At 34.1% G+C, this 144179-nt stretch overlaps 8 protein-coding genes, 1 non-coding gene and 1 pseudogene across 12 annotated transcripts; 1 reads left to right on the top strand and 9 right to left on the bottom strand.

The window, feature by feature from the left end:
- Positions 1-8872: 8872 nt before the first annotated feature.
- On the bottom strand, positions 8873-10975 carry LOC112012822 (receptor-like protein EIX2). Its single transcript, XM_024045199.2, has one exon. It carries the CDS (start codon positions 10973-10975, stop codon positions 8873-8875), a length of 2103 nt encoding a protein of 700 aa, XP_023900967.2.
- A 15120-nt stretch (positions 10976-26095) lies between these two features.
- Positions 26096-27298, bottom strand: LOC111987788 (zinc finger protein ZAT9). Its single transcript, XM_024019535.1, has one exon. It carries the CDS (start codon positions 27296-27298, stop codon positions 26096-26098), a length of 1203 nt encoding a protein of 400 aa, XP_023875303.1.
- A 10539-nt stretch (positions 27299-37837) lies between these two features.
- Positions 37838-45975, bottom strand: LOC111988959 (protein PHR1-LIKE 1). Of its 2 annotated transcripts, none has more exons than XM_024020760.2 (5): positions 45702-45975; positions 45347-45441; positions 42492-42613; positions 40866-40986; positions 37838-38198 (listed from the first exon to the last, which is right to left on the bottom strand). In XM_024020760.2, exons 1-5 carry the CDS (start codon positions 45859-45861, stop codon positions 37965-37967), a joined length of 732 nt encoding a protein of 243 aa, XP_023876528.1. In that variant the 5' UTR covers positions 45862-45975; the 3' UTR covers positions 37838-37964. The 2 variants fall into 2 exon arrangements, with proteins under 2 accessions (XP_023876528.1, XP_023876529.1); XM_024020761.2 differs by having other exon boundaries at positions 45347-45423; positions 45702-45969.
- An 11748-nt stretch (positions 45976-57723) lies between these two features.
- On the bottom strand, positions 57724-61642 carry LOC111988965 (uncharacterized). Of its 2 annotated transcripts, none has more exons than XR_010629720.1 (3): positions 60298-61642; positions 58220-60215; positions 57724-58076 (listed from the first exon to the last, which is right to left on the bottom strand). It is a non-coding gene; the product is annotated as an uncharacterized LOC111988965 (transcript). The 2 variants fall into 2 exon arrangements; XR_010629721.1 differs by having other exon boundaries at positions 57724-58067.
- An 11310-nt stretch (positions 61643-72952) lies between these two features.
- On the bottom strand, positions 72953-77293 carry LOC111988960 (phytoene synthase 2, chloroplastic). Its single transcript, XM_024020763.2, has 5 exons — positions 76807-77293; positions 75640-75690; positions 74211-74383; positions 73864-74099; positions 72953-73461 (listed from the first exon to the last, which is right to left on the bottom strand). Exons 1-5 carry the CDS (start codon positions 77105-77107, stop codon positions 73092-73094), a joined length of 1131 nt encoding a protein of 376 aa, XP_023876531.1. The 5' UTR covers positions 77108-77293; the 3' UTR covers positions 72953-73091.
- Positions 77294-90049: 12756 nt separating this feature from the next.
- Positions 90050-91701, bottom strand: LOC111988966 (probable methyltransferase PMT23; annotated as a pseudogene).
- Positions 91702-92308: 607 nt separating this feature from the next.
- On the bottom strand, positions 92309-94767 carry LOC136068347 (uncharacterized). Its single transcript, XM_065775398.1, has 2 exons — positions 93071-94767; positions 92309-92981 (listed from the first exon to the last, which is right to left on the bottom strand). The coding sequence occupies exons 1-2, from the start codon at positions 94424-94426 to the stop codon at positions 92421-92423; spliced, it is 1917 nt and encodes a 638-aa protein (XP_065631470.1). The 5' UTR covers positions 94427-94767; the 3' UTR covers positions 92309-92420.
- A 12571-nt stretch (positions 94768-107338) lies between these two features.
- LOC111988963 (uncharacterized) lies at positions 107339-116392 on the bottom strand. 2 transcript variants are annotated; one of them, XM_024020767.2, is made up of 8 exons: positions 116103-116392; positions 114640-114783; positions 114461-114556; positions 113173-113260; positions 111517-111601; positions 111308-111371; positions 111112-111214; positions 107339-107682 (listed from the first exon to the last, which is right to left on the bottom strand). In XM_024020767.2, exons 2-7 carry the CDS (start codon positions 114748-114750, stop codon positions 111155-111157), a joined length of 504 nt encoding a protein of 167 aa, XP_023876535.2. In that variant the 5' UTR covers positions 114751-114783; positions 116103-116392; the 3' UTR covers positions 107339-107682; positions 111112-111154. The 2 variants fall into 2 exon arrangements, with proteins under 2 accessions (XP_023876535.2, XP_023876534.2); XM_024020766.2 differs by having other exon boundaries at positions 111112-111201; positions 116103-116382.
- A 918-nt stretch (positions 116393-117310) lies between these two features.
- On the bottom strand, positions 117311-132358 carry LOC136068352 (phytoene synthase 2, chloroplastic-like). Its single transcript, XM_065775401.1, has 6 exons — positions 132355-132358; positions 131587-131783; positions 131259-131494; positions 124040-124414; positions 121667-121739; positions 117311-117847 (listed from the first exon to the last, which is right to left on the bottom strand). The coding sequence occupies exons 1-6, from the start codon at positions 132356-132358 to the stop codon at positions 117311-117313; spliced, it is 1422 nt and encodes a 473-aa protein (XP_065631473.1).
- A 1857-nt stretch (positions 132359-134215) lies between these two features.
- Positions 134216-141310, top strand: LOC112004819 (protein FAR1-RELATED SEQUENCE 5). Its single transcript, XM_065775419.1, has 2 exons — positions 134216-135144; positions 141051-141310. Exons 1-2 carry the CDS (start codon positions 134782-134784, stop codon positions 141234-141236), a joined length of 549 nt encoding a protein of 182 aa, XP_065631491.1. The 5' UTR covers positions 134216-134781; the 3' UTR covers positions 141237-141310.
- The last annotated feature ends 2869 nt before the right edge of the window (positions 141311-144179 follow it).

Below are 144179 nucleotides of genomic sequence, written 5' to 3'. Positions count from 1 at the left end.
ATAAAACACCCTTGAACGTTTAAACCCCAAATTACAAAAGATCAATTCAAGCTAATAATCAAACAATTAAGGTGCGGAACATGAACATTAGCCAAACACAGAATTGATAACTAATCTAAGCTAAATATAAACACATCCACAGCAGTAAATATAAGGTAAAGATAAAGGGAAGGAAGATGCAAACACACGGACAACACACGATGTGTTATCGAAGAGGAAACCAAAGTTCTCAGTGTAAAACCTCTCTGCCACCCTCCAAGCGGTCAATAATCCACTAGAAAATGTAGTTGGGATACATGAATAGTAATAGACCCTCCAAGCCTAATCTACCCAGGTACCTAAGCCCTTCAAGCTTCCTGCTCCAACGAGGTTGCATCGAATCTTTTTCTTTTCTAGCTTACCGGATTCCGCTACTAAACCATAGCATCAACCAATGTATATTGTTCCTTCCAAACTGCTTCCCTTAGCACCAAATGAACCTTCTCATAGACGTAGGTGTGGTGAGAAAAGGATTTGGTCAATGACCTCTCAAGGATGTATTAATGGAGAGGAAGAGAGTAGAGAAATTTGTAGAGTCTCTTAGAAGAAGATTGGGGATGAGGCAATCTTGTTTTGCTCTAGGATTTCTCTCACAAAATTCTCTCTGGAAGCTCTCTCATTTCGTGGGTATAAAGGTCTATATAAAGTGGTGTGTGTTTGGAATACGAAGAATCAATTTTTGCCAAACAAGGCTGGTTGGCGACTTGGTCTCGCGGCTTGTCCAAGTCGTGAGTTCAAGTCGCGAGGTAACTGCCTGGCCAGCCTGGGACTTTTGTCCTATAGTGCGACAGCTGGCGCGACCCTTCAGCTCCCCTGTGTGCTTCTCACGTGCCTGCAGTTGGCGGCTTGCCAGTCGCGAGTCAGCCACGAGTCCTAGCCGCGAAACTCTACTTCTTTGCACATTATTGAGCTTTTCTTCACACTCTCTACACACACTACCCTTACATGAATCCCACCTAAATACAGGGTTACTAAGTGCTAAATTACAAGCAAATTGACACGAAATAAAGCCAACAAAATTGTTGATAAATTTCAACCTTACAATATTTTTGTGTAAATTGATGAACAAGAATGTTTCCAATTGACTGTCGAAAGAGGCTTTTGGATGTTTTTTGGAGATTGCTAACAAACAGGGAGAATTAAATTCAATTAGCTAGATAAGTAAAGCATAGTGAGAAATAAGGTGAAATCGATTTCCTAGAAGTTTTCTTCCCATTAATTTGATTTTCGAGCATTATCGTTCTTTTCCTCTGTGTATTTTCTTTAATTTGATTTTATTTTAAATTCCAATTACAACAACCTTAGTGACTTCTCTAGATAAAATCAAGGTTAGCATAATTTTGGTATTTGTCAAAAGTAAGTTACCAATTCCTGAGGACGATACTCTTCTCATCACTTTACTATAAAACTACGATACTGTGCACTTGCAGTTTTGCACCGATCAAGTGGCTTTGGCCACTTGAAGGTGTGGTCATCCTTAATCTTCATTAATATTTTGTCAACAGGCATTATTAGGGGTGTGAATTTTAAAGTCCCCAAGGCTTTGTCATCTCTCCTTTTGACGCTACCACGATTGGATGAATGATCTCCTCTTTCTCTCTTCTTCCCTTTTGGGTCTTCCCGAATGCTCCTTTTGTCTTTCCTTACGTCCCCTTGTTCAATCACGGCCAAAGTTTCTTCCGTGTTCATGTATTTTTGGCCTTTTAATAGCATTTCTGCCATTGATCCAAGAGGCTCTTCGTGAGGGCGACCATAAATTCTTTGGATTTTAACCTAGCCTTGAACGTGGTCAGTTGCACTTTGTCTTTAGCTTCGTCTACTACCAACACCATCCTGTAAAACCTTTTCACATACGATCTCAATGACTCCCCCTCTTCCTGCTTGATTGTAAGTAGGTGATCTGCTGGCCTCTTCTGTCGTTAATCACCAATGAAGTGGCACAATAAGGAACTACTGAGCTGCTCAAACTTGTCTATGGACGATTGAGCAAGTTTACTGAACCATATTCATGCAACCCCCTTAAGGGTAGTGGGGAAAGATCTACACAAAATCTCATCGGGAGTTTGTAGCAAGCTCAAAGCCATTTTGAAGGTGGTTATGTGATCCAATGGGTCCTTTAAGCTGTCAAACGACTCAAGTTAGGGGAGACGAAACTTTGGCGGCAAAGGTCATCCCAAGACCTTTATGGTAAAGGGGGAACCAGTCCTTTTGACCATTTCATCTAGGTTCTTATCCGTCTTCTCCCTCATTGCATTCTTTAGCTCATCCATCTCTTTTTGCATGCTTCTAAAGAGGTCATTGCTTGCCCCATCAAACAGATTCGTCTTCCTTGAGTCATCTCTTCCATTGTTGTTCTCCTCGTCCTCATTCCTGTTACCTTCACGATTCTCCTCCTGTTGCAGCTGCAGTCTCATCTCTTGGTTTTGCCTGGTGAGTCCTTCTATATTGGCTGTGAGTATCTAAACCTATAGGGCTAGTGCTGCTGAATCTTGAGGTGTGCTGGACTCCATCTAAATATTAGAAAGGGTAGAGTCACGTTTTCAAACAAGGGTTTGAAGTCGTTTCCCCACAAACGACGCCAAACTAATGATGCCAAAATCATCAGTTGAATTGATCGTCTAGATAGAATGCAACTCGGCTCGTCATGGGTCCTACACGAGAGCAAAAAGGAAGCTCTGTTTGAGTGGTCACCAGTGTAATGCCGACCACTGAGCCTTCGATGGCAAAGACAGATAAAGACAGAGCAGTAATAATGGCAAGAGCTTTAATCTTAGAATGTGTGGAAAATGAGTGAGAGTACCATTTGTTAGGATTTGACATTGTATATATATAGGGCTTTCTCTCCTTGCCGTTGGTGGCATTCAAGGGTGGCTTGAATGCCCTCTTGTAACGTCTTTGGGTGGTTTTAATGAGGTGATTTGATATCATCTCCAACAGCTATATCTCCTGCATTCATTGGCGTGCAATAGTTTCTCATTGAATGTATGTTTAATGATGCTCTCTTTCGTCCAATGTGGGCTTACGTGGGCGAAGGGATTTATTTGGTTCGTCAATATGTGTGTATATATATATATAGAGAGAGAGAGAGAGAGAGAGAGTGTGTGGTATGTATGAAAGGACAAACATGTGCTTAGAGTATAGCAGAATAACCAGCAACATGAGAATAATGGGCACAAGTACGCTTTCTACACAACAAATGGCAGGCATTTGTATGTGTTTTTCCACGAAGCAAACTTTATCATGAATGCACAATTGCTCTCGAGATCCTAAATTTGGGACTGCGTGTATCAAATATTAGCAAGTTCAAACATTCAAACTCACCTAAAGCAATAATAACAACAAGCTCTCTAACCTCAAAAGAACAAAGTTATTTGACAGTCAACATGTGTCAGAGTACAAGTAACAGATCAAGAAGAAAAATAATATTTGTGGTCTATCCAATAATTGATTCATCTTCAATAATCCTGCATTAATTACACTTTCCACGGTTAGATAGACTGATTTAGTCACGTTCTTCTCAGATGATCTATTATTTGAGTCAAATGAAAGAAATATACGTACCCATATGATCAGGATGGATGTACAACTCTACAACCTGGAATAGTGATCAATTTAAGGGTGGGGATTTTTTTTTGAGAGAATTTAAGGGTTGGGAATTGGAAATTGTTATTACCATTTCCGTTTACAAGATGCTTGAATTTCTTTGCTGGCTGAAATTACTAATTTATGCGTAAATCCAGCAAATTCTGTTATAAAATATATATATATATATATATATATATTCTATCTTTTTTTTTTCTTTCCTAATAATAAATGACCCCACCCCAATCTCGGGGTCTTGAACTTGAGAGGGTACCGCTGGACTAAGGATGTCTCTTGGCACTATTAAATTAATTGTTTTTAATCAAAGATATGAAAGAAACTAGAGGATGTCTTGGCACCAGTAAATTAATTATATTTATTCAAACATCTCTCTCTCTCTCTCTCTCTCTCTCTCATTATATATGTAAAAGTAACTTTAATTATAATTTAGGCTAAAATACACCATTAGCCCTTAAAATTTACCATGCAAGTGTTTTTGGTCCCTTCAGATTTTAAGTTTCAAATGAGTTCTATTATTTTTTATTTTTTTTGGATAGAAGTCTAAATGAACAATGATATGCATGAAATATATACAATAAATTACTCTCATATTTGCATATTTAGCATTACTTTTTTGTGATTTTGTGATTGATTATCTATTTTTTTTCTTATAGGTAATAAAGGGTTTACATGCCAATGGACTTTATTTGAGGCAGAATAATGGTCAATTAAGTCAAGCCAATTTGAGAGATCCAAATAAAATCAGTCCAAGGGAATGACTTACACAAGCACAGGCTGGCAAGTCCAATAAGGAGTGAAAGAAAAGAAAAAGGGAAAATAAAGAGTGAGGCCAATGTTTTAACGTGGTGAATAAAAGAAGACAGAAGAAAGCAAAATCTTGTTTGCGTGGGAGATGTACAAATGGGCTTTGGAAGTTTGACATGGGCCTCTTGATTTGTTCACCCAAACATCTACTTAGGAGTGATTACTTTTGGGTGACGTTGGTTTTAATAATGAGCTTTTAGGTCTCAGCCCCATATATGTGAATGTAAGTATAAATAGAGGGAAATAGAAAATATTGGGGGCTAGCTAGAAGAGAGTTGAAACGCAGGCTAGAAGAAAGCTAAAACAGAGGACGATGGAGGGCTGGAGTGAAAAAGAGGAAATAGGAGCAAGAGGCAATGCTACCAGTGGCTTCCTGCTTTTCTCTAGCACCGTGACTTATCTCTTTCACTCTAGCTTTATTTTATTTGTCAAGTTTAATGCTTAGTATTTTATTTTTGTGTTTTTTTGTCATCACTATAGTAAAATTTTCAATTAAAGTTGAGGATGAAACCTTGTTAAGGATTGTCAGTGATATTTATGTGATTTGATTTTTCCTACAATAGTTGTTCTTTAATGATTTAAATTGTTCTTACTTCATTACAATTAAATAATATAGGATTCTTAATATGAGTTCAATCATGTTTTTCTCATGATTTTGGATTTATCTTAATTAATCGAAGGCTTGGTTTTATAATTGTTTGATTTTAAAATTAGATATCTTTTGTGATTTGTTTGGCTATAGATACAATTGATGATTTGATTTTATACCTAAAAAGCGAAGAAGAGCATACTTTAGATTATTAAATAGAGATTTTAATGAGAATATTTTCCATGATAGCAAGATTGATTTTTAGATTATCATGCAATAGGTTGGGAAAAATTAATGATCATAAATATATGCTGATATAACTTACAAGGCGGATTCCAAAACCTTAATTCCTTTCTCTTGTTTTTTTACATCTTTTTACTGCTTTATATCACATTTTTGCTTTGTTTAATTATTTTATTAGTTTATTTTAATTTCAAAAAAATCAATTTTTATTAAACTAGATTAGGATTAATTTGGTTAAGGTTTAATTAATTTTCTTACATTCGTTCAAGTCCCTTTAGGTTCGACCTCATTCTTGTCAAACTATACTTCGGTACGGTTTGCGAGTACTTTATAATTTCACAACAAACAATAATAAAGTGACTTTTTATAAGTGATGTGGCATCAATATTACCAAATCAAAAAACTGAAGACCCAATGCAGATCCAAATTCCAACCCAAGTCCTTTAGAAACAGTGTCTTCCCAATTCAAAACAAAATAAATTTAATATAGTAGCCCTAAATTGGAAAATCATGGCAACTGAGGGTCATTGCCTGCAAATGAGACTAAAGGGCCAGCAACAGATGCTAGCTACAATGCCATAGCGTTGGAATTTTAAATAAGGAGAGGGATTCTTTTTAGGAGTTTATTTGTCGAGTGTTGTGGGTGTGGGGTCTAAGATACTTTATAGACCAATAATGTATTTACATATTGTTGAGGTCTAAAAAAGTTATAACACCAAGGCCCAAAATAGTACAGTGGGTGAACCCCGTATAAAATGGTTGAGCTCACCACAAGAGAAAAAGATGGTAGGCCCAAGTCTATTAAAAAGATTTTTAGCCTAGAACCCATGAAGGGATAGGCCTTAGAAAGAAATGAAGGAAGGAAGAAGCCCAGCCTGCCAAAATCAGAAAATCAAAAGGAAGTCCAGTGATAAGATCTAGACCGGGACAACCAGGGACAGCCAAAAGCCCGGGGTCCTTAGGACATGCAGCAAAGTTGGGATGAGATTAAGGTAGCTCAAAATAAGTGCCCAGAAAAACACAAGAAATAAAGAATAGATACATCTTTATCAGCCACCCAATGATGCAAAAAAGAATCAGAGAACCTGGGACTAACAATTCATGAGCAAAAGGCTAATACCTCGAAGAACCTAAAAGGAAGAACCACGAAGGGAAGTAGTTAGGAAAAAATTTCAACCTGGCAAAGATGGAATCAGCTCACTCGGGAAAAATAACAAAAGGAAAGGTAGCCAAAAAAGTTGAATCTGAAAAGGTGAGGTGTAGAAATCTTGAAGGAAAAGAGATTAGAAGTCAGCTCTCTAGGGACACCCCATAAAGGAAAGTCAGCAATAAGCTTTTAGGGAAAAGGCATCAAAAGAAGAAAAATATGAGAAAATGAGGAAGGGACTAGCCACCGAAGTGGCACGACATAGGCGCTGGTACCTAGGGGATCAGAGGGGCGGGATCAGTGGTACCCCGAAATGTTAGAATGACACTATAAAAGAGAGAAGCAGCCAACATTGTAGGGGCATTCAGCAAGGGTGAATTAGAATAGAATCATTGAGAAAACTCTATCAAAAAACTCTAAGAAAGTAGTAAAAGAAAGAGGAATACTGTCCGGTATCCTGAAACAGCCACTATAGAACATACTTGGATTCAAAGTGATTCAAACTTTGCAAGTCTTAGAGATTTAAATAGCCATCTAAGTCTGTAATTTTTGAGCTTATTTGGACCTTGTGACACATCTTAATGAGCACATTGTAATTTACAATTAATAAAAGTAAATATTTCACTGTGTTTTAAGGATCCTCAACAATTATTTTGTCTCTCTCTTTATTACATTGTCCCTTTACTATTTCTTGTTGTTTAATACATATATATTCTTGCCTGCTAGTATGTACGTATTGTAAGATTCTTGCTTTGTGCACTACTTGGTTTGTAAACAACCCATTTAGCTACAGTGAACCAAGTTCAGTCCCTTTAAACAATAACTAAAAGGCCCAAGGTCCTTGCTTCAACTTGGGCCTGGACCCAACTAAAAGACACAAGTTGAAGCAAGGACCTTGGGCCTGGACACTGTCCAAAAAAGGACCCTCACTCATATTTTGTCTAATATTTTACTTAACCAATGACTTTGACCTAATAAAGGGAAATTGTTTTGGGATTTTGCATGCTAACAAAGCTCCAAGTCTCTTTCTCAATTTTAGATGTAACTAAATGGCAAAAGAATAAAATGCCAAAGTAATGCTTATAACTGTCTGGTTATTTTTATGCTTCTTCCTACCAAAATAAAAAAATAAAATAAAATAAAATTGTGAAGATAAGCATCAATTCAGTAAAACAATTTCCTTGATGAGACTACTAATGTATATATTAACACAAAAAACATGTAGAAAAGAGTCAAAAGACCCTCATAAACTCTAGTCAAATTCAACTCATGCCAAGTATGTAGTAACTAAGAAACTATTCCAAACGAACCATGCGGATCAACTTTTCCCAATGGATATGTTAGTGTGATGACTACGTGGTACAATCTAATCCATTGAATATTGAAACCATGCTCGGTTCTTTTCCAATCCAACATACACGGAGAATAACTTTGTGTGTGATTAGATGCAGGATTTGGGTATATAGATTTATATTTGACAAATCCACCATTGAATTTGAAATAACTTCTAAGTACATAGATTTTTAGAAATCCATAAGATATGTTTCAATATTTATATTTGAAATTTAGGCATTTGAAATCCATCACTTTAAAATTCAAATTTAAATCCAAATTCAAATTCAAATATCCAAACACAATGTTGATATATTTTCACATTAGTTATGTCTGGAAAATGGTAAATTTTAAAGACACCTCATGCATCATACAAGCATGAACTTATAGAAAATATTAAGTTCCTCTTTCAGTCTTTCTCCTTATTCTTTTCAGTCAACAGACTAAACAAAATAAGACCCTCTTTCTCTTTTTCGTGACCTTTTGGATTAGAATTACTTCCTTCCACCACTTGATTTTTTTTTCCTTGTCCATTGATTACTCGGGTTTCCCTATGCTGATAGAGAATAAAAACCTTGCTCTGTTTATTTAGCAACTTGCAAAATTTTATTTAGGGGGTTAAAAGTGTGAATTTCACATAAAATATAGGAATATGCCTGAAAATTTTTCTTAGGACCTATTGAGATGCAAACATGTGTCAAATTCAGTATTCCTATTGAGATATTGATACATTCCCAAAAGAAATTGGACAAGTAATCGTTTATGAAATAGAAGTTAACGATCTAAATTATCAAACATATTACCTACACAACCAAAATGCAAAAGAAGCAAACAAAGAATGAATTGAACAAAAATTAAAATAATCTTCTACATCTTATCCAAGATAAATTTCAAATGAATCAAAACCCTAAAATTCATAAATGTAAACTCAAAATCAAAATGAAAAAGAACATAGGCAAATCATCAAATACGTCAACTACAAAGGAAAACACATGTATAGCAACCAAAAACTCAAACAAAAAAAAGACCAAGGTAAAAAATATTTAACTTAAGATTTCACAAAACACATGCATACCTCAAATTTAGAACTAAACCGGCTTTCCAATCTACAAACTTCAATTTTTTTCCAGCCCAAATTTCTTTTTCAAATGAAATACTCTCAATGCAATTACTAATGCTATCCTATCTTTGATGTCATCACAGAAACGAAAGTAACAGTGCCTCCATGTCTTCTTCAATAGTAGGGTGCCACAAACACTCCAAAATCCTACAACAAACCCAAGTCCGATGCTAGTATAGAACCATATCCTTTCATAATCATCTCCACCTTGTTTGTCATCAACACCGGTAATAATTGGGCCATCAGATGTTTCATCTCCTAGGCACTTGGTCGAAAGAGGAGACCCACACAAAGAAGGGTTTCCCTTGTATATGGTTACATCATTTAGTGTTTGGAGCTGATTACCAGATGGGATTCTTCCTGTCAAGTTGTTAAAAGATAGGTTCAAGTGTACTAAGGATGTCAAAGAAGACATGCTTCCTGGAATAGGTCCACAAAGTCTATTGTTTGAGAGATCAAGTGTTTCCAACCACCGCATGTTTCCTATATTCTTGGGAATGCTTCCATTTAGATAATTCATTGACAAATTTAGCGTACCCAATCTTGTGAGGCGTGTTATTTGAATTGGAATTCCTCCTGTCAAACTATTCCCTGATAAATCAATGCAGGTAACAAATTGGAGAATGCGATCATATTCATACTCTCTTCCTTTTGTCACTAGGTATGCTTTCTCTGTATAGTTCTCAACAGGATTGTACCCAAAGGTGTTGTGACCAACCACAGCATTAAAATTGTTGAAACAATCTGGAATGCCCCCAGAGAGATTATTTTGTGCAAGATCTAGGATGCAAAGTTTATGAAGATTGCACAATTTTTGAGGGATGGTTCCGCTGAATAGATTTGATCGTAGGCGTAGCATGAAGATGTTTGATTCTATCCATGACGGAATATTCCCTGAGAGACGATTCCCCCCAAAATCCATGCTCACAATAGAGCAATTTTGCAAGGAAGAAGGAATTTCTCCACTAAGATTGTTGTTGCTCAACACTAATATGGAAAGGTTTCCTAAGAAACCCATTGAGCTTGGAATTTTTCCACATATATTGTTGTATGAAATATCCACAACGCGCAAGTCCATTTGTGACTTGTTCCAATGATCAGGGAGCTCCCCTGAAAGATTATTTCTCCTGAGGACAAGAATATTAAGATGTTTTATTTTTGATATAGACAGAGGAATTTTACCATGGAGGAGGTTCTCTGAAAGATCTAAATATTGCAAGCTTGGCATTAGAACACTAATATTTGATGGGATAGGGCCTGAAAACAAATTGCTTTGCAGAAATAGCTTAGTCACATTTGGAAATACTAATTGGTGTGGCAAGTTCCCTTTTATCTGATTGTTTGATAGATCCAAGTGGGTGAGGTTAGAAGATATCATAGAGAACCATTCCTCAGGTATAGTGCCTTTGATTCCAACGTTTTTTAGGATGACATTGGTAAGCTCACTTTGAACTTGAAGCCATTTAGGAAATTCGGGGCCAATGAGACAGCCTTCTAGATGAAGAATTTTGAGCTTGAAAGGAGGACGCCAGTCGTATTTCACATTGAAAACTAGAGGTTGACTTTTATTATTAGTTGTTAGCACAAACTCTTCTAGTCTTGTGAGATTCATCAATTGACCTTCTGTTATGACACCTTCCCAAGAATTTTCTAAGAGATACAATTTGACTAGCTTTGAGAGTTGCCCAAAACTTTCTAGAATGGTTCCATTCATCTCATTATATGAGAGGTCCAACACCTTCAAGGATGAAAAATTGCCAACGGAAGCTGGAATTGAACCATAAAAAAGGTTACCACCGAGATAGAGGTATCTCAAGCTTCCAAGTCTCCCAAATGAATCAAGCAATTTTCCTTGTTGATTGCTAAAAGCCAAATCAAGTTTTGCGAGGTTTGTAAGATTAAACAGCCACCGAGGTAAGGTGGTGTTAAATGGGTTGTATGATAAATCAAGGACACGAAGAGAGGTCAAATTAAGGAAAGTAAGGGAAGATAGTTGTTTAAGCTCACATGAATATAAACTTAACTCCCGAAGGGAAGGAAGCACGTTAATTGCATGCAGCCAATCTGCTTCGGTATGATTGATCTTCACTCCCCCCATATACAGGTACTCTAAAGAAGAGAGGCTTGAGACCCAATCCAAGCTTTTGGTAGACAAATTGTAGTTTCCTTCAAGGTCAAGATGCGTCAGGCTCGACAGATTGCTGAGATAACGAGTAATCTCCCCTGAAAGAGATGCATAGACGTCATACCTTGACAAAGATGAATTAACGTCCCCTGAAAAAGATGCATATATAAGAGCAATTTATGGTTCGTTTGGATTGAACTTAGTGTTGCTGAAACTGAAAACACTATAACAAAATAAATTTTAAATGTGTAAATAGTACAGACTCATTTTTAATATTTTTTAGTGCGTGAACAGTGCTGTAAACAGTGATAAACAGTGTGTGAACAATATTTTTTTCCCTGCACAGTGAACCCATGTGATGTTACTATTCACGCGCAAGAAAAAAAAAAAGGAGAGGTCTTCTTAGTCAAAGTCATTGCTCAGTAAGATAACTTTTACTTTGATTCGCTTAAAATATTTAAAGGTATTTCAATTCCTGAACTTTTTTGCATGCTAAAGAATTCTCGATGTATCTAAGTATGTGTTTGGAAAAAAAAAAAGGAAAACGTAAAACACAGACGCAAGATTCAGTTGAATCCAAACACATACTTAGATACATCGAGAACCCTTTAGCCAGCAGCGGAGCTCGAATCTAACTTGAGAGGGGGCAAAATTATATTTGACAAGGACATTTATACACATGCAAGCGAATATATACATATAATATTTGAGATCAATTTGCAAAATAACAATTCACTCATGTATGCTAAACCATATTTAAATGCAAGAAAATTCTCAATAAAATAGCATATTCATTATATTATATTTATATATTTAGGAATTTATTTACATGAATAATCCTTTTAAAATTTTAATAATAAAAAAAGTTATAACTCTACTTTCAAATTGAAAGATTTTTAGTTGTTAGATAGACATAAAGTTCAACTTATGTAAATTTCTATTATTTTGTAAAGCTATATGTTATAGGTCTATTTATTTTAGCTTAACATGCAAACTTATTTTTGAAAAGCCATCCTATTTATTAACCATTTATTTATACTACAATACAAGAAATGCATTTAAAAAGTTACCAAAGAAAAAGAGTAGAAAAATCAAACAATATTGGATTATAAGTTAGACACGCATCAAGGTATCTGTTTGTTTTTTTTTTTTTTTTTTTTTTTGGGTTTTTTTTTATTTAATAATAGAATTGGATTATGTTAATATAGGATGGGCTTATATTTTAAGAGGGCAAAAGTGGGCTATGCTCCCAATCATCTCATGCAAGTAGCTGATTGGGAGCATAACCCACACAACCCTCCCCCCCTACCTTTAGCATGCAAAAAGTTCAGGAATTTGAATGCCTTTAAATATTTTAAGCGAATAAAAGTAAANATTTTTTTGGGTGGGGCTACTTGCCCCCTCTCGAGACCCCCCCCCCCCCCCCCCCCCCCGGGCGGCTCCGCCCTTGGTAGCAACCAAGAATATGAAAACCTTGGATTCTTCACAAAAAACATGTACATTATGTTTTGGCCATCATGAGACAATTTTTTTTTTGGTATAGGAATCATAAGACACTTTGTACTTGAATCATGTTGAACTCCAATGACATAAACTATAATCACTGTTTTTACCAAAAAGATTAAAAAAAAACAAATGTCAAAATGATGTTCTCAAGTGGTTTCGTTATAGCCTTTGTAAGGACTAGATCAAACTCACAGCCCACTTCGTGGATGGACTTAGGCCCAAAAAGCCTAAAACAATGAATTTGTAAAGAATAAGTTGGAAAACTGGGTTATAACTAATCAAACGAACACTAGAATAAGTTCAGATGATAAGAGAATGATATTGAAGAAAAATCGTCATTGGCAAGGTTTGAGGAGGTCTGTTCTTATTTATTATTCTCGGGTTCGGTTACAAATTTAGTTCTTGAATGCTACAGTCCTTTCCCTCTCTTTTTTTCATGATTCCCCCTTTTTTTAGTTGCCTCTCTTCTTCTCTTATACCTTCTTTCCTTTTCATCCCCACTTTCCACGTGCATGCCAAATGGTTGGTGTTGATACTTGTCCTATTAGCGTCTCCCCTAAGTCCTCATGTAGTAGCTATAAGGGTAAAAAACCACTGTTCAAGTATCACCTCCATATTAATGCGGCCAGAGAATTAGCTGTAAAGTATTCAATGCGGTGGTAGTAGTTTTGTCCTAAGATATTGTTGAGGGCCAAAATTTCACAAGAAAACCCATTCCATGAAAAGTAAGGAAAAACTATGGTTTTAATAAAAGAAGACCCAATTTATGAAGTTAAGAAGAACCATGAAGGGCCAAAATAGCAAAAAGAAAGAAAAAAGAAAGAAATAATAATGATAATAAAGAAAAAAGAAGAGGATCTCGGTCAAGTCAAAGGATATGCAGCAAGATGTATGTTCATATTTCCATCAAAAGCCATTAAAAATCCAACAAAAAACCAGGTATTATCTTTGTAACCCATAGTCCAAGCCTGTGGGATCTCGAGTGAATAGTAAGGGAGGAATGGTTTAGTAGGTAAGGGAGTGATTTCTGGTGAAAGGAGGATCCCGAGGGTTTCCCTTGGTTCATATATTTGCTTGGAATGCATGAACCAATGGAAAACTCAGTTCTCCCCATGTGCATGACACCTCTCCATAATTTTCTCTCAATTGTTATTTTCAACAAAGCTGTCATAGTACATCGGGCAGCCTACCCATTTCTCTGACTTTCCAAGAAGGAATATTCTATTTGTAACTAAAGTCAAATGTCCATTTTGAGTTATAATTGCCTAAATAAGCTAAACCTCTGCCTAATGCACATTTTCAGGCGCCAGAGGACGTGGTTTTACCTAGCAGACTTGAGACGTCCTCTCCTAGGGTACTAGACCAGGTTTGCTATAAAAAGAACATTAAGGCATAGTAGAAAGGGGGGATTGGAAAGGGAGAAAAAGGGGGATTTAGGGGAAGAGTTCAGAGGTTCAAAACATATATTCTTAGAGCTTTAAAGTCCAGTAAGGAAGAGAAAGAAAGCAAGAAGATAAGAGAGCCAAGGTGGAAGAATTTGTCCCATATCCTTGCGATCATTCAAAATATCACTTAGTCTTCAAAGAAACACATGCCAAAATATGCACACATTAGATATCACTCTCTTTTACAAAAATCCTCCTCACCTAACTATCTTGGAAGGCAATGCCTAAGCAAAGCCACTTGGACTTGAGTTCCAAATCCCACAAGTCTTGTGCAAATGCACTAAATCTGTGAGAATTGGGGGCCAGAATCTTCGTGGCTGAATTATTCTCATGAAATTCATTTACATATATGTATATGTATTAAAATGTATATCCTTATCTAAGAAACTAACAATTATTTGAAGATATGTGTATTGTATAGTGTATTTTTGTGCAGGACCTATAGAAGTAAAGGGAAATGACAAAACTCTATTGCATAATAAGCATGGAGAAAGATCATATAGTTTAGAAAATCAGCATTCTGGGTTCTTACAGGCCTAGTACGCCCCGAGATCCCACGACAGTACGCCCGGAGTACTAAGTGAAGGAACTCTTTTAAATATTTATACAATAAAAAGATAAGCCTTAAATATTCTATTTCAGTCTCTTTCTCATTGTGAATATTATTTTACTTATTTCGTAAGCGTAAATGGTCATTTTATGACACTAAAACACTTATAATGGTATTTTATTGCTTAGGAGGAATCGCATTTTTGCCTTGAGGAGATTTATGTGATTTGCACATAACTTGGTTTATAATTAGCCCTTATTTAGCTGTAGTGAACCAAGCCCAGTCCACCAAACAACAAGTAAAAGGCCCAGGATCCTTGTTTTCTACTTGGGCCTGTGTGCTAGAAAAAAAGCACTCTCACAGATATTTTAGGACTTTCTCCTGTCTGACATTTCTACAATGCTTATCAACACCAACGAGACTTTTTGGAACGTCACCCTGAGCTATAGACAACCTTTTCGGGTCTCGGCATTGGTCAGTCGAGGATGCATTTATCCTTGGCCCACCCTTTTGAGCCATTATAACCAAGACTAACCTCTATTTACTAGCACAATCTTTTCTAATAAAGATTTATCTTCCTCAGGCAACGCCTCGTCCTCAGGTTGGGCCACAGGCCCAAAACATAAACAAATGATGGACCCTTGGGCCCAATATCCCTACAGCCTTAATTGAGAGGATTTTGGCAACACAATAACAATAAAGAACATAATGCAAATAGAGTAATGCAAATCAATAAATATCAAGCACTTGTTTGCAATAATAGACGAATATACAAATAATTAGTGTTTGTAGAAGACGTTGAGAATAGTCTTGATCAATATTTAATAAAAACGAGTGAAATTTCTAAGTTACACTAAGTCACTAGATATTGGCCTGAAATAACTGCCATTTGATTGCCTATAGATAGAAAACTTGGTGGTTCTACAAGAAAAGGATCTCCAGCACATCGTCCAACAATGTGATCCTCTATTTAAGAGAAACCAATCCATGCTTTTAGGGACGGAGATAGTCCTTCGCTCGTGAACTATCTAAGAGTAGACAAGTGATCATTAGGCTTCTTGTAATCTTACCATTAGGCTTTGCTAATTAAGATTGTTACTTTGTGCTTGTGTTCAATTGTAATCAAGTGACATTGTGATTGTGTTCTTATATTATCAAGTGAGTTCTATTGTTCTTTTCAAAAATAATAAAAAAGTGAGCTCTATTATTTAATATAAGTCTGGTTAATTAGTACTTTTAGAGTATTTGTTAATTGACAATTTTAAGAATTTATTCCACTTTTAAGAGAAATATAAAAAGTTGCCAAAAAAGTCAATTGCTTTTTTCTTTTCCCATAAAAATATTTCTTAAACTAATGCTCTTAGAGCATTGGACATCAATTAACTTTTCCCATTTCATATTTCTTGATTGATCATTTGTGCACTTGATTAATTTTTCTCACTCTCATCCATAATTTGTGTATGTTTAAGTCCTATTAAATTAGGCAATTACCGAACTCAACCCTTTTTGCTGCAAAGTCTTGCCTCGCATTGTGTAAACTTCCTGCGAGTGGATAGAAAAATTGGTTTGTACTTCAAAGAGACCTATCAGCTGAGAAGGAGGTTTCTTTATTTGAGGAGGATTTTTTTTTTTTTTTGGGTCTTGACGCTACTGAGAATATTTTGACCGTTGAAGTGTTAACAAAGTTTTGGTTAAAGAAGAAGTTTTAATTGGAGTAATACTTAGCACAAAATTATAGTTTCTTTGACTCTTGACACAAAATTAAAGTGAATTAGTTCAGTCTTTTGTTGAACTTCTACTTTATATTACTAGCTTACACAAAGTAATTAAATTAGATACATATGAAATGTTTCGATTAAAGTATATAGTAGTGTAGGGACTCAATTTGGAAAAGCCTTCTGAAATCAAAAGGAAAAACGGTCCAACAAGCCTAAACAATAAATTTTTAGAGAATGGGTTCAAGGACTAGGCCCTAACAAACGGACAACGTCCCAAAATAGGATCTTCACCCGTTGAAGGCTGGCACACTAAGATTATTCATCAAGGTTCCTCCTCGGCGTTCATTCGAGGATCCTCCTTTTCGGAGGTCCCCCCTACTATTCTGTTTGGTTCCCCTTATATAGCCCTCTTCTCACTATCTCTTTCTTCCACCTGTTGATCATCCGTGCGCTTCCCTCCTGACCGTTCGTCCCATCAGCTGTGTTATCAGTAATCATGTGATTTGTAGTGGCCAAGGTTACCCTGTCCAGGAGGCACATCTCCATTAGGGCGGTCAGGTAATTAGGTGAGTGCATTTATTGTGGAGATGACAACTTGTCCTGGGCTTATTCCCCTACTTTGTGTTGTCCTCGGTCCGCCGAGGACAGGGTCATCCTTGGCGATGTCCTTACAGCCTAGGCCTCAACACAACGTCCTCGGGCAATTCTCCATCCTCGGCATGGGCCTTGGGCTGGGTGTAAAATGGGCCGAGATTATCAGACTTTCAGGCCCCACAATAACCCCTCAAAACCCTGTTGCTCGCATTTTTGGATGGGGAGGAGGGTTTTGATATCCCTGGGCCTTTTTCGTGATTCACCCAACATCGGTCGACGTCAGCATTGGAGTCTTTTCGCTTGCCCAATGGACGTTTCTGGCGCCTTGATATTCGGCGTGCATTCGCATTAAATTTTATGCGGCTCCATGTTCCCCACGTCCAGCAGTGTGATGGCAATCAATCGGTGGGGATTTCTTGCCTTTATGGGCGAGAAGTTCCTCCTGATTAATTTTGATTGAGAGTATAAATACTCATTTGAACAGCTTGGTCTCTTTATTTGTACGTTCAAGAACTTCGACGCGCATACTTTGAATCTAGTCCAATCTCCACACTGACCAGTGCCCCTTTTTGGCATAAAGAGTCTGTCTGAGGAGAATCTCCCCACTTCTGTAAGTCTCCTTCTCTCTGTAGCACAAACTTCTCTCTACTTCTTTTTTCTCTTTTGTTCTCTCTCTTTTGGGTCTTTGAGTCGTTGCTAGGGATGGGTAAATTTAAGAAATTAGTTGAGTCTGAAGAGATGATAGAGAAATTCATTGCTGATTATGGGATACCCGGTAATGTCGGCTTGAGGTATTGCGAGGAAGGAGAGTGGTACACTAAAAGGAACGAGGGCGAAGTTGTGATTCCCATAGTAGCCTTTGTAGAGGGAGGCATGAGAATCCCTATGGGGCCAGTGATGAGAGGTTACCTTTGGCATTTTCGGCTAGCTCCTACTCAGTGCGCCGTTAATATGTTTAGGATACTAGGGTGTGTAGATGTCCTGAATGAGAAAATGAGGTTGAGGTTAACCCACCATGATGTGAATTGGTGCTACAATCTTCAGCACCTGAAGGGTAAGTCATACTATATGAAGACAAGGGACTATAGGGTTTGGCTTATCTAGTGCCTCCCCGATTCTAGTAAGAGTTTGACTCAAGATTTTCTCATAGTGTCGGGGGAGTGGCACGACGGTCTCCACTACCCGACAGTAGAGGGAGAGCCAGGTAGGGTATTTGAAGTAGAAGATGGTCTAACTTCTTTTCTTTTTTCTTTGTCGTATATCTTATTTGATTGATTGATTATAGGAGTTTTGTTCCTCTTTTCTCAGGTCCACACGCCTTTGCGCGTCATTTTCACCTGGTCAACAAGCAGGACCTGGAAGCCGTTCTTAGGGTGGAGCTTTTTCTGAACGAGACCGATAATCAAGTTAGAGCTGCCCATAAGATCCTCGGATGTAATCCGGCCCAGAAGTCGTTTCTGGTCCCAAAGCACGTTATTAGGACTTGTGATCCTTGGCTTAGGTAAATCACCGTGGTAGAGGACGGATTTTCATTTTTCGAAGGAACTTCTATTTCGAAGGGCATCCCATTGGCAGGTTCTTTCTCATCCCATCAAGTAACACAGGCTAAAGAAGGGAGCTCGGAGAAGGGGGAAGAAGTTGTCGAACTAAGCTCATCTGAAGACGAATTTGGTGTATTTGGCCGAGCTGATCAGTCTGAGGATCCCTCTGGTGATTTGGGAGACCTCAATTTTTCGAAGCCGACCTCCAGCCCCCAAGGGTTGGAATTCAGATGGAGATGAGTTCCAAGAGACAGCCCCAAACTAGCTTTCTTGACCTGCTTGAGGGCAAGTCTGGAAAAGGTGTGCCGAGTAAGTCACAGCCTAAACCCCCTCTACCTCTGCTCAAGCCTTTGCTTGCGTAGGCCAGGTCATCCTCCATCCCTCCAATCTCGGACTCTTGGCTTGAGTCCTCCGATCAAAAAAGAAAGAGGCCCTCAAAGGGCAAAGACCCAGTGGATGGGGGTAGATCCCATTCTTCTCCCGAGGAAGGTGAAGCCCGCCGACCTTCTAAACAACTGAGGCTTGGTGGTCAGCGTAAAGGACAAGAAACCATTCAGCAATCTGAGCCCCAGGCCTGGCTGCCCGTTGCCATGCTCTATGGGCAACCTTTGATGGATGATACTACTCTCCAGGATTTCCGAGGAGGCGAGGGGGCTCGCATAGCCGATGCCCTTGAGAGGTCCCTTCTACTCCCTGTCGACATGGCTGAGCTTGGGAGCATGAGGGGGCAAGAGGTTGCCTACGACCTTAAGAGATACCTGGGCATGGTAGGACCTTTGGTACTTGTCTATTTTGTTTGAATTTTATCGCCTAGCATCTCCCTTCCTTTTAGTGGCGTACATGCTTTGGTTGGCAGGCTATCTAGGCTATTTTCAAGTTGGACGAGGAGGCCGACGTACAGAGTAGCGCTCTAGGGAAGGAGTGCGATAAGTTCCTACAGGCTGCAAGTACCCTTAAGAGATCTGAGGCAGATCTTAAGAGCGATTGATAGTTTGGAGGAGATGACAAGGGCTAGAGATAGCGCGGCTTCTGACCTAGTCGCTGCTACGAAACAAGCCGAGGACCAAACGAAGCGTTTACAGGACGCCGAGGGCCAATTGTAGGCTGCTCAAAAGGACATCACCGACCTGAAGCAAAAGTTGGCCGAGGTGGTTGGGGCGAAAGGTATTGCCGAGTACGCCAGGGACGAGGCTGTGAGGGCCAAAGATGAAGCCGTGTTTGGGAGAATAGATGTCGAGCGTACCGTAGAACAAGCGGAGGAAGAAGCCTTTGCTGAGGGGGTGGCTAAAACTGAAGCTACCCTTAAGGCTCAAATCCATGAAGTGTGTAGGCGCTTTTGTTCCTAAACATGGAATGAAGCCCTCAACCAAGCAGGGGTTGATGCCTCATCTGACCTTAAGAGAGCGGAGAGGGTGTATTACCCCCCTTCAATTTGCGAGGTTATCCCCGTTACTTCTGAGGCGGAGTCCGCTTTGCCAGCGGTAGATGAAAGTCAAACTAAAATTGTCGAGGATGCATCTTCAGCTGACAGACCTGTCGAGGGGGCTGAACTCCATGAAGCGTTGAAGGGGGCGGGAACTGACGGTCAAGAAGTGCCCCAGGGTGTGGTGAAGCCTCCTGTTGATTCTCAAGCCACACTTGTTGCCCCTCAAATCCTTCCTGCCGAGGAAGGATCCTTCGAAGTAGCCCCTCGGAAGCAGGGTCCCGAGGTGTGAGTCAAAGTCGTCCAACAGGCTCCTCGAAGCAAACTGCTCGCCGATTTGGGGAAGTAAGCCATCTCGGTGGACTACCCTGTTCTGATGGCGTGGACATTCCTATTTGTTTTCTTTTTCATTTCATCTCGCTTTTTGACTTGGCGACATTGTAACAGAATTACACACTTTCTTATTTGAAATACACATTCAGTAATTCACTTTTATTTCTTTGATTGATACTCCCTTTTACTTGTTATACTTTAATGTTTCGCTTAATACCTTAGTTCTGTCTAACACTTAAAATCTTTTTTGAATTAGTTAGTTTCCCCATAGGCTTGAGTCCGAGGACCATGCAAGGTCTTGGTTCTGTCTAACACTTAAAATCTTTTTTGAATTAGTTAGTTTCCCCATAGGCTTGAGTCCGAGGACCATGCAAAGCCTTGGTTCTGTTTAACACTTAGAATCTTTTTTTGAATTAGTTAGTTTCCCCATAGGCTTGAGTCCGAGGACCATGCAAGGCCTTGGTTTTGTCTAACACTCAGAATTTTTTTTGAAGTCGTTAGTTTCTCCATAGGCTTGAGTCAGAGGACCATGCAAGGCCTTGGTTCTGTCTAACACTTAGAATCTTTTTTGAATTAGTTAGTTTCCCCATAGGTTTGAGTCCGAGGACCATGCAAGGCCTTGGTTCTGTCTAACACTTAGAATCTTTTTTTGAATTAGTTAGTTTCCCCCTAGGCTTGAGTCTGAGGACTATGCAAGGCCTTTGTTCTGTCTAACACTTAGAATCTTTTTTGAAGTAGTTAGTTTCCCCATAGGCTTGAGTCCGAGGACCATGCAAGGCCTTGGTTTTATCTAACACTTAGAAAATGTTTTTTTTTTTTTTTTTTTTTTTTTTTTTTTTTTTTGTGGTATGATGACGGCCTCGATTCTGCTTCACTGGAAGTGGGCCATCCTCGGGTCGGATCCTTGACCCCGCGGTGTCTCGGTAAGGGTGGTTCGGATTTCTAACTTTACGTGCGGCAGTAACCCCTTCTTCAGTTCAAGTTTTCGCCCTCCTCAATTACGAGGCGTCCCTTGACTGCTCGCATTCTGCACCTGACGTTTCGATGCACGAGACACGCCCTCATTAATATCCTTGTGGGTTGATGCAGATCCAACGGTTTACAGCCTCCTTGGAATTTAGTTAGGATTAATGCCGCTGATAACCCTTTTCTCTCGAATTTTGTGTGGATCAATTCCCACCAGCCTCCACACTCCATATAAGGCTTTTTAGGGGGGGGGGGGAAACGTACTTCCACACTCCATGAATCCCCTAACAAAACAGGAAACACGTCCCCTCAGCTCTCCAAGCCCCTTCAACAACACTGCCAGGATTGTGACAAGAGTTTGAAGAAACGGGGCGGCCTTGGATGGGGGTGAGGGCACACAGGCTAAAGGTCCCCTTCCTTGGCAAGAGCCGTTATGGCTGTAGCCCGCGCCAGACTTCCGGCGCGGCAGAGTTTGGGCGTCATCTCGATGGTGTCGTGCATGGCGGTCAGGAGGGAAGTCCTGAAGTACGTAACGCTCTGCCTCGAGGTGCACCCATGCCTGCCCTTCAGACTGGCAGCGACTTGCGCCTGGCCTGTCCATTGGTGGAAGCTCGCAAGATCATGTCATGTCCGGTGCCCGGGTGTTGTCGTCTCCAACGGCCAAAAATGTGGGGCTGGGAGAGAATCAAGGGAACATCATGAGGAGGGGTCGTTAGGTGCCCATGCATCTGCTCCTCTCTTCTTGCCGGCACCATCCGCACAGGCCCGGGGGTTGTTGGCAGCCTTAAAATGAGCCTGCCTCAGCCCCCTTCCCTAAAGTTAGTTTTAGAACAGGCCTGTCTGAGCCTCTGTTTGTAGCATTATCTTTAAAACATGCCTGTCTGAGTCTCTGTTTGTATCTTGTATTTGCTTTTCGATTATAAAACGTCGTTGTGTTTGTTTCCTTTTTCTATTCTACAAATTTTTTACTTTCTACAACGATCATATCTTGTGCAAAAGCGTTATTATTGGTTTACTTCGTTTTTTTTTTTTTTTTTTTTTTTTTTTTTTTTTTTTTTTTTATAAATCGGGGTACCTTGCGCAAGCCCCCAACGGTGGAAATCACTAGCCGTTGCGCCTGCTAACGCCCTAGTCCTCCCCACAGACGGCGCCAATTGTAAGGACTCAATTTGGAAAAACCTTCTGGAATCAAAAGGAAAAACGGTTCAACAAGCCCAAACAATAAATTTTTAGAGAGTGGGTTCAAGGACTAGGCCCTAACAAACGGACAATGCCCCAAAATAGGATCTTCACCCGTTGAAGACTGGCACACTAAGATTATTCATCAAGGTTCCTCCTCGGCGTTCATCCGAGGATCCTCCTTTCCGGAGGTCCCCCCTACTGTTCTGTTTGGTTCCCCTTATATAGCCTTCTTCTCACCATCTCTTTCTTCCACCTATTGATCATCCGTGCGCTTCCCTCCTGACTGTCCGTCCCATTAGCTGTGTTATCAGTAATCATGTGATTTGTAGTGGCCAAGGTTATCCTGTCCAGGAGTCACATCTCCATTAGGGCGGTCAGGGGATTAGGTGAGCGTATTTATTGTGGAAATGATAATCTGTCCTGGGCTTGTTCCCCCACTTTGTGTTGTCCTCGGTCCACCGAGGACAGGGTCATCCTCGGTGAGGTCCTTACAGCCCAAGCCTCAACACAACGTCCTCGGACAATTCTCCATCCTCGGCATGAGCCTTGGATAAGAATTTTGACCTACTCTTGAATAAACTTTGTAAGTATATTATATGTTCAAATTTGTCATTTTTTGTTACTTCATTATAGTAGGAAAAAAGTGGATAGTTTCTTGGCCAATATATATAATTTTGTTATGATAATTGTTGTTACTGTACGTGATACAATGAATTTTTTTAATGTTTATTATTTTTTCAAATAAGTTATGAAAATTTAGTGAAAATGAAATTTTAAAAAGGTACCATTAGTTTTTTTTTTTTTAAAGTACAATCGGTACAATCAGTTTATTTAAAACCGTGGTAAATTTTATTTTTATTTTTAATTTTATATTTGAGTTAATGAAAAATTTTGGTAAGAGAATTTGGATTAGTTTTAAATGAGTTAAAGGTAATTTTATATGGGTTATTAGTACTTTTTTTTAAAGATAAGTTTATTAGTACTTCTAATGGGCTTGAAGTAGCTAGTTTTGAATGAGCTTGAAGCGGTGTTAAAATTTAAATGAAGTTGAAGTAGTTTAGAATCGGAGGATACTTGGTACACGAAGTACCATAAGTTTACATTACTTGTAATACTGAGTTTTCTCAAAATCAAATACTATACTGTAGATTATTAAAAAATTTAATATAAAAAATGAAACTCTTTATAAAATTTTCAAAACTTTTAGTAATTGAGTTTTAATTGGAGTATTAATTTTTCTCTCAAAAAAAAAAAATTGGAGTATTAATTTAAATTTCTTGAAACTTTGATAAAATATTTTACTTAGGGATTAGGGTATACTATGTTAATAAATGTATATCAGTATATGTACTTGTGAGGACAATTTTTGCTTCAAGGTCAAGGGTTAGACTATGTTGGAACCTAGGCAAATTTGTTGTCCCACATGAGAAAGAAAACCCTCTTCTTCATGCCATATAAAAGATAAGCCAATGGCAATAGAATACCACTAGTTTGGTGCCACAATAAGTACTGTAATCAGAAAATTTTATTTAGCAGTAGACTAATAGTACTCAAGCCACCATTTTACTTTACTCAAAAAAAGAAAAAAGAAAAAGCAGCAACCATTTTAAAAGTGGAGTGTTGGTATTAAGTCGTTTCTCCTAGAGATGTATGCATTTCAAGAAAAAAAAAAATCTCTATGATTTCACCTTCTACGGTCATTTCTTTTCAAAGTTTTATTTATTTATTTTATTGAAAAAATAAAGATTGCAACAAACATATTTTGCCAGAATATGGGAGGCTTTGTAGGAATGCGGGTGATGGGACTATAAGAATTTAGACTTGAGTTTTCAGCTTTCCTCATCCCAGTCGGTCAGCATTTTAGAGGATCTGGGCTCCATGGATAAAGACCTCGGTGCCATTTCTCATATATATCCATTCTTGGTTGATGAAATAATTAGTTGCTCACCAATAATTTTTTATTTTTATTTTATTTTTTATATTTGTGTGAAAAAGAAAAAGAGAAAGGAAATATATATATATATATATATATATTCTAAACTGAATTTTAATTAGAGTCTAATTTTATGCTAATGTGTCAATTTAATTTCTTAATTTTTTTTTTGCAGTATTTATCAAAAAGACAAAACTTAGGTACAATATCTTAGGCGCTGTTCCTTATGTTTATCTCTTAAGATTCAGTCATGTGGTTTCTTAACTAAAAAATACACTTTCATCTCATGAGAAAAAAAATCTACATGACAGAATCTTAAAATGAGAATTTAAAAACAACACCTAAATACTGTACCTAAATTTTGGTGTTACAAAAAACTACAAAAACAGAAGAGTCCAATTTTTACTTTTGATAAATACAATGGATTTGACATATTTACTATTGTTTAAATATGTAAAGTGGATATTACAATTTTTACTGTTTCAAAGTACAACAACAAATACTTAAAACGTTTCATAGTTTAACTTCTAAGCATGTTTGCAAAATATGAAGATGGGTTAGTATTTCCTATTCTTTTTCTTCGCAACACTCTACATGAGTATCATATTGTTTGTGGACCCTAAGTAAAAGCGTGACCATAAAATCTAATACTGTTTAGAAACCATTAATAATTTAAGAGCTCATGATTATTTGTATACAAGTGCATACGATGACAAGGAGGCTGCTGCTAGAGCTTATAATCTTGTTGCCTTAAAATATTGGGGGTACTTATGTTAATTTCTTTGTGAGTTTTAGTTACTTTGCAACACATAATAATAACTTCTATGTTCCATCTTTTTATTATTTTTCATCATTTATTTATCGATATTTTTTATACTTAATTTTACAATTTTCATTTTTATTTATTTCTTACTTTTTCAGTCTTTTTAGCTTAGATGAAGTCTTTATCTATTCACTTGCAAATTACTTTTCCTTTGAATTGAAATTGACAAAATGGACTAAAGTAGATCGAAATGGACTAAAATAAATTAAATTAAATAGAAATAGTCTGAAAGGGACGGAAGTGGATCCAAGAGGACATAAATGGACCAAGGTGGACCCATTTTTTTTTTTTTAAAGAAAAAAAAAACTGCCACAGACAAAATTCGCTCCTCTTTATATAGAGAGTGAAGTCAAGAACATGATAAATTATGTTTCATGTGATTAAGAAAATGATGGCAATGATCCTGAAATTGTTAACTCTCTAATACAAATGCTTAATAAAAATAAGTGAGACTGCGTTACATCAATAGTGCTTATACATATCATTCTTCAAATGTAGTCACATTTAATATAAAAATACTAATATTCATTTTTTCACTTTTGTTCAATTTTGTGTGTGTGTGTGTGTAAGCATGGATTACAAGCTAATATTAATAATAGACATGAAGAAGATAGCTTAATACCATAACAAGTATAACACCAAAAAGGAGAAACATATATAAAGCCAAAAAGCAAATTACTTATATAGAGAAGATCAACGATAATTTCATCAGGTTTTGTTCACATATATTAAATCCAATTTAATCAAAATTGTAATTAGAATTTATTTAGTATTGGGTTATACTTAATTTAACAAAGACTTGTTACTTTGAAATCAAAAACTGGTCGGTACTGGCAATCCTAAAAGCTTCAATTTTATTTGATAAATAAACATGTCAATTTGAAAAGAAAAAAGAAATTATATTTCAAACGTAATTGATGATATGCATGTAAAAATAAGTTCAAGCAAGACAAAAGAAGAACTAACTTAGTTAGATCCAAATTTAGTTTGAGCAAATCAGAAAGAAAATACATATAAATCTGACCAAGTAATCTAACATAAGCAGAGCAGCCTCATGTTGAAGGAATACTTGGGATCTTTTAGTCTTCCATGAAGAAAGGTTCGTTGAGATCAAAGTCAAGTACTTTACGACTAGTCTGAGTCTGATTTGCTTCTTCTCGTAATGACAGTGATTCTGTAGCACCAAAAGTCTGACCATCTTCTCTCGATTCAGCAACCTGGCCAGTAGTAGTGGCATACTCTTTTCCTTTTGTAGCATAGGATGGTTCAATAGCTTGAGGTTTCTTATGTTTGGTATGGCTAGATCTATGACCTCCTAATGCTTGAAAAGTTGAGAAGGTTCTGGCACAAGTGCTGCATTTGTATACTTTAAGCTTCTTTAATATCTTTTTCTGAATTTGAGACTCAAAAGCTCTTACTTTTGACTCCCAATTCCTCTTCTCCATCTTCTTCCCTGCCAACATATTATCTATAGTCGCAATATCATGTTCAACTTCTTGCAGCTCTCTTATTATCTTATCTTTTTTCCCTTGCTCAAAATCTCTCCATTCATATTCCACATCTACTGATTCTTGATCGGCTATTTTCAAATTTCTTTTCTTTTTCAATTGTGGCTCTTCCATCATCCGCTTTCTCTTAGCTACATGTTCAAAAGCTCGATATTCATCCTTGTCTTGAGCTAAACTTATTAGACCATCAGCTGCTACAATAACTGGATCAAGATCGCGACCTGAATCAACAAGATTTCCTCGGCCTCTCTTAGCGGTCTTGGTCCATCTGGGTAAATCATCCTTATCTTGCTCAGGCAGCATAAGTATTGGAGATGTAAGTGCAAGTTCAGGTTGAGGAGGCCGAATTCCCTTCCAATTCCTATTTGGATGGTACCTCATGTGACCAGACAATGATTTCCTAGACTTGAATTCTTTGAAACATAAACAACATTGGAATTTGCCAATATCCCTATTCACAATGTCGGTTTCGATTGTGTCGCCTTTTTCTGAAGAAGAAGGTGCATGATCAACCTTATATTTGAACTTCTTTGACTGGAGCTTGGTTGAATGAATTCGCTTGTGACCACCCAAGGCCTGTCCGGAAGAGAACTTTCGTTGACAGAAGTTGCATTTGTGTTTCCCAAAACTTTGTTGCTGTATAGGCAATCCAATAAAGCTTTGTTCTACTTGTATGGGCTCAGGTTCATCAGGGAACAAGATGATTTGCAGTCCATTGTTCTCTTCTGACAGCTCATCGTTCCATTCAAACCTATCATGGTTATAATTCTCCATTAGAGAAAAAACCAAGATCAAAGAGTAGAAAAACTAGCAAAAGTTGAGGAAGGAAAAGAGAGAGAGCGGGGCTGCGTTGTAAGGTTTAGACTAGGGTTTACTGTTTACTGCAAAATTACTCAAGAAAGAGTGGTTTTATATAGGGAAGCTCGGAAACCTTTCACTACTATTCAGTCTTCTATTAGGTATAGGAATATACTACAGCCACCGCCACAGCAAGATTAGGTTTACAACTCAACTTAACATATACTTTATAATAACTATAAGGGGCTCTCTCTCTTAGTTAAGTAATTTTTTTTTTTTTTTATACAAGATAAAATTTCTACTCTATCTTAGTTAAGTAATTAAGTTTGATTTGTAGACTAAGTTTGATATTCCTATATTTCTCTTCTAGTGGAGTGCCTACCGATGTGTGTGTTATGAATTATGATGATTGATGACTAATGTTTGAGTTTAAAGCCTTCCAAAATTGTGTAATTTTCCTCTTATATTATGATATATCTAGGCTTTTAGCACACCCTATCAATATAATAATATTTTTAATTAAAAATATTAATATTGATATTTTCCGAAGATCAATGGAAGAGTAAGAGGTATGTCAATGCGCTTTAAAAGATTTTACAAGCTACAAATCCTGTAAGATTATTTTTAAGAAAAACCTATTGTAAATGTAGTTTTCCGTATTTTCCTATGTTTTGTAGTATTAGAAAAAAAAATATTTTAAAAAAAATATTTTTAATCAACCGAAAAAATATTTCTTATTTTTAAAAATTGTTTTTCATTAATTATCTTTTGAAAAACAACCCTATCTCATAGCAAACTAAATAAGGGAAGATAGAAGATTATTTTTCAACTTATTTAAAATTTCTACTAAATATAGAAAAATGAGATAGTTTTATAAAAAATATTTTTTGAAAAATGAGTTATTTTCTAGAAAAATTATTGTTGAAACCAATAGAATAATATTTTCACTAATTATGAAGGTGGTAAGTTGTGATTAGAGTAGTTTTTTTTTTTTTTTTTTAAATGACTCACTATGAACACCCGTCACAACAAGTAAAGTCAATAACAATGAAAAAAAAGGGGTTTTGAAAAATTTTATATCCATTAGCTTATTAATACAAATAAAATTTTTTGTTTCTCTTTATTTTAATCAAATAATATGATTTTAACCAACTACCGAACTACGTATGTTTCTCAACGATGAAATATCATCACCATATTCATGTCAATAACATCTTGGGGCAATCATTTTTGCCCATCCTATCCAACTGACCCTGCCCACGTTGAAAAATAAGACAGACAATTTTTCCTTTCTTTTTTGTCTAGGTTTGAATCTAGATTAGTTATTAGGGGTTAGAAATTTAAATTATCTAGACATAGGGAATTAATGAATATATGAGTCAACAAAGAGCAGTTCAAATATTAATTAAGGTGAAAATTTTAAATTTGTGAATTGTTTAGCACGTGAGTTTTTGATTAATTTGGTTAGAAAAGTTCGATCATTTGAATTGTTTAAGCATTTAACTGTTGGGATCCAAATAATATTATCAACAATATTAACAATTTAAAATAACAATCACGCACAAAAATACAAAATTTACATAAAAAACCTTTTTTGAAAAAACCACGGGACAAACTCTAAATAATTTTACTATCATCAAATTAATTATAATAATTCTTGTATATATCTCACGGCTAAAGAAAAAAAATCTTTCTTATTTTCTTATTTTTCTTTACTCTCATACACATAAATTATCTTTTTCAAAAATAGCAATCCATTTTCTTTTCTATTTTCACTATGTGGCACCCACTTTTTTTTTCTTTTCACTGTACAGCACCTCCTTTTTCTTCTTGTTTGTGTTCTACCTTTTAGCACACCACACGCATGCCTTTTTTTTTATTTTATATTGAATTCTGCCGCCTCACACTCCTAGGAACATATGGAGTGTTGACTTTCCACGTGTCTCCTATTTCAAGTTAAAATAGAAGTCCTCATCAGTTGGGCTTAGCTCATTAAAGAGCTTCACGTGGGCTGGACTTTGGTGCCAGCTTGCACCCAACATTAACAAGTGTATTTCTATTTCCTGTTACTGTGAACTACAATATCTGTATGATTGCTGTATTTTGACAAAGCAAAACTCGACTTGTCCTGTCAGGGGTGGAAGGCCGCTCGTCAATGATCGTATAGAGATGGCCGGTCGTGCCGACACCTAACATAACGAACAAAGCAAAACTCAGAAGTATCAAAACAAAATAAATTAAGATTCTCAAAAAAATAAAAAAATAAAAACCCAGAAAAGTTTACATGTCACTTCATCTACTCTATTTTGCAGCTCAGCTTTAATTGTACAACTTACCTTAATGGATAAATTTCGAACCAGTTAGTTGATTTTAGCGGAATTAAATCAACTTAGCACAATTAATTAACCAAATATGGATCCAATTTAGTTCTGGTGAATTGGTCATAGTAAACAAATCACCAAATGAAGTATAGTGCTGTAAAAGAAACAACAAAGACAATTTCTTTATGAAATGAAAAACCAATTGATGGACTAATACAAAGGGGACCAAAAAAAAAAAAAAAACACTCCAAGGGTTATCATCAATCCCAAGGAAAATTCCATTATTAAAATTGAAGATTTCACAATTGAAATATATCCATAATTGTTAGCTTCATTAATTGTACTTAAAAATGTGAACCCACACGGTTCCAATCCTCTTAAACTCTTCTAATATGAAATGTTTGGGTCTTTGGATTCAAGAATTGCCTTGAAGATTCTTCTCCACCGTAGAATAGGAAAGGTATCTTGGATTCAGCCTTGATCACTAATTCACAATAACACTGTGGTTAGATTTTCTATTTGAACTCTAGTATTGTAGTGATATAGAGGTTTTAGGGTTTTCTTGATGTTGTAAGAGTAAGACACAAGCTCTCCAAACCTCTTTTCTTTTTTTTGCTGAGATCCAAACCTCTTATTTAGTCAACTCTTATGCCCTTTTATATATTATAGTATGTGCAGCACGAATTCCTACTTAATCAGTTGACTTAATGGGCTTGATGAGAATAAGGATTCCAAAACCTCGATTGATTGAGACTTAGTATTGAGAGTCAATCAACAGTTGCTCTTTGATCAATTGAGAGATTGTCAAGAAATCCGATACTGCCTTTAGCTTGAGTTGAATCTTGAACCTGGTCTTAAACTTGATTTTCTAAGTTACAAACAAATCAAAACTAACATAGTCATGAATTTGCCAAAACTATACCTAACATTGCCTACCAGAATATACTTTTTAGTTATTAATCCCTTTTATATCCTGAGAGTCCTGACAGAAAATTTCCATTTGTTGAAGAGCTTAAATGCCCTATATTTGATGATAAACTCGATCTGTCATTCCTAAGACTTATACTTTTAGCAAAATATCCACCTTCTAATTATAGATTTGAACTAGTGTGTAACTCTGTTAAATCTCTAAGTTTTATTTTTAATATATATATATATATATATATAATTTTAAGGAGAATGCATGAAGGGCTAATTAATAACTGCTACATATGCAGTGGCATGTTCTTTTATCTTTTTGGCTAGAAGATATTTCTAGGAGGGTCAAGGCCAAACCGTAAATAAAGCATGGTTGACCCTTATGCAAGTGATCGTGCATCATGTTTTCTAAGAAAGTACACGTTTAAAAGAAAAAGAGTAAATGTAAAAGGAATAAAAAAATAAAAGAATACTTGAGTGGTAGAGACTCTCATGTGAAAGTGAAACATTCTCCATATGTACTCGTTTCCAAATTAATAATTTTCCCCAAAGTAATATATATTGCAACTTATGAACAAGTCAAAAACTTAAATCACGGAGAAGAGGAGGATAAATAAAATTTATGGTTTTGATTTTTATGTGTCAACAACTAGATAATGGAGAAAGTGATTGAGCACGAAGAATAAATTTCTCATTCGGATTTATGTTGTAATGACGACTAATGAGAGCTAGTGTCTACCTAACTGAGCCCATGAACAACTTTGAGAAGGTATGCTTTCTAATTTCTTTTGTTTTCTTTGTTCTAGTTAAATTTAACCACATCTTTGATCAATACAGCTCTTCAATTACTGTGAACTTTTGAAAGTATTCTTCATGAAGGCCTTAAAAACTATGTGAAGAATATTGATTAGCCTAACTATTTCTCTTTTTTATGAACATAGAATAGAACAGCAAAACAGTGCATATGATGATATTCCTTGTTTAAACCCCATAAACGGTTTCTTCAGAAATCATAATCAGTATATACTATTATAAATTGAATATGCAAACTGCTGTTTCATGTGCAGGGACTGATGACTTATTTCACTTGGGTTTTGTGAATAAAATTGAGATTGACTTCACCACCAAGAGAGGAGCAGTAATGTCTTATGATGAGGACTCATTTGTTTCTGTCGTTCCTAATTTAGAGAATAACGAATTGGTCACAAGAGATAGAAGAAGTGCAATTCAAAAAGACAAAGACTTTTTTTTTTTTTAAAATAAATCTCAGCACCTCTCTATGTTTTTCATTTCATTTTAAATAATGTTGACCAAGTCGAAACTTGTCCGCAAGTTCGTTTGCTTGGGTGTCATGGTTCTAGAATTTGTCTGCACATTACTTCTTTTGTTTGCTTATCTAAGCTATGCAAAAGTACGATATTTCTCAACTTTATCTTTGTTCAATTTATATTTTGTTCCTCATTTTGTGTATCATCTTCCAATGCTGAATACCCTCAAAAAAAAAAAAAAAAAAAAATCTGTTAGAACATATGTGAAAATTGTTAAAGACATATTTTATGTAAATTGGTTAATTCTTTAACAAAACGTACTTTACTTGTAATTGGATAGATTTATGATGAGTTTAATACTTTAAGAAATAAGAGTTCAAGTTTAGTATTGAAGCCATGCAAATTTGTCCAAGAAATAGGTGAAGAAGTGCTGTTCATTAAAACTCGACAGATAACTCGACAGAATCATATCTATCAAGGTTTAATGTTGAAGCTCGACAGCATCTCGATAGCAGCTCGACACTAGCTGTATCTGTCGAGAATTACGAAATTGAAATTTCAAGATCTGATTTCACGCACATCCATGTGTATTTGTGTAGGGTTTCTTTTCTCACAAACCTAGACATATATAAGGATTATTTTAAGGGCCATCACAAGAAGATACAAGATATGTAACTTGATGGAAAGTGATAATACATGCATATTGTGACCGAAGACAATTTGCCGTAGTTCATCTTTCTCTCTTTAGAAGTTACTGTGTCTTTGCACCAAGGGTTTTGTAACCAATGAGCTTCTCGATCTTTATTGTTAGATGAACTGAAGAACTTTGTAGCCAACATTTTCTTTAAGTTGGTGTGTTAGTTACGTACTGAGATTTATGGAATAAATTCCTCTACATTCGCTAGCAAATAAGGAATCAAGAGCTAGATCGTTCTCTTCAGAATTTCTCCGAACTTTCCTCCTTAATCTGCGCAAAGTTCTCTCTATTTTTGGATCGTACTGCAAAACACCTTGATTAGAAGATTGAGTTACAGTCATAAACAATCAAGGAAACTCGAATAAACCATGAAAAACAAACAGGAAAAATCTAGAGTAATGAAAATAAATCAAAATTTTATGCTAAAACACAAAAAAAAAAAAAAAAAAAAAAACGCCTAAAAATCCTATAAAACAGCGGAATTTGGCCTCAAGAGGGTGGGGCTATCCAAAGGATTAACTAGTCTTTCAAAGTTTGTATTTTTTTTTTTCAAATTTTCAAGAATGAAATAAAGTTCACAAGAAGCACAAAAAATCAACTAGAATCACTCCCTGGCAACGGCGCCAAAATTTGGTGTGCTGTCACCGACAACCAAAAATAAAACCTATACTCCTAAAAATATATGTAGTAGTGCAAGTAAGGATCGTTCCCACGGAGAGTATTTAGCCTAGTTTTATGCTATGTGAACAAGGAGAGGGGGGGGGGTTTGAGTATAATGAAAACAATTTTAAGAAAAACAACTAAGGAACAATTCAAATTAAAGTATCGAAATCAATCAAAAGAACAAACCTTGGTCCAAGTCAACATCTACCATCGGAATTTTACAACTGATCATCGATGTAAGTATATATCAATTCACACTTTGAATATTCACTGTTGGAACTATTTTCTTATCTCTCCTTAGTCCCAGTTAATTAGAAAACAAGCGATCTAATTAACCCTAACTACTAAACAACCCAAGACAAGCGCTAAAAGTTTAATCTAGTAACAGCCTTAAGAATTAGAGAGATCGATGAAGCTAAACAACACAAGCACAAGCGGTTGCATTTAATTTAGTCGAGCGTTCTTCCTAAGATCTAATAATTTCTGACGCAGTAAATCATTAAATCTTGGTTGTTTCACAAATTTGAAAGATCAAACAATTACGGATTTGATATCTAACTTAACAGTAGATTGCAACGAATAATAAATTAGTAAGCCTCTTAGTAATTAAACGAGACAATCATGAAAATAGGCACAGAAGAACATCCAATATTCAAAACATAAATTGAACAATAAAAACAAATTAGATCTCACAGTTTTATTGATTTCGAGGTTTCAGTTTCCTTCAATCAAGTATAAAAGTTTAGCCAAGTAGGGCCATGATAGAAAACTCAAAGGAAAAAATTAGAGAAGAGGGGAGAGAGAGGTGTTTGTGTCCAATTCTAATTTCTCCTCCCCCTTTTACACGTTAATTCCCCATTTTCCAAGCCTACAAAATCTCCTAAAATATTCTCAATAATAATATTCAAATCTGACTAATTAAGGAAAAATATTAAAAAAAAAAAAAAGTCCTAATATAACTAGGAAAGTGGTGTTTTTCAGCTGAAATTTTCTTTCGTGCATCAGATCTGGAAGCTTCCAAAAATAAACTGCATTAGATCTACGTATTAGAATTGCAGGCAAAAGAACATTCTAGAATGTCAATAATGCAGATGCAGCAACTTCAAGCCCAATTTCGACCTTGATACAGCCCATATCTCTCAAAACTCAAAACATGCAAGTTGTAGAGCTTTGTCTTGGAGTTCCATAGCATCTTAAATCATCTCAATTGGATCTCAGATGAGAGAGTTATGCCCAGATTACGAAACAATGTCAAAGTTGTCCAGAATCGCCCAATTAGCTACGTTTTGCACTTAATGCCTCCATTTGCATCCGAAATCAAAATATAAGAATAATGAGTACATTTAGGCACCAAATAATTATAAAAGACTAAACATTAAGGGAAAAAAAATATGACATTTTGCATTCTCATCAATAGACTAACAATTTTTGCCCATCCCTCTTTGTCCTTTAACTAATAGAAATACATATATATATATATATATATATATATATATATATATTTTTTTTTTAAATCATCACCCACAAATTGTGATTAAATTGAAAACAAAATATATTCAGCATTGGAAGATTTTGATAGGCCAAAAATGTATTTACTCTTTTGGAAAATTAATCAATTAATTAGCCAAGTGAATTAAGTAGATTCAATTTCATGCAATAAGCGTGGTAGCACAAACAAATCACCAACTAAGTTAAATGCAACGGAAAATAAATTTGACACAAGGGATTTGTTTACGAATGGGGAAAACTACCGAGACAAAACTCCACCGAGTGAATTTAAGGTCACCACTTCTGAGAATTTACTATTATCAAAACAAGTAGTTACAAGTAAAATGAATCTCAGTACATAATACCAACCTACAGTTGAACTCTTACCTCAATATCTAATTGGACTTGTAATATAACGGTAATCTCTCCTTTCAATGTACAATTCCTAGTACGTGACTAACCAATGATGCATAAATCTCAGTACGTAACTAACACACCAACTTAAAGAAAATGTTGGCTACAAAGTTCTTCAGTTCATCTAACAATAAAGATCGAGAAGCTCATTGGTTACAAAACCCTTGGTGCAAAGACACAGTAACTTCTAAAGAGAGAAAGATGAACTACGGCAAATTGTCTTCGGTCACAATATGCATGTATTATCACTTTCCATCAANTCACAATTTAATTAAAAGCTTTTCGTTTTCTTTGAAGGATTAGGCTAAGGATTGGCTCTATTATCTACCCTCGAGTATTTAAACATGGAACAGATGAAGAAGTTGTTTTTGAGAAATTTCCAGCTTCAAGGGTAGCCAACATTTGAAAAGAAATTTGTGGAGTAAGGCAGCACAATGGAGAGTCCTACATGAATATTGGGAACGTTTTAAGAATTATGTGCAAGCTACCCCATCATCAAATTAGTGAGTAGCTACTTATCCAATATTTCTATAAGGGCCTTCTACCCATGATAGGAGCATGATTATGCAGCTAGTGGAGGAGCTTTGGTGGATAAAACTCCCGAGTCTGCGAGAAACTTGATTACAAATATGGTGGCTAATTCTCAACAATTTGGCACTAGGCTTGACCCTCCATCTAAGCATGTTAATGAGGTAAATATTTCCTCCCTTGAAAACAAATTGCGAGTTTAATTAGATCCTTATTTTCTAATTAACTGTGACTAAGGAGAGATAGGAAAATAGTTCCAACAGTGAATATTCAAAGTGTGAATTGATATATACTTACTTTGATGATCAGTTGTAAATTCAGATGGTGGATGTTGACTTAGACCAAGGTTTGTTTTCTTGATTGATTTTGATACTTTGATTTGAATTGTTTTGTAGTTGTTTTTCTTAAAAAAAAATTTCTTATACTTAACCCCCCCCCCTCCCTCCTTTTCACGTGGCATAAAACTAGGCTAGATACTCTCCGTGGGAATGATCTTACTCACACTATACATATATTTTTAGGGGTGTAGGTTTTATTTTTGGTTGCTGCGACAGCACACCACAAATCTTCCATGAGTAAATGATGACTCAAAGACTACAGAGAGGAAGAAACTCAAAAACTACAGGTTGGAAGAAAAACACTCACTGTTTCCCAAACCCCACGAAAAATACCCAATAAACCTTGAAATACCTTGTTATTTTGAGGAATACTAACTCACCTTCAAAGAGAAGGGACCACTATTCTATTGTCTAAGAGGAGTAAGGAGGAGCTTTTTTAGATACAGAGAAACTAACGGATTAAGAAACAACCTGCATGAGTATATAAAGCCACCTATTAAAAATGAAAAAAATATCTTCAATCCATCTGCTTGGCCCCGACCTGCCCAATTCTCACTTTACAAGAGTTTGTGTGGTGTGTGTTGTCTCGAAGAGAGAACAAGATGGGAATGGGACACCCTAATCCAACCCCAACCCATCTTGTTCTGTTACCATCCCCAACATTACATATAATGTGATCATCTTAAAAAGAGAAGTGAGAATTGAACACAAACGAATTAACCTCAATTTTCATAGATGTGATATGATCTTTTCTTGTATCGCCCTTTAGGATTTACAATGACATATATGGTTTTCTTTCAACTTTTTTCTCTTTTCTTGGAATCAAGTGGAAGTCTTTAAACTAATTAAACTTGTTCAATATACCATTTCATTTGTTGAAAACTTATACCTTCGTTTAGTTTTTTTTTTTTTTAAACCTTATTATTATATTAATATGAGAATAACATTACTATTGCATTGTGTTGTGTTGTACGTGGAATATTACCTTGGCTTTCTATAAATCATATACTATAGTGGTTTTGCAGTTATTGTATTTGTCATGTTATACTATTTCTTAAATATAAACCCTTCAATGCATGCATTGTAAAACTATAGTCAATGGTAAATATTTAGTCATTTTGGAATTTGCATCGGGGTGTAGGCCATTAAGATAATCACATTAAAAATTTCATTTTACCCATGTTAATTTCTCTAATATGTTATCAGAGCCATATTTTCCCCTTTTCTAATTAATGTGAGATTAGAGTTATTATTCGCATAATGTGCCTTGGATTTTTATTTATTTATTATAAACAACCTCCCTCTTGAGCTTTGTTTCAGCATAATTGACATGATGAAATATTTTTTTCTCTAGTTAACTTGTTTTTGTGGACTAAAGTACCCTTAGCTAAGCTATAACGATCTTGATTTTTCCTTAGTTTATTGATTTCTCAACTAAATCTCTATTTTACTCGAGTCACCCAATATTTACCCTAAAAAACTCTTTGAGCCACCTGATATATTTACCCAAAAATTAAGAATATTAATTATATCGCTTAATCAAGAACGAATTCAAGACAAAATAGAGATTTCAATATGTATCTGTTAGAATTATCACAAATATCAGTGGAGCTGTCATTTATGCAAAACTTTAAGGGTTTGATCCCCTATAATTTCCTAATGTCATATGACAATATTGTCTACTATCAAATGAATTTATTAATGTCCCTATACAGTAAACCTTAGTGAAGTTGTTTGTTGAGATTTCTAGGAATCTGGCGGGAATTGGAGCAGATTTGAGAACCTTTATGACTAATAGTTTATTAAAATTCTCTATTCAGATTAGCTAAACAACACACACACACACATATATATACATATAGTTTAGATTCATACCCATATAAAAAAACTTCAATTCCTCATTTATGTCATATTTTAATTAATTTTCTACTAACAGTCTAATTCGTATTAACATACTGAGAGGATAAATACAAACAAAGAAGTGCATATCTAATCTTGATAGGTAATTTAGATGGTTAGATCCAAGTTTATGCTACTGCTCCCAAGAGAGTGGAAATGAGGAATGTTTATGAATTCATTTAAGGAACTAGAATCAGGAATGTTATAATCAGTTAAAGGCCAGAACTCTCTCTCTTCTACACTATGCATCGCTGGAGTAGCCGAGGATAGTGAGAGCTCACAAATTTCATCAGGTCCACTGGTTTCATTGGACATGCTACAAACTAAGCATGTATTTGTATCCTGCAATGATAATATGCATGCATGATAATCTTAATTACTCCATATGAAAGCAAGCAGTGAAGCTCATAACATGGCATAGCATGCATGTACATATACAAAATGAACCTAGCATGCATGTTCACATACAAGATGAACTTATTTGTTTTAACTAGTGAAGGTCATAACATGGCATAGCATGCATGAACATATACAACGGATCATCTTCTCAATTTTCTAAGATTAGATGAACTTATTTGTTTTAAAATATTTAGTTTATGTCACGACCCTAGGGGTTATATCTCAGAATGATTAGTCTAGTCACAATGAGCAAGGAAAAAATTCTAGTTATACATGCCATAATAGAGGTTCTTTGTAATTGTTATTAAAACCTAAATCAAACTGATATATGCTTGATTTGGGTCTTATCAATACCTAAATAACACACACTTAATCAATATCCAATCAATCTAAAGCTCACAGTTTATTTTATTTAAAGTGCACAAATATAATTTTGTAACTAAAAAGAACTGAAACTTTAAAACAATTGTACCTAAGAAAGAAGCAAAATAAATAAATGAAATTAATTAACCCCATTCAAACTACTTTATTATGAGATCCTTGACACAGGACAACCTTTTATTTTCTTTTCACGATTTTTAAATTTTAATTTTTGTTAAGTAAATGATAGAATTAAGTTTATGAGGTTTGTTCCATAAAAAAAAAGTTTAGGAGGTCTGATTAGAGTTTTAGCTGCAAGCCCACCTCCAAAAACAGTGTTTTAACCTCCAAAGTCACTTAAACACTTATTACATATCCAACTCTTATAAACATATTGATATGTGATTAGAAACGAAAAAGTTAAATTGTATATTTCTTTTTAAACTTTTGATATTTGTTTTAAAATCTTCTTTATATTGTGAAATGTTTCACTTTAATTTTTATATATTTAAAATTGTTCCGAAAGTGTCTTAATTGTTGTCTAATGGATGAAAAATGATAGGGTTAGCTCTGCTGTGAATCAAGCTGCTCTTTTGCACTGTGTTGTGCTGTCAAAGCTTTTCTAATTTGGAACTTACTTAGGATAGTTTCTTATGTGGCAATGGTAGTTAGTTGTAATTGATGTGGCAATAGTAGTTAGTTATAGTTAGTTGAAGAATACTGTATAAATAGTCTCTTAATCTCTCTCTCATTGCATTTTGATTGTTAGGACATATGTGATTCACTTGTTAGTAATATATGTCACTATTTTATGTAATTGGCTAATCTTTTGACAAAACGCACTTTACTTGTATTTGGGTAGATCTAGGATGTGTTTAATCTTTCAAGAAACTGGGTTTCAAAATCAAGTGTTGAAGACATACAAGTTTGTCCAAAATTTAAGCTGAAGAAGTGTCTGTCATTAAAGCTCTACAGCTAGCCATCTATCGAGCTTAAGAAGCTGTTCCAGCCCCTTGGCTCGACAGCTGCTCGACAGATAGGCATCTGTCAAGGTTTATGAAAAACAGAATTTCAGATTTGTTTTGACTCTAATCCATGATTGTATATTTGAGCTTTCTTTTCTCACAACTCTAAACATATAAAAGGATTATTTTAAGGGCTGTCAAAGAGGACACAAGTTGTACAAATGTTGAGCAAAAATTTGTTCAAGCAAATTGTGACTGGAGACAGAGTTTTGCCCTAATTCATCATTCTTGTGAAGAAGTTGCTGTGTTTGTGCATCGTAGGATTTTATAACCAAGCATCTTCTTGATCTTCATCGTCTGGATGAACTAAAATTTTTTGCAGCTAACAACTTTCTTTAGTTAGTGATTGAAGTCGCGTATTGGGATTCGCGCAATTGGTTAGTCACGTACTGAGAGTCGTGCATCAAAAGGAGAAATTGTCACTACAGAATAAGTCCAATTGGGTATTAAGGTAAAGGTTCAACTGTAGGTTTGTATAATGTACTAGGATTCCTTTACTTGTAACCGCTTATTGTGATAATAGTGAAATTTCGAAAGTGGTGACCTTAAAATCACCCGGTGGAGTTTTTGCCGTGTTGTTTTCCTCATTTATAAACAAATCACCGTGTCAATTTAATTTCCGCTGCATACTTAGTTTAATTGGTGATTTGTTTATGCTACCACGTATTTGTATGTTAATTTGATTAATTAATTAAACTTGGCTAATTAATCAATTATTTCATCACAATAGGTTAATTCATTTTTGGCTTATCACTGACTCTTTAGGAAGCCTAGTTTCCTCAAAGAACTGCTCAAACTATCTCAATTTTATAAGAATCAATGGATTCTTATAATTAAAAATACTAACATAGCAAATAAGATTCATGCCACATCATTAAAGCGACGTTGGTTTTAATAATTTTGTTTGATATGTTAGTGTTTTACACCAACAAATGATGGTAAAACCGTTTTGAAAATTTTTAAATATAATAACGATTTTTAAACAAAGATGACTAAAAATGCAATTTAATCAAACTAAAACCATGGTCATCCTTGAAGGTTAAAGCACCGTATCTTATAAATTTTAATGTCATTAATTTTCTGTATTAATTATCTAATGATTCTTCAGTGAGTAGAATCACATTTCTCTTCTACAGTCATTGCTCTCTCTCTCTCTCTCATATTGTGTGCATGCATGTGTGTGCGCATGCCATGCATTTATGTCATCCAAAGGTTAAGAGTATACCTGATGCCGATTGCTAGTTTCTTCCATTGTTTGTAGAAGCCTGTTGCTGTCTTCAGAAAAGATTTCTTGTCCAAAATCCCTGCTGTCATATTCCCCTTGTCTTAACTCACCCCCCAATGGTCTGTAGAATATTGAGAAAAAAAGAAGAAGATATAATTTAATAAGAATGGGTTTGTTTCTAATGAGTAGATTTTCTGTAAGCTGTCTTTTCATGATGTGTGTGTGTCTATATCTCTCTCTCTCTCTCTCTCTCAAAGGCTCTTCACCAATTCTCATAGATCAAGGTTTAGTCAAGTATTGACTGAGGAAATGGACAAAGAAACAGGTGGGATTTATTTAAAATGCCTCCATTTTGACAGGACATTAAAATAAATTAAAATTCTCTATCTAGGTAGTATGTTACTATCTTTTGCAGCCTATGGAAGAGGCCAAAACTTCATAACCCTTTAGTAGGAGAGAAATAGTCAACATAATATGGAGAAAAAAAAATACTATTTTTTTCTGCATTATAATATATCTGCTACAAATTAAAATCATAGAAATATCATAAAATACTAAAGATCAACACCAAGTTAATAAAAGAACTTGTGAGTTGACGAAAACCCATAAGTTTAAATATATTTCAAATGCACCGGTTGATTGTTATTAAGCCACTGTGTGTGGTTACAATACTTCTGTATATGCTAGTTAAAGAAGGTCAGAAGCAACTGTAAGTGCCTATTTTGTTTCCACATATTACTGCCAAATTGATGATCTAGTTGTACTTGTACATATCAAACATTTTCGAAAACATGTGTTTTTGAATTTTCTCTTTATTTGTTGATTGACATGCATTTCAGAAACCCCATCTTATAATCTTCAATAAAAACAAAACCCCATCTTATACTGTCTGGAGCCTGTAAACTTTATAGGGATAAAAACACACCCCAAAAAGAAGAAAAAACAAAAGGTGAGTAGCACTAATATTTATCGAGCTTTGGGGAATTGTCAAAAAACCCCTACTATATATTTTGACACTCCACAAATTTTTATTTTGTAATTTAATAAATGGAGAAAGGGCAATTTAAACCCTAGATTGAAAATATTAGAAGATACTAATTAGTTGAACTATAAGACTCTTGACAACACTCTACCGACAAATGCTCTTTTACAACCATTTATGTGTCATTATATATAGATTAAGTCAAGTAGCTTAGAGATATATATTATGTGTTTTTTTATGAGAAGAACTAATTTTTAAATTCCCTGACCAATTATTGTAACTATTAGAGTTATAAAAAGATCAACTGAGTCAAAACACATTTTACAAAATAATACTTACTAAAAAATAATAATCTTAATATCCCAAATTTGCTTAGTATGAAATAAAAAAAGAAGAAGAAAGGGAAATCCTGAGTTTTCAAACGTGTTGACACCGGTATTATTTTAATGCAAGGATGTTGTGCGTACTCACTGCCATGAAACCCTCGAAAGAAATTGTTTCCTCAGATCCTTTGCCAAAGAAGAAAAAATAAAAACATAGAGACAAAATAATTGCATGTGAATATGAACACCGATTCCAGCTCTGTGGCCGAGAGTTGCGGCTAAAATAATTGCTAGAACAAAAGTGTGGTCAACGCAAATTACCTCTGAGGAGAGCAAACAGAAAAGGTTCTGAGATCTTTAGAATGTGCTTTTCTTTCACGTAAGTAGTGCTTCGTTGGAACCAGTACACTGATGTTACTACGATCCTTCATGCTTCTATACATCTAATGGTAGAGAATTATTGACAGAAAAGATTAATATTATTGAATATCAACATGTATTACGGGGTAAAGCAATTTAATAAAGAAAGAAATATACCAAAATGCAAGGATCAATTAATATGGTCTACCTAATGATAGAATTATAACCCATGAAAGATATCTAACCCCTCTTTATTCTATAGTTACAATAATGAAAGAGGAGGATTAGAATCCTAGTTCTCTTAATAATGCCACGCTACAAAGTTATAAGGCTCTTGACACCCCTATTAACCTCCTTATATGTATATAGAGAGAAATTAAAACTCCAACACAAATTGTGAGAGTTTACACAGGCCAACACCCTTGCATTAACCGTTCTACCATGAGCTTACAATTTTTGCGTGAAATACTTTCTAATTAACAAGGCTTATTGGCAATTATTTTGGGTATTGAGAATTTTTAGTTTTAAGAGTTGTAAATTAAATTCTTGAGAGTTTAAACTTTAAAGTCATGTGAAAATTTGTGGAAGTTGACATTTATGTTGTTTAGATATATTTGAAATCTAAACTTAATTAAATTATATTATAAAAACACTATTTACAACTATAAATTGTAATGACTTAAATAATCATATACATATTCGTTTATTCACTATAGTTTTAATAATTTGATCAACATTGAAAATTTTTTAATTGATAAAAGTACCCTTGAACATATATAGACATCTAATAGGTGTGAAAAAAATTGTTTTAAAACTAGCTATGTGCTTAAGAAATAAAAATTTGAAAAGATGAATTTTAAGTGTCACATTTGTATTTATCACATATACAAGACATGCAATATTTGAATTTCTTAACCTAAATCAGAGTTACAATTTGCAATTCATGGGAATTGTAATTATTATCGGGAATTTTATCAAACAAACGAAATTTTTTTTACAAATTCTCTGGAATTAACAATTTCTATAACAAATTCTAACATAACAAACACACCCCTTAAATTTATTTTAGCCAATTGTTTGAACATTAGGCTAACTTTTAAAATAAAAGAAACTTCTCTAAGACCTTTGTAACAAATCCATCACTTCTCTAAGTTAAATCCCTAACTTTAATTGACGTTATACATATTATACTTTTCTATTAACTCTAATTGTTATTGTCTATTGAATCAGTCACCAAGAAGAGAAACTCTATTCACAATATATATGGCATATCAAAAACACATAAGAGAAATGAAGACAATGCAAGTTGAATGATTAATTAACTTTCTATTTAATTGAATTATATTTTCAAAATTAAAAATTTGTGGTGATGCTATTGGTATAGTCTTTTATAGTTACAAAATTATTTATATTTTATAGTATACACTTTTATCCTTTAAATTTTGTTTGATTTGTTGGAGATTAACATTCTTATGGTGGATTTTAGTTAGCTCGATTGATAAAATCTCTTTTCATTAAATAAAATCCTAGGATTCAAATCCCATTTTCAAAAAGAAAAAATCAATTAATGTCTTAGCTTGATAATAAAAAGTAATTATTAAAGAAAAAATATCACAAATTTAAATCTTGTTGTATTTATCACTTATATAAAAAAGTAACATTCTTATTTTTTATTTAAGAAAATGTTATAAACCTATGCGAACACATCAATTATTATTGGTGATTTTTCACTTAATCCAAAATTCTCCTATTATTCTTTGTAGAGTCTGAATTTTAACAAATTTTGAATTTGAGTGAAAATCCATGCATATGTTTAGACTTTTCTCTTGGATTTGTAATTTTTCATGATCTTATCACCAATCCATATGATAGCCTATAATCATATCTACGGCTAAAAGTTGGATTCAAATGAGTCAGCACATGTCATTGTAGAATATAAACAATGATATGCAACAAAAAAGAAAAGAAAAGAAGGAAACATATAAATTCACTAAGACTAAGGATTCAAATCTTGGTGCTTGCTACTAATGAGGAAAAAAAAAGTATGATTATTAAAACTTGGTTAGGGACTAAACCACCAGCCCAACCAACTGGAATTATGGCCTACTGGGTTTTGCTTTTGCAGTTTAACTTAGTACCGCCCTTACTTTTTAAGCTTTCTTTTCACAGAGCATACCTAACCCAGCTCTATATTTTAATGCTGTATGATATGTATAAAAAGTCTTGGCCTAAATAATGGCTAGTCTTTTAATAATAGAGACCTATCAGACTAGTCATTTTTCAAAGTAATAGGATTTCAGCTCATTAGAGAGTGCTTTATAGTGACAGGTGGGCAGAAATCTATAAGCCAATTTGCAAGGTGGAAATCACATTCATTGTCATTAAGGCCACATCTATTTGTCATTTGGGAGAGACATAAAATTTAAAGAAAATAAGGATGAAAAATGATAAAAAGGTGTAAGCACACAAAGATTGAATAAGATGAATATTTCTTCTTGTAAAGTTGTAATGAAAACTAATTGAAGTTCATCAATAAAAGGTAGAATATTATTGCTTTAATTCGTGCTATTTAAGAATTTTTTTGCTTAAAGTCTGTGAAAATGAGAGAAATTTTTTGATAATCCGAATCATTAATGTTGTGGCCAAACTTATCAACGACTTATTATTATCAGACAAGAAAGTTTCATGTCACATCTAATCCATGAGCTAGAATTTTGTTTATCAAAGAGAGAGAATATGATCTGTTTAAGCTTCTCCTATGTTTTGTAGGCACAAATATACATGCTACTACTCAATGGAATTTGAAAAATTTATACCTGAAGATGGCTTTTGACGTGAGAGATCGTCAATCCTTTGACACTCATCATCTGCAGAATGCGTTTTGGGGTTGCTTCTGCAAAACCAAGAATATCTATAAAGTCTTCGTCAGAAAATAATATCAAGGGATATAAATACATCAATATTGATGGGTTTTATTCCTTCTTTGTTTGGAATAATGTATACATATGCCACCAAAACCCAAATTTAGGGCATCATAATAAACAGACTTGTTATTTCAAAAAGCTTTGCTTAAATCTTTTTGCACTTTGTTTGCAACATGAATCAGCATAATCTTCTGCAGGCATAAATAAAACTAGCTAAACCAGGATTGAAACCCCCATAAAAACTTACTGTCTTTGCCACCCAAGTGCTCAACAGCTTCAACAAAGAGATCATGAAGCTCAGTGGTCCACCTCAATCGAGGAAGTTCAGATTTGTTGTATTGCCTTACTGATCCGATTCTGTCTGAATTTTTCATTTTCTGGAGTTGATGAGAAATTAAGAAGCTCATATTACAAGATAATATGGATACAACTACCTTAAATATGAAGGCAGCAGCAACCACACAAACACAATGTTGAGTCTAAGACCATAGACTTTTTGAAAACAATAAAGGGCTTTTTATAACATTCTTTCTCATTTATTTTTATTATTACTATTATCTTCTTTTTTATGAGGTCAGGATATTGAACATTCTATGATACCTGTATATATAATACAGACAAGTAATCGAATCGCTACTTTGAGTAATTCTTTACTTAGACCGTTTCTTAATTACTATCTAGGAAAGGAAAAAAAGGTTACGTGAAATTTTCTTATGACCAACCGGTGTTGCTCATTCAAATATAGGGTCAATTACTAAATAATAACTAGCCTAATTAATTAAGAGAAATTATAAGATTCTCATGGTGGATAAGTGATGTGGTCCGCAATTCTACTAAAAAACTGTCATTTGTTTAAAATTATTAGTTAGAAAAAATTTTTAAACAAAAATTAGTTACTGACTCAGCAATTTTAAATAAATAAAAGTTTTTTAGTAGAATGATAGACAAGTGATGTAGTTCACAAGAAAACTTTATAGTTTCTCATTAATTAGGCACGTGGTTAGAGTGATTGCTAGACCTTCCTTTGGTTTAGTAAAGAACTAGGTGCAATTAAGACTTCCCTTCAGTGCATTGAAATAGAACACAATCATGACAATTGATTGATTATTTTTGGACAATGTGTTGCGTTTGTATTTCGTACAACACTTTAAAACACAATAAACACTATATTCAAACCAAATCCTAACTGGTCACTAACCCATGTAATATGTGAAGAAGTTCAATAAAATATGAGATTCTCTTTGTTTTATTTGTCTTTTAAATATGAATTTAATAATTAGTTAGTTATAAAATTAATAATTAACTTTGGATTTTATCATATCATTTATAAAAAAAATTAAGGATAAAGCAAAATTTTAATGGAGGAAGTAAATATAAAATTTTTATAGGAATCCTTCTAAAATTTAAGCTCAATAAAAAATTAAACTAATAACGTAAAAAAAAAAAAATGTAAGTTTTCAAAAATTTATGCGAGAAAATTAAACTTTATAGTTTCTCATTAATTAGGCACGTGGTTAGAGTGATTACTAGACCTTCCTTTGGTTTAGTAAAGAACTAGGTGCAATTAAGACTTCCCTTCAGTGCATTGAAATAGAACACAATCATGACAATTGATTGATTATTTTTGGACAATGTGTTGCGTTTGTATTTCGTACAACACTTTAAAACACAATAAACACTACATTCAAACCAAATCCCAACTGGTCACTAACCCATGTAATATGTGAAGAAGTTCAATAAAATATGAGATTCTCTTTGTTTTATTTGTCTTTTAAATATGAATTTAATAATTAGTTAGTTATAAAATATAATTAACTTTGGATTTTATCATATCATTTATAAAAAAAATTAAGGATAAAGCAAAATTTTAATGGAGGAAGTAAATATAAAAATTTTATAGGAATCCTTCTAAAATTTAAGCTCAATAAAAAATTAAACTAATAACGTAAAAAAAAAAATGTAAGTTTTCAAAAATTTATGCGAGAAAATTAGAAGTTGGCACTAAATCACAAACTTTGATTTTAAATATATTGAAAGGAGTTTATACATACATACATACATACATATATATATATATATATGTTAGATTATAAATTATGAAAGTCATCAACTAAGGTTAAATTTTTTGTTTTACAAGTGTTTCGTCATTTGAGAAAAATCCATTATGTCATCAGTTTATTCTAAATTACAGGATGTTTAGTGATGGTATCCAAAAGAAAAAGAGGTAATTTGTAATTACTCTTAAACAGAACATGATATGTTGTAATTTGCTATAAAATATACTACATAATATTTTGAGCTAAAAAACTTACATAATTTTTTTTATCGACTTCATGCAGTAGCTTAGACGATCTGGACTTTTCATGACGAAATCAACTCAACAAAGCTTAATAAATTGATGTTCGCTGCATATTTTAAGGGTTTTTAATTTTTTTTTTTAAAATGATAATTAATTATATGTCATAGAAATGAGAATTCTTCGGCGTATGGGGTAAGCCAAGGTGAAAAAGAACTCAAGGTAACAATAATGAAAATATTTAATTACTAGTCCCGAAAGTCAACAATACTGACGCAATCATGCTTTTTTTTTTTTGAACATTTGAAAAGAAATATGATTTTTAAAGATAAATTAAAATGACAAAGTTTAACTCAGAATATGTCTGGAGCTATTTTTTTGAACTTATTATGTGGTGAAGTATAATATTATTTGTGTATTATTTAAATAATTTACATAACTCATTAAAAATTTTATGCGACTAAAACTGTATATGAATAGTTTCTTTAATTGCTACATAGTAAATTGAAACAAGATTATTCCAAACATATTTTGGAGCCAAAATTTTTTCAAAAAAATTAACTAGATTAAAATCTTCGAAGTGTTACGTTGTCTCCTTTATACCCATAGTGTTTATAAAATATTAAGATGATCAAAGTCCAATAACTATCTCTATAACAACCCGATAAAGTACGAACCATATTCCACTATATCCCAAAATAACAATCAAGTTACAATTGAGGTTTCTCATGTAATTGCTTATAAAGCTCAAGTCTACCTTATAAACATTGATGTTGGACTCAATACATGCTCACGCAACACATACTAATTCAATTCTCCAATGTAACACACACAATTTAGGATATCACACCCTCACTAACTTAATTTTTTAATGTCCTCATTAGAGTGCATGTTACATTGTAGTGTCCACAAGACACATTACACCCATTAGGTTGGTTTTGATACAATTTGTCACAACTTAAGAAAAGTGTTAGTCACACTTATGTTTTATTCCAAAAGTACTAGTCAAATTACAATTAAGATTACTTGTAATTGCTTATATAGCATCAATTTTTTTTTTTTGGTTAAAAAAATTAAAATTACACAAAAAACAAAGTTTATGGATTGCATAAATTTGACATGAATATTAAGAACTTAGAGTATAAAGGTAAGATTTTCAATTATTCATCTAATAAAAAGTTGTAGGATGGTATACATTGAGACACACACACACATATATATATATATAAGACAAAGTTATATTTGGTGTAATTATTAGTTAACAAAACTCAAACTTATTAGGTTGACAAATACCCCTTTCTGTGAATATTTAGAATCATCCTCTTACTTTAATTTTAATCTGTAAACTTGAATGGTTATAAGTTGTATTAAAATTTTGATAAACAATAACTTACTAATTATGGTATTTTTGTGTAAGTATTTTGTCAGTTACATGATACGAATTATAATTTGGAAGCAAAAATATGTATATTGTATGGGTGGGTATTCATTTATCGTAGACATATATAAATATATATATATATATATATATATATCATATGAATCGTATCAAATTATTGTATCGATGTGTATCATCTGATTCATATATATATGTGTGTGTGTGAATTTGTTTTAAACTTGCTAAGATTGGATTAGATCTTATTGAACCTAACAACCAATATATATATATATATATATATATTTAATTTTTTTTAAAGAATAGATTTACAACACATGTAAGTGCACTTCTTGACAAATTCTCATTTTGTCTTCTTTCACTTTATCTCTTTTATTTTATTGTCTCACCTTTACTTTCCTTTTATTTCCAAGATTCTCATCTATGAATGCATAGTTGGGTCAGTTCAGTATGCTTTGATGCATTTATTTTATTGAAAATGTAAAAAAAAAAAAAATTCTCATTACTATTCACATTTTTTAAATTACTGTTCATTTACCTTAATGACTGTTTATAGGCGCTGGTAAAAAAAAAAAAAAAAAATGAAGAAGCTAGACACAAACGCGTGAATCCAAAACGCAAACCAAATGGACACCTATATTTCCTATGATGAAAGCAAATCTTATTAACCTCCCAACAATCGACCAAATAGATTTTTCTTTTTTCCTTTTTAAAAAGGCTGTAAAGATAATATTCTGTGTAGTTATTTAAATACCCTAATTAAGCAAATTAAATAAATAGTAGAATTTTCAATTTTTTATTTGCACAATGATTAAGATTCATTCACATATGTATCATATATGGCAACCCATGTGCTATAAAACTATGACATGCATCTTTTTATTTAACTTTGTAGCTGTGGGCATTGGATAAAGAGCCACAAAATGGCAAAGCAAAACAAGTAAGTCAAGGTGTGAATTTATTAAAGAACATAATGGCATCTCTTTCTCCAATCAATTTCATGTCAACAAAAGGCGGTGCCTACTTTTGGACCCATGTATCCGTCATTGTGCTGCCGTGTTCAACACTACACTCCCTCCAAATTCAATGTGCAAGAAAAATAAGGAAAACCCTAGAACTTCTTCAAAGGTGCATAGTAGCTGGACACGTTATAGTGTATCTAATTCCACGGAAAGTTATGGAGCATCACTGTCATCCAATCCAGGTCTCTCGGGTTGTAATATTTTTTGTAATTTGACTGCTTGATTTTCAAAAGGTGGCCCCCACTCCCATGCACGTAGGCCAGAAAAGTATATGTGAACACAAAACTCAAAAGCTATTCTCATTGTTACTTACTCTATATCTTATTGGATTAGGCATGTTTTTGTGTGCGTTTGGAGGGAATGAGATAAAGAATGATTTAAAGAACCATTACTTATAAAAGGCGGGCTGGATTGGCTAATCCTCATATTCCTCGTGAAAGTGACAAAGATATTCTTTAACATTTTGTTGAATGATTCATCGTTTTTCTTTTTCTTTTTTGCTTAATGACATAGATGATGCAGATAATAACACTATTGACAATTATGATTATCTTAGTCAAATGGAATTTTTAGATGCTCTTCATCCTATCCCTAATCTAAATTTCATACATTATGGGTCCTATGACGACTTAATTAAATAACTACCATAGTTGGAACTTTACCTACACTACACTGTCCTCTCTACAATTATTGACAGGAAATATCTGAGATCCTTCTTCTCGTCTTGGTTGTTGTTGGAGGACTTATCATTAAAATGGAATGGAAAATTTTCATCAGAGGGTCCCACTTTAAGAAAAATATATTTTTCCTACATTAAGCTACAAGTGTGAATTTGAGATGAATATTTTAATTTTCATGAACAAACAAACGTGCACACTTGTTGGAACTAATTAAAGAAGAGATGAAAACCTTGTTTGATTGCAGAGATTACCATATTTATTCAAGTGTAAAAATAAGTGGTAGCCCTCGTTATTGTTTAATCAAAAGGCAGAATTGACAAAACACAAGAATTTACTTGGGATAATCTAAAACAGATATATACTTGCAAAATCTGGATGATCATAATGTCATGTGTTGTATTCTCTCCTTCTCTCTCTCTCTCTCTCTCTGCAATCCAACTTAAGCACCAAACGGGAATTGAACCTGTAAACTAATCCGCCTTGGTCTTGGGGTTGAGATGTTAGGTAAATACTAAATACAGGAGAAAAATGAGGTGAATTTGAACCAAAAACACTAGACACCACACATAAAGTGCTAGTACTGAACCTTAACTCGGGATTGTAACATACTAGCAAAAAACTGGTTATTGGGTGCATGGCAAATGAGAAAAGGAAAAACAGTTCCACTTTAAAAGTTTACTCAAAATCTGGCAGCCAAACAAATGGAAAGTTGCACGAGGGATATACAATTTCTATGGATGTAAAACCAGTAATTAATTGGTAACCACTCTTTTTAGTTTTTAGATTGATCCGACATGGGCTTACAAGCCGTAAAGTAAATATCCCATTCCGACCCAACTTAGCATTCAATAGTGCCTAACATCTTATTCTCATCCTACCTAGCATAGAAAATCATGCCACTGTTCACGCATCATGATAATCAAGTTGTCTTTTTTCTGCCTCATGATGATGATGGTTAATTAGAATGTTTTTGTTCTTCATAGAATGCGCCTCAGTTTTTTGAAAGACTCTGCTTCATCTCTTTCTTGGAAACTATGATCTTAATAGACTTCTTTCTCTCTCTCTCTCTCTCAAGTAGGGTAGGATGTGGTTCCCATTCTGACAGAATTTGTTATATAATCAATTCTTTTGACGAAATAAATTTCTTGCATATCTGGATCATTGTTTGAAATCCAGCTAGCTGCGCGAAATTCTAAAGGTATTGTCCTGTGCATCTAGAAGACTTTTAGAACTAGAATAATAGAAACCAAAAAAGGAACGTGAAAGAGAGTAATTATAGAAGTGTTTAAGATGCACGCCGCATTATTCAAATATCATTGCTTCTTTTCTTCAAAAAAGAAGAAAAAAAATGCAATGCCAAGTTTCGATCCAATTAAGATTTCACCTTTTTAAAAATAAAATAGAAATATACCACTTGTGATAAGAAAATATCTTCTTTTTTTTTATTTTTTATTTATTTTACAAGATTTAAATTCTACTCTACCTTAATCTAAGTATATATATATATATATATATGTGTAGTTCCATTCTGAAAATTTGAATTCTAACCCTTACCCCCATACCCCACACCCACATCTTTTTTTTTTTTTTTTTTTTTTTCAATCTAAGTCACATGTGAAAAATGTGAAAGATTTCTAGATGTTCTTCTAGTGGAGTTTTGGGCTTACTACTTGTATAGATAGATTGGTTTGAGTCAAACAACAAATTGTTAACGGCCCATGTATTCTAAAGGAGACGGTCAAAGAGAAAGTCTGCTGTACCGATTCTTGGGTTTTGCTAACTACCGAGAATACTTGAATATACTTTTTTAAAAAAGTGGAATTCTGCACCTCAATTTGATTATGTTTGTAGAATTTAGAAAATTTTTGTACTATTTATTGATGTTCACCAACACTTTCTACTTGGATTAGATATAGAGGTGTGAAACTTTCCAAGCCTTGCATTGGATCAAAAAAAAAAAAAAAAAAAAAAAAAAAAAAAAAAAAAAAACAAAGAAGAAGAAAAATAATCATGTGGCGGCAAACATCCCATACTTCTTGTTTCAAAAGAAATAATTCAAACTGATTCAATGGCGGTTAGATTTGACTTGTTCTCAAAGCACATGATAACAAAAAGACTTCTTTTGTTGGTAATTATTAGTATGGTTTTTAGTGGCTGTAGTGTCTACATTATTATTTTTTTGTGGGGGGGGGGTGGTGTTATCTAGACTAAAGCAAACTGATCACACTTTTTTTTTTGATCACACACTTAATCAACTAAATGTAGGTCATTCTCAATGTGTAACAAATTGAACATATTCTTGAATTACGCATTCATATACTATACCATTAAGTTTGGATTATAGGAATGTGGACATCCAGAAATTCTAGTGAGGATCCTAATGTTATTGCTCGGAACACTAATTGCAAGTTGATATGACATGCTCGACGACTCTACGCAATTTTGCAAGATTAGATAGTCATTACCAGAGAAAATAATTGTTTTGGAGGAGACAATAGATCGCCACCCAAAAAGGCAATAGTGCACTCTAGGGGGCAACAAAACTGTGCCTCCCATAAACCATGGGTCTTTAATGAAAAAATATATACTATAAAATAAAATTCAGGTCTTGAAAGTCGTGATTGTGTTAAATATGGTTGTCTTTTCTTTTTTTAACAAGTGTCTATACTCTAATTAATTATAAAAATAATTTATCTGATATTGAAATTTATTATTAATAATTTATTTTACATAAAATTTTATTTCTTAAGTTTTATGAAATTTAAAATTTTATTACCAAAAGTTTCAAGTAAATTAGAATAAATTTAACATTTATGTTATTTATTTTTTTGAGAATGCTATGTTAGTTATTTTGATTATATATCGTAGTTTATATTTTAATATGGTAAATTTTATACATTATACGTCCACTGTGTTTTTGCAAAGTGGTTCAATACATTTATTTAAACGTCGTAAAAATTAAAGTGGTTTTAGCATGTAACTAATTAATTATTAAATAACTAGCTTATTTTAAGTAAAAATTTATTATAATAAACTTCAAGTGACTCACTAATTATTGATATAATTTCGATTTATATTAACATAAAATTTTTAATTAAAGTTGTGCATATCATGCAGTAAAATACAAATCCTTTATTTCATTTTTTATGTTTCACTTTTTATTTCACCAATTACAATTTAGTATATATTCATTTGACTTTTCTTATAAAATAACCAAAGGTTAAAAATAAATAAATATATAAATCAATTACATGACATATATATCATGATTAGTGCAGTATGAAGTGAAACACAAAAATAAGACAAATGATTTGTATTGGAAAAAAAAAAAAAGAAGTAGCCAACCAGCCACATTCCCTATCCTAAGACCATACTAACATGACAAATAAAAGTTGCCTCCAAAAGAGCATTAACAGCTTATGGCATTGAAAAAATGTCACCTCTATAGACACATGGATACAGATGACGTGGCGTCATATATGACCATATATATTGTGGCAAAGACAGAAAATCAAAGGCAATAGACATGTGTTCCCATGACCATGAAGCTTCCATGTATATATACAAGCTCTATTTTGTAGGGTCTTTGAAATTTACATTTTGTCCCCTTTATAGCTTTTGAACATAGGTTCTTTGCACGTACATCCTATACATTACACAAACATGTGATAAGTAACAGGGTCTTTGTACATATATCATATATTTTTAGGTGGTAAGTTGTTACTAGTTCTAATTTGAATAAACCACTGAAATTACTTGTTTTCTTATCAATAACAATCAATATCAACCTGCTACTTAGAATTTGTTGCAAAAATGTTGTGAAAATATTATGAATATAGCATTTATCACTATTTTTTTATATAAAAAAATGCTAGTGGCTCCTAAAATTAATTTTGCAAAAATAGTTCTCACAAATTGTAATACCCCAATATTTGTTTCAATGAAATTATTTAGTTAAAATGCAAAACTCATTTTTTATGTTTCAACAGAAATCATTTCAGTCTTTGAACTCTACTTTCGTTCATTTTAGTCTTTTAAGTTTCAAATTTATTCAATTAAGTTCTATTAAATGTTGCGGTTAATTGTCTAAATTTTTAATTTTTTTCTTCATATAAAAAAAAATTCCAATTAACGATTGAAAAATATTTTCCTCAATTTTTTTTTTTTTTGAAAAAAAGTTAATAGAAATTGAAGGAGAAACTTTAATGGAATAAACATGAAATTTAGAAGAATGAAATAAATTATAATGAAACTTCAAAGGTTGTTTTTACATTCATATATATATATATATATATGTGTGTGTGTGTGTGTGGGTACCATAGGAGTGCTTCACACGTCCTAGGCCTGCTAGGCGTGCTTGGCATTCACCTAGGCGTGCTTGATATTCACTTAGGCGTGCTTGGCAACCACCTAGGCCGTCCTCGGATGGCCTTGCAACGTTCTCGGCATGCTTGGCATTCACCTCAGATGGTGTCCTGGGAGTCCCACATCGAAGAAAAACCCCCTCACTTGCTGCCTTATAAGCTTTGAAGCGAAGAAAGTAGTGTACCATCAGTTTAGTTATTCGAATAACTAAACTAATGGTACACTACTTCCTTCGCTTCAAAGCTTATAAGGCAGCAAGTGAGGGGGTTTTTCTTCAATGTGGGACTCCCAGGACACCATCTGAGGTGAATGCCAAGCATGCCGAGAACGTTGCAAGGCCATCCGAGGACGGCCTAGATGGTTGCCAAGCATGCCTAGGTGAATGCCAAGTACGCCTAGCAGGCCTAGGACGTGTGAAGCACTCCTATGGTACCCACACACACACACACACACATATATATATATATATATATATTGCATTACGATGGAAAATCTTAATCCATAGAAAATGTTTTCCACCTCTTAAAGCGAAAATCATTTTCTGCCCCCCACCATTGCTTTCGATGCCAGCACATGGTCCACAACCGCTCCCAACATGACCACACAAACAGAGACAGAGTTGCTCCTAGAAAACATTATCTCTGTAACAACAAAGATAATATAAGCTTATAATCAAATGATTAAATATAAGCCCATTCAAGCCCAAAGACAAACCGAGATGTTGGTGAAATCTGGATGAAGATAACAACCATGAAAAGCCCAAAACAGCTAAACTCATTTTCTCAATTCAGAAGCTAGCCCTATAACTTGGAAGTAGAAGAGCATTACACATTTTGGATCAGATGACATACAAAGGGAATCTTCAAAACCTTACCAGTTGACTTGGGGATTTAGCTAAAACCAAGGCCCCCTTAAATGAATAATAGATAATCAGTGTACCATATACCATAAGTTATATATTAGAGAGTAATTTTTTATTTTATTTTTCTTCATTTTGCTGTTATACATAGACAATTCTGTACTCTTCTTCAATTTCTCTTTTGGTTTTCTCATACATAGACAATCATGTAGTCATGTAGATAATTTCAATGGCTAATCACAATTTAATGATAATCAAGTTTCTTGTTAAATTTACCAAATTGGACCAGCACCCACGTTAAGCTAACCAATATAAGATAACTTAGCGTAAATTTTTCTACCCTCAATTTAACATAAAATAAGAAGACTAAAATATAAAACTCACCTTCTATGTTTCACCAAAATTCATTTTAGTCCTCTAATTTTGTTTTCGTTCATTTCAGTCATCTAACTTTTAAGTTTATTTAATTAATGTTTTTTCATCAACTTTTGTTATATGTTGTGGTTAATCGATAAATTATTCCTTACTGAGCTTAATTGGAAAGGTCTCTTAAATTGTTCACCTATTGCCTATAAGGTAAAAGTTGAAGCTAAAACGTTGACAACATTCAAGAAACGAAAATACCATTATTAAAACCACATGTAATTACTCTACAAAGCTCAGAAGATCACAATTTCGGCTCCTTGAAAAATACAAAATAAAAAAATAAAAAAATAAATAAAAAGAAGAAAAAGAAATAAATCAGATTCCTGTATCAACTCACCAACAAACGGGGCCCAAACCATTATCAATTATTCCCTGAGAAATAGAAATTAATTAGATTCCTATAAAGATGAGAGCATTTTATATGCCAAAGATGAAACCAATTGATATATAGGAAGTAAACACTGCACAACAGTTTGAGGAGCTGCCGTTTTTCACATCATCGTAACAGTGTTAGTCACATCATACACATGTATTGTTCACAAGCAAAATATGAATATAGACCAATAAGTGATACCCTTTCTTCTTTTTTTTTTTTCTTTTTTTTTCAATTTTAAAAAAAATCATTTAGAAAATTAGAGATATTGACACTATATTTTATTTTTATTTTTATTTCAGAAAATATTGACAAATGTGGATTTCACGCTTAGGAGTTAAAAATCCTTTAGTTTTTGTTTATATTTTTATTAAATTAACTTGTATATTTTTAGACATGTAGAGACTCAGTTGATGTAAATATATAGGAGGATTGATGTAAATATTTTTGTTATATGTAGGAAAATATCATATATAAAATCAAAATTAAAAACATATTTTGTTTGTGTGTGTGTGTATATATATATATATAACTTGCTCCCCTACAAAATTTTCTGGCTTTGTTACTGATACCAAACATCATATAAATGACGAAAATTTATATGGTGCAAGTATTAAAGAAATATCAAATTTTCGGAACACAAGAAAACATGTGGGTGAATTATTGGCCTCACCAATCTCTATCCCCTTCTTACTATTACTGGTAGAAAATAAAATCTATTGAATGTAGTTTTCCTTCTCAAATTCAGAATTCTTCTGTATTATTTGCCATTAAAAATATTCCATCCAGCATTTTATATTGGGCACAAGTAAATATTAAAAGTACAACTGAAACCAAGGCCATCCTTTGAACTAAGTCCAACATGCCACATAATTTATATAAAAAAAATTACACTTATACAGAATACTCTCAAATATAAAATACATAAAATGGAAGTCCAATTGAGCACAAGACCAACACTAGACTTCAGCCAAACATGCCATACAATGTCAAAACAAACAAGGGAATACACAAAATACCCTCAAATGCACCAACATAAACTTTGAGTGTGATTATTTTTGAAATAGGAAAACAACACCATAATTCACGTAGACAAGCATGATTCACTCCCCAATCTTACGCCATTCTCATGCACTGCCGCTGCAAGATTAAGGCTAATCTTCATCTGACTCTGAGAACATGGTCGGCACCACTTTCTACAATACCTTGCATGCAACACCAAAACAAAGAAAAAAGAAAATTATAGAATATCTACAACAAGCTACTTATATTGTAACTAGTTCGAAGACAATTTTATATAAAATCATAGCAAAAGTTAATAATCTATAGAGAAGCTTGACAAACTCACCTGACATCACCCCTTAAATGCATTAATTTCTTCTTTGTCTAGGTCTTTGATAATTAGGCCTTCTCTTCTTGTCTTTTTGTTCTCCTTCAACAAACCTTACTAGCCATTTAGGTTTTCCTACTTTGTCCCATAGCTAATCCAAACAACAAGCCACATCCATAGCTGATTAACACAGCCTTCCAACCAAATCCGCTAGCAAACAATGAAACATTGTCTTCTTGGAATATTGATGGTAGTGTTGGCGGTGTTAGTTCATCATTGCTACATTCAATTGACAATGGAAATCCACATAATCCCAAGTTCCCATAGTATGAGTCGTTTCCAAATGTCCCAAATTGTTTGCCTTGAGGAATAGGTCCTGTGAGTTGGTTTCATGAAAGATTTAACTTGGCAAAAAATGTTAGACTTGTCAATTGAATAGGTATTTCTCCAATGAGCCTATTTGAAGAAAGGTCTAAGGATTCAAGTGCTGACAAATTTGCCAACGATAATGGGATATGGCCAATTAGGCTATTATAGGAAAGGTTGAGCAATCAGAGAATTATGAGCCTTGCAAGTACTTTTGGAATCTCTCATTCGAGTTTGTTACTTGATAAATTAATCGTTGTGAAGATGGTTAGGATTCTCTCTAGTTCAGTGTCCAAACCTTTCACTGTTACCACCACTGAATCTTGATAATAATCAATTTCACCCATGTATTGTTGTTTTTTACCTTCATCTTTAGTCATCATAGCATTCAAATTTTGAAAGTAATTTTTTGGTAAAAAACCAGTAAACTCATTGTGAGAGAGGTCAAGAATTCATTGTTTAGAGAAAATATTTCCACTAGTCTTATGATTTCCTATCGGACCATAAAATCTATTGGATTTCAAGACAAGAACCTTTAGCTCTTGAAGAGCTTCCAACCAATAGGGGAAACGATAATTTATTTTGTTATCTCCCAGATCTAGAACTTCCATTTTTTTACAGTTGACCAAAGACTTTGGCAGTAGCCCTTCCAACTGATTACCATTAAAGACAAGTGTTATCAACTGATTATCCTTTAGCAAATGTATCAGGGATGGCACCGTGGAAGTTGTTCATTCGCAAATCCATCACTGAGATAGATTCACTAATGTTTCCCAAACATTGTGGAAGCATACCACTCAAACTATTATGAGAGATATCAAATAATCTAAGGGAACTTATATTGCAAATCATAGATGGGATATTGCCAGTCAAACTATTGTTTGAGATAAAAAAGGATCTCTGTAGAGAAAGGTGGAATAGGAAACTTTTCTTGCAGCAGATTGGCACGAAGGTCAAGATATATTGGATTCTTCCATGGAATTCTATCTATACTTGATAAAAAGTTATGAGATAGATTTAGGTAACTCAAATTCTCTCCAATTTCAAACATCCATTCTGGAATTCGGCCATAGATCCTATTAATTATTAGATAGGTCTAAGTAATCTAATTTTTTTGACAATGTTAAGAAATTTGGGAATTCAATTATGTTGCAAGAAACTAATTTCACGTACTAAAGAGCGGGGAAGGAATAATTAAGCTTACTTTTGATGCTCAAAGATTAACTATTATATGACAGATTAAGATCTTGTAGATATTTGAGCTTCGTGCGCTTATCAAAATCCACAATGCCACTCAAATTATTTGATGAAATATCAAGATCTATAAGATTAGCAAGATTGGAGATTGATTTTGGAATTGAGCCATATAGCTTGTTATTTCCCACTCTAAGAATCTGTAGTGAATTGCTACGATGGAATTCACTAATTTGACTAGTCAGTTGGTTGTTAGACAAGTCAACTTCAATGAGTTTTGTGAAGATGGTTAAAAAATTGGGAATTTTACCTTCAAAGTTGTTGTTACTTAGGTCAATGTATTTGAGATCTTTTAGGAATGAAAGTGACCGTGGAATATGACCAATGAAGTTGCTAGATTTGAGGAAAATTTCAGTAACTTTCGTGAGGTTCTCAAGTGATGCGGGTATCAATCCTGCAAAATTGCAATTTTATGAGATTAAAAAAGATTTCCAAGGAATATGCATTACCAACTCAAAATGATGATGAGATTTTACCAGTGAGCTGGTTGAATTGTAGAGCCAAGTAAGAGAGCTCCTTGAGTTTTGAAAGTAATGATGGTATCTCACCACTGAAATCGTTATTTGATAAATCTAAATGAGTGAGTTGTGTAAGGTTACCGAGCGATGTAGGAACTGACCTGGTAAAACTGCATTCATTCAATCCCAAATTCCTTCAGAATTTTAGATTGCCAATTGATTTCGGTAATTCTCCTGAAAAAGTCATCAAAGAGACATCCAAGATTCTTAGGGGATTGGTCCAATTTGCCATTGGGAAAACCACCATGAGTTCTCTATTTTCCTTTAGATTGAGCTCGCGTAAGTTTGGAAGGTGGAAAATGTTATTTGACATCCTCCCATTTAATTGACAAGCTTCGAGAATAAGGGATGTCAAAAAAGAAGACAAATTCATGAAAGAACTAACCGAAACAAGGGACATGTCAACTTTATCAAGTTGAAGTTCTCTTAACTTGGTCAAATTTTTGACAAGCCTCTTCATAAAAGATTCTTCAAGGTAAACGAATCCATTGTGAGAGAGATCTAGTGAGGTCAATTGGGAAAGTTGGGATAATTTAAGAGGGACTTGGCTAGAAAACCAAGAGCCTGAAAGGTTAAGATATCTCAACCTAGCAAATTGACCAAATCTAGATGAAATTGGCGGAAAAGAGAAGTCGTTGAAAGCAAGGTTGAGATGTTGCAGGTGAGGGAGAAGAAAGAGGCTAATGTTTGAAGGGATGGTGCCATAACGCCAGCTTCAACTGAGGTCAAGGCCAATCACGGCCCCCCTCACCCTATCACACGTAACCCCATCCCATGAGCAGCAATCAATGCCCACCTTCCAAGACTCCATCTTTGTATAAGAATTATCACACAAGAATGAAGCAGACTCTGAAAAAGAAAACAAATGCTTAAATTGGAGCAATGCAGAGCTCTGGACTTGGGAGCACAGTAGTGCTGAAGAAGAGGAGAAAGATGATGATGATGATGAAGTAAGTTGAAAATGCAAGAGCAACAAGAGGTAAAAGAGTTGGGAGAGCCATATGAACCGACTCATCATTCCTAATGAGTTCTTAAGTACATACTTGGAGAGATGGTAGGTTAGTCTTTTATAGGAAGCATGTCATGGATTGATAATAACTACCTCATTTCTTGTTTACAGATCCAACGTGTTGTAGCTCGCGACATTATCATTACAAATGCTTCTATGTGAAAATGGATCGTGTGATTTCGAAGAGTAGACTCTGTATTTGCATTTGAGTGAGACTTCTAATTCCTCTGACACAAGAATCACAAGCACCAAAATTGAGAAAATAGGGCAATAAATTATAGGGCATGGACTTCGCTATGTGACAGTGTAACTTTTAAGTCTTCTCTTTTGGACATTGATAACTAGTGATTAAGAAAGAAACAATTTTCTTGTATGATCTGTTTATTTTTTAAATTAATAAATTAGATATTCACCAAGAGTGAGTCTTAAACCCACGAGACGACTTGTCTGCCATCATGGTTTAGAGCATTCCCAATAAACTTAACAAAAAATTCTAACTATATTTTTACAAGAAAGTCATTTTCTATTCATTTGATAATTAAAAATTCTAACTAAATTTTTGGTACACTTCCAAACAAGCTCTCTATTTCAATTTTTTTATTTTATTTTATTTATAACATCTAATCTATTTCATTTAAATACTTTTTATTTTATATTATTTTATTTTAGTACATACTATTTTCCCTCCATCCCTCCAACATTTCCTTCAGGTTCAAATAACAATCCCAACAACTCCACCACCTTCAAGTTGCCAATACACAATACCCACCAACAAAACCCCTGACCGAGCACGCCCAGACCCAAGTCCATTAAAATACACCCATCAGACAAGAGCTCTAACCCCACTCAACCACTTCTAACTCAAGGCTGTCACCATAACCCTTTAGCTGCCATTGATGGGATGAGTGAAGACCAATTGTTAAATATATTCCCAATTCTCCTAAAAACTTAAATTGATAGGAGGAAATTATAAATTTAATTATTTAACCATATAACTCTAACATTCTCTTCTCAAATGTGGGCTCAAACTCTTTTTTAATAGGTGATGCTTAATATGTAAAATTTTAAATGAGAAGTAAAGTCAAAAAGACAATGATTGAATTTAGGATCTCCCACTCTGATTTTATGTTAAATTTATAGTTCTTCAAAAAACTTAAGGTGATGAAAATGGCAAATTTAATTATTTATCTACATAATTTTAAAACCAACAGCCAAAAAAAGAAAAAAAGAAATGGAAATCTGTTGGAGGAACAGGTTCAGCCATAATGAGAAGAAGAAGGTGAGGGGGGAAAAGTGGAGAGAGATTCAATGAGGAGGAAAAGAAAGAAAATAAAAAGTAAGAATGGAAAAAAGAAGAAAAAATAATAATAAAAGAGAGAGATCTCTTGAATGGAAATACAAAACAACAATTTTTGTTGAGTTATTGTAGCTTTGCAATATTTTGTTGAATGACTGGCGAGTAAAAGTTGGAGACCAAGAAAGGGTTTGGCTAACCCTAACTAACATATAAAAAGAAAAAATAAAAGTGGTTTGTTGAATTCATTGTATAATTGCAATTTCAAAATTTCAAATGTTAGCTTATACTGGTGGGCTTAAGGATTGCTTTGCACTCATATATAATTACATATTACATTATAATTCCATCAAGTTAATAATTAATCTTCATCATTAATTAGATGTCTAAGATGGATGCTTCTCAAAAAAAGAATGTTCTTAGGTGAAAAAATTATTTAGTACCCGAAGGATCACGTCACCCTTCTATAGTCCTACCCAATAAATGAATGTCATCTTTTAATTTATTGAAGTTAACCAGTGCCATCCATACCAAAAATTAAGCAAACTCTTGTTATAGAAAAAATGGTAAAATTAGCCCGGGAAATTTTATTTTTTACAGTCAATGTTTGCAATTTTAAACTTTTTAAATGTTAACTGATATTTCAATAAATAAATAAATAAATGTAATCTGCTATTGATTAGCTTATGGTTCACTCTTTACTTATATACAATCATATTTAATTTACATTAAAGTAATGTTGTAATTACAAAATATTTTATAATATTTTTATAAAACTGCTTATGTAATACGTTTTTACTAATTCTTATTTGGGCAAATAATTGGCATCATTTTTTTTACTTAACAATAACCACTCACCATATCAATAATTTATTTGTAACTCTATATTTTCCTTTACATTGTAATTCTGTCGATATTTAATTTCTCCCTTAACCATGTATGTTGAGGCTCTTTCATCAATTAAATATTTTTTAAGTCTTACGCGTGGATTACGGTTGTTTAGTAACATTTTTCTAATGCTGTTGTTTTACCTTGATGTTTTAGTTCAATGATTATGACAAACACCCAAACCGGGAAGCACATGAAACCCATTTTGGGTGTCAAATCCATTTTCCATATTTCACATTTGCCGTCAACAAAGCCATCATACTTTGCACGCTGTTATAAGTGGAATAGATAACTTTCTCAGGACAGGTTGTTTGATTTACGGACTTTGGAAAAAAATAGAAGAGGGGAATGAAGACGGACATAGGATAGGAGTGTGAAAAGGGCTACGTGAAAAATGTAAAATGTCTACTTGGTTCTTGTTTTCAGTTTTGTGTTTTGTTCTCCAAAACAGTTTTAGGTGTTTTTTCACCCCCCAAAAAGTTGTTTGCCACTAGTTTTCTGATAGGTGGTGTTAATAATTACACACACAAACCACACACAAACGTAGAAAACAACTGAAATTGAAGGCAGAATTGCTGTCGTTTTGTGCGTGTGTACGGTCATGTGTTATATTGTGTGCGCAAAGTTGTTTAGCACTAGTTTTCTGATTGGTATACACACACGTTAAAAAAAAAAAAAATTGAAGGCATAATTGCAGCTGTTTTGTGCGTGTACGGTTATGTGTTAAAGTGTGTGCGCAGCAGCTTTAATTACCATGATTCCTGCGTGATTGAGGAAGAATATGCATCATGTGAATCCTTTGCTGTGAAAAAACCAAGTTCTTTGGGTCGACCATCCTCATGTTGCTGTTGCACGCATAACAGACTAAGACGGATGCAACACAACAGTACTTCTGACAGAGACTGTGAGTCCCCATATAGTTGAGGGACCATATTAGTAATTTGAGCATAATTATCCCACTAATTTGGATATTAAATAAACATTACGTGCAATCATGATTAATAAGCTAGCCTACAAAAACCGTTATCACTTTTGGAAAGAGATACAATGAGATATGGTTCGAAAGTTGATGATTGGTATTAGAATTCTTCCTTAATTAGGCGTGATTAATCTAGCTAAAAAAAGACTAAAGACTTGCATGCAAATTAATCTCAAATTAGGATGTTGATTTGGAATTTCAAATATACATTACAAATGCCCTTTTAGTTTATGGCAGATAGTTAAAATTCCATAATTAAAAAAAAATTAAAAAAGAAAAGAAGAGAAAAGGTAGTTAAAATTAAACTTAAAACTAATGCTATCATCAAGAGCTTGTTTCTCAACAACAACAAGAAAGGGAAGAAAGAAAGAAAATGCTATCCAAGAGCTTCTTTTGAATTCTATCATAGTTTTAAGATGATGCTTCAGAATAAGTCATTGATTATTATGATTGAGTTCAAAGTTACTTCTTACACACTCACTTAAAATAAAATAAAATAAAAAACCTTAAGGATATAATAACGACGATAGCATTCCCATCACTATGGTGTATCTTTTTCCTTTGCTGGTTGAAACTCAAACCAAGGTTAGCATTGTATTCAAAATCGTCTTATGGATTATTCCATTAGATGAGAGGTTTTGCATTCCCCCTATCCCCCGAATATGTATATTTCTTCTTTCTTTTTCCTCTTTTTTTGTGTGTTTGTGCGCTCCTCATTGACATTTTTTATTTCAGATTATGTCATATATACGTGACTAGTTCACGTAGTCACCCCTTTTCTTGGTATAAATTTTTCAGAGTCCTGAAAGTATAGATATGGTAGTAGCTAGTCATTTCGAGAAGTTCCTCACTAACCTAAATAATAAGAAATCATATTCATAAATCATAGCCATATGAACCATTACAAGAATAATAATACTCACACGTAAATGACCCTATAATGATAGAAATAAAACTTCAGAATCTATTACACTAACAAGTTCAAATGGACAAACTCAAGCCTGTAAAAAATACGAAGATATAGAACCCAGATAGGTTCTAACGTATATAAAAGATAATACAAGAACTGATGAAAAGAATCATCCAAAGAAAGATAGAAGAAACAAGAATGGAATTGTGACATCTCAAGCACCAGTGCTTTACTTTGATGGAGGTGGGGAGAGGAAAGGAATTGTTGGGATTGTGGTCGGAATGGAGGGGATCGAAGAAATTGTGGTTGGGATAGTGGGCAATGGATTACCTGGCAGAGGAGGTAGTGTCACCTTGGGAACAATGGGCATGGTTGGCAATGTTGGGACTTGGGTGCTTGGCAATGGTGGCTGTTGGGCTTTGTGAAGCCTAGTTTATTTTTGACCCGTTTTGTAGTCCATTGTAATTCTGTGCGCAGGATATAAAAGCCGCTTTTGTGATTAGGGTTTGTTACTATTGTTGTGTTTTTAGAAAGAGAAAAAAAATATTGTAATCGCACTTTGTATTTTTCCCTGATAATAGTGAAATTCCTACAACTCCGTGGTCGTAAGCAAATTACCGAACCACGTAAATACTGTCTTGTGCGTATGATTATTTTCTTTAACGTGTGTTTTCTCTATTTTTTTTTTCCTCACAGGTTGTAATTTCGGTTTGAATTCCCAACAACTGGTATCAGAGCCTAGGGTTAGGTTTGAGTGAAAGTAATGGCAGAGGAAGCAGGAAAGGTATCTGGAATAGAAAAGTTTAATGGCACAGACTTCGCATATTGGAGGATGCAGATTGAAGATTATCTTTATGGGAGGAAATTGCATCTGCCTCTTTTGGGGACAAAACCTGAGGCTATGAAGGCTGATGAATGTGCTCTTCTTAATAGACAGGTACTTGGAGTTATCAGGTTAACTCTGTCTAGGTCGGTTGCACACAATGTTGTAAAGGAGAAGACCACAGCAGATCTAATAAAGGCTTTGTCTGGTATGTATGAAAAGCCGTCAGCAAATAACAAGGTGCATTTAATGAAGAAACTGTTCAATCTAAAGATGGCAGAGAACACATCAGTAGCACAACATCTTAATGAATTTAACACTATCACAAATCAATTGTCGTCTGTAGAAATTGATTTTAATGATGAGATTCGTGCTTTGATCGTCTTGGCTTCTTTGCCAAACAGTTGGGAGGCAATGAGGATGGCAGTAAGTAATTCTATAGGAAAGGAAAAACTCAAGTACAATGATATTCGAGATTTAATTCTGGCTGAGGAGATTCGCAGAAGAGATGCAGGTGAAACCTCAGGATCTGGTTCTGCCCTAAACCTTGAGACAAGAGGCAGAGGTAATAACATAAATTCAAATCGGGGTAGATCAAAATTCAGAAATACTAATCGGAACAGAAGTAAATCTAGATCAGGCCAACAAGTACAATGCTGAAATTGTGGGAAAACAAGTCACTTTAGGAACCAATACAAAAGCCCTAAGAAAAATAATGAAGATGATTCTGCTAATGCTGTAACAAAAGAGGTACAGGATGCATTACTTCTTGTAGTAGACAGTCCACTTGATGATTGGGTTTTAGACTCAGGAGCTTCATTTCATACCACTCCACATCGAGAAATCGTATAGAATTATGCTACAAGTGATTTTGGTAAGGTGTATTTGGCTGATGGTTCAGCCTTGAATGTTATGGGTATGGGAGACGTCCGGATATTGTTGCCTAATGGGTCTGTTTGGTTACTGGAGAAGGTTCGACATATTCTTGACCTAAGGAGGAATCTGATCTCTGTTGGACAACTTGATGATGAAGGGCATGCAATACTATTTGTTGGTGGAACTTGGAAGGTTACAAAGGGAGCTAGGGTATTAGCTCGTGGAGAACAGACTGGTACTCTATATATGACCTCAACTCCAAGATGCACAATTGCAATTGCTAATGCAAGTACTGATACAAGCCTATGGCACCGCAGACTTGGTCACATGAGTGAGAAAGGGATGAAGATGCTGCTGTCAAAATGAAAACTACTAAAATTGAAGTCCATTGATTTTGACATGTGTGAAAGCAGCATCTCAGGAAAGCAGAAAAATGTGAGCTTCTTGAAAACTGGCAGGACACCGAAGGCTGAAAAATTGAAGTTAGTGCACACTGATTTGTGGTGGCCTTCTCCGGTTGCATCCCTTGGAGGTTTAAGGTATTACATCACTTTCATTGATGACTCAAGCAGAAAGGTATGGGTTTATTTTCTAAAGAATAAATCTGATGTATTTGAAACTTTTAAGAAGTGGAAGGCTATGGTTGAGACAGAAACAAGTTTGAAAGTAAAATGTTTGAGGTCAGATAATGGAGGAGAGTACATAGATGGAGGGTTCAGTGAGTATTGTTCTGCACAGGGAATTAGGATGGAGAAGACCATTCCTGGGACACCACAGTAGAATGGTGTGGCTGAGCGCATGAACAGAACTCTCAATGAGCGTGCTAGGAGTATGAGGTTGCATGCTGGACTACCAAGAATTTTATGAGCTGATACTGTTAGCACTACAGCTTACCTGATAAACCGAGGGCCATCAGTTCCCATAAAGTTCAAACTTCCTGAGGAGGTTTGGAGCAGTAAAGAGATAAAGCTTTCACATTTAAAAGTTTTTGGTTGTGTTTCTTATGTTCATATTCATTTTGATACTCGTAGTAAACTTGATACAAAGTCTAAAATATGTTTTTCAGGCTATGGTGATGAGAAATTTGGCTATAGGTTTTGGGATGAACAAAATAGGAAAATCATCAGAAGTAGAAATGTGATATTTAATGAATAGGTATGTACAAAGACAGGTCAACTGAAGTGTCAGATGTTACAGAGATAGATCAAAAGAAATTTGAGTTTGTAAACTTAGATGGATTGACTGAAAGTACTATTCAGAAAAATGGTGAAGAAGATAAGGAGAATGTAGATTCACAGGTAGATCAGAGTACACCTGTAGCTGAAATCCGCAGATCTTCCAAGAACATTAGACCTCCACAACTTTATTCACCCGCTTTAAATTATCTCCTGTTGACTGATGGTGGTGAGCCAGAGTGTTATAATGAAGCCTTGCAAGATGAGAATTCAAGTAAGTGGGAGTTAGCCATGAAGGTTGAGATGGATTCCTTATTGGGGAATCAGACATAGGAACTGACTGAATTGTCAGTAGAAAAGAAGGCTTTGCACAACAAGTAGGTATACAGAATAAAGAATGAGCATGATGGTAGCAAACGTTATAAGGCCAGATTAGTTGTTAAAGGGTTCCAGCAGAAGGAAGACATTGACTACACAGAGATATTTTCTCAAGTTATGAAGATGTCAACAATTAGACTGGTGCTAGGAATGGTGGCTGCAGAAAACTTACATCTTAAGCAGTTAGATGTGAAGACGGCATTCCTTCATGGTGACTTGGAGGAAGACCTTTACATGATTCAGCCAAAAGGGTTCATTGTTCAGGGACAAGAGAATCTAGTCTGCAAACTGAGAAAGAGCTTGTATGGCCTAAAACAAGCTCCTAGACAGTGGTATAAGAAATTTGACAGCTTTATGCATAGAATTAGGTTTAAGAGATGTGAAGCTAATCACTGTTGCTATGTTAAGTTTTTTGACAATTCTTACATCATATTACTATTGTATGTGGATGATATGCTTATTGCAGGGTCTTGTATTAAGGAGATTAATAATTTGAAGAAACAAATGTCAAAACAGTTTGCAATGAAAGATTTAGGAGCTGCAAAGCAAATCCTTGGTATGAGAATCACTAGAGACAAGGCTAATAGTATATTGAAACTTTCACAGTCAGAGTATGTGAAGAAAGTTCTCAGCAAGTTTAACATGAATGAAGCTAAACCAGTGAGCACACCCTTGGGTAGTCATTTCAAATTAAGCAAAGAACAGTCACCAAAAACAGAAGAAGAAAGGGATCATATGAGCAAAGTGCCCTATGCCTCAGCTATTGGCAGCTTGATGTACGTTATGGTGTGTACAAGGCCAGACATTGCACATGCAATGAGAGTTGTGAGCATATTCATGAGTAGGCCTGGAAAGCAGCATTAGGAGGTAGTCAAGTGGATTCTGAGATATCTAAAGGATTCATCAGATACATGTTTTTGCTTCACAGGTACAAGTTTGAAACTGTAGGGTTATGTAGATGCTGATGTTGCTGGCGATATTGATAGTAGAAAGAGTACTACTGGGTTTGTATTTACTTTGGGTAGTACAGCTATATCATGAGTTTTAAATCTGCAAAAGATTGTTACTTTGTCTACTACAGAAGCTGAGTATGTTGCAGCAACTGAAGCTGGAAATGAGATGATTTGGCTCCATGGTTTCCTAGATGAATTGGGTAAGAAGCAGGAGATGGGTATTCTACACAATGACAGTTAGAGTGCAATTTTTCTTGCTAAAAATTCGGCTTTTCATTCAAAGTAGAAACATATACAGACAAAATATCACTTTATCCGGTACCTTGTTGAAGATAAGTTGGTAATACTTGAGAAGATATGTGGATCTAAGAACCCGGTAGATATGTTGACTAAGGGTGTCACTATTGAGAAGTTGAAGCTATGTCCAGCTTCAGTTGGCCTTCTAACTTGAGGACAGGAGGATGAGTTGCAGGGATGAAGGATTGCTTTTGGAGGATAGCGGCTGATGTTGGTGATTGAACTAGTCTCCAAATGGGAGATTTGTTAAGCTTTGTGGAGCCTAGTTTATTTTTGGCCCGTTTTGTAGCCCATTGTAATCCTATGCGCAAGATATAAAAGTCGCTTTTGTGATTAGAGTTTGTTACTGTTGTTGTGTTTTTAGAGAGAGAGAAAAAACACTGTAGCCGCACTTTGTATTTTCTAGTGAAATCCCTGAAACTTCGTGGACGTAGGCAAATTGCCGAAGTATGTAAATACTGTATTGTGCATGTGATTGTTTTCTTTGACGTGTGTTTTTTCTATTTTTTTCTATTTTTTTGTTTCTCACAGGTTGGAATTTCGGTTTGAATTCCCAACAGTGGCAATGTGGACTTTGGTAGAGTTGGTTGATTTGGCAATGTTGGCAATGGGTTGGCAGGCAATGGTGGCAGTGTGGTAGTTGGTAATGTAGGCTGAGATGGGACTTGGATGCTTGGAAGTGGTGGCAATGTGGGCTTTGGCAGAGTTGGTTGAGTAGGCAATGTTGGCAAGGGAGTGCTAGGCAGAGGTGGCAATGTGGCTTTAGGTAGTGTGGGCACTGATGGCAAAGGAGGCAATGTGACCTTTGGCAGAGATGGAACTGTAGGCAGTGTTAATGCTGGGGGTGGAGCAGCTGGTGTATACAAAAGCTGTCGAGTAGCTAGGCTCACATCGATGCTTGAGAGTGACAATGCTATGATCATAGACAGAAGGAAACAATACTTAGAAAAAGCCATGGTTTAAATGATAGGAGCGGAAAGTTGTAGGAGCTAGTTCACTTCTAGTATTGGCAATGGCAAGTGGTGTCAAAGAAAACTTGTACAAGTTGGCATTTATAGAGGCCAAATGCCGAAGGATTTTAAGGACTAGGAAGTGCTAATGTGAGTTTAGCTGGTGTATCCAAAAGCTGTCGAGTAGCTAAGCTCACATCGATGCTTGAGAGTGACAATGCTATGATCATAGACAGAAGGAAACAATACTTAGAAAAAGCCATGGTTTAAATGATAGGAGCGGAAAGTTGTAGGAGCTAGTTCACTTCTAGTATTGGCAATGGCAAGTGGTGTCAAAGAAAACTTGTACAAGTTGGCATTTATAGAGGCCAAATGCTGAAGGATTTTAAGGACACGTGGCTTATATATAACTTTTATTTTAAAATAATTTTTTGGGTTGAATAGCAATTTAATCTAACAAACCGAAAGTGTTATCGGGAATTAGCCCATCTTCCTTCTCAAGGCCTGAGGGGGTTATGGAGGAAATGGAACTAGGCCCCAAGACCAACAAGGAGCAGCCCTAAGCTGCCAAGTTGTGGAAGCACCATTAAAGCGGAACAGTACTATAGCATTCTCTCCAATTCAAGTCAATATATTTCGTCTATTTCGGAGTTAGATTTTTTTTTATTTTTATTTTTTATTTTTTATTTTTTTTATGAACTGCAACATCATTTAATTTTGTAAACGGTGTGACAGTCTATATATCTTTGGATCTGTAGAATTTAATATGAAACTGAAATATATATATATATATATATTTTCTTCTAACCATTGTATTTTTGAAAATCCTCCTTTTCCTTACATATTTTTGCAATTTTTTTTTCTTCTAATTTTCATATTTTCAAAATTATCTTTTTTAACGCCCATTTTTAAAAATTATATAAAAACAAAAAAAAAGTTGTCATTTTCATTTACAGATAAAGTTAGAGCTACAAAATTGATTGTAGTCTTATATTACAAACTTACTTAATATTTTTTTATTGGAGGTGAATTTTGACAAATTCACCGTTGAATTACATCTTTTTCTTATATCCTTTATACTTGCAAAATTTCTAAAAAATTAAAGATCAATAGCTATATCATCAATAAATTGTTAAATTACAAATTTTTATAGTTTAAAATTATGAATAAAATATAAACTTATAGATCAATAATAAATAATATTCGATTGACACAAAATTTAACATGCGTATTAAGAGTGTAAAAAAACTTGCAATTCAACGGTTGAATTTTCAAAATATGGAGTAATTTTTATTTTATTAAGTAATTTTAAACTTTGTCTTCTTTTAATGCATCTTAATGACTCAAATAATGATGAGATAATAACAAAAGTTCTCATGGAAGAAGAATGATCAACATCACAATGTCAAACTGTTCAACATTATTAGTGCATCTGACCTGATCATTTACAAGGCCATTAAAGGTTTTTTCTCGGCTACTTTACGAAATCACCATTATATCCTTCCAATGTATTTCGGATGAGGTTTTGAATGAGACATTCTCTTTTTTTTTTTTTTTCCATATTCAATCTATGATAAAATCTCATAAACATCACTATAGCAAAAAAAAAAAAAAAAAAAAGAGATAATGGCCCAGGCTCATTTATCTTCCCTTTAAAGATGATTGTTACACTCAAATTACTTGCGTAAGGAATAATAGTTGATTTCATAGATGAATATGTGAGGAATGAAGAAAGCACCACAACGAAGAGTCTAAAACAATTTATTGATCTGGTGGTTTCTATTTACTTTGACGAATACTTGAGGTATTAAAAAAAAAAAAAAAGACATGGCGAATGCTGCCTAGCTAGCTAATGTTTGATCTATCCTCCTAGCTAGTTCGTAAGTTTTGATTATATTGGAATTACAAAATCCAGTTAATTTTACAAAACTGATATGGCGAATATTGCTTGAAGTCTGAACTCAGGCTAATATTGACAGACCTGTCCTATTCCTAGACATTTTATTGTTATACTCTCAAATTTAGGAGATGCATGAATATATAGAGAGAGTTTGTTTGCATTCTCAAAAATATGGAACATGTTGAAAAAAATTTCTTTCATTAAAAATTACTTGAAATATATTACACATGCATTCTCACGTACAGAACATGACTTTTCCCCAATATGAAGACAGACTTTACAGACTTAAAATTGTTCAGACTATGCCAAGGTAATCAGGTTCATCTCATTATTAACTTGGCCAACATTGAGTTTCCCATAAATGCTCTGCCATAGGCAGCCGGAAGTGATAATAGTTTCTTTGCTTTTGGTACATAAGCCCGCTTTGTGAAGTTGTTGTAATCATTAGCTTCAATGGCATCTAAGATCTGCCGGTACAACAACAACGATGCCCATACTGCCCATCTACTAGTTAAGTTGAGCTCTGAAACTCCCTTCTCTGCTTCATCATAGAACATCCTTGCTCGCTTTATCTGGCCCTTCATGAAACTACGCCATTTATCGGTCACCTTCCCATGAAATATGTCATCATCTGACAAGCCAGCTCCTGCTAGTTCATCTTGTGGGAGATAAATTCTTCCTCTACTAGCACTACAAGACCACATACGAGGTATAAGTGTTTATGTATCATGAATCCAAAAATAAACTCAGTCTCATTGAGCCAATTTCAAGAATTGGGATTATCATCATTAATGGGGCTGTAAAATGAATCAAGTTGTTTGTGAATAGTTTAAATTTAGCTTAAATTTGGTTTGTGACGCTTGTTAAAACTCGATCATTAAGACAAAAAATTAGTCTTGAACTCAAATTTAAAGCTCGAGTATGTAAGGTTTAATCATTGAAAATAAAAAGGTTTGGTTTGATATCTTTGTGAACACTAAAAAGATAACAGCTTATGCAATTAACATGTACAACTTAAATTGGAACAAACAGGTGGTGGTATTTAATTTCTTTAAAACATGTTTACTAGAATATGCGTTATAAGAAACTTACTCTTCTCCAACATCTCTGAGTATGTTGGTGAGTTGATTAGCAATTCCAAGGGCTAATGCAGCATTGTAAACACTCTCTATTGAAGCCTTTGATTCTGGTGCTATCCCTATTACCGGAACACTCATAAACCCCACAGTGCCGGCAACATAGTAGCAGTAAAGGTAGAGCTCATCAAAGTTCTCGTATCTTGATTTTGTCAAGTCTAAAGTCATTCCTTCTATCATGTCTTTGAAAGGCTGTCCAATGAAACAAATTATGTAGAATATATTGGCCAATCTTAGCACAAATTGACATTTTGTCTAATATACAAGTGAGCATGCCAGTTTGTTTAGCCATTTGGAATGTACCTGTATATCAATAGGGTACCTTGAGACAGTATCAGATAGGGCAACATCATACACATCAGACGGTCGACCTTCAAAAAGATCAGTTAATCTTTTCTCCCATCTTTCTAGATCCTTGGGTGTGATGTATGTAGCATTAGGCCCATCCACAAGGTCGTCAGTCCTTCTGCACCACACTATAGAATAGAAGACATTCCATCCTTTCAATCATCACTTACAATTTTCTTACTCTAGCTAGGCTTAATAAAAGTACATCGGCTTTCAGCCTCTCATGTTTTAAATGCAGACATCAACTTTTGGCCTTTTTAAATGTGTACATCAGGGCATACAATTGTAAATATTATGTGAAAGAGTTTGCCTAAAATGAGAGTGAGAAAATATTTACAGTATAAACACTAGTTATTTAAATAGTAGGCACAGCAAAATAAAATATGAAGTTCAGGTGGTATAGTAAGACTCTTCCAAGGCGGGGAAGAAAGAGATGGGAGATTGGATTTAAATGGGATTTGATTTGCCATCCTTGGCAGTACTATGTGGGTTTGGGTTTGGCTGAGTAATATGGCAATGCCGCTGTTGCAACAACAATAATATGGTGGTGGTGGAAATGGGGTGGTTGAGGTCACTGAAGAGAGAGATTCCATGAGTGAGTTAACTGGAGTTGAGTTGGATTTTTATTTGATTTTTATTTTTTTGAGAAAGGAGTTGGATTTTTTATATGACATAATTTTGACTAGTCTAATTATGTCACCTAAATTTCATATTAATAAATCACATATGAGGTAGCTCATATTAATTTGTATTATACTAGGTATTTCTAGTATCAAGTGGCACCAATCATGATTAAAAAAAAAAAAAGTCTTAAATCACATTTATTGTCACATTATTTTGTAAGTTAATTAGTTAAAAAGACTTTAGCATTTTCTATATAAAAAACCTACCTTAATAAAACTTCTAGATCATCTCAAATAATTGTATTGGTTCAAAACTTCAAAGGTGATTTTAATTGTCATTTGGGGAAAGAAAACTAAAACATGCCAAATAAAGCAATATTTTTAATGGGACCAAATAAAGCATTTTAATACAAGCATGTCATACTTCACAATAACAAAAAAAAAGTAATTTTTTTTTTTTTTGGGAGTTTCAATCCACTCTTAATGATAGCTCTTTATCATCAGATAAATATATCAGTTGATTTTTTTGTGTAAACAGAGATTGAACCACAGATCAACTGGGGCCCACGATAAAAAGAGTAAAGTTAAAAATATATAAAATAAAAATAAAATTACCATTTATAATTGGTATAACGTCACCTTAATGCAGCTTTTATCAATAGCCAACCATAACATGACATCTTAATAATTGTTAAAAGAATTATGACTATTTTTTTTGTATCATTACACCTGTTAAAGCAAAAAAGAATAAACACGAATACCACTAATCGCCCAAAAAGCTCTTCGTAGTTCTGGCATCATGAGTAATGTACCTGAAAATAGCATGAGAGAAGCGATTAGCTCATTTCAATAGTATTTCCTCAATTATACAAGAAATTAAAGATTTTAAAAATGCATCAATTAAAAATTACCGACAGAAAGCCAAGTTCCAGCAACGAATAAACTCAGCTTTTATTAATTGGTTTTATTTTATTTTTAAAACCAACATTAGGTTGGTTGGTCTATCTAATCATAGATAATAAATTCATAGTAAAATGATTTAAGTGGGCCTTGGCTAAGGCTATTTAAGAATACAAACCGGGTAGAGGAAGACTAATCATGGAAGAAAATCAGTTCGAATCTTCACAAACTCTTTTTTTAAGAAGTATGATCAGAAATATATAGAAGTTTAGACTACACATGTATAATTAAGAGACCTCATCTATAAATGATGTTCCTTATGTTCCCCTATTAAGAGTATACCATGTGGTTATTTAATTAAAAAAATACACTTATATCTTATGAAAAAAAATTCATATAGTAAAATTTTAAGAGGGAACCTAAGAAACAATATTTAAGTAATAAATAATAATAGTAAAGAGTCAACACTCAATTGTTTTGATTGAATATATTTTCTAAAAAAAATAATAATTACGAAAAACTTATTTGTTTTCCAATGTTAGGAAACATTAGAAAATGCTTTGTTGGGAAAATAAGTTTAAAAAAAAAAAAAAAAAACATTAGTAGTATTTAATTTATTTATATAATGGTTTATTGGATACGTGACACACCAAAAAAAAAAAAAACGCATTTAGAAGGTGGAAATTTTTTTTCTGTTTTATTTACTTTTTGTTGATTGCTTTTAGAAGGTGTGTTAAATATATTTATTAGTTTTTTGATGATTGCTTTTAAAAGGTGTGTTAAATATTACATGTACTTGAAAATTTGAGATTTTAAATCGTGACAAACAACATGTCTACTGAAAACCTTTTTCTTTTTTTTGGTTGATTTGCGCTTTCCACCATTCCAAACATCGGAAAACACATAGAAATCATTTCCCAAAATATATTTTTCTGTAAACACAAACAGAGTGTTAGAAACAAAATAGATTACTACCAGTACCAAGTCTACCATACATACAGAGGAGCTGAAAGAGCAAGTATATATACCCAAGTAAAATGTGTTGTCGTACACGGCACAGAACTCTCTACACCTTTCATAAGCTTCATTCAAACGATTCCAATCACTCTCAATTGGTTTTTTCAGATCCAATGCGCTCTCTCTCCCCTGCTTTCTCACCCGAGCTGCTTGCTTCAGCACCACTTCATACACCCTCTCTTCCGAGGATCTTAATGAGTTTGCAACTGCGCTTGAATTTGCAAAAATCCCAGATGAAAAACTAAGCTTACACCTCCTTTGTGTGCAATAATTTCTGGGCATGAGACTGAGCAAAGAGTAATGAGCATTCATTTTGGGACAAACCACACAGAATCTCCTGACTACTTTTTCTGCATTGCATTTTTCTTTTTTTGAAAAGATTCTGCATTGCTTTTATACAATAGAGCATCGAAAATTGTATCATAAGCAATGTTTTAACTTTTTGTGTTTGTGTGTTTTCATATTGGTTGTCTTTCTGGGCCGTGGCTTAAGCTAGCATTTAAAAAAAAAAAAAATTGTGTCTATATTTTGTTTTGTATTTCAGGGTACCAGAAGGCAAAATCTGTTTTTACATAGAAATTTTCAAAGAAATAGAAGTTGTTTGCTATGACTTTTGGGATATATTATTTTATTGTATAAAAATATTATTTTAATGTGTTGAATTATAAAATAAAAGTTGGGGTGTAAAAAATATTGTAAAATAGTATGATATAATTGATAAAGTAATTTTTTGAGATAGTAAAATATGATATGATACAATTAAAATAATATATACCAAAAGTCATAGCAAACAACTTCTATTTCTTTGAAAAATTCTATGTAAAAACAGATTACCCTGAAATACAAAACAAAATATAGACACAATTTTTTTTTTTTTAAATGCTAGCTTAAGGTACGGCCCAGAAAGACAACCAATATGAACACACACAAACACAAAAAGTTAATTTTTGCTAAAGCATCAGCGCATTGATTTGCTTCCCGAAACACATGGGCCACACGCTTTTCTGGAAACTCCTTCAACAGGTTCCTGCAATCGGTCAAAAGTGGTTCCATTAATAAATTTTCAGCATGATTATTTAACAGGAGCACAATACTCAAAGCATCAAGTTCAATCAACAGCTGCTGAATCCCCATCTCCTTTGCCAGAATCAATCCGTCCCTAAGAGCCCACAGCTCAGCCAAAGCACTGTTAGTGTAACCTATCCCCCTAGCAAAACCTTTCAGCCAATTCCCCTCATGGTCACGCAGCAAACCTCCACCCCCTGCTCTGTACGGATCCTTCATAGCTGATCCATCCGTATTAATCTTGACCCAACCTCTTGGTGGCTTCTCCCAACCCACAGGAATTACAGATTTCAATTGCTTGGCCTTATTCACATAGCCAATTGAGAAAAACTCAGCACTACTTTGAAAGCATCTTCTCCAAGTTTGCAGGTTTATAGTACCAGTTTTAAACAAAAACTCATTCCTGTGTAACCACAAATGCCACAATCCCATCGGAAATAACACTTTCCAAGGCACCCCTTTAACATATGTATTCTTATCATCTTTACAATTGTATTCCAGCCATTCCTTTAGAGGAAGTTTAAAACACACTGCTTGCTTGATTAGAAAACATGTACTTAAAAAATAAAAAATAAAAGAGGAATTTTAACAACATGCACTTTTTAGGGTGAAAATAGTCATATACCACGTTTTGGCAAAATTTGTGGTAAATTAGCACTGTTTTAAAAATATTTAGAAATGTACTACCTTTTTAGTACTCGAGTTTCACAAAATCAAATTCTAAATAGTACTCGAGTTTAGTGAACTCAAATTCCTAATAAGTTGATACTTCTTTATATCACTCAAGCTTAATAAAGTTGAGTACGTTATTTTCCTTTTTTCTTTTTTCCTTTTTCTACTTTTTGTTTCGTTCTCCATCTCTGTAAAGAGAAGCCACACCAACTGCAAGATGTCCACTGTTGAAGCCACACCATCTTTACATACTGCTTTGTGCAATGGCGTTGGATAGGTGCCAAGGTGAACACTCAACAGTGCATGCAGTAGGGTTGAATTTTTGCAGTTTGTAAACTGTACTACAAACTATACTACATTTTAAAATATGATAGTGTCTGACCTATTGGATAGGTGGCTTTGCAAGAAAAGTTTTGTACAATAAATGCAAGCCAACTTGATCTTTTCTTCCTTTCCTTCCTTTCACACTCTTCGCATCAAGTCACAATAAATGCAAGCCAACTAGCTAACTTGTTCTTTTCTTCCTTTCCTTCCTTCCACACTCTTCATATCAAGTCACAAGTCACAATAAATGCAAACCAACAAGCTAACTTGTTCTTTTCTTCCTTTCCTTCCTTCCACACTCTTTATATCAAGTCACAATAAATGCAAGCTAACTTGTCTTAACATTTGTACATAAAGATGACTTCAATTCTTCTCATCAAAAAACTTCTCCAGCAAGTTCAATTTGCGAGAAGTTCCACTAGTGTACAACTTTGCTCATAGCTTGTCCATGTGGCAAGTTGTGGTTGGTGGAGGGGTGATCGTAGAGGAGAGAGAGATAATAAAACAGATTAAAAAATAAATACAATAGTCTATAGTGTCATCATAAATGTAGGATGGCACTGTAGCAGTATTGTAAAAATTTTTACAATTCTTTACTTTTACAATTCCGAATGTTGGAGGTTTTTGAGAAACAAATGATAAATAAAAGCAACATATGGCATTTAACATTCTAGATGCGAATGCTCTTATGGACCAAACTTTAGAAAGGAAGTTGGTTCTTTGAAAGGTCTTCCAGTTTATAACAAATATGTGACCACTGACCAATAGTTCAACAATATCAGAGAAAATGAGCTTTTGCCCCTATTGAGCCAAAAAAAAGAACAATATGTCCACGTTTCCAAATTATATAGGGGCATGTCCCTGTTTTGGTACTCGATCATCCAATAGTTGAGTTATATAAAGAACTCGTTTATGCTAAAACCAAGTTTCCATCACATTTTTGCCACGCTGGATCGCCATCGTGGCTTTTCTGCAATAAAATATTACAGCTAGACTGTTCAAAACAAGGCAATAATGAAATCGAGTTATATACAGAATAAAATGAAATTTTGAATGTAACGTCTCCAAAACAGTTTGTCTCCCTCAGTCCGATCAGTAGCCACCATTGTCTCCCTTAGTCTGTTTTGTCTCCCTCAATCTGTTCAGTACACCCTTTCCAAGTTTAATCCATCTATAAGTTGTCTTCTTTCTACCCGTAGGTTGAAGCTCAACCCAAACCCAAACCCACACCCTAACCTAACCGTGACCTGCAACTCTCACCATAACCCTCACCTGGATTTTTGACCATCAAGCTTAGAAATCAGAGTTAAAGGATTAGAAATGCAATAAGGTAATTTCTAAATTCTGAGTTCAATTTTTTTTGCCTTTGCATCTAATTTGAGTTAAGTTTGGCTTGTGCATTTAATCTGACTTAAGTTTGGGTTGTGCATGTACTCTAATTTGAGTTTGGCTTCTTAAGGTTAAAGAGTTCTTAATTTTTCTCTATTAGATTTTGCCTAGTTTGCATTGGTTTGGGTTTGCCTGAAATTCCTAATTTCCAATGAAAAAGGTAAAATGAATCCCAATGTGTGTTTGCCTGAGTTTTAACGTAAAGGTAAAATGAAAAAGGTAAAACATCCTGGAACATGTATGTTTTTCCAAGTAAATTCTTTATTGGCTTTGGAACAACATCCACATCATCATCCTTATCCTATCATGGGGGTTTATATATATATATATATATAATATATGTAATTTATTTTTATTTTGTTAAAGAAATGAGTTCCTCTAATATATATTGTGGTGATTAAGGATATGTAATGACAGAATTATAACTAGTGTAAGAACAAGTGGAGGTATCTTACATCTTTGCTCAATCAAAACAAAAGAGCATTCAAATGCTAGGATTACAGAGTCACAGTAGAACAACATTGAGACATTTGATTACCTATCAAAAAACAACAATGAGACATTTGATTTCTTGCGCGCCCCTGGTTAAGATTTTATTTCAGTTCCTTGTCTTGACTGTGGAAGCATTTCAAAAATCAGAACTAGAAGTATCTCCGGATATTAAAGGGAAAATTTTAAGTTACTGTTGTATTTGTCCACTATCATATCAAGGAAAGGAAAGTAGGTGCAGGACTATATAGTACTAGCTAGAGTGCTAGAGAATTTTGCTAATTCCTACTCAATACAATTGCCTTTATTTATTTATTTATTTTGGCTGTTTATAATTCACCACCCAAGACAAGATACTCATCTCATGATTATTACAAAATTTGACCCAAAAAAGAAAAAAAGATAAAAAAAAAAAAAAAGGAAAAGCTTATAAAATATATATATATATATATATCAAGAACCCAAAAAAGAAAAAAAGATAAAAAAAAAAAAAAAGGAAAAGCTTATAAAATATATATATATATATATATCAAGGCAACAAAAAATTAAACTTCATTTAAGCTCTAAAAATTTAGAATAATGCGAAATGTAAATGTGGTCATTGACAAGCAAGTGAAATTAAGAAAGCACGTAGAATAAATGATAGAATCTTACTATATAAAGATAAAATGGATAATAGAAGTTTAAGCTCTTCTCCATTCGCATTTCGCAGTATCGATTCTGTCAGCTCATATCGAGCAAACTTATCTGAGAAAATTTAGATTTTTTTTTTAATAGGTTAAACGACAAGAGTCATACCAAGTATATAAGTAATGCGAATTTTGGTACAATCATCGTGTTCTCCATTTGCTGAATTAATCTATACAAGGCTATTAGGCATATAGCCATTTACGCCAAACATAAATCTATATATTACAAATTTTTATTTCAGGAAAAGAAATATAAAAAACTGATTTTTAATTCATCATTTGGAAGAGTGATAAACTTCACCCAGAAGTAGGGGGGGTGTCCACGAGTCGAGCTGGGTCGGTTTTCGACCCAGCCCGAACCCGACCCACCGGCGTCGGGTGGATGGAAAACTGACCGCCAACGTCAATCGTTCAGATCAGTTTTAGGTTCAGGTAGAGATCGGGTCGTCGCCGGAATCTGCAAATCATCGCCAAAAAATGTAAAAAATCACCAGATCTACATCAAAATGGCCGAAATCTGCACCAAAATCGCTGAAATCTACTGGGAATGGCTGGATCTGGCTAAATCTCACCACATATGGTTGAGAACTCGCTGGATCTCCTCAGATTTGAGTATGATTTCACCGGATTGTATATAACCTTCGTCAAGTCGGGTGGCTCGAGTTTTAAAGAAGAAAACCCGCCACTCGACCCGCCGGCGTCGAGCCTTGGGCGCAGAAACCCAAAACTGACCGACGGGAGCATTGGTTTGGAGATCAAGTGGGTTGGTCGGTCTGGCGGGTCACGGTCGGGTCTGGACACCCTGGCCAGAAGAGAAAAAGATAACGAGATTATAAAAAGAGAAAAAAGAGGGAATTGATAGTGACGAGATCAGCTATTGTAAATATATATATATATATATCTCTTGTTTGCTATAGAAATTTATCATTACAATTTCCAATTTACATCCGCATTGCAAAAATCAACATCAAATTGTCATAAATTTTAAGCACAAAGCACGACCACTATGACTTCAGAGTTTAGAATCTCCCATGCTTTGAAGAAGATGTCTTGAGTGTTCTTATTGTTCAAGTAATTGTTATTATTGTTTCAAATCAAAGTTTTTACTCTTTTTTTTTCTTTTTCTTTTTTTGTTTCTTTTAATTTCCTAGGTTTTCTCAGCAACAAAAAAGAGACAGTGATTAGTTGGTGCTGTGGAGAAGAAGTTTAATAGTGATTAGCTTTTTCGTTTGCTTGATTTCGAGTTTTTTTTTTTTTTTTTTTGGCTTTAGCCTCTGTTTGGTTGATGAGAAAAGTGAAGGAAAATGATTGTTTAGTCAGTTTTAATTATAGTGCATAGAGAGAACGTGGAGGCAAGAGTACAATGGTTGGAAATTTGTTTCTAATAAATAAAGAGTTATTATTGTTTTGGTTTTTCTGTGCTTTCATTTTATCTCTCTTTGTCTCTTCGTTGCTGAAAAAAGATAACATAAGACCACTAAGTACAGTGAAAGGAGCTGATTCGAATATGAAAAAACTATTTGATAGATATATTCGTATATGAGGAAAATGAGACTATTTGATAGCTATGATATCAAATCTAGCGAAAGGAGAGGCCGAGGTTGCTAGCCAAAAGCTAGTCCCCTGTTGGAATCCCATGCTTGGTAGATTTTTAAAAAAGTTGTTTGTCATATTGGGATCAATTTTTATTTTTTATTTTCCTTTAAAAGCAGAGTAGGATTCTAGTCAAACTAAAAGAGTTCTTAACATTTTAACAGTGTGGATAAATCAAAATCTAACAAAATTTGTAATCAAAATCTTACAAACATTCACATTTTGCATTTGTCCATTCTAAAATATTTTGTCCCCTTAGTTTGGTGTAATAGACCTTCCTGATTGAAATTTGTCTCAGTTCATCAATCATGAAGCAATGATACGCAGAGCTACTGTACCAGTTTTTCTTTAGAACTACTTGTCTGATAGTCCACTAGGAACGAATTGCTGTTGCAGTATGCGTTATCTAATCTATTGTATACTTTTGCATATTGTCAATCCATTTTCCATTCAATTGAATAAAATCAAATTTTTAGTTTGGACTTATCATTCTTAGTGAGTAAGAGTAGGTTGGATTAGGGTTAATCATTAATATTCGATTTCACACTGCTTACCCCACTAGTTATTAGGGGCTACAGTTAATGGGCAAATCCTAATTTAGAGCCATTTTGTCCTCTTGCACAACATGGTTTTGAAACCCGAACCGGACCGTACGGTCCGACTGAAAAAACCTCAAACCGCTCATTTTTGCGGTTCTTTTAGTCTCAAGAACCATTCTATGGGAAAAAAGTAGAGACCTGTGCGAACCGCGATCAGACCTCACGATTTTGAGAACCGTGAACGATTCTCGTGGTTCTCATAGGCCCCTCTTAAAAAAAATTTAAGGCCTTAAACGGCACCATACCGTGATGTATACTAGATTCCGGCCGATTAATGGATACCGGACCGGTACAAAATTACACACAAAATGCTTCTTTCCCTCCCTTCATGCCAGTCATACTTTCTGCCTCCCTTCATTTCTAACTCTATTTACACTAACTATGAAGTAATGCCATTTGGTGGAGAGCAGTGGCACCAGTAAATATCCAGCAAGCTTTGAGTCCTTGAGAAGGGGTTGAAGGTCTGAAGCTTTAATAGAAAGAGAGAGTTTGAGCCCTGAGGTGAAAGATAGAGAGAGCTGTGATTGAGGTGAAAAAGTTTTGGAAAATAAATAAAGAAATGTTTGATATTGAAGTGATAAGTTTGATCATGTGGAGATGAGGGCTTGTTGGAAATTTGAAGTGTTAAGTTTGATCGTGTGGAGATGAGGGCTACGTTTGATCGTGTGGAGATGAGGGCTTGTTGGAAATTGCAATGACAGTAGGCTGTACTTGTAGGTCCTAGGCGTGTGATGTGGATCAGAAAAAGAAAAAGAAATTAATAAAGGTGGGAGTGGGAGGCAACTAGCAAGAGGCATCAGGCAGGCACGTGTTTGGTTTTATCACCCAAATTGATGCATATCATCCTCTTTTGTCCACTTGCCAGTACAAATGGATGCTTTTAATTTTCTTTTTATAAAAAAATGGTTATTATTATTATTATTGGATAGATATTTCATATTTGGGCTTGAGATGGATATATTAGACATAGTTAAAATATGGATTTATAGTTTTAATTGGATTATTTAATTTAATTTTCCTATTTATACTAATTTAATATATTTATTTATATTTAAATAATTATTAAATTAATTGTGACATCATTACGGTTCGACCCCGGTTCAACCTCGGTTTGACCTCAAAAATCATGAACCTCTCTCTTTTACGGCTCAATGAACGGTCCGGGTCTAAAAACCTTGTTGCACAGTACTACCTTTAGCCTTTCATCTATTGAGTTCTATCTCTAGCTAAGCCTGTTGTGGCAATGATACTATTTGATCAACAGTCTAACCCAATCCATGAACCTACAAAGAGGAGAAGGAAGAGAGATGATCCATCAAAGTCAGGTTGGCTAAGAGACTCTCTGATACTTAAGTCAGTATACAAACTATTAGAAAAAATGTTAAACGCTGTCTTCTTTTCTTGTACTTGTACTGGTCCCCCATTAATATTTATGTTGCTCAAGGATGTAATCCCTTCAAGACATCAAAGAGATTATCTATAATATATATACCCTCCTTAATTCAAGGGTCATCTCATCAATATTGAGATACATACCATAGATTTCAGTGCTATTATGCAAGCATGAATGCATTTCAAGATGTAAAAGAGAATGGAATATTAGAGAAGTTCTCTAGTAATGCTCCTATCAAAAAGAAAAATGATTTTATTTTCGCTATAACCCCCCATAACCTATGAATGCTAAGTAAAAACACAAAATACCTCCCCATTTGAAAAATAAAAGTACTCAAGAGGCAAAATGGTGAAATTATGAGTAGAGAGAGTTTATAGATAAAACTTCTGTATCATAATTTTTGCTATAACCCTAGTGTGTGCAAATGTGAATTATGAGAAAAAGAAAGATGATAGATTCATGAGACATTTGTTTTCTTACGCACCCTTAGTTAAAGTGATACATTGTTTTGTTATACTTTACTTTCATGTTGGCTTGTTTGCCTTTACCGTGTTAATGTCTGCCTGAGATCAATGGTTTATTGACATGATTGCATGCATGTTAGTTATGCAACGGGTGTCAGATGTGGATCCTGGACCCACGAATCGTACACAATTGATGTGGTAGCCGCAACATTAATCCACGGCACTATGGGGGACGACCGCCACCGATCAGGTACGTAGATGTTGGAAATGGTATCATTTCTCTTTTCGTTTAGGAAGAATTTTATTTAATCCAAATTAAAATTTTGCATAGATTTAACTGAGCATGAAGTGTCCATAGACATTTTATGGGACAATATCCCAATTTGGATTGATTGATTGATCCCAAAAATCATTGTTTATGTTTAATCCTCTTAAACTTAAACAATGATTTTTGGTACTAAGTAAAAAAAATATATATAATGAGCACCTTTATACGAGGCTTGATGCTAGTATAAGTATTGTTCTTAATATTCAAAATGTTTTGGTTCTTTCATGGTTTATCAAACATACTTCAGTAAATGAGTGATGCAAGTTCATTATTTGGTTGATTAATTAGGATGCAAGTTCATTATCGAAAAATACCTAGTTCTCTCAACTAGCACTGAAGGGTAAATGCTTATTTATACAGGCTGTATCAAAGTGCAATCATAAAATCAACTTGAATTGATCTTATCTACTATTGAGCTACAATGAATAACCAGCTAACATCATAACTAGCATATTGCAAAATGTTCGTAATGCTTACTACTCTCTAGCAATCATTATCCTACTATTTCTTGCATATTATTATTATGTAGCATTCTTATAGTTATTTCATGTGCATTATCCTAACACAACGCTCTTTCGTGTGCAGGGAGTGACAGGCGTGCTAAAGTGTCAACGCTAATCTTGTGAGTAACCCCATGGTGGGCTAGACCCACAGATCGCCCGTTACATAACTGAGGTGGGTTTCGAAGGATTATTCAAGGTTCCAGAGATGGAAGTTGATCATGCATTGATCACAGCATTGGTCGAGCATTGGCGTCCGGATACGCACATGTTCCACTTACCTCATGGAGAAATGGGTATCACCTGACAAGATATCGAGATGATGCTAGGGGTTCTTATTGATGGGTTGCCAGTGATTGGGAGGGTGAGGTTGGATTGGAGTGGGTTGTGTTTTGAGTTAGTGGGTCGTCGACCTCCAAACCCGGTACCGCATCCCCATGAAAACAAGTCTATCCTTGCTAGGGCAAGGATAAGAGTCAGCTGACTTAAGCCATGGTTTAGCAGTCCCTTAGCTATGGATACTACTGATGATATAGTGCAACAACATAGCATTGTGTCAATTAAAGATGATGCATTACTTCGTTAGATGATGAAAAAGATATTTTATACTTCTCAGATTCAAGCAATGATGATTTCCAAAAAATTTTACTTACAAACATTAGATGTTATAGTTAATGTCTACACGTTGTGTGCAATACAGAATGTTGTTGTTAATGTCTAACAAATGATGATTATGTACGTTCAACTTTTGCAAATCTAAAGATTAACTGTTCATTAGTTTTAGCAAATCTAAAGATTTTCATTTTTTGTCAATAAAATTTATACCACCAAAGATCCAATATAACCAATGTACACACATAACACTCATCACCCAAATTAGATTTATTGTACATTATTTGTAGCAAATTTAAAGATTGTCATTTTTAGTAATTAAAATTTACAACACCAAACAACTAATATAACCCCAATGTACTCACATAACACTCATTCAAGAAAATACCAAAGCACAAGTAACACAACCTATCAAATGAAAATTCTTCTCTAACAAAAACATACATCATGGATGATAAACTTTTGTAATATCTAAAACTACTCTTTACGTACACCATAAAATTCTCTATGTACTTCAAACAAGAAAATGAGTTTCTTACCTGAGATGATAGAGAGATAACACCGAGTCCAGGGATGTATAGTTGTGGTTCTTGAGGAGAAGTTGTGAAAAAAATGAGGAAATTCTGTGCATCTGTGAATGGAGGTGTGTATAGCAGTATAACTTGATGATGCTACAGTCGAGTATGGGTTACTAAAATCGATGTTGCTTTTATCGGGTGAAGTACACGACAAAAAAACTTCACGTGTAAACAGGTGATTTTAATTTCCTCAGTAACTCGATTATATTAGGATCGAGTTCCTATATCATTAAAAATATTGCAAAAAAGCCATGGTGGCAATCCAGTGTGGCAAAACATGATGGAAACTCAGTTTTAGCATAATCGAGTTCTTTATATAACCCGACTATTGAATGATTGAGTACCAAAATAGGGACTCGTCCCTATATAGTTTTGAAACAGGGACATATTGCTCTTTTTTTTTTTTTTTTATCAATAGGGCAAAAGCCCATTTTCTCCATAGTTTAGGCACTGTTTATTATGGACCAAACTTTAGAAGGGAGATTGGTTCTTTGAAAAATCTACCAACTTACAACAAATATGTGACCATTGGCCAGTAGTTCAACAATAACACAAGAGACACAAATACTCCCCATAAAACATGAAAAATAATTAAGTGATTTCAGTATGAGAACCAGCAAACAATTGTTGATAAAATTATTATGTTTGTTGTGAGACTAATAGTATTTAATATTTACAAGACTGTTAAGTAAACCAAATGGTACATACTTGCCACTATGTATTAGGTAGACGTGGCAAATTGGCCGGTTGGGTTGGGTTTGAGTCGGGTTAATCGGGTTGTGGGTTGGGTTGACCCATAATTTCACATAAAATTTTTCTTTATAAGAAAACATATATTTGTCATTTGAAAAATCACGCAGCAAATTACTTAATGTAAAATGCATTACTTTGAATTTATCATTTATATCAATAATGAGCTTAGATAAACATATTAATACTTATTCAATAATTTTAAAATTATACAAATCCCAACATTACTAACCATAACAAAATAGCACAAAAGATAAGTAAAACAAATACACAAGTTTCATTTTTACACAATATCAACATCTCAAAACATTAAACAAAATTACAAGTGCTTTATTGGATAACTAATTTGACAAAGAATAAAAATATATAAAAATTTTACAATCTTGAGAACTAATTTTATAATCTATTATCAATTGTGGTTGACACTCTATTTCAATTTGAGAATATACATTAAAGTTTGATTGTTTAGCTTATTTATACATGATCTCTTTTATAAATATAATGCTATTGTTAAGCAATGCACATTCCAAGAAATATCATAATATTTTGAAAAGCCATTTATTTTGGATATGAATTGTTAAAAAATAAGCATAAACATTCATAATTTATGCTAATTTCATTGATATTTTGGTTTTACTCTTTTCGCACTTATGAATATTTCTCATACATGTATATAATTTTAAATATATGTTTTTAATTCTACTGTAACTAAATTATTTTGGCATGTATTTTGTTATTTGATATTTAAAAATATTTACTCATTACAGAATGCTTTAACAATTCATCTTTCAATTCATTTATATATGGTTATGTAAAGGTCTCAATTGTTTCCTTAAAACTCACAACAAACAGTTAAATTAATATTGCCTTTTTTTTTATCTTCTTCTTCTTCTTCTTCTTCTTTACCTAAAAAAAAGTTTTAAAAAAATGGTTTGGGTCAAGGATCAAGTCGGGTTGACTCAAAAGCAAGTAGGGTAACGAGTCAACCCGTTTTTGCTTTGGGTCAAAAAATTTGGATTTTCGTCGGGTTGGATCAGGTAAGCAAATTATGACATGTTTTGCCATGTCTAGTATTAGGTCCTCCCAATTCAACTTTTCTATGGATGATATATATATATATATATATATTAATGAAGATGGTTTGAGTAAACTATGAAAAAAGACTAAGTAATCTCACTTTAAAATTATTCACTAATATAAATCAAGTTAAGTTCCTACATGCACATTGTTGTCTTTCATTTTTCTACTTGTTTTCTTCAAACTGTGATGAAAATATTGGATGATCATGAGATACATTTTTCTCCCGTGGAAGATAACTGGGGAGAAATTAAACCTTGATTCTAAAAATATTTAAGAAATTCAACTGAACCTATTTGTAATGAGGTGAGCAAAATAGTGAATATAATGCTTTACAGGTCTTGAGTTCAGTTTTCCTTTATGTTTCAGGCCGATTAAATATAATTTGAGGCCTAATAAGACAATAAGTTCAGTTTTCCTTTATGTCTTTCAGGGTGTCGTTCAATATATAATTTGAGGCGTAAGACAATAAGACAATAATAATTATAAATTTGACCTGAAATATTAGTTCACTCCTTTAGCCATTAGTCTCTCTTGCCGTTGAACATTATTGTAATGGAGAGCGAAAAGACCAGACATCCCTGGATATGCGTATACATTTTCTGTATTTCTATTTCTATGGTGCAAATAGAGATATACAATTCTTGTATTTCTATTTCCATTCATAAAAAAATTCCATATCAGTTATAACTTATGAGCCAGCAATAACCATCAGTTAAAAAGGGCAGCAAGTCAATTCACTGTTGTACCTTTGAGTAAGATGCCTATAGAGAAAACTGGAATGCAGTAGATCATAAGTTCGAGGATAGGAATTAAAACACTTGCACCAGTCGTGATAGATTCCATCAACCCTCGGTCAAATATAATGGACTCAGGTAGATCAATAAGTGCTACAACAAATCTGAAAGAAGCAGAATCTCAAAATCAGTTCGGTGAATAGATAAAGGGTGATCCTGCAGTATGTCATTGACTCCATACAGCAAGGAATGAGTGATGAAGAAAAAAAAAAGTGGATTATATTTAAGGCCATTTATTAAATTATCAACATTATGGAAAGAAAAAAAACTAAGAGCAATAAAAAAAAACTGTAGACTATCAGTTAACTAATAAAAAATAAATAAATAAATAAAACAAAAAATGGAATTAAGTTATTAACAAAGGGCTAACTCTGTATACTTTACCCTTCACGATGAGCATTCATATCACATTCCTCACACTCAACCCGTTTATGGCAAGGTCATTTAAATAAACATCCAATACAAGGGAAGACCAATGTTTTGTGACGTCCTAAAACAGTTCTTCAGCACCTTATCAATTGATAGGATTGAGGTTTACCACTAAGCCACTTGGGCCAGCTGAACAAGTTACCCATACTATCAACCGGAAGCAGAGAAAGACAATGACTGAGAGCCAGACCTGCCACAGAAATATAGAAAAGACTAGTACATGTATGGATAAAATTCAGAATAGTATTCTAAAAAAAGTGATTCACAGGCAATGGTCCAGTAGCCTTAGTAACAGTAGCAGCAGCAATGTTAGTGTGATGGAGAGATGGAGTGCTTTGGAAAGATGTTATGAACCATCTTTCCTATCTTTCCATTCACATAAAGGGGGGTTATTATCTCTGCATTATTCATAGCAGGAAGGTGAGACAGGCTTTTGGTATATTACAAGCACAATTCCAGACAAATCAACAGTCCTAGCCACAACTTTCCAGCTCATTAATTTCGTAAAAGTCACCATAGCTGCGAGAAACGTTAAATGAGGATGTCTAACTTTGATAAACCAAACATCTATTCAAGCTTTTTTAGATCTCATATTGGTAAAACTGAAAAAGTAAAAAAATAGCATTATGAAGGTAAGAATTATTAAAAATCCATCTAAGAAATTATGAGGATTTACAGCAATATGATTAAGACAGAGTGAGGTCAGATAACAAATCCTTCCATACAGTCTGATCTCTTAAATCATCACGATTAACTGGTGTCGCAGACCATACTATGGGAAAATAAAAAGAAGACACGACATAGGAAATGAAAACAAATTAGTACACCAGACTTAATAGTGAAAAACAGTTGCACAAAGTACCATTTTCAACCTAGTGAACCCTGCATCATGCACAATGAATCAAATCATATGCATTGTCTTGGAAAGGTCAGCCTTCCTGTTCCAATGACTGACAAAGTAAGCAAGAATTCCCCCTTCAAGAGCAAACTGTATCTGAGCTTCTTGCTCATCCTTTGGAGCAAATGACATGGTAGTAACATTTTTGTCCCCATTCAATAGTTGGTAAAAGTCTGTAGAAAGAAAGGAATGACAAAGATCATTCAATAGTCCGCAACAAAATTACCATTAATGCCAAACACAACAGACTCAAATTCCATATGTTCATTGATGAGTGAGACCAAAATGAAAGATCAAAACTCCAAAAGAGAATCAAATTTCCTTGTTTTTCACGGGTTATTTCAGAATCTTGTCACTACCACCTTTCTAGTCTGTTTCAATTTAGAAAAATTGAACATGGAGTAGAAATAGACACAAAAACATTTAGCTGGCAGGGTTCATAAGCTGGTAAAGTCGTAAAATGGTATTCTGTTTTTATAAACTCAAGGTAACTAATAACTGCTTCCTTGAACTGAGTGCCAACTCTATGAAAAACAAGGCAATCACTGGACTTACATACCCAGGTTTGGTCCTTGTGCTCAGCAATCTTTGTATGAGGGAAGTTATCACACTAAATCTTGGAGAGAAGGGAAAAAAACACTTCTTGATAAATAAAATATAAAAATTTATACTAAAATTGTAGAGTTAAAAAAAAAAAAAAAAAAAGAACCAGCATCTTCTCTCACAAGCAAAAGTCAAAAGTTTCGTTCCATTCAAGCAAATAACAAGGTTTACAGATCACAATAGGTCAAGCATTAGAATACAAAACAAGGGATAATGAATCAATATGTACCACACAACACAAATCCACACAAAAATGGTCTGATATTTATATACATATACATAAGAGTTTGAGATATAACCATTGAAATTTCTGGACATCAAATACTACCAATTTAACAAAACAAAAAGAAATGCCGGTCATTGGGTCAGATGGCATCTAAGACAAATGCAGGGTCTCCATCATATCACTGGTATCTCCAGAAAGATTGCTGGCTAGTGGCTTAGTAGGTTGAGAAGACGATTTAATCGATTCAGGCTCAACAGGATCAGCAATAGCTTGAAAGCTTGACTTGTAATGATCTCGTTCAATGGTCAGCCTGCTAATATCCATCCTCAATGAGTGCAAAGCCATCTCATGCTCTCTTTGAAGATCTTGCAGGCGGCGCTCTGCGCTCTGTCTCTCCTCATGCAGGAGACGCTCTGTGCTCCGTCTCTCCTCTTGCAAGAGAGATTCTGCTCTCCGTCTCTCCTCCTGCAGTAGGCGGTCTGTGCACTGTCTCTCCTCCTGTAGGAGACGCACTGCAATCCTACTCTCCTCGATCAAAGACCTTGAAGAATCCCAAGCCTTTCTAAGAGAGGCTATCTCAGTCTGTGCAAATATGCAATCTTGAGCGAGCATGTCACGTTGCTTGATGATTTCAGAGACAGCCTGCGTCTCATCATCACTGTCTGCATGCTCAGCACAGGTGGGGCAACTCCCATCTCCAAAGTCAAACATCTACACAGAAGTCAAAAAATAAAAAACTCATAATGAAGATAAATGAAGAAGAGAACAGAAGAGGGGGAAGGCATGATAGAGAAATGTACCTGGCCAAGAGTGAAGCAGCCGCGGATTCTACCATCAATTGGGAAGGGGGAATTGATGACATAGTGGGCGGAATGCACGAATTTTGCCTTGAAATATTTTTCTTCAGTTTGATCATCCCCTACGTGTGGGTTCTGAAAAATTACGATGCTAATGACACGTTTTTTATAGTCTTCGACAGCACCTTGATCGATGCTAATATAGGGATGGGGAGGCATGCCAGACAAGACAAAACAAAAGAATCCATTCCCCAAGTGAAGTAAGCTTGAGGAGGAGTACAACTGTTGAGGAAATATATAGATAGCATCCATGCCCATCTCCTTAGAGGCAGAATAAAAAGGGCACTTTTCAGCCAATGTCATCTCCCACAATGTCCTCTTTTCTAGACTATTTTTTATTTTTTCTTTCATTTCTTCATCATCTAAATTCTCATTGCCAGCAGCAGGTAATGGGACTTTAAATGCAGCTACAGTTTCGTAAGAATGTCCATAAAGGAAACCCCCGACAAGCTCACACCTGCCAATGAAAGTATTAGCAGGGCAGCGAGGGAGTGTCAGGCATTTTATCCATTGGCCACCATCAAGATCAAAACTGTAAAGACAGCTATAAAGGCCCTGCCTGGCTAAAAGGAGAACCCTTTTCCTTGCCTCCTCAAGATCAACAGCATGCCCAACCGATTCAGTCTTTTTATTCTCAATGTCACAAATAATGGGAGGGGGATTTGGCAACACAGTCCACTTATCATCTGAAGGATCATACATCTCAAACAAAGCTTGCTCTTTTATGGCTTCCTTTTCCGCTAAGTTTTTTATCAAGTTGCCGCTTTGGAATGTGAAAGTGCTTCCAAGCACGTAAATCTTCTCATCAACCACAAAGGCCACAGGTTTAGACTTTCCAGTGTTCATCATCATCGCTTTCATCAACTTATCATCATTGGCATCGGCTGCAGCAGCTGTTGTGGTGGGGTCAAAAATATAGACGTCTCGTGGATAATCATCCCGTGTTACATTGGAGTACTTTTTCTTAATTTCTTCATCAATGTCACCATCATCACACAAATCCAAATCATCGTATTTGCCACCAAATAAGTAAAATTTTGAGCCCAATTGAACGCAACACATGTAGCGAGGGTATTCTCCCAATTTAAGTTGGAGGATTGGATTTGGGTTTGGAAGTGGCTTCACTTTAACTGGGGGTGCAGCAGGAGGAGGAGGGGGGAGCGGGTTTGGTAGAGCAATCTCAAAAAAAGAATATATTAATGGCCCACTTCCAATTGCATGCTCTAAATATACGTACAGATTTGTTGCCGCTGCTGCTTGTGACACGACTTCCCTCTTCTCCGACGACGAAGCAATCATCGGTGGCGGTATCGGTAGCGACTTATGATTGTGATGAACTAGGGTGGCTAGGGTTTTCGTTTGTACTTTTATTTTATTTGAAGATCCAGTGACGGACTGAAATTGGGCCCCACTTTGACCCACGCCGCTGCCAAACCCAGATCAACCCAAGACCGATGCTTTTGCAGTAAGGAGGCGAACAGTGCTGCGATTCATGAAGATTTCAGATCGGTGAAGGCGGAGGAGAAGGAAGGGATTGAAGAGGCGATATAGCACATAATTAGCTGGATTTGAAAAAGGGTTTTGTGGTTCAAGAGGTGAAGTTGTTGGTCAAGAAGTCTTAAATCTGTTTGTTTTACCACTGCACGTAAAGTATCTTCAATTCGGCTCAAGAGATAGTGAAGAGGAGATGAGAGATGAGAAAATAAGAGAAGTTTTAGGTTTTTTTTTTTTTTTTTTTTTTCTAACCGTTGGATAAAAAACTAGAGAAAAAAAAAAGGTCAGGGATGGATTAAACGGCATAGGCATGAGTCCAAATCTTCTGTCCCACTTTTCCTGTTCCACTCTATACTCTATCAATAAATGTTTGCCACGTGTTCATCTAATTAATTAAATACTACTATTAATTAATAACTGTAATATTAATAAGTCAATAATGATAGTATTTAATTAATTAAGTGAACACGTGGCAATCATTTATTGGTGGAGTATAGAGTGGAGCAGGAAAAGTGGGACAGAAAATTTGTATTCCACAGGCATGGCTTAAACGGCAGCTGCTATTTTATAGGTCTGAAATTACTGTGTTGCTCCTAAATGTATGTGTGAGCTAAAAAAATAGTTTGTGCCCTTTTTGGTCTTTTTATCATCAATTCTAGGGGTTTCCCACAGTTTGCCCACACGGTTTGACTAAAATTACTGGGTTGCTTCGAACCTCATATGTGAGCTACAAAAAAGTGGGGCTCTTTTTAGTCTTTTTTGTGGCCAAAATGGAAAATTAATCCTGATTTTCAAACATTATAATTAGTAGACTACGTTTTCAAAGTATATTTTTTACTAGCATTTGAAGTTTAAAAGACTCGATTTAGGGTCTATAAATCGAGTCTCAAATAGGGGTGTGTGCGGTTCGGTAAGGGCGGTTTTTTTCCAAATTTATTACCGAACTGATAGACATCGGTTTCTTAATAATTGGAACCGATGCACACCGCCTAGGGTCGGTTTTCCAACCTATAGCGTTGCGGTTTTTTGCGGTGCGGTTTAGTCGGTTTGGTCGATTTGAAATATTAAAAATTCTATTTGTTTTTTTAATTAACAAATAGAATTTTTAACAAATAGAATTTGTTTTTTGATTAACAAATAGAACTTTTTGATTAACAAATAGAATTCTATTTGTCTCCCCTCCCTAAGGCTCCGCTTGGGAGTTCATAAGGGAATGGAATGGAATGAAATGAGATAATTATAAGGGAATAGAAAGGAATGGAATGGAATAGAATGTATTTAAGTAAGGGAAAGGAATGGAAAAGAATGGAATTAAGTAACCTTGTTTGGATGTTTTAAAATAAAGGAATGGAAAAGAATGAAAATGAATGGAATGTAAGTAATCCTGTTTGGAAGCAACATTAAGGGAATGGAATGAAATCATTTTATGACAATATTACTATTAAACCCCTGTTTTAAAATAAATGGTTGAATATATAGGGATATTTTAGGAGTTTTAGTAAAAAAATCATTAAATCTAATTCCATTCCCTCACATTCCTTCCAATTTCGGGGGGAATGAAAATTTGAGATTTTAAGGGAATAGAAAGGAATGGGTGTTCCCTTCTACCCATTCTATTCCCTCCCACTTAAACTCCCAAACAAGGGAATGAACTTTCCATTCCCTCCATTAACTCCCAAACAAGAGAAGGGAAGAATAATCTAAAATTATTCTTTTTATTCATTTCCATTCCATTCCATTCCCTCCTTTCAAGCGGAGTCTAAGAATCAAAATGCACTACTTTCACTACCACCACAACCACCATCTATTCTTCATTTAACATACATAACAATCAAAATGCAGAAAAAAAATATGTTAGCAGACTTAAACTTATAATTGATTTGATTAACAATTAAAGTGTTAATTTTGGTGGGTTTCTTCTCTACTTAAACTCTTAAAGGCTACTACAAACTTCATAACTCAATTAAATTTTTATCTCAACTCCATCTCAGCCATTACTAATACAGCTCCATATATATTCTAGCTTTGAGAGTAAAAGAAAGAGAAAAACCAGCCATTATTAAAGAACTGGGTTTCATTTGTTCAAACTTTGTTGTGACATAGACTCACAAACAAAGAGAGAGAGAGAGAGAGAGAGAGAGAGAGAGAGAGAGAGAGAAAGAGAGAGAGAGAGAGAGAGAGAGAGAGGGAGTGAGTTACCGGCGGACGGCGGTAGGTGTCTAGGCTGTGGTTGTGACTCATGAATGGTGAGCTTGCTGAGCTGCAAGAGGCAACTCACGATCAGTGGTTCCACGGACTTAGGCAAGAGCGAAAGATACTGAGATAAAGTGTCGGCCTGAAAGAGTTGAATGGCTGAGAAAAATGCCATTTATACCAGGCAAAAATCAGCAACCCTAGCTCAAAATGACGCAGTTTTGATATATTTTGTTTTTTAATTACTGAATGAAACGAATTGTTTTTGCAATGAAGTAACCAACAGTGAAGAAAACATTCAAATAGTTAGATTCTCAGAACGATACAAAATATCGCCATATCGGTCGGTAAGAACCAACTTGGTTTGGAGTTGTAGTTCCGATGGTAGCACCGCACCGGTGTCGGAGCGAAATTCTCCATCTGATTGCCGGCCTCGGCTCAGTCGGTCGGTGACAGCGGCGGTACGGTTGGGTCGGCGTTGGTCGGTTGGGTCGACTTCGGCATCACTCTGCTCACCCCTAGTCTCAAAGACTCGGTTTCCATAGTCTGATCACGTCTGATGTGGCGTTTTTTCCACGTGACGCACATATGGAAATCGAGTCTCTAAGACCCAATTTATAAACCCTAACAAAACAAATATAATGGCACACCCTTTACAGTTTACACCTTCTCATCAGAGAAGAAAGAGAGAGAGAGAGAGGAAAAAAAAAAAAAAACCCAAAAACAGATCGAAGTGGGTGGCTTCAGCTCGACGTGGGCCATGTGTGGTCGTGGGGCGTGGGTGGCCATCGGTGCTCGTGGCTAGCTGTGGGTCAGGTTAGATCGCTGTGGGTCACAGGTCATGGGTCAGACCGACCTTTCCTCCACCATGCCACCACCTCATCGGGCTATAGATTACACAAATGAAACCCAGAAATCACCGCCCTCTCCTCCACATGCATTGCACTCGATCAGCCTTATTTTTCACCCTTCGTCGTCACCAACAACGATGGGATTGATTGGTTTTCTAGGTTTTATTTTTCTGTATTTCTAGGTTTTATTTTTCTGGTTTTTTGGGTTTCATTTTTCTGAGTTTTAATTTTCTGGCTTCTGGGTTTTATTTTTCTAGGTTTCATTTTTCTGGTTTTCTGGGTTTTATTTTGTGGGTTGATTGGGTGGGATTGAATGTGATGGTGGTTGGGTTGTGGTAGTTCGGTGGTGGTTAGGTTGTGTTGTTTTAGCCCTGAATCTCTCTGGGATTTCTTAAATTTTTTTTCGGTGAGGTGAGGTGAGCTCTCTGAGATTTCTTAAATTTTTTTTTTGGGTATTTCTGGGAAGACTTGAGACTTATAATTTTTTTTGGTTTATAAATCGAGTCTTAGGGACTCAAGTTCCAAGTAGGTGCTACGTGGAAAAAATGACACATCAAACCTGATCAGAACATGAAAACTGACTATCAAAGACTCGATTTATAGCCCAAAAATGGAGCCTCTTAGACTCGAGATGTTAGTCAAAAATACAGTTTGAAAACATTGCCTACTAACTAGATAGTTAGGAAATCTTGGTTAAATTCCAATTTTGGTCTCTTTTTGTTGTGAATTGTAGAGTTTTCTTGCACTAATATTTTGCTACACACACGTTTTCCTTTTCTTTTATTTTCTTTTTTTTTCCCCCCTGAAATTATTAAGATACTCCTAGTCCTAAGTGAATGGATTTTTTTTTTTTTTTTTTAATTTAACACCAAAATCTTAACAATTTCATTAGTTAGCATCGTTTCCAAACTATTTAAGAAAATAACATCTCAAGTCTCTTAAACTCAAGTATACTGTAGTAACTTGAGTCTCAAGGACTCGAGTTTATATGTTAAGGGTGGAACTTGAGTCTTAAGGACTCGAGTACCCACAAACCAACAATACCCATGAAACAACAAACAACAAACAACAAACCAGAAGACATCGTAGAGAACAAACCAGGGAGAAACCACTAGAGACACTAAAGAGAACAAACCTAGAAAACAATAAAATCAAACCCAAGCACACTAGAGACAACAAACCCAGAGAGAAACAACAAAATCAAGCAACAAATCCAGAGAGAAACAAAAAACCCAAGTTGTTCTTGTGCCGAAATCAAAGCTACCGTGGGTTTGGTTTTGGATTTGGGGATTTTTTTTTTTTTTTTTTACTATGGGGTTCACTTAGTCATATTTTTACTATAGACTAGATTTTAACATTGAAATCAAGTTCATTATACTTGATTTAGCACACCAAAATCGAGTCTATAACACTCGAGATGTTAGTTTCTTAAGTAGTTTTGGAAACATACTAACTAACAAAATTGTTAGCATTTTGGTGTTAAATTGCAAAAAAAATCTCTAAGTGAATGGGTGCTCCACAAGTCTATGGGGGCCTTTTTCTGGTATTTTTTTTCTATCACATCCGTCATATAATATAAGTTTTAAAAAAAAAAAACCATAAGACTTCATTTCATATTGAATCATAGAATTTATTTTGTGTTTTAAATTTTAAGACTTTTTTGGATTGGTTTTTTACTAGCATAATTTGTATTGTTGTTTCATCTTAAATCTTAACTAGGTAATCCTCATCGACTTTCGAGACCTTCTTTCTCTTTATTTTTATTTTCCATTTGCAACAAGTGGAGGGGGTTTGAATACAAATTTTCCACGAAGTCAGAATCGAGCAAATGTATTGTGTAACAATGCTCTCTCTCTCTCTCTCTCTCTCTCTCTCTCTCTCTCTCTCTCTCTCTCTCTCTCTCTCTATTTTTTTTTTTTTTTTTTTTTTTTCCTTAAGTTTTATAAGGGACAAACTAATCCTTCCTTCCCTTTTTATACTTATACTACTAGGACTTTTTTTTTTTTTTGCAAAATACCATTTTGGAACATATATTTTAGAATCACGGTCAATTTCGTCCTTATCATTTTCTACTTACCCTCAATTTGGTCTTTACCATCAACACATTGATAAAAAAAAAAAAAATGTCTATGCAACTAATAGATTGCATAGTTAGATTTATAATCAACATAGAAATATAAGAGAATAAGAATTAATGATAATGGGGAAGAGAAAACATTGATTAGAACAATAAGTAGTGTTTTTTATAAAATAAAAAATAATAAAACAAAAAGAAAAAGCTGTAAAACAAAATAATAATAAAAAAGTTGTGCGTAGGAATATATAAAATAGAAAAAATTACACTAAAAAAACTATGTATAGAAAGAATTTTCAATTGTGAGGCTTAATTTAGTATTTTGTTTGTTATTTTATTTCGAAGATTTTTTTTTTTTTTTGAGAAGATTATTTCGAAGAAGTTGAGAACAATAAATAAATAAATAAGTTGATAATAACAAATGTTTCAAAATATTTAGAAACTGTTTGTTTTTGACATATTGTCTATTTTCTAAGAAAGCTATTCCCAACAAAAACTGTGTATATGTACATGTGAAGGGGAGAAAATTTTTTATGTCAACAATTAAGCTTTTATATTTATCCAAAAAAACTGAAAAAGCAATAGAACAAAAGTTGATAAGAACTAATAAATTGATGTTTTTATCTAAAAGTTATAGTATATGATATGATATGAAATAGGTGAGTCATGTTATGTTATTTCTTCTTGTTATTCTTAGATTATCCGAGAAACTTAATTTACAGTACAAAATTTGTTATTTCTTCTTGTGGTTTTTATGGTTGTGGTTGATACATATTTGTTTTTAATTTTTTTTATAAACTTAAATGCTGACATGACATTTTTAAATGGCAAATAAAATTTTTATTATTATTTTTATTAGCCACATAAGCTTCAAGTGTGCTAACTTTGCAATCAATTAGCCACATAGGCTAGCGCGTATTAGAGACAAGTTGCAATTTGGGGAGTGTTCAGGTGTGTCAAAAGAATCCCGTGGTGGGGGATCGACAATTTTCTAGAAGAAAGGAGTGGATTTACATATTGAGTCCTCTTCGTTAAATCATATTGATGTGATAATCAACAAAGGGAATGATAATAACTGAAGATTTACGGGATTTTATGGGGCACCAAAACACAACTTCGATTTAATTCATGGAGGTTATTAATGGACATCCATTAGTGATTTTTGTTACCTAGGTTATGCGCAGGTGATTTCAATGAGATTGCAAAATCACATGAGAAAAAAGGGGGAAGATTGAGACCGTATAATCAATGAAAGAATTTAGGGACGTGTTGGATGAATGCTGACTTATGGATTTGGGTTTTGTGGGCAGCAAGTTTACTTGGTTTAAGAATTGTGTAAACAATATAGCAATTTGGGAAAGGTTAGACATGGCAGTTGGGACTACAGATTGGTTTGCTTGATTTCCAGCAAAAAAAAGTTATGATTTTGGAGTGTGCATCATCTGATCATAAGCCTTTATTGATCCATCCTAGTGGGGTTCCAAAAAAGCTGCAAAAACCATGGAGGTTTGAGCAAGTGTGGCTAGAAGATGAAGGATGCCATGAGACAGTGACTTTAGCATGGAGAGAAAATGCCGAAGGAAATCCTTTGAATTGAGTGACAAAAAAAATTGAATGTGTGTCACTCCAAACTACGAGGGTGGAGCTTGAGAAAAAAAAAACATCATGATGTGCATTGATAATTGCTTAATTTTGCATATTTATATCATTATTAGAAAGTATTATCATACTTATTTTGATTTAATTCAGACATTTTATATTTGGTTTTGGAATAATGCTGAATAATCAATTTTGTGCTTAATTGAATTTTATTGCATGAATTTGTCTTTAATAGAAGAATGGAATTAAATAAGTGGATTTATGCAAAAAAATAAAACTAATGGACTTTACTTTTACAAGGACCATGATGAAGTTAAAGAAGGTCAACCCAGTTAAATTTAAGTCCAATTGGGGCAAGGAACCAAAGGAAATTTGCATCAAATCCAAGTCCAATTTGGATTAGGATTCCAGCCTGCATATCAATTAGTATTTTTGACATAACTTTCGGCTTAGAAGTTCAATTTAGATGATTCAAGTTGAGCTGGAAAGTTAACTTAAAGGGATACAACTTTGTAGTTTACCAAAAGTCTAAATTCTGACGTTAAATGAGCCAAAATCGTCAGTTAATTGAAACCTAAAAATCTCTAATTTTTTCCAAATGATAATTCAACTTGTAATAGGATTCCTTGACCTATTTAAAGGCCTTTTAAGGCAAAATTCAGGGAGGCTAGTGCTAGGGCAGGGGGTTGAACATAGAGAGCATGGATACCTCTTTGGTTTTTTTTCCATGACAGTTAGTTTTATTTTATTTGTCTAGTTTAATGTTTAGTATTTTATTTTTGTGTTTTCTTGCAATTACCATGAATAGCTAAATTTATAATTAGGGTTAAGGATGAAACCTTATTAAGGATTATCAATAATATTTATGTGATTTGATTTTTCCCACAATAGTTGTTCTCGAATGATTTAAATTGTTCTTGCTTCATATTAATTGACTAAGATGGGATTCTAGATATGAGTTCAATCATGTTTTTCTCATGATTTAGGATTTGTCTTAATTAATTGAATAGTTGGTTTATTATTTCTTAATTTTAAAATTGCATATCTCTTGTGATTTGTTTGTCTACGAATACAATTGATGATTTGATTTTATACCTAGAAAGTGAAGAAGAGAATGCTTTAGATATTTAAATAGAAGTTTTAATGGTAATATTTTCCATGGTAACAATAGTGATTTTTAGATTATCATGTATTGGTTGGGAAAAATTAATGATCATAAATATATGCTGATATGAATTAACAAGGCAGATTCCAAAATCTTAATTTCTGTCTCTAGATTGTTTATATTTCTTTATTGTTTTATATTATATCTTTCCTTAGTTTAATTATTTGTTTAGTTTATTTAATTTCAAAACAACCAATTTTTATTAAACTAGATTAGAATTAATTTGGTTAAGGTTTAAGTAATTTTCCTACATTCATTCAAGTCCTTGTGGCTTTAATCTTGTTCTTGTTAAACTATACTTTGGTACGGTTCGAATACTTGCAAGTACTTTAAATTTTCACAACACATCACAAAAAGCTTAACTGAAAAGCAAAAGCAATTAAAACAAGCGGAGGAAGCGGCTCTGAGGGGAGAATGGGTTGAGGATAGGATTCAGGTAAAGGAGGAGATGGCAGGTTTGCTACTTATAAAAGAAAAATAATGGTCGCAACGTTCGAAGTCTTTGTGGTTGAAATCAGGCAATAAAAACTCTAGTTTCTTCCATAATAAAGCTTCACAACATTTTAGAAGGAATAGAATCCTGGGCCTCAAAGATGCAACTAGAGTTTGAAGGAGTGGGGAGAATAATGTGGCTGGGGTGCTACTTAAGTATTATGCATACTTGTTTACCTCATCAGACCTAAGGGAAATAGATGAAGTGGTGCAATTTACAAACAAAGTAGTGACCGATGATATGAATAAGGATATTAAGGAATTGGTTGGAGAGTTTTCAAAAAGTGAAGTAGAAATGGCATTAAAACAGATGGCTCCTTTTAAGGCACCTGGTCCGGATGAGATGGCACCAATTTTCTACCAACACTATTGGAATAGCATTGGGGATAAAGTGACAGAAGCTATTCTATTGAGTCTCAATACTAGAAAGCTCTTGCTAGGTTTGAATCATACTTTTCTGATTGGGATTTTGTATTTGGAGATTTTTTGGATGGAACTGTTACAGATTGTGGGTTGTGTGTGTGTGTGTGTGTGTTGTTGTTGTTGTTGTTGTTGTTGTTGTTCTTCTTCTTCTTCTTCTTTTTTTTTTTTCTTTTTTCTACTTCTCCTCTCAAGAATATCCCTTTGGATTTTCAATGAACAACAAAGAGCTCCTAAGACTCTCTCAAAATTGCTAGTTGTTAGCTTTTGTGAACCCAGCAGCTTATGGCACAATTGCTAGCCATTTGATCTGTATTTTAACCCCCTTGAACCCAACGACTCAATGGATCGGAAAAGCACAGAGCACATACATAGAGTGCATGCCTCACCCTTTTCAAATCCTTTTCTATTAAGTATTTGTCTGGATTCGCGTCCACGTCTACTGCATTTACGTTTTCAACTTTTTTTTTTTTTTTTTTTTTGCCGTAAAGTTTGACTTTTCACCCATGCACTGTTCACGTGTTTCAGATTTTCTCTGACAAAGTGCACTGTTTTAGCACTGCTCACACACTGTTCATAAGACCCACAAACACTTTATTCAGAAAAAAAAATATTAAAAATGGGTCTCACGATACTATTAACACATTTAAAAATTATTTTGATACAATGTTTTCAGTTTTCAGTAAAATAAGTTGTATCCAAACGGACCCTAATATCATAGAAAAGGACCCTAATAAGTTGTATCCAAAATAGATCAAAATAAAACAATAAAGTATCATACCTTGTAAAAATGCAATGACATTTTATTTTTTTCTTAAACTTCTTTTTTTGTTGTCCCGTTTACTAATCCAAAAATTCACACAATTTTCTTAGGCGAGCTTTTTGTTTTTTAATTTTTAAATTTATTTTTATTATTTTATATACCAATTAAAAGTAAAAATTAAAATTAAAAAAAAAAAAAAAAAAAAACAAACAAAAACAAACAATCAAACAAACAGTTTTATGCACTCACCCACCCCTAAAACAATAAAAATACTTGGGAGAAAAGTACTTTCATCCCTTTATGTATAGGGTAGTTTCATTTCCCCTAAACTTTAAAATTGAACAATTTTTCTCTTTATATTTTGGAAACGAGCAAATATCCCCTATTGATACTCTCTTAGTTGCCTTATCGAAATCTTATGATTATTAGAATATTTCATTGTGCAATATCTAAAATACTACCACTAAATTTTAGTATTCTAAAATTTTTCTTTGTGCATTTTGAGTTTTATTCTTTTACGATAGTCATGCTTGGAAAGTTAAAATGATGATATAGGGTGTTTTATTTGTTACAGAACATTAATCTACTAGGTTTAAATCTTCTAGACTTATAATTTTATTTAATGGAAAGTTCGATGACACATACTTTTTATTCTATTGTTTTTTTTTTTTTTTTTTAATTTCTTTTCTTCCTTAAAAAGGTGTTCATTAAAAACCAAGTAAGCTAAACATTGTTGCTAGACTTATAAAATATAAGGTAATAAAATAAGAAGTATGAATAACAAAATCTTCATTTTGCATGATTGCAGTTATTTGATGAAAAGCTTCAATTGTAGCTAATGGCATCATTCATTGCAAAAATTTAAATATTGTAACAATATATTAGCAAAACTCAATTGCTTATCATTGAAGATGATGATATTGTTTTTAGCAAATAGGTTCTAAGAAACTATTAGGTGACGTTTGATATGAGGTAATATTTTAGGATTCTTGGAAATGTTGAAAAATTCTTACATTTGGTTGCAAATTACACAAGAGTATCTAGATTCCCTCTCAATACCCTTTTGTGAGAATGTGGGTTTTCTTTTAAAAACGTAGATATCCACATTCCCACACTTGGATAAAGTTGCATTTTGTATAAATTGACAATTTTACCCTTTCTTCATATCCTTTAATCAATAGAAATAAAATAAAAAATCATTATTATTATAAATTGATAATTACATGTCATTTAAAATATATAGTATACTATGTTTATTGAATTTTTCATGATTTATAGTCTATATTTTGTTTCTCATAATTTATTTGGAAGAAGATTAAAAGAGAGAGAGAGAGAGAGAGAGAGAGAGAGACTTAATGTTGTATTTACAAATCAAATGATATTTTGGAGAAAAAATTTCTAATTCTCAAATTTTTTATTAGATTCCAAATCAAACCAAACATATAAATAATTACATTCTCAAACATCTAGATTGCCAAGCATTATATTTCTAGGGATCTAGATGTCGGGATGATGTAGATTTCCCAGTATCAAATGCCACCTCATAGTAAACAGATATTCATGATAGCTACTCTAAGTTTAAGTACATGGTTCCATGCTTCTTCAAATTGAAATTCTATCATAATTTTCTCACTTAAAGGGCAGCACATGCAAGGCATGTGCATCCCAATTAGTGTTGGACAAATGAGTAAAATTTCAGATTGGGATAATAAATGAAATGAGGATTTTTGCACATTTTTTGAAAACTGAGAAGATAAAATAGAGGTTAAAAATAATGGAATGATAAAATAGAAATTAAAACCATAAATAAAAGTAAAATCGAAATCAAAGTTAACACGATAGATGAGAGAGAGATTGGAGAGTTTATGCGCATCCTTTAATTTATTTATCATTGGGAAGTTTGTTTCATTGGGAGGACGCTCGTGCAACGTGGTATGCATCATAATTGAGGGACAAAAGTATCATTTTATCACATCCTCTTTTACTTCAAAATTAATTTTCCCTATAACATTTAGAATGAGGACTAATAATTTAATGATTTATATGATTTAATATATGACAAACTTCTTCCAACTTACTATATAACAATTTAAATGACCATCCGTGTATACTTGAGTCACATAATCAATTAATGAATGATGTAGATTGTTCAAATAATTTAATTATACATGTGATTTAATATTGTATGAATTGCTACATAACTAATTGAAGTAGGTGCTTCCATACCAATTTGGAAATAAGCTCTATCCAAAATAAATTATCCTCAAATTAACATAAAATAACAAGTATAAAAGAATAAATAGTGATAATTTCATTGCCAACCCAATGAGAAATTTTAACCAAAATCATATTTTCAATATGAGTTCAATAAGTCAGTGTTTTCCCTAAAAATCTAATAGGCTGGATTAGAAATCAATTAATGAATGATGTAGATTGTTCAAATAATTTAATTATACATGTGATTTAATATTGTATGAATTGCTACATAACTAATTGAAGTAGGTGCTTCCATACCAATTTGGAAATAAGCTCTATCCAAAATAAATTATCCTCAAATTAACATAAAATAACAAGTATAAAAGAATAAATAGTGATAATTTCATTGCCAACCCAATGAGAAATTTTAACCAAAATCATATTTTCAATATGAGTTCAATAAGTCAGTGTTTTCCCTAAAAATCTAATAGGCTGGATTAGAGGTGGTAAAATTGGACACGACCTGCGAACCTAGCACGACACGATACAAAATTAGCAGGTTATGGGTTGAAATTTAATGGGTTAGTATTATATTCGAGTTGACATGACTGGTCTGTTTAATAAATTAGTTAAGTTAGTGCCCAATATATGAAACCCATTTGACTTATTTGCCCCTTTTACTTAAATGACAATTTACCAATATAACTCTTAAATTCTAAGTATATAAACTTATTAGTTGTTGTAGTTTATTTTCTTTAACATATTATGAATGATTATTTGTAATATTAAGATATGTTTTAATTTTGAATGATTATTTGTGATACAATATTAAGATATGTTTAAATACGTTGTGTTAGGGTTGAGGAATCTTGACCATTTAATAAATATGTCGGCTTAGTGTTGACTCATATAATCGAATACTCATGAGTCGACATAACACGAACCTGACACGCGAACACAAATCGATCATGCCCCATTGTGCTGAATTGATAAGGCCTCTTAAGTTGTTCACTTATTTCTATGAAGTTAATTTTGAATCTAAAACTAAGAAAGTAATACCATTATCTTATTAGCTAAACCAGTAAAAGTATCTTTTTTTCTCTCTCTTTTTTTTTTTTTTTTTTGATAAAAAGGAAAGCTACCAAGAAAAAGCTTCTATTTTCTACAACCATCTCCCCCTTTGCAATACAGCCATCCACAGCCAGTTTTACATCCTTTGCAAGACAGCACACAGGCTTAAGATTCCTTGGTCTCTTCTGCATCAACCCACCATGAAACGGGGCCCAAACCATCTTCATCAATTGATCCCTAACAAACAGAAATTAATTAGACTCCTATAAAGATGAGCATTCCAAGTGCCAGAGATGAAACCGATTGATATATAGTAATGAGACGCTGCTCAACAATTTGGGGAGCTACCTTAGGGTCCAAGCATATGTAGTAATGAGACTCTCTCTCTCTCTCTCTCTCTCTCTCTCTCTCTCTCCCCTTAAAACAAATAATAGTAATAATAAAATAATTCAAATAGTTTCATCTCATGTTAGATCACCAGACATACACAGGAACTGTTCACAAGCACAAACTATATTGTTTTCTACGCTAAATATAAATATAAATTAAGTGATGCCCTACAAAAGTATAATGCAATTATGAGTGTGTTCATATTATGCATTCACATCATCGACAGTACATGTATTATCAACGTTTAAATTAGAAGTAACCTTGTTATAGTTCTGCTACATGACAAGTTGAAGGCAAAGTCATGACAACAATAGCAATAAAAACAATAACAATACCATAAGATACTACCCTTCAAAATAGAAACCCTTTTTAAAACCTTCCACCATTCTGTTTTGAATATATTATTAGACATAAAAGGTTTTTGGTTTGATAACTGATAGAAAAATTTATTTTATTACAACATATGAAGCAAAGAGAAATACTGGAAGGGAGTTGCCCGTTAATGTGTAGAATGTAGCAGCTTGTCTTATACTAGTTCAGATCTTAACTTTCAGAATCCAGCCCTAAGCTGATGCTGCTCTCTAAAGGATCTCATATAAGTTTGTAATTGAAACAACACAGATAAAGACCAGCCAAACATACATATTTATGGATATATGTATATACATACTGATAAGCCATGATAGGATGCCATCCTATCAAGATTAATAGGTTGTCATCCATTTACATAAATGCATTACCCTTTAGGAGACCTGCCCCCCATAAAAACCTTCTACGTGAGACCATCCCTTCACTGTAAGTCCTAACACAAGGTTAGAATTCTAGCTCTTCCAAAGTGGTATTTCACTAACAGCTCAGGCTTCCCAAGGAGGGAAAAATTTCAAAAGAATTGAACGAGAAGCCATATGAGGTAAAAATCTCATTTAGAGTTCTGTAGAGTGGGAGTAAAGGTGACTTATCTATCAACCTTTCTACTATCACCCATGAAAGCACCGACACGGCTACAGGGGTGCCGCACCAGCATCTAACGCGGCCCGACGTGGGGTGCGGTGGGCGATGCCACAGCCCACATGTCGGTGCTTCTTTTTTTTTTTTTTTTTTTTTTTTAGTTTCCGGATTAGTGCCGATTTAGGTCAAATTGGTTTGTATCGGCTGGCTGAAACCAACCGATTCAGGCTGATATTGGCCGATTCAGTCTAATACCAGCTGATTCAAGCCGATACCAGCTTTGAATCAGGCCGAAATTCAAGTAAGAATTAAAAATAAAAATAAAAAATAAATAAAAAGGAAAGAAAGAAAAAGAAGAGTGCAAAAACATCTTTAAACAAACAAACAAACAAAAAAAAAACCATCACTGCCTCCCTGCCTCTCTACTCTCTGCCTCTCTCTGCTCTCTGCCTCTCTCCTTGTATTCTAATTTCAATGTTTTAGTTTCAAACTTGTGGATTGTATAATTTATGAACATCATGTTTTAGTTATCATCTACTATTGCTCTTAAATTTGGTATATGTTTATATAATGTGAAAAAGTATGCTTAACTACATATAGAAAATATAAATAAAAATATTTTTAATAATTTTTACCCGTACCCTACTTTTTCAAAAATTGCCCAGTCCTGCACCCGTACCTGCACCTAAATCTGGAAAGGCACCCGTGCTTCATAGCGTATCACCCACCAAAAACCAAACTCTACCTCACATAAAGTTGCTTGAGTATACCAAAAGGAAATTTTGTATAAAGTCTACTTCTTGTTATTATTATTTTTTGACGTGGACTGGATACCTGATTCCTTCTAAGAATCCTAATACCAACCTAACAAAATGGCAAGTGATTCTTGATTTCATCTTCGATTTTACGAATGTTCTACATCTCTTCTTTAATAATCATTTTTTTATAATAATTTTTGTGATTTAATAGTTTAAGGTAGTCCTATCAAGAGGAAAGATAACAATGTGAAAAATTATGAAATTTTGTGCTTCTTTAAAATAAAAAAAAATAAAAAAAAATAGGCATAATGATTTTACTTATACATGAGAAAGTATTTGACATTGCACAATAACCAAAGATATCACTCATTTGACTCTACCAATTTATAAAAAAGAAAAAATAGTCTTGATTTTTCTTTTAAGTAAAAGAGTCTTGCATTTATGGTTTGTAGATCCACTTGTATGGATTGGATAACTAAAATATTTTTGAAAAAAATGGCTAACGCATTATCAATCTTGATAGGGCTGCTTTCTATAATTGTGTACTTATAATTTTATATAGACATAAAATATTACAAGATAGTATTGGTAAACGTGTCAAGCGCACACTTGATTAACGTAAAGTGCACATTTTATAAATATAATGTATAACTAAACTCTTCACACATAGCCAAAGCACATGTTCAAAGGCTCTTCTTTTTTTAATACAAAATATAATCTTTTTAAGTTGTATCCGCAAGTTTTATATTTTAAGTACAAAATGTGTCCTAATTTTAGGGAATTTGAATTTTACTTTTTACATATTTTTTAATCAATCTTATATTTTGAGAATTTGGAATTTTTATGTGGGTACGTTGTGGGGTTGTTAATGGATAGAGTAATTGCACAAAATTTGTCTATTTTGCCTATTAGCTCAAATGGATAGTGCAATTGCACAAAATTGTGAGTTCAAATTTTATAAAAGTTATTTCAATTTCTTAAAAATTTTATATAGTAAATTTGAAAACAATTATCAATGGAAAAATCATAATAATCTAGTCATATAAAGTTTATATGGAATATTTTCTATAATTCTTTTGCACTTTATAAAAATACATGATTTTGAGAGCTATGATAGAAATGAAGTATATGGTTTGATCAATATATATATCCAAAAGTAAAAGACCAAAAGGCAGAAGATAATAGATTATCCTTGTTCATGTCTTTTGATATGTAAACAAAAATTGTTTGTGTTATACACCATCTTAAGAATAATGTTTGTATAATAATAACATTCCATATCATTTCCATCAAGATTGAGTAATTAATTTTAATGCTTCACATATTTTTTAGATGAAAAAAAAAAAGCGCCTATGGGTGGTTTGGGTGCTTCTTCAAAAAGCACCAAAAAAAGCAATGTCTAAGGCGCGTTTCATTATACAAGTTTCTTTGGCCAAGTGAAGTGTTTGGACCTAAGGTTTGAGCTTCAAGCTTTAAGTGTGCCTAAGTTCGCTTTTAACGAAACTGGTATGAGATCAAGGAAGTTGCAACATATGCCAATCAAATTATAAGATTCAGGAGATGAACTTACAGTAATCACCATAGGGGCAAACGGCTTTGCTTCTTTTGGCTGCTCAATTGGAATTGGAGGATAATTTACATTGTGAACTCGAAACTTGATCTGCCATGCCATGCTTAAAACCAAAAGTTAGAAAAACCTTGCACTTTCATATGTTTGAACAATAGCTATAACGTGTCAAACGACCAATAGCATAGCAAATATGAACCTCATCAATCCCATCAATAATATATGGTTCTTCATCATACTCCCACTCCCATGTGCCTTTGTCCCTGCAGTAGTCATAATAGTGTAAATGGTTAATCATTAAGCATATTGATTAAAGATGAGTCATAAAATGATTAAAACGAACTTATGCAGGATTTGGTAATGCATTCAAAAAAAAAGATCAAATATTGAACCAAGCAGGGACCTTACTTCTTATTTGGGTCTGGCTTGAAGCTCGATGGCTTTGGAAAAAGATGAGCAGGTATATAAATGTCATCAAAAAATCCAATTGATACTGCCATTTAGAGTCAACATCAGTATCCAGGCACCAGGTAACATTTTTTATTACTTAAGAGAGAGAGAGAGAGAGAGATGAGGAAAGTATTATTGGTGAGTTATAGGGGCACCCAGTGGGTCTTAACCCATGACCTCACTCCTCAACTTACTCTTATAAGGAAAGGATATGTCATTTGAGCTGGAGCTCATTGGCAAGAAAGTTTTACATCAGTAGCACTTGATAAGAAAAAGACCAATTACATAATTCTTGTAAATGAGAACCTGACCCTAACAATTTAGAGTATCCAGCTTTGATCACAACCTATCAATGTCAGACCAGTTGCTGAAATTCTTTACAACTCAGACTAGCCCAAAAAAAACAAGCAATGGTTTATCAATTCTTAAGCCATGATCAAGATCTTCAGCTGAATTCATAAACATGCCTCTAAATAAGTTAATTTGGGCTCATTAAGGTTGAATTATGATAACTAGGTTTGAGAAACCAACAGGATATATGCAGTACATACTATTATCACCAATAAATTCCTAACCATCAATTAAATTATGTTGCAATGTCTTAATCTTCTGTGACAAAAACTAATGTACAAGAGTATCATGAACAAACTTGAAGTTTTTATAAAGACAAGAAAAGGTGATAAAGAAGTTAGTATGAAAGGAGTAATAGCCTCTATTAAACCCTTCCAACCAACCACAGTCCCGGCCCTGAGAGAGAGAGGTTTGCCACAAAACTAAGAAATGAAAATGAGGCCCATGAGAGTAGAATGACAGGAGAGAATTATGCAGCTGAACCAAAATAGGAAGAGAAGAATATAATATTTCAATGATTGGGGCCATTTTATCTTAGTAGCCAACAGGAGACTAGTCTTAATAGCCATAGTTGTAGCTCAGAATATATGTCCCTTTTTGCCACTTACCATTCATTAATCAAGATCTAGGGGTGAGGAAAAAGTTTTCATCAAAGAGAGGACTCTATTATGACCTAGGATACACACAAGTGGACAAATATTTTAGATCAGCCAAAAAATATTGAATTCTGGGTAAGAAATTTGATGAAGACTCAAAAAACAATTAGATAAAAAAGAAGAAAGAAAATCTACTAAGGTAATGATTTTTTCCTCCACAACCAGTTAAAACTGCCATCATTCACTGCTTCATACCTGTGGAAAAAAATATATCTGAAAGGAGCATTCAGCTCATGACTTGATAAACTTGAATGAAACACAAAGTTACCTTCGTAGAAAACAGAGGTTTGCTCAACTAACCTCATAACAGTCATACCTAAGAAGAAATGACTCACCAGTTGAGTTCTCAACTAATTACGACCCAATACAAGTTGATCAAAATTAGCTGGATTAATTAGTTTCCATGCCAGGATGAAACTAGAAGATTAAATTTTAGCCCCAGACCCACCAAAAGCACAAAAGAAGAGCACATTATTCACATGGAGCAAGTGTGATGAATAAAATAATACTTGTACCAAATAGAAGGAACAGTTAAACCAAAAAAAGAAAGAGATCCAGAGCACTAGTCGCATTATGGTCAAATAAGTAAAAGAAACACAAGACATACAGCGTAAACCAGTGGCATTAGATTCTTTAACTTTTGCAGCAATAATCTCTCCCACAAATGGACGGAACATTATCAGTCTAAACACAACCTGCCCAAATATAAAAACAAGAACATCAAGTTTTTTTATAATTAATGACATTACAATGTAGAGATGTCCATTGCAAGCAAATAAGCCAATTGTGTCTTATAAAACAGTTGGACAAGAAATCCAGTTGTACATAATCAAACACCACCACCATCACCAATCCACTGAAGAAGGGAAAAAAGGTGCTAAGGAAAATAAAACAGGCCTTCAAAAATTCTATCAGAAACATAAAAGACTCATTTAACAATGAAGTGAAATCTAAACACTCAATTAGTAAAAGCTTTGCATTGATCAAGAATAGCACATCTTGTCTTATCTGACAAAATTGAAAGCAAAATTACAATTCAGAACCCAAAACTCATTCCACACACACACATAGACATGTATATGAAAAAAGGAGGGTTACGGTAGGTTGACATATAGTGTAAAATTTAATCATTTTTTATTTTATATATAAGCGCACACACACATCAAAATTATGAGAAAAAAATTACTAAAAAGCTATTACTCTTATGAAGATTGTGAACAATGATACAATACATGGTCAAATCTGAAGACTCGTTCCTAAGAAGGACTACATCAAAAATCTTTGGCCTCATTTAACAACTTAATGAGATATTACCTTCCACACCTCCTGATAAGCTAATTTTCCCTGTGACAATTAATACATCACAAACCAAAGTTAAGGGTCTCACAAACACAGCCCCCCTCCACTACCTGTTACCCCTCTTTGAGTATGTGACTTTGCATGCGTAGAATCAGAGAAATCAAATCTGGCATAAATCTTTGCTAACATTCTTACCCAGAATCTGAACAAATGCAGGCAAGAGGATAAAAAATAAATAAATAAATAAATAAAAGAGAGTGAGAGAGAGAAAGTAGAACTAACAACAATTGACTTTTGCAATGTGACTTTTTTTTTTCTTCTTTTTGACAAGTAATGGAATTTATTTAAAGAGAACAGGTACCTAAAAACACACATGCAGAGCATACACAAGGATTCCAGTTCACAAACATGTAACGCCAGTTTATGCACATCCCTCTACAAGTCAAAATTAAGTCTAGCACACATACAGACCAAAAAAATTGGATCAAGCAGAAAGATACTAATGCTTAACAAAAAACTGCATAAAATGGAACTAATCACTTTATAGAACAAGAAAAAATAAAAAGAAACAAGAGGAGGTATGATATTAAGAATACCGTATAGGTCGCAGCACCATCACTGGGAAAGATAAAGCCACCTTCAATAGATTTGATATCATAGACAGAAACACAGAGCCCCAAGTCTGCAATAACCTTCATTATCAAAAATAAATGAAAAAGCCTTTCAAGAATCAGCAATAATAAAAATAAATCAATGATACAAGTCCAACAATTACCTTATCTAAGAAAAGTTTTTCAAGCTCTCCCTTAATAGCTTCCTCGATAGGAAGGTTAAGGAGACTAGGTGGCACGCGAAATGTGTGCTCAATTCGGCTAAGGTAGAACATTTGGACTCAGTACAAATATTTTGTAATCCAAAACTGAATCAACAAGAAAAAGGATGTGCTAAGTTACATTACATAGACTCAAAAATTATAAAAACAAAAAAAAAAAAAAAGAAAAAAAAAAAAAGAAAAGCAAAATAGAAAAAATACTTGCACAACTTGCTGTTATTATTAGTTGTTAGTTGTTACCATCCTTGTAAGCAAGCATTCAAATACCCAGTAAAATAATAAGTGATTAGTTAGAAACAATGTACTAGCAAACAACTATCAATAATTCAAGAGTAACGCTACAAAAACAAAATTTTTAAAAACATTTTTACAAACTATTGAAATGACAAATTCTTACTGGTTCTCATTTGGGCTCACTATTGACATCACTTTTTTATTTCCCAATAACCACTCACCACATCAGCAGTTTATAAAAAAAAATTGTAACATAGTTTGTAGCTTTAGCATTTTCATTGTTCAATACATAAGTAAAGGAACATGTTTTCCAAGCTCTAACAAGTTCCAAACAAAACAACAAAGCCAAGTTTTAAACTTTCAAAGTTGAAAGTTTTAAAGTATCTAAATTTCTAATGTATGTAAAAGAAACATTTATTTTTAAAACAATCATCATCGATTTGAATGAATGAATGACACTACAGCCAACTTTTTAGAGTGTATGAAGCAGATGACACTCACTATTAACGTTGCAAAGAACTCTGATGCAAACAGAATCAAAAACATCAAATGCAATTAAGCTAGACAAAGCTTTTTTGTACCATAGAAGGAATTAGACCTGTGAAAAAATTTCAAACACTCAGGCCCATCAATTGGAAATTAATCCATAATATATAATCCTATATGCATAAACCAAAAAAAAAAAATTCAGTTTGATAGTAAACATTCTGAAAAATTCAGGGAGAATCCTTTCCCCCAACACATATTATATTTTTTTCAGGAAGATTTGTGTATTTGTTGTTTTCTTTCACCAACTTCAAACATGAAATTGCTGCTAATTTTTATCGCTATATTTGTCAAATATGAGAATAATCTCTCTGGTAGCTTTAAATATGAGAATTATCTATAGTGTGGGTTTTTCTATTTTTGCAATTGCTACTGGCTGATGCAAACATTTAATCAAACAGTTGTATATCTCTCTCAGGCATTTAATCAAACAGCTCTATAGCATACTTAAAACCAACAGCTCTATAGCATACTCAGAAAATCGAACAAACAAGCTCACAGAGACCCAACCCAAAAATAAAACCAAACCAAGAGTTTCTTTTATAGAAATTTGCACATGGAGATTAAAAGAAAAAATTTTCTTTGTGGATTTAAATAACAGTACGTAAGAAAGGAGAAAAAAATACCAGGTGGTGGCTGGGGAACGGCACGGTGGAACCAACAAGGCGCCACCGGGATAATGGCGGCGAGACGACGGGAAGATGATCTGCGGTGGCTCTGGTTCTAACGCCTCTTTTCCTCTTCTCTGCCGGTGAGACCTTTGGTCACTCCTCCTCTCTCTTCTTTCTGTCGTATGCGGTTTAGTTAGGGTTTAAGGAACTCGTGCATCTCACGTGCTCCTATTCCGTCAGTGTTTTAACGTGAAAATTAATATATGGATGGGATGATAGAGTATTAATTTGGTAGATGCGTTAGTTTTGAGAGTAAATTAGTCAATAAAAAAGTTTATAGTTTCAGGAGCTTATAGGCATTTTTTCTAATTAAATTTAAAGTGTGAATTAAATTTTAATCATATATGATAATAAAGGCACAAAAGAAAAAAACATACTGGCAAATTAGCAAAGCACCAACCATTTGAACATAACAATAAGGCTTTTACCTTTTATTATTATTATTATTATTATTATTAACAATATAATGATGTACTTTTACCATTGTTTTACTGCTGAACTCAGTTTCTCAAATCAAAAGTCAACATTGTATTCAAAAACGTCCATGGATCATTGCACTAGATGAGAGGTTTTGCACCCGGATATATAGATTTCTTTTTTATTTTTCCTCTTTTTATGTGTTTATTTGTTCATCTAATCATCTCATTGATTGCTTCTTTTTCTTCTTTTTAAATAATTCAATAATTAGAAAAGAGGATTTAAAATTTCAACCCTAAACGTCTTAATTCGAATGTCAATTGAGTTATAAAACTTTTAGCATTGATTGTTTCTTTTAGATTTATGTAATTAGTTTATGTAGTCATCCTCTTTCTTGATATAAATTCTTCAACCATGAAAGTAAAGATCTAATAGAAGCCAATTCGAAGCTTCTCACTAACATAAATAATAAGAAATCATATTCATAACCACATGAACCATTACAAGAATAATAAAACTCACATATCCAATGACCCCTATAATGACACAAATAAAACTTCATCGTAATCTCTTAAACTAACTAGCCTGTATAAAAAACAACAAAGATAAAGATCCCAGATAAATTCTAACGTATACAAAAAGTAAAACAAGTATTGGTGCAAAGAATCATCCAAGCAAAGCTAGATCGAAGAAGGAAGAATTGGAAATGTGGCATCTCAATTCTCAAGGAAAAGTGTAATAGTGATTCACTTTGATGGAGGTGGGGATAGGAAAGGGATTGTTGGGATTGTGGTGGGAATGGTAGGGATCGAAGGAATTGTGGTTGGTATTGTGGGCAATGGATTAGCTGGGAGAGGAGGTAGTGTCACCTTGGGAACATTGGGAAAGGTTGGCAATGTTGGGACTTGGGTGCTTGGCAATGGTGGCAATGTGGACTTGGGAAGAGTTGGTTGATTTGGAAGTGTTGGCAATGGGTTGGTAGGCAATGGTGGCAATGTGGTGGTTGGTAATATTGGCTGAGATGGGACTTGGATGCTTGGAAGTGGTGGCAATGTGGCCTTTGGCAGAGTTGGTTGAGTCGGCAGTGTTGGCAATGGAGTGCTAGACTGTGGTGGCAATGTGGCTTTAGGTAGTGTGGGCACTGATGGCAGAGGAGGCAATGTGGCCTTTGGCAGAGATGGGATTGTAGGCAATGTTGATGCTGGGGGTGGAGCAGTTGGTGTGTCCAAAAGGTAACAAGCCGCGAGGCTCACATCAATGCTTGAGAGTTGAGAGTGACAATGCTATGATAATAGAGAGAAGAAAACAATGCTTAGAAAAAGCCATGGTTTAAATGATAGCAGCTAGTTCACTTCTAGTATTGAGCACTAATGGCAATTGCAAGTGATGTTAATTGAAGAAAACTTGTACTCGGTGGTATTTATAGAGGCCAAATTCTAAAGGATTTTGAGGACTATGTGAGTTTGATGAAATGTGGTTGCAGGGAGAAACATCAGTTAGTTCACCTTCCAAGATAGGCAAATTGGAGCAAAACTAGTACTAACTAATCTAGAAAGATATGTGGCATGAAAATTCATTTTCGCCTTTATGAAATCAGACCAACCTGTTTTACGGCTCATCAAAATATATCAATGAGTTATTGAACGAATTTTGGACCAATTGGTATGTGGTGGGGTCGATTAGGAAGTTTACTTGTCCAAATGGACCATGACTTCTTGTGACACAAATATAGTCTTTCACTAAAAATGAATATATCTTGTAGAAGATGGAAATCAAGTCTGCAGAATCAATTAATCCAAATATTCAGAAGTCTAGAATTTTGTTATATATGGTGGAATTAGACAATACGTAGTTGGCTAATTCTCGACCAAGAACAGATGGTCACCTAAACTGGGAGGCCAACCAAAGATATGTTATTTATCCCATACAACATATTTATCTATATAATATATTAAATTGAAAGCTTTCAAATTATATTCTGCGTACACGTCAGTTTTGTTCCAATGTCCTAATTGCATTCTAATTTGATTTGACGGCAAATATTTTTTAGATTTTAAATGTATTCTAATTTTGTGCTAACTGCTAAGTGTTCTTTCAATTGCATATTAATTTGTGCCAAGTGCCTTTACATATAAATTTATAAATCTAAAATTTGAAAATTAAAAAATTAAAAAAAAAATCGTTAAACTTATCTTACTTACTTCCATGTTATTATGAATGTATTTAGCATGTTAACTTTAAACTTAAAATGAAAATAACCTTTTTATACAATACTATTTATTTTTCTTTTCTTTTATGATGGTTTTTTTTTTCTTTTTTATGTGTGTGTGTATATATATATATATATTTGGTTTTAAAAAAAAAAAAGTGATAATTATAACCAAAAACATTCAATTTAATAATACACCACTCTGTCAAATTTGTCTTATCCTCCTAGGTCCTAGCTATCCCGTAAAATCTTATATGAGAATTATAAAAAGGCCATGCTAACGAGTGTCCTTAGGGCATTAATTAATAATTTATTTTAAAAAAGTTTTGACACCACTTTTACAAAAAATGAAAAAAAAAAAAACTGTCAAAATATTAATTGTTTTTTTTTTCTTTTCCCATAAAAAAAATTTTTAAATGAATTATTAACCAATGCCCTAAGAGCATTTGTTAGCATTTCCCATTATAAAATACAGTCAATTTTACAAGATTGAAAATTGACATAGTAAATGCTTCCCATTGTCTGAACTCAGGCTAAGAATATTGATAGACTCGTCATGCTTCACTGCTAGACTCTCTCACCCTTGAGAGATGTATGAAGTGTTTTACATTCTCAAAAACATGGAACCATTGAAGAAATATTCCTTCATTAAAATTAACTTGAAATTTACACACTCTTAAAAAAAAAAAAAAAAAAAAAAAGTAAGGACCTAAAAAACATGACTCTTGGTAGACATATATTATAATCATTAAAATTAACTTGAAATTTACACACTCTTAAAAAAAAAAAAAAAAAAAAAAAGTAAGGACCTAAAAAACATGACTCTTGGTAGACATATATTATACATATTAGCCCAATGTAATAGGCCCAAGCTTATACCTACTTGTATTAGTAGTCTAGAGTTTAGTCGCCTAAATATACTCATGTTAGGATTTATTGCAGAAACGGAACCATGTACAAGCTGAGGGGGGCCACATTTTTTTAAAATATTAAATAGTAGGTATATATTTAAGATTTTAGAAAATAACCCAAGAAAAATTAGGTCATGTTTGGTAATAGTTTTTGTTTTCTATTTTCAAAAACTTGTTTTTGGGAATATAAAGAGAAAACAAATTTCTTGTATTTTTGAAATAAAAAACATGTTTGGTTAGTTGAAATTAAAAAGATAGTTTTTTGAAGAAAAAAAAATACTAAAATATGTTGCTACTAAGATTTGAACTCTAATGCTAACTCGTTAAAAGAGACAAATTCATTAAATTAAGTGTGAATTTTCATTGATTTTTGAAAATTAAAAACTAAAAATAGCATTTTGCATGTTTTCAGTTTCCTTCAGAAATTGAATTTTGAGAACAGTTTTTGTTTTCTGTCCATTTTGTATTGCCAAACAAGTTTTTTAGTCTTAAAAATAGAAAATTGTTTTTGAAAATAAAAAATAAGGGAAAAAAACAGTTACCAAACATACCCTTATATTTGCCCCCCTCAACTTCTAATCCTAGTTTTGTCCCTAATTGATTGTAACACAGGCTATTGTACTACACTCTTACATAGTAAAGATGTAACCCCTTAAGGGATTCTTCCGTAGATGTAGGCCAATAAGACTGAACCACGTAACCTCATGTTCTCGGTGTTCATATTCTATGTGTTAGGTTCTAAGGTCTTAGGAGTTTTTGTATTTAGAACTCTAATTTGTAATGTTGGCAAACCATGATCAAAACAGTGTATTTAGTCTTGTTTAGAATTGCTCAAAGTTGGTTTAATATTGTAAAGTTGGAATCGAGTGGCTGCAGAAGAACTTGGGACTTTCGGTCTGGCTCAATCGATCGAAGAATAGACTCGATCGATCGAAAATCGCACAGGTTGAATTTTCTGCAGATTTTTCAACTCAGCCCTACTTCATTAAACGTTTAGGGTTTTGTGTTTTTACCCTAGGTATATAAACTAAACCCTAGCCACGTTTTTGAGGGTTGTCCATATTGTTTTGTTGCTCATACATTGCTATTTTGTGTGAATCTCGTGTGAGATCTTTGAGGAGACTTCCTTTACACAAAACTTAAGGTTTTCAAGGTAGAGATGATTTCAACATCTTGAAGATCATTATAGTTGCAACCATTGGAACTTAAAAAGAAAAGCAAGCGGGGAGCTTGTAGCTGATTGAAGAATTCAAGAAAGAAGTAGTATAGGAAGTCGAGCGGGGAGCTTGTAGTCCTTCTGTAAGAACTTCAATTCTTTCATAGTGAATTCTGTTATGCCTTGAGGATCGGTGGGTCAAATCCTCCCCAGGTTTTTACCGAGTGGTTTCCTGGGTGATCATATCTTGTGTTATTTTTTATTCCGCTGCTTTATATCTTGATATGATTATTTGATTGCTTTAACCTAGAATTGCATAATTTGACTAAGTAACAACTTGGCTAATTAATCTAGGCTACGCAATCTGTGTGTTTAAGGGGTCTAAATTTCCAACACTATGCTTCCCCTTCTGCATCCACTCTAACATATACAATATGGTATAACACATCGCATTGCTACAATAACATGGTATCAGAGCCAAACTTCGTTCTTGGCATTAAACAACTATCTCTACACACAACAAAGAAGTTTCCTATGTGCACAACACAGATCCACCAGTGGTACTACTTGCCCACAGATCTGGACTCCACAGCTTCACACAGCTCCCACGAAACCACGTTGTTGTCTCGCCATCATGTCTCTGATCTCTCAAGCATGTTATGCCTCCCCCCTCAGATTTATGCAAAGCAAGCCTTCACCTGACGAAACAAACCATACAAACGTGCTCCATAGCATACGATGAGAAAAACCTGAGAGGTCCGGCCTCTACAAAACATCTCATGCACCCCCACGTGTTGCCGCTGTTTCAATGTAGTTCTCCACACACTGTCTCGGATTCCTCAGGAGCAGATCCTCCTCCGATAACACGCGCTGCCATGATGGCCTCATAGCTCACCGATCTGCCAAACCAGCGAAGTCTGAGCATCCATCTCCCTCATATGCGCTTGCACACGCCATCCGAAGTTCCTACCATGCGTCGTCACCGTTACTCTCCTACCACGTGCCGAAGAACTACGTCAGCTTCTTCTGACGTCATCCATGACGTCATTTGATGACGTCAGCAAAAGCCATGTCAGCTTGATCCATGTCAGCCCTAGCTATGTCATTAGCCACGCAGCTCGCCATGTCAGAAGTGTTGCCTCGTCAGCACCACGTCATCTAGCTGACCGTTGACTCTGACCGACTTGACTTGAACCACCCAGATCTGACCCATGAGCACTGACTATTGACTTTAACCTTCGTTGACTTTGACTTTTGCGTTGAAGCTCCGAAATTGGTCAATTGGCACATTCTTCATCAGGGTTTCTTCAAATGCATTCTTTAAGGCATCTCCAAGTGATCTTCTCATGCTTATCTAACCTCAAGTCTTCATCAATTTTCCGCCTTGAGTTTAAGAGAGGACGTTAGAGATATATTATACATATTAGCCCAATGTATTAAGCCCAAGCCCATACCTACTTGTACTAGTAGTCTAGGGTCTATCGCACATATATACTCATGTTAGGGTTCATTGTAACATAGGTTATTGTACTACACTTTTACATAATAAAGATGTAGCCCTTAAGGGATTCCTCTGTGGATGTAAGCTGACAAGATTGAACCACGTAACCCTTGTGTTCTCGGTGTTCCTATTCTATACTTTTCTTTTCACATCCACTCTAGCATATATAATATGGTATAACACATCGCATTGCTATAATATATTTAACAACTCTCTCCCATATGAAAATAGACTTTGCAAACTTAATATTGCTCAAATTAAGGATATAAACAAACTAAGAAAGTAAGAATTAAATGTTCAAGTTTGTTCATTTAATTTTATTTGGAACACAAGCTGAGCTTAAGCTAAATACCAAATAAAATTACATATTCAAGCTTGATTCATTTTCTTGTCAAAGCTCAAGCTTGTTTGTGAGCCATATGATTAACTTATTCTTTTCTGGCCAATATATAATTTGAACATGACTAACATTTTTTACACCTTCACAAATCGAGAATTTTTAACATGAATAAACCATTTATATGATCAATAAACTACAAATGATAATTTGATATCATATAAAGCTATTTATAAATTTGTACAATCCTTTCTCAAATGTATATAAGTATATTTTTTGACAAGTATACATAAAAAAATATAATATTATTATATATAATTGAATTGAACATCACATTTATGAGCTTGTTCATGAACTTGGGCCGGCCCAAGCCCTAGGTCTAAGGCCCTACCACAAAAAAATTTTACCTCTTAGGAAAAAAAAGCCCCATCTCCCATTGAAAAAGACCAAATTTATTTTTTTTAAATATAATTTTTTTTAAATGGTTGTGCACCTTTTTTTTTTTTTTTTATGAGTGATGCTAATGATATCACAAATTTTACTTTAAGCTTACAAACTAATATATCACCAATCATAAAAAAAATAATTCAAACACTCATTAATTAGATTGTTTAAGTTCATCAATCACAATTATTGTCACATCATATTGAGAACATTTTGTAGTACATTAAACATTTTTTTTCTTCATTTCTAACAAGGCCTCCAAAATACGTGACCAATAGAAATTTAACCCAATTAAAACCCAAAAAAATTAAAAAAAAAAAAAATGTTGCAAATGTGTTAGATCATTAATGATGATTAACCTCCCCTAAAAGTTTGAAATTTTAATTTTTGTAAACCAATCTCCACCAAACATCAAATAATCTCTCTCTCTCTCTCTCTCTCTCTCTCTCTCTCTCTCTCTAAAAAATATAAAATTAAAAATTATATTACAACTTTAATTAACTATGCTTCGTCATATATCAGAGATAAAATAATTTTTTTAAATAATATATTTTTATTTCTTTTTGCTAAAATTTATTCTTCAACTATGATATTCAGTCATCTATATGAAATTAATCTTAGTTTAATTAGTATTATTCAACAAATTATGTATTTAATGAATCAAAAATTTTAATTTTATTAATATTAAATTTTATTTAATTAATATTTACATATAAAAGTTGCTATATAATTTTTTTTCCTTTGTAGGCCTCATATTTTGTTGGGTCGGCCCTATCATAAACATGTACATTATTATGTTTGAACTTGACTCGTTAAATAAATTTGAACTTGAGAGTGACTCGTTTGCTAAACAAACAACCAATAACAAATATTTACTAGTTGACTTGAACTCAAGCTATTTATAAATGATTTGGTACATTTCCGATCCTAATTCAAACTTGGCCAACTTTGAGGGTCTCATAAGTGCTCTGGCATAAGCAACCGGAAGTGATGCTAGTTTCTGTGCTTTTGCTACATAAGCCCGCTTTGTGAAGTTGTTATAATCATTAGCTTCAATGGCATCTAAGATCTGTCGATACAACAACAATGATGCCCATACTGCCCATCTACTAGTTAAGTTGAGCTCTGAAACGCCCTTCTCTGCTTCATCATAGAACATCCTAGCTCGTTTTATCTGGCCTTTCATGAAACTACACCATTTATCGGTCACTTTCCCACGAAATATGTCATCATCTGACAAGCCAGCTTGTGCTAGTTCATCTTGTGGGAGATAAATTCTTCCTCTAATAGCACTACAAAATCACATACAAGTAATAATTGTTTTTGTATCATGAATACAAACATAAAATACTTTAAAAAAACAAAAACAAAAACTCAGTCTTGTTAAGCCAATATCAAGAATTGGGAGCATCATCATCAATAGTGGCAAACCTAAATCAAAGAATCTATTGAAATTCATGTAAAGTCTTTTGAAATGATTAAATAGGGGAGGTTCCAAAAAAAAAGTTAAATATTAGCATTGATATACCATGTTGAATGTGCTAGTATGGGTGCGAAAGCGAAAACATAAAGTATAGAACACAATAACACACGAGGGTTACATGATTCAGCCTAACGGCCTACATCCACGGAGGAAACCTTAAAGGGCTACATCAATAATATATTAGAGTGTAGTACAAATATTGTATTACAATGAATTATAACATGTGTATATATAGTATACTAAACCCTAGACTAATAGATTTCTAGTATAAGTAGGAGACTTGACTTGCACACAAAGTAGAATTAGGCTTGGGCCTATGCTAATGGGCTAATATATCTCTAACACACACTCTCAAACTCAAGATGGAAGTTTGATGAAATCTTGAGATTTAATAAGGTTGAGAAGATTCCTTAAATGAAGTTTGGCTCTATGACGGTAGTTTGAGGAAAGCAATGGTTTTGCAGTGTTGATGCGACTTTTAACGGTGGCATGACTATACTGGAGAGTTTTAACGACAGCAGTAGGAAACCAAAAAAGATGAACGCAGCGAAAAAATACCGAGGAAGACAAAAATTGCTCTTAAATATATCGTAAGGACAAAAAACCATGGCCACAGAAAGGTGGCTCTAATACCATGTTAAATATTAGCATTGATACACCATGTTGAATGTACTAGTATGGATGTAGAAGCGAAAACATAAAGTATAGAACACAATAACACACGAGAGTTACGTAGTTTAGCCTAACGGTCTACATCCACAGAGGAATCCTTAAAGGGCTAAATCAATAATATATTAGAGTGTAATACAAATTCTGTATTACAATGAATCATAACGTGTATATATAGTATACTAAACCCTAGACTAATAAACTTCTAGTATAAGTAGGAGACTTGGCTTGCACACAAGGTAGAATTAGACTTAAGCCTATGCTAATGGACTAATATATCTCTAACAAAAACAAAGGAAGAGATTTTTATATAATAATCAGCTAGAATAAAGTCAATTAAATGAGCTTTATATACACCGTATAGGGCTGTAAAATCAATCAAGTTATCCGTAAATAGCCTAAATTTTGTTTGTGATGCTTGTTGGAACTCGTTCATTAACACAACGAATTAGCCTTGAGCTCCAATTTAAAGCTCAATTCTGTAAGATTTAATCTTTTTTTAAAAAGGGGGGTTGGTTTGATATATTTGTGAACACTAAAAGCTCAATTATGTAAGATTTAACCTTTTAAAATAAGAGGGGGGGGGGGTTTGGTTTGATATATTTGTGAATACTAAAGATAATAGCTTATCTTCTATAAAAAAAAAAAATATATATATATATATATTTTTTAAAAGAAAGAAGAAGAAGAAGGTTATAGCTTTTGCAATTAACATGTGCAACTTAAATTGGAAAAACAGCATGTTGGTGCAAACACAATAATAATGGAAACAACACTAAGAGAAACTGAATAGTACGCTGAATATTATTAATTTAAAGAGAGAAATTACACAACACTATTTGGACTGAGGCGCGGCACTCGCTCTCTTTAAGGAGATTCAAGCCCTTGGTTCGCTAATCTTTGTAACCGGTGCAGACCTTTTCTGACTTGTCTCCCCCAGGATACAACAGCCCAACAAATGTTGTATGGCTAGAACAACTTCTGCACAAAGTGTTCAAGCCCAAACCTCCACTAGAAGAACACCTTTCTTTGGCCCGAAATTTCTCAAGTATTTAGGAATATTATTGAATTCACTCTCTCACACAACACTCTTTGCTTTTAACTATTTTCTTCATTCACTCTTTATATGAAATTAGTCCATAGCATAGCCGTATATATAGTCTTCCAACCCTTCACATAACCTACATGTTATTTATTAATTTAGAAAACTTCTCTTAATTTATTTAATCTAACTTACATACAAGTAACTCTTTCTTTAACAAATTATAACTCATCTCTTTATTCATCTTCAGTTATTTTGAGTTTCAACATATTTAATTTAAAATGTACTAACATTCCCCCACTCATTTTAATATTAAATTCGGAAAATGAGAGATTACTAGGCAAAGAGGGATTATTATGCATCATGAAGGTGTGCTCTGCATTGAACCTTCACTTAGTGAAACAATAATCTCTACTCCAGAGTCAGTAGTGGTCTCCGACTTGAACTATGACTACTTAAGGGAAATAAAGTATTACTACTCACACATAATGATCCAGGTGTTGACATGAGCTTTTATAGCTAGCACTTTACGGCCGTGTGCTGATCCCAGTTTCATGAGTGTATTTGAGATTAAGTCCAAATCTCATAGGGAGCGGCCCCACCCCCACACTCACATAGGTGAAATTTTGTCAAGGGTGCTCCTGTAATTCTGACACCCCACTCATATGAGCTACAAATTTCATTAAGAGTTTTTTACTCAACCTCTCCACATTACAGGATAAATGCAGTTACATCATAGGGATGAACAATTAAAAAATTATTTACAAAATAAATAATTTTAAAAAAATGAATAGTGCATTTCTTACGACCATCGTATGATTTGTTTTTCCCATTGAACCCAATTCTCAGGATCTCTGATCCTTGGGTTGGGTATCCTCATACATGGCTCATGATTCTATGGACTTTAGTCTCATCCCCCTCGATGTATTCCAGGCCCTATCTTTTGCCAAGGCCTTGGTAAATGGATCTGCAAGATTATCATTAGATTTAATATAATTCACAGTTATGATGCCACTATTCAAATAAGATCGCACGGTACTGTGCTTTCTTCTTATAGGTCTGGATTTACCATTGTAATAACGGTTTTTAACTCTACCAATTGCAGCAGTGCTATCACAATGAATTAATATAGGTGGAATTGGCTTTTCCCAAAGTGGAATTTTATATAACAAATCTCTAAGCCAATTTGCCTCTTCACTAGCTGAAGCTAATGCTATTAATTCAGCTTCCATTGTTGAATTAGCAATTATTGTTTGTTTTTTGGATTTCCAACAAATAGCATCACTACCTAAAGTAAAAATATGACCAGTGGTAGAGAGAAAATCACCTGACAAAGTATTCCAATCGGCATCACTAAAACCTTCAATCACAGCAGGGTACTTTTTATAGAATAAGCCATAGTTTTTGGTACCAATTAAATATTTCATGATTCGCTTAATAGCTAGCCAATGATCTTTACTAGGCTTGCTAGTAAATCTGCTAAGCACTCCTACTGCATATGCAATGTCAGGTCTAGTACAATCAATAGCATAGCGCAAACTACCAATGATGCTAGCATAATCCTTTTGATTAAAAATCTCTTCATCATTATTCACAGGAAATAAATGAATACTAGAATCAAAAGGAGTAGCTACACTTTTGTGATCATGAAAATTATATTTTCTCAATATTTTCTCAACATAATGTGATTGATCAAGATATATTCCATCACATGCTTTTGTAATTTTCATGCCCAAAATAAAATTAGCATCACCAAGATCTTTCATATCAAAATGGCTTTTAAGCATATTTTTTGTCTCATTTATAACATGCATATTAGAGCCAAAAATCAACATATCATCCACATAGAGGCTAATAATAACATGTAAATTATTCCATGATTTAGAATAAATGCATTTATCACATTCATTTGATTTATAACCATTCTCAATCATGCAGGAATCAAACTTTTCATGCCACTGCTTAGGTGCTTGTTTTAAGCCATATAGGGATTTAGTTAGCTTACATACCTTACTTTCTTGTCCAGGCTCTACAAAGCCTTCGGATTGATCCATATAAATCTCTTCCTCTAGGTCCCCATTTAAAAAAGCAGTTTTTACATCCATTTGATGAATTTTCAAATCAAAAATTGCAGCAATAGCAATTAACAATCTAATAGATGTAATTCTTGTTACCGGAGAAAATGTATCAAAGAAATCAAGATCAGCTTTTTGTTTAAAGCCTTTTGCAACAAGTCTAGCTTTAAACTTATCTATTGATCCATCCGGTTTCAACTTTTTTCTAAGGACCCATTTACAACCTATGGTCTTACAACCCGGTGGAAGATCTACTAATTTCCAAGTTCTATTAGAAATTAGAGATTCCATCTCATCATTTACAGCCTCTTTCCAAAATATAGCATCAGGTGATGTTAAAGCCTCTTTTAAATTTTGGTGATTTTCCTCAATGTTGAAAACATAATAATCAGGACCAAAATCCTTTTCAACTCTAACTCTTTTACTCCTTCTAGGTTCCATTTCAAAATTTTCTTGATTTTGTAAATGTGAAGTAGAAGAACTAGGTTGTGACAAAATATTTTCTTCACCCCCACTATTTTTCAATTTAAAAGGAAATTTTTCTTCATGAAAAATTGCATCACCAGATTCAAAAATTATTTTGTTTTCAAGATCAAAAAATCTATAGGCTGCACTATTAATCGCATAACCAAGAAAAGCACAGGTAGTAGCTCTTATACCTAATTTAGGCATTTTAGGGTCAGTAAGCCTTACATAAGCAAGACAACCCCATACTCTCAAATATCCCAAATTTGGCTTATGTCCTTTCCACATCTCAAAAGGTGTGGTGTGTGACTTTTTATGTGGCACCCTATTCAAGACATGACATGCAGTTAAAATAGCTTCACCCCAAAAATGTAAAGGTGCACCAGATTCAATTAACATGGCATTTGTTAACTCAATTAAAGTTCTATTTTTTCTTTCAGCCACACCATTAGAAGCAGGTGAATATGGTGCAGTAGTTTCATGGATAATTCCCAAAGACTGAACAAATGAGTTGAATGCACTTGATTCATACTCGCGGCCTCTATCACTTCTTATTCTTTTTATTTTTCTACTGAATTGATTTTCAACTTCTTTTAAAAAATCTTGAAATTTTTCAAAAGCATCACTTTTATTTTTCAACAAATAAATAGTTGTATATTTTGAGAAATCATCAATAAAAGTGATAATATATCTATTTCCTCCACGAGTTAAAATTCCCTCAAATTCACATAAATCGGAGTGAATTAACTCAAGCAATTCGGTATTTCTTATAACACTTTTATGAGGCCTTTTTGTAATCTTAGCTTGACTACAAGTTTCACATTTTTCAAAATCTTTTGACTGTCTTGGAATTAATCCTAAACTACTCATAATTCCCACATATCTACTATTTATATGACACAAATGAGCATGCCAAAAATTAATAGAAGAAAGCATATAAACTAAAGGTAGATGCTTTATTATTCTCAACATTCAATTTAAACATTCCATCACAAGCATAACCCTTGCCCACAAATAATCCCTTTTTAGTGATTATATAATTATCAGATTCCATAGTTTGCTTGAAGCCAGCCTTGTTAAGCAAAAAGTTTGACATCAAATTCTTTCTCATGGATGGAGTGTAAAGTACATCTTTTAATGTTAGCACACGTCCAGAAGTGAATTTCACTTCAACCTCACCACTCCCAAGAACCTTAGTTTTGCTAGAGTCACCAAGCATAACAGTTTTTTCTTCTTCAAAAGGAGTGTACAATTTGAACCAATTTTTGTCATAGCAGACATGCCTATTAGCACCAGAATCTGCCCACCACCCTTCAACATATTGCACCATATTGATGTCTGTAATCATAGCCACTAAAGGCTCTTCGGTTACGTTAGCCTACGGGACAGATTCACGTTTCCGAAATTTGCAAAATCGAGCAATATGCCCACTCTTGCCACAAACAAAACATGATCTATTAAATTGATCTTGTGAAGGGGGTCCTTGGTTCTTATTGTAATTTTTATTCAGGTTTCTCCTTCCTTGAAGTCTATTATTATTTTTAAAGGCTCTCTTTTTAGGCTTCAATTGACCATTTCTAGGAAAATAATTTTTGGGCATATTATTATTGGCTGAAATAAAGTTTACCTTTGTGGTGGAATTACCATTGCTCTCTTGTGTCATGAGTGCATCTTGTCCTCTAGCCTCCTCCTCCACACGGATGCGTGTGATCAAAGTCTCCAAGGATGTCTCCTTTTGTTTGTGCCGCAAAGTTTTTTGGAACTCCCTCCAAGATTGTGGTAGTTTATCAATTATGCCCGCTACCACCAAATTGTCTCCAATCTTTATTCCTTCAGATCTCAATTCTACCACAATCATTTGGAAGTCTTGTGCTTGATCCACCACTGATTTTCCATCCACCATTTGGTAACGGAAAAATCTGATAGCGGCATACTTCTTTGCACCTGCCTCCTCGGTATCATACTTGCTTTGTAAAGCTTTCCAAATTTTCTTAGCAGAATTGTAAGTTATATCATAATAATCATAGAAATGATCGGCAAGACAATTCAATAGATAAGAGCGACAATTATATTCAACTTTTGTATACTTATCTATTTTTTCTTGATGGAGAATATATTCTTCCTCACTCATCTCATCAGTAGGAACTTTTGATGGATTCTTGTCAGTGAGGATGTAGGCGACTTTGAGAAGACTAAAGTAGAAGAGGACCTTTCCTTTCCACCTCTTGAAGTGGGCTCCCTTAAAGCGAAAGGGCTTGTTAAGATCTCCAATAGGCTCATTTGGTTTCTCTTGTGTAGGATCCATGTTTTTGAATCTCCTTAAACAGCACAGGTGTTGGTAGGCAGGATTTGTTTAAAACATGTTTACTAGCTAGAATATGCATGCGTTATGAGAAACTTACTCTTCTCCAACATCTCTGAGTATGTTGGTGGGTTGATTAGCAATTCCAAGGGCTAATGCAGCATTATAAACACTCTCTATTAAAGCCTTTGATTCTGGTGCTATCCCCATCACTGGAACACTCATAAGCCCCACAGTCCCGGCAACATAGTAGCAGTAAAGGTAGAGCTCATCGAAGTTCTCGTATCTTAATTTTCTCAAGTCTAACTTCATTCCTTCTATCATGTCTTTGAAGAGCTGTCCAAGGAAACAAAGGTGAATTGGTCAATCTTAATCTTGGCACAAATAAACATTCTTTCTAATACACCAGTAAGCCATTGGGAATTCACCTGTATATCAACAGGGTACTTTGAGACAGTATAAGATAGGGCAGCATCATACACATCATACGGTTGACCTTCAAAAATATCGGTTAATCTTGTCTCCCATATTTCCAGAGCCTTGGGTGTGATGTGCATAGCATTAGGCCCATCTACAAGCTCATCGGTTCTCCCGCACCACACTATAGAGTAGAAGACATGCCATCCTTCAATCAACACTCATAATCATCTAACCCTAGTCTCTAGCTAGACTTTTTAGCAAAACAGTAAGCACAGACAACAAATCTTAAGTTGAAGGTTATTATTGGTAGTTAAGAGTTGGCAAAAAAGTAATTTAAATTGTAGATTCAAATTAGAACCAATAATAATTTACCACCTAAATTTTTTTATAAAAATATTGTAAAAATGTTATAAACGTAATACTTCTTATTCATAAGATCTATATCACCTGCAATTATTCCAACATTATGGGTTAGTTTGACCAATAAAAATCTGAAATATCAAATGAAAAGTTAGGCTCAACTCCAAATCAAGTAAGACCTCTTAACTATTAATTTGTCACTATAACATTTTCTCTCCAATGACTTCAACCACCACCACTACACTGTCATCATTGCAACCGCCTTACTCCCATACTACTCGTTCGAGCTAACCTAAACACGCAAAGTACCTTCATGGATGGCAAATCAAAACCCATTCAAATCCCCTGGTTGACTTGGTGACCCAACTCAATCACGGCACATGGTGGTGCAGCCCTACACAACTAGGCATGCTCACCCATTCAACAAACCCAACTCTCTAAGTCACACATCCCAACACCATTAGTCGTGAGGTAGATTAATTTTTGTAATTTATTTATTTTGATATTTTTATGAATTTTTCTTTTTTTTTTTAGAAACTTCTATGAAATTTTTAAAATTTTAAGTTCAGGGTTGTTATTTCCTTGATTTTAAGTGTTTTTAATATTTTTATAGTCAACTAAGGATCCTTTAATGGTAGAATATCAATTAAGCTATTTTTTAGAAGAATAAAGTTTGGCTACAAACTTAATTGTAGTCAATAGCTACAATTCCCATACAAAAACATTAACATTACTATATATTTTGAAAATTTAACTGTTAAATTACATGTTCTATATATTCTTAACAAACGTGTCAATTGGATATTATTTACTGTTTGATTCATACTTATTTTTTATGCATAATTTTACGCTATAAAAACTTGAAATTTAAACATTTAATTGATGATATAACTATTGATTTTTAATTTTTTGTAAACTTTGCAAGTATGAAGCATATAAGAAGAAAATGTAATACAGTGGTGGATTTGTCAAAATCCAAATCAAATAAAAAGATATTGAATGGAGTTGTAGTCATTGGCTAGTGACTACAACTAAGTTAATTTGTAGTCAAACTTTGTCTTTTTTAAAATATATGTTCTTTTATGGGGCCTTTATATGGAAAATTTTAGCATTTTCTATATAAAAATCTCCCTCCTCTTTAATAAAGGAACATCTATTGGTCCCCCACTCCCCAAATAAATGTAGTGGTTAGTTTCTGTAGGGTCTACGTTTGTAGCTCAAGCCCAAAAGATATGGGTTAAAGGCCCAACGAACCTAGGACAATGAATTTGTAGAGAGTGGGCGAAAGAGCTAGGCTGGTTATGAATTAAACAATGGTTGGCTAGGTTACTTACAGTGATGATAACATGAAGTAATGCTTGAACAACTCCCTAAATGAATGTCCGAAGAGATGTTTTATTAAGTGAACAGTAATTACAACATTCAGAGCTACAGTAAAGTTTTTCTTCCTTTTTCTCCCGTCCCCATTATCAGGGACCTTTCTTCTTTATATAGCAACCTTTTCCATCATCTCCACCGTCCACCTATTCTTCATCTGCATATCCACTCAAGTGCACGTCACGTCATGTGTCCACTTTAGTTCTTTGTGAGTGGCGGTAGCTGAGGTTGTACTGTTCAGGGGTCTTCTCCACATAAATGCAGCCAGAAAAGCTGTTGCAATGCATTAAATGCGGTGGTAGCAGCTTTTCCTTTAGATATTTTTTAGTTCTGATCATCTCCAGACATACCCAGAATTTATCATTATCATTGGGATTGCTAGGAAGATCATTTGGACTTTCTACACGCTTGATTGATCAAGGTTATTTGTGACCGAGGAGTAAGACATCTTCGGACCAGTGGTGGCCTCTTCGGACGGTACTCCCCCTCTACTTCTGGGCTTCCTGCCTTCAGATGGGCCGTTCCAACCAACTATTGCTCCTCGGAAATATAATAGGCGTAAATGCACTTTTAGTCCCTACATTTTGAAGTTTTTCCATTTTAGTCCCTAAATTTTATTTTTTCCACATTTAGTCCCTAAAACCAATTTACGCTTTTTATTTTAGTCCTTCGAGCCCCATTCCGTCACCAATTAACGGGGGAACAGACGGGAGCTATAAAATATTATTATTTTTTAACCCTTGTGAATAAAATAAGGAGAAATCAGATTTAAGCTCACGTGATAAATCACGTGAAGCATTTTAATGCACTTACCACCTACCTTTGGCGCGCTGGTCTTCCCCAAATCAGACTGAAATCCCTTTAGATGACTAAGATAGTAGAATAAATTAACTAAGAATAGTGAAAAGAAATTTTTTGAAAGTTTTGCATAGAAACTAAGTGAATTCCAATTTTTTTTCCCTGTTTGAGGCAAATTCCCCATTCAATTGCTAATTTTTTTGTTGAATTTGTTTGATCTTGATGTTTTGGAGCTTTTATTTTAGTTTAAAATTTATTTTCCAGGTCGATCAGAGGGTTTTTATTTATTTATTTATTTAAATATATTAATTATGTAATGCTTGTTGGAGTTAAATCAGATTTGGTATTTGTGATCAAATGGATATGCAGATATGAACTAAATGTTTAGTGTCTACCTTGGTTGGAGGCAAAATCCTTACTCTCTGAGAGTGGAGATATTAGTTGAATATTGCGTTATGTAGGAATGTAATGGCAGGCATTGCGGGTATACATGAGTTTCTAGATGGTGATGGTGGTTTTGATGATGAAATTGTAGAAAACTCTGGTGAATGTGATGAAGCCACAGAAGACGGGCTGTTGCAGCATTGTAATTTAAATAATGTTGTGAATGATCACCTAGGTATGATAGAACGGTCAGAAGAGGGTTTAAGTGCGGAAATTTTGGAACCATGTATTGGGATGACTTTTTCTTCGTTAGATGGTGCAAGGATTTCTATTATGATTATGCTAAGCGTATGGGTTTCACCATAAGAACAAATCGGATTAGACACTCGCTAAAGAACATGGCTATAATAGGGAGGGACTTTGTTTGTTCAAGAGAAGGTTTCCGTGCTGCAAAACATACACTTAGAAATGACAGGGTTCTTCCTCCACGACCAATTACAAGAGAAGGGTGCAAAGCAATGATTAGGTTGGCAGCAAGGGATGGCCGTACATGGGTTGTTACCAAATTTGTCCGAGAGCACAACCACAAGCTAATGACTCACTGTAACTTTCCTGGTGAACTGCCAATTGTCAATATACTTAGTGAGGTATGTCTGATGACTCATATACTAAAATATATGGTATTGATTGATTAATTTGATTTTGAATTACTTTATAAGCTTCTAGTGGTCTTATTTTTTATAGCTATAATTTAGTTGTTATCATTGCTCAGAGTTATTTGGAAATCCTCTGGATAATTACACCCTCTAGTGATTGTCCAATATTATCGGTATAAAGGGCTTTTTGTCAATTGGACTCTATAGATAGGAACCACGGAAATGGATATGGATACGACATGGCAATACGGCTATTTTTGAAAATTAGGACATGACATGGCGGGGATATGCATGTTAAGTAATTATTTAATATATTTTTATTTTTATTTTTATATATTGTTAAGAATTTATTTTTCGTATAATATTAAAAATATGTCAATATAAGAGCAATAATGGATAATAATTAATTGAAATTATATTTATCCAAAAAAAAAAAAAATTGAAATCATAAGTCCATTGGAATCTAGTAAACTTAGGAGTTAGGACACAACACAAACCGAAGAGAAATAAGCATAAGTCTATCCATTGCAAATTAATTGAAATCATAAGTCCATTGGAATCTAATAAACTTGGGATTTATGACACAGCACACACCGAAGAGAAATAAGCAAGGAGAGAGAGAGAGAGAGAGAGATTACTGTTGGCCGTCACAGCTGCTGCTTTGATTTTGTCACAAAGAGAGTGAGAGTGAGAAGATAGAACGAGAGAAGGAGAGAGATTGAGTTTCAGCTGTGGGTTTGAGTAAGAAATGAAATTATGGTTAGGTTTTTAAGTTTTGACCTCCAAACATTGCATTTCAGGCTTTCAGCTCTTTTGATTTTCTTAAGTTTTAAATTTCGGTACAGGTCGTGTCCCGACTGTGTCTGGTCATTTTTTCAAAAAAAAAAAAAAAANCTGAAATCCCTAGCTCTCTTCCTCTGCCTCACAACCAACAGCCACCATCATCAACCTAAAGAAAATCCCACATCTCTCTCTAACCACCACCATCATCATCAACATCTCAAGATCCTCAACCATTTCGAAGCCCCTGATTAGATGGAAGCAAGCTCTTCAACCAGTTCAAGCTTGAGGAGGAGAGCTCCATTTAGGTGCTACTGTGATGAAAAACCAGTGTTAGTCGTTTCGTGGACACCGGACAACCCTGGCAGAAGGTTTTATGGCTGTCCAAACTACTGGGTATTTAAATATTTGAGTGTTTTTTTAATTAATCATGTTGTTTCTACTGGGTAGTTCAAGCTTTTGATTTTGAATCATGGGGTTTTCGTGTTTATTTTTTATTTCATTGGGGTTAAGGAGGAGGGACTTTCTGCATTTAGTTCGTTTCCTGGGTTTGGAAGCAATAATTTTGGGTTTTTTTTTTTGACACCTTGTTCAAGAGGTAGGATTTGTGCATATAAGGGTATTGTTCAACTGTGCATATAAAGGTATTGTTTAAACTCAATTTGTTGACTGGGAAATATTTTCCTTTTGTTGGTTAGGTTAGTTTATTGATCTTCAATGGTAATGTTTGCTTAAAAATTGGATTGCTGTGGTTATATATAAACAACAATTTTTTTCAATTTCATGTTAATTATACAGTCCTTATTGGTCATTAAGTAGCTTGATGGATAAAGAAATTGGTTTGCATTTCAGGTTGGGCGAAAGTGTAAATTCTTCCAATGGCGTGATGATGAGATATGTGATCGTGGTAAGGTCAAAAAAAAAAAAAAAAGAAAAAAGAAAAGAAAAAAGGCTGGACATGCAGGCAGCCATGAGTGTCCAATAGGTACAGGACATGGCAGCCCAAATGCTGTGTCCATGCTTCCTAGCTCCACAGTCCAAAGAGGAGTAAGCAAGACATAGAGGATTTTCTTATGCCTCTTATATAGGATGGCCAATTTTTAGGTTGTGTTTGTCTTGTTTAACTGTAACCCACTGCATCATAACTATGTGAAAGCACATAAACCAAGATTTTGATGGGAATATGAAGATTGCTCACTGTGCCCCTTAGGGTGGTTTAGTGTTTGTTTATGCAAGTGTTATTAATCAGCTGAAAACATGTAAATCAAAATTGATCAAAAAATTAAAAAAATGGAAAAGTTATTTTTTTTTCAACAAAAAAAAGGGTATTTTCATGAAGAGTGTGATCTTTCAACAACACTCTTAGCCGAGGTCCCTAATGCCTATGTTGCACAGCATTTCTGCCAACTTTCCAGTAATTTTCACCATCCCTTCACTTTTCCATAATTATAATTAAATAAGCACACTTACTAACTCTTCCTTTACCACCTTCCAAAATTGTCTTTGCTAAATTGTAAAATCCTTTTCAAAATTGCTGCTGATTCCATTGTTTTAATCGTAGTTAGAAGAGATAAATATAACTCTTTCCTGTACAAATATCCATATAGGGTCATTACCCAGTAGGCCAGTACTGGTCCTACTTGGGTGAAATTCTGGAAGGGATGACTAATCCTTCCCTTCACATAATTGCTTGAAGTGGCCGCTCTCAAGACTTGAATATACACACACGCGTGCGCACACACATAATTATATAATCCATGAATGTCTAAAATTCACATAGTAAGAAAATATATATGATTCAGTATCATTCAACTAAAATATAAGTTCAAAGTTTATAGCTGCTTCTTTTATATATATATGTATATATGTATGTATGTATGTATGTATGCATGTATGTTATCCTTTTCTCATTGTTTCACCCTTTTTCTATAAATGAAGATTTTGAATTTCTAGATTGGTCAAACTTGCCTTGAATAAGATTGATTTTGATTTTTTTATAACTGAAATTTAAATGAAGCTATTTGGAGGTTATAACACAATGTGATTAATATCATGAGTAGCCAGGAATCTGGAAAAGTTTCAAGCACATCCATTTGCTAGCATGGTCATCACAAATGGTGCTGTTTCATCAATTAAAGCTTCAATCCTTTGTTTCTATTTCCATTCACCCCATGACATAGGACAACCAGAACAAAATTGAAACAACAATAAAATAAAGAGATATGACCTAAGAGTTAACACCTAGGTCTTGCTTGGAGTTAGCATCAAGCGGGAAAATCACTAGGAGTCAGCATCTAGGGTAGACTTAGAGTCAGCACCAGACCAAAGAAAGACCAAACGGTCATTTTTTTTATTCATCAAAATATCAACTATCTTTTCAAGGAGTACAATAGGTTGCTTATAAAGGATTGCTAAACCCTAGTTCTAATTGGCTAGGAAACCTTAATTGCCTTATTACAGAAATAACCTTGCTTCCAAATTAAAATACTAGTAGCCCAATAAACTAATAGGACCTAAAACATAAAAATACAATTGACTTGCAAACATAAATAATACTAAATAATAATCTTCTTGCGTCTCCCACATCACCCCACCATCGAGTCTATCTCTGGATAATATCCTCCCCAGTGGGACTTGTCTATAGAACCTGTTGCTTCATTGCTCTATTTGCCCCGTCTTGACAGGTTCTAGTTCTATGATTGGTTTGCTCTTACCCTATGGTGCTTTAATGATTGTAGCTTTCTTTGTGCTTTTGGACTTTCGGGGATTTTATTTGGAATATACTGCCATATTACTATGTAGTCACACTGACTAAGAAATTCATCTTTGTCAGCAAGTTACCTTTACATTTTGTTATAGACTTATGGAAAAAAAACCTTACCCAAAGAAAATTACCGAAAAGAGAGATGGTGGAGAATATTCACCACAGTGATTGTGATAGAAGTTGGTCCAAATTCACTTCATTTTTATTATCATCATTTTTCTTTTAAATTTTTTATGCCGTTCTTATCTTATCTTAAGGCATAGCAGCTGCCAACACATTGTCAAGTGTCAACATTATATTATATAGACACGCAGCTGTAATATATCTTACCTCTATAAAGTGAACAAATATAAAATAATGGATGCATTCCACACTGGTTTCAGTCTTTACCATGGTAAATGTTCTGGGACTGAGATCTGTTAGTGAAGCAAAGGATAAATGAATACAATTTTGGTTATATGTTTTGGTGTAGGAGTTAGGACAAAGGTGTAGGATAAAGGGGAATAAAGTCAAAATCTTTTTTTTTAAGAAGAAAATGAAGTCAAATCTGATTTGGAAGTTCTGGGAATCTGGGGTTTTGAAAAATTAGGGGTAGGGTTTGTTGGAAAAAGGACTGAAAAATCATAGAGTATTGGGTTTCTAATGGGGGGAAAGGAACAGTGGGATTTGGAGATGAAACAAAGACGAAATCTAAGGTTTGGGTTGCTGTTATAGTAACCCAAGAACAGTAATCTAATACTTGGCTGTTTGTATTTGGGAGTTGGGACTATTTGATGGATGTCTGGTTTATGGTAAGTATTGGACATCAGGGTTTTAATGGTGACAAATCAAGGTTTCAGGTAGGTGGAAATTTAAGGATGAAGCAAAACGATAAATTTCTAGGCATCACATCATAGTTTCTGAAAAATTAGAAAACTTCTCCTTATTGAAAAAGCATTAACGTCCATCATAGTTTCTATTCCCTGTGGAACTTGGATTTCATGAAACCCTAATAAGAGTTGGATTATTTGGGCTCCACTTTGAGGCCTAAACTAAATAACTTACCTAAATTAAAACCCAAAGTAATACCCAATTGACCATTAATACAACCCATGCCTAGAAACCAGAAATTATAAAATTGCACTGCATTGTGTTCCTTTTTTTTGAGAAGAAAGTATTTGAATATCATTCATGGAGCCCTGTAAAATCAGTCTGTAAGTCAGTAGCAATGTCTGGTGGTACATCTTCCATCTAGACTTGGAATTGAGAAGTGGAAACCGCTCTTCTCGCTATCGAGTGAGCTACAGTATTACAATGCATACAGACATGAGAGTAATCTAGCGATGAAAAATAAGGGGCAAAATACTGAATATCTCTTGCAATGTGGCCGAAGTTGGAGAGTGAGTGAGAGTCCTCCTTGAGAGCCTTTATAAGAATCTGTGAGTCGCCTTCCAAAATCACCTTGTCAAAACCAATTTCCAGTGCCAATTGTAGAGCTCTTCGTGCTGCCAATGCTTCAACCTCAATAGCTGAATATGGTAGTGGGATGCGCTGTGATAGAGAGGCCATAACCTGCCCAAACTCATTCCTGATTATCACTCCAATACCAGCGCTGTTTTCATGGTGAAAAAGAGCACCATCGAAGTTGATCTTGTACTAGGACTGTCCTGGAGGTTGCCAGCGTGTAGGTGGTTGCCCAACTGGTGCAATCCGAGAGGTGTTGTGGAGAGAAAACTCACGCAGTCTGTCTCTCGCTTGCTTCAACACTTGATCCAACTGCAAAATCATTTTTTCCAAGCCGAAGATTGTTTTGCTGATTCCACACCGCCCAAGTCACCATTGTAAATAGGGCTGGTTCTCTATTTTCTGCAAAGACGCCGCCCAATAAATCGATGAATGATGTAGTGTGCTAAACTGTCGTGGTTCCAGCTAGGGACTTTATTCCAGAGTTCTGCCAGAGTTGGACATGAAAATAAAGCATGCTTCACATCTTCTCGGTGGGTTTTACAGAGGTCACAACAATCATTAGTGATAATCTTCCGCGTAACCAGATTTGTCTTTGGTGGTAATGAATTTCTAGCTGCTCTCCACACTACATTGTGTTCCTGAGTCACATGGGTTACTTAATTGTTGATTTCTTAGCATTGAAAAGTGCTCAGGTTCACGAGGAAGTGATTGGAGACATACTTAAGCAACAAAACAACATGCACAAAGGCAATGAACCCGTGTAATCTCAGTAGACTGTGATAGAGTTGAATTAAAATATTAAAAAGGATTCAGTAGATATTTCACAATTTTAAATGCTTTTATTATATTACTAATTTTATCCTCGTTTGTAGCCACTAACCTTTTTAAGTGTAAAATTTACTTTTAGGAAGAGAAGGATAAGAAGATTAAGGATCTATATGATGAGCTTCAGTATGAAAGAGAACGGACTGCAACATTCAGACAACAGCTATGCGTGATTCTCAAAGATCTTGAGGAGCATGCTCAATTCATGACCTTAAGAGTTGAAGACATTGTTAACAGCATGAAAGAAATTGAACTCAGTGATCTATAATTTCAAATCACTTTGTCTAAAACCATATTTTTTGATCCTGTTGCCAATTGAGAGCTTTGAATTACTTACTATAACTTGGTGCCGCCTGAAGCTTAATCCTGCATTTTTGTATGTAGCATAAAAGAAGAAATAAAGTGCCGCCCGGGCCCGCCCCCCCCCCACCCCCCCCGGAAAAAAAAAAAAAAGAAGAAAAAAGGACGTGCTGTTAAATTCTCTAACGTTTGAATTGGAAAACGTTAGTTTTTAGTTTTTACCCCAAAAGAAAAACCAGAGCAACCAAAAACCGTAAGTTAACAAAAACTCTACAACTGGTGGGTTATTTGAAAACAATTTACCCCAGTAGCAACAAACAAGGAAGAAATAAACTAGTTTTTATAGGTAGACAAACTTTTATCATATCTTTTTTAGGAAATCCAAGCTTGTTACCGTTCTTCAAATTTGGTTACTAAACTGGAATTATTGACAAATGCCCACAAAATTGATCTTAATTCTAAGCACCCCATCGATCTCTACCACGAGCATGCCACTCCAACTTAAACTAGACATAATTGGACTTGAATCGGTTAACCTGACAGATAGACAAATCGGAGTTGAACTCAAGACTTTTGGACTTGAAGGAAAAATGGGTAAACTCATTAAATGCTGGGTTGGGTTGGGAAAAATTGCGACCCAACATGTTTTTCAAAGAAAGGAACTAAAAAAATAAAAAATAAAACTTCTTACTTTTTTTTTTTTTAATTGCACGCAATTTCTTGAGCATTTCTATAATTTTGGTTGTATTTTAATCAAATTTTAATGTTGGAGGTAAAATTCTTATAATCTTATGTAGTGTTGATTTTGTCTTTTGCCCGAGACTCTGAAAGTTTAGATTTTCACTCAAAGTTGATTATATGAATTTAAAGGTAATATTAAATACATTTAGTTACAAAATTTCAATTCTTTATTGACTTGTGTTCATTAAAATTTTATATTTTAAATTAAAATACTGAGGAAATTACTTGCCAACTTGAGATGTAATTATCAAGTATGAATATATTCATAGCTGAATTTACTATTAACATTGAGTAGATTGAATTGCAATTCATATTAAATATTTATTTAAAAAAAAAAAATCTAATATGCTATGTTTTACTATTAGAGTTTTATTTATTTAGTTATCTCTTATAGGTAATTTAATTTTATTGTTATTCTATATGCAACAAGTGTACCTGAGGAAGTTGATATCAACCAATGCCATAGTACAAAACACCATAAGTAAATGTGCAAATGCTTTGTACAAGCTAGCCTCTTGTTAGACCCTTTTTCAACTAGCAAGCTCATCACATCACATGTAACAATCTCCTCAAAGTTGTCAATTTCACATGTAAAGGTACCGTTTATTTTTCAATTTCACATGTACTTCTAACGTAAGTTGGAAAAATCTTTCCCCTATTATAGTGATCTTCATTCACTTGAATGTCATTTTAAATTTCTGTAAGAAGCGGATGAATGATGCGTATCATACTCTCATCATCTCGATATAGGTCACCAAAGTTCACTTTCAGGTTAACATTCAGAGGTTCACAAATCTCTTCTTCAAGTTCAGGTTGGTTCAGATCCCTCTGTTGCCTCAAGTAGAAATGAGGATTTTTAAAGAAAACAAACTACAAAGGAACTATAGGAGGAAAAATAAGTTTAGAAACATAACAACCGGCTTTGAAGGACATTGAAAGGACATGACCAAAACCATGACTAGTATGACACTATAAGAACTTTTACTTCCTTCTGATGAAAGTACCAGAACAAAAATTCTTGTTTGAAGGGTAAGAATTACCTTGAGCCTTATCAACAAACTTCTCCCAATTAGCATCCACGATTGTTCTTTTACTTCTGATATTGCTTGCCATTGGAGCTCTCATTAAGCCTTTCTTTTCAAACTCTTCTTCCATTTGCTATGAAACTTGAATTGCATCAACCATAATATAAAGCATAATTTCAGCCAAACACGAAAGAAAATATTAGGATTCAAGCCTTTGGTAATACACAGAAATAATCATATTTTCATTCCAGGGAAATCCTAATCTCATAGCCAAGCTATAGAACTTGTTAGTATTCTCTTTAATGGATTACTGCCTTACACCATATGTGTAAAATGCAAGTGAGCTTGTTGCTTGTAATTAGGTGGTACAAAGTAACGAGTCATGACACTTCTTATGTCCTCCTATGATCAAATGGCTATATAGTGAGTTTGTTGATACTTTTCCGTCCCTTTGAGTTTAGCCTTGGCGAAAAATACTTTTTCGCTATTCACTTAATCAACTTCCAATTTAACACCTCTATTTGCGTTAACCAATCTAGGCTTTCCATGTGTTGGTGCAACACAATAATAATGAGAATAACACAAAGAAAAAACTAACTGTATTGGTGCAATACAATAATAATGGGAATAACATAGAGAAATTGAATAATACTTCTAAATATAGAAAAATTACACAACATTATTTGGACTGAGGCGTGACACTCGCTCTATTTATTTTTGTAAAGTGTGATTTACAACTATGTTTTTGTTGGCTTTAATTTCATATCAAATTTGACTCTATTTTGTTCAATCATTTTCTTGTATGTTTGTGAGATTTATTGTAAGGGTTGAGTGTGAAAGTTTGGGGAAGAATTGTGAAGATAGTGAAGTTCGCAACTTGCTCGTGATTAGCTCATGAGTGGACAACTTGCGAAAGGCCACGTGAGAAGCACATGTTGGAAGCTGAACAAACTTATGCCAGGTGTGGACACAACAGAAATGTTGGAGTCGCAACCTAGTTTTTGCAATGGTCTAGGAACCATATATATAGTGTCCTCTTGAGGAAGGACCTTTTTGATCTTACTACCAGAGATATGAGTTCGGAGTCAATGTATGGTCTTGGGAAGGTGTTAGGCACCCAAAACCGCCCAACCCTAGGGTTGGCT

Source organism: Quercus suber, unplaced genomic scaffold, assembly GCF_002906115.3.
Source record: "Quercus suber isolate HL8 unplaced genomic scaffold, Cork oak 2.0 scaffold_111, whole genome shotgun sequence".
Classification (NCBI taxonomy): domain Eukaryota; kingdom Viridiplantae; phylum Streptophyta; class Magnoliopsida; order Fagales; family Fagaceae; genus Quercus; species Quercus suber.
This window is presented reverse-complemented; position numbering and strand designations above follow the sequence as displayed.

Bases quoted from the DNA above. Each gene is read 5' to 3' on its own strand.
- LOC112012822 (XM_024045199.2), bottom strand. From the start codon at position 10,975: ATGGGGGGAGTGAAGATCAATCATACCGAAGCAGATTGGCTGCATGCA.
- LOC111987788 (XM_024019535.1), bottom strand. From the start codon at position 27,298: ATGGAGAATTATAACCATGATAGGTTTGAATGGAACGATGAGCTGTCA.
- LOC111988959 (XM_024020760.2), bottom strand. From the start codon at position 45,861: ATGAGCTTCTTAATTTCTCATCAACTCCAGAAAATGAAAAATTCAGAC. The intron at 42,614-45,346 runs GTATAAATTTTT...CTCTACCATTAG, and splicing joins ACGTCAAAAGCCATCTTCAG to ATGTATAGAAGCATGAAGGA. The intron at 38,199-40,865 runs GTATACTCTTAA...TTATCATTGCAG, and splicing joins AAACTAGCAATCGGCATCAG to GATACAAATACATGCTTAGT.
- LOC111988960 (XM_024020763.2), bottom strand. From the start codon at position 77,107: ATGAATGCTCATTACTCTTTGCTCAGTCTCATGCCCAGAAATTATTGC. The intron at 74,384-75,639 runs GTATTCGTGTTT...TCTATTCTATAG, and splicing joins AGCTTTTTGGGCGATTAGTG to TGTGGTGCAGAAGGACTGAC. The intron at 74,100-74,210 runs GTACATTCCAAA...TTCATTGGACAG, and splicing joins GGTACCCTATTGATATACAG to CCTTTCAAAGACATGATAGA.
- LOC136068347 (XM_065775398.1), bottom strand. From the start codon at position 94,426: ATGATTGCTTCGTCGTCGGAGAAGAGGGAAGTCGTGTCACAAGCAGCA. The intron at 92,982-93,070 runs GTACATTTCTCT...ACTTCTGTGTAG, and splicing joins GCTGCTTCACTCTTGGCCAG to ATGTTTGACTTTGGAGATGG.
- LOC111988963 (XM_024020766.2), bottom strand. From the start codon at position 114,750: ATGTTCTACCTTAGCCGAATTGAGCACACATTTCGCGTGCCACCTAGT. The intron at 111,372-111,516 runs GTAAGGTCCCTG...TGACTACTGCAG, and splicing joins AAGCCAGACCCAAATAAGAA to GGACAAAGGCACATGGGAGT. The intron at 107,683-111,111 runs GTAAGTTCATCT...TCTGTTTGTTAG, and splicing joins TTGCCCCTATGGTGATTACT to GGATCAATTGATGAAGATGG.
- LOC136068352 (XM_065775401.1), bottom strand. The intron at 121,740-124,039 runs GTACCAAATCAT...CTGGTTTGGCAG, and splicing joins TTTGAATTAGGATCGGAAAT to ATCGGTGAGCTATGAGGCCA. The intron at 117,848-121,666 runs GTGTGTGGAGAA...CTATTATCATAG, and splicing joins CTCCTGAGGAATCCGAGACA to CATTGTCACTCTCAACTCTC.
- LOC112004819 (XM_065775419.1), top strand. From the start codon at position 134,782: ATGTATTGGGATGACTTTTTCTTCGTTAGATGGTGCAAGGATTTCTAT. The intron at 135,145-141,050 runs GTATGTCTGATG...ATTTACTTTTAG, and splicing joins TTGTCAATATACTTAGTGAG to GAAGAGAAGGATAAGAAGAT.